Source organism: Sebastes fasciatus, chromosome 1 (genome assembly GCF_043250625.1).
Source record: "Sebastes fasciatus isolate fSebFas1 chromosome 1, fSebFas1.pri, whole genome shotgun sequence".
NCBI classification, from domain to species: Eukaryota; Metazoa; Chordata; class Actinopteri; order Perciformes; family Sebastidae; genus Sebastes; species Sebastes fasciatus.
Window position 1 is genome coordinate 27,845,249 of NC_133795.1, and position 144,179 is coordinate 27,989,427.

Consider the following 144,179-nt stretch of genomic DNA (forward strand, 5'->3'; position numbering starts at 1 on the left):
AGTAATGATTTTGCCGGTAATACTTTTGGACTTCTACTTAATTATAAATTTGGATGCAAGACTTGTCCTAGATTAGAGTTGATATAAATGCCCTCACTATGTCTGCGTGTGTTTTTTTATTCTACCACTGGGAGGTGCCAGATATTTATAATCCCAAACATTGCAGCTTTAGACACTTGTTATTACTTGGTTGTAAGGCTCGGACTAGACCTGACATAAATCAATAATGTCAAGGAGTTGGAGGCACCATGTGGGCATGTTCTTCTCATGTGTATACTGTATGTGACTCCTCCAGATGTGTTTCATCCCACAGGACACACAGTTTAGCTGAGCGGATGCCTGAATGTGGACGATGTGGAGAAAGAAAGCTGCTTGGGGAGTTAAAATGCAGCCTGATGCATTATCAATAGCTGTATTAGAAAAACAAGCTCCAGCATCCCCAGGACCAGAAAAATAAACACACCTGCTATAATGTCAGTATAAAAGGTCAGGAAGTTCAATGAGTCACATTAAGATTTTTAGAGATATATATGTTTTTAGGTATTTTACTTGAGTACTTCCATTTTATGCCACTTTATACTTCTGGTCCATACATTTATTTGACAGCTACAGTGACAAGTTACTTTACTAGTGATGATTTTACACCCAAATTATATAATGAGGTTAAGTTTAAAAGGATCCGTTTATAAAATATGACGCATTGTTGTAGATTTACATACCCAGCAGTATATAAAGCAGTTAATAATGATGATTCCCATCTAGGCTGGTCAAGTTAATGCATCAGTAATAATTATAATCATCCAATAATGTAATAACACTGTGACAGGGGCAGGTGAGTGCTTTTACTTATAAAACTTTTAATACATTTTGGTGATAATTCTTCTGTGTTTTTACTTATAAGTGACATTTTCAATGCAGGACTCTTACTTGTAATGTCGTATTTTTATACCGTAGTATAGTTACTTTTACTTTAGTAACAGATCTTAATACTTTTCACCAACATGTTTTTTTGTAACTACACATTTCCTGTTAAAACAGTTAATTTTTGGGGGAGAAAAACAAGTGACTACCTCCCAAAGCGCCCCGTAGGTTCTAACTGGAAACACACACACACACACACACACACACACACACACACACACACACACACATACCTCTCCCACGTGTGTTTTTGTGCTGATGGATTCAACCAGCAGAAGACCAGTCGACAAGTCATTCAGCAGCACAGATGACTGCTGGCTCCATTGAAACAACATAACTGTGCTGCAATAACTATAATTATTATTAACCTATTATTATTAATGTTTCATTTGCAGTTCAAAATGTTTTTGCTTTTACTGTGAACTTATTTTCTTCATCAGCCTTGTTGAACACACTGTTTTCTGCTAAAGGTTTGGTTAGTTCACATGAGGGATTTCTGTATTTCTTTGTTTCTCTGAGCTCTTTTTACTGGTTTGAAGTGGGCGAGGCTCATTTAGAAAAAGGTGATGTCACCAGCCTGGTCTCCTAAAAATTACGTTCCCATACAAAGAAACTGCATTGTCTATTACATTTCGAGGGAACCTATTTTTCCCGGATTATTTTTGTTTTTGATGTATCACAAAAGTTTAATCAAAGACTGCGTAGGGGGGAGGTTGGGGTGGCTGCAGGATGGGTCATACATGGGACTTTCACCCAGGAGACTGCTGTTTGTGTCCCGTATGAAACCAAGAGTATTGTACTTATTTCAACCGAAACCATGATGTTTTACTAAAACTAACCAAGTAGTTTTGTTGCCTAAACCTAAACGTAATTGAGAAGGCAGTTTCGAAACGGCAAAAGTGCCACGAGCGCTTAAAAAACTGGTTGATATGAAATATATTTTTGGTTCAGAAACGTCGAGATTCAACATATCCATGGTTTGCAGAAACATACAATGTCAACATTTTATTCTGGCTACTGGGTTGGATGTCACATACTTCTTTGCACCCATCAGGAATAAGCAACATTTACTTAGTTTAGGTCTGATGAAGCAGATTAGCTGAACGTTAAACTCTTAAAGTAACAAAATCTGCTTACTAGCACCTCTAAATCTAACAAATAAACATGTTATATGTCATTTGTTTAACCCTTATAAAGACCAAAGTATTAAAAAGACACGTTGTGGTTTCACTGGGTGTTGTGTGTACCCTTGGACAGAGCCAGGCTAGCTGTTCCCCCCTGTTTCCAGTCTTTGTGCTAAGCTAAGCTAATACAGACACGAGAGTGATATGCGTACACTCAGTGGCCACTTTATTAGGTACACCTGTACAATCTGTTTCAATTCAATACAACAATAAAATCTATCTTTACGAAGTCTATAATGTTCATTTTCTGTAGATATTGTCAGAAATATTTATTATGTAAGGGATAATGTACAGTGAGCCGGTCATTATTGTGAAATAAACCCCGACAGGTCTTGCATCGCCCTGAAGGGGTTTATTTCACAACAACAGTCCGCTAGCTTTACATTATCCCTCTTATTACAAGGCTACTTACTTAACAAATCAATAATTTGACGCAAAAATGGTCCACCAGAGTCCGACATCAGAACTGCACCCATAGCAACGGTCTGTTATACATAGCAATGGTCTGCTATTAAGAAATAACAGACCATAGAACGCCGTGATTGACCAATCAGAATCAAGTATTCAGCAAAGTCGTGTAATAAACAATTATATGTTAAGCGTATTTTCCCAAAGTGTTGAACTTTTCCTTTAAAAGTAAATTAATAAATATTAGTAGAGTGTTTATTCTACATTCTCCACACAGGCAGAAATCTTGACCTTCATAAAGAGTTTGTTGATTCTCTAAGCGTCCCTTTCTCTCAGTGCATCTCCAGTTCATCTCTCTGATCCTTCTCGTTCCCCTTCTTCACATCCTTGTACCCACAAACACATGACACTTGTTTTGAGTTCACCTCCACACACATTTCAGGTGAATGTCACTTGGCAGCTCTCCAAAGCAAAGAGTGTGATTGAGAAACCAAAGGTAAACTTCTGCCGGCCTGTGTTATAACACTTGGCAGTGTTTTTGTGTGCTCTATCGGTCCGTCAAAGGCTCTGAGTTCAACACTTGCAATAGTGAATCTGTGTCAGGTGTTGGACAGGCTGAAGAGACAAACATATCAAGGTTTGTTCTGTTAAAAGGCCTCACATGCAAGTCAACAAACAGCATGTGAACACTGTGTGATATAACCCAAAGAGAGGAAAACATACTTCATACAAACATCTTCTGATTATTATTAATAATAAACTATTTATGTGGCATTTTTTAAAGTTTTCTAAATAATTAACAAAAACAAACAGGTTACTCAAAATTCTAAATACCTAATGAAGATGACACCAGAGTGAGAAAAAAAAAATCACAGAACACAGAAGAAACAACGATGCTAGGAGCCATAATGAGCAGCATAAACATGGAAAAATATGTCATAATAAAAATGACAAAAAGATAAGGCTCTGTAAGTGAATGATATAATAATGAAACTTACGTGTCAAATTAAAACAGATTTATTTTGGGATCTTTGGATCTGACAAATGCTGAGCTTTCTTTTAAAATCATTGTCACACAAGTAAAAGACAAAACATAATAAAACAAAGCTCATGTATTCATCTGTGTTATATGAGAAGGATACGTCTTCAACTCAACATCCCAGATAATGAGACATCAATATGATCCTTATAGAGTCGGCTGGTGTGTCAAAAGACTTCGTAGAATGGTCCTAAACTTTGACTCAAAAGTCAGAACAGCAAAAATAGGACTCAGGAGCTTTGAAAAATAAGTTATGACAATACTGAAAATGCTCTCCCTCAGACTCTGTAACAACCAATAGCGGTCCTCCAGAGGCTTTACACCAGGGCTGAATCATTAAACATTTAGAAAGCCTATTCACAGATTTTATCCAACGTTACATGTGCATCATTACATTAAAGCATGGAAAAGGAAAGCTTTTATTATATCTACCCATGATAATTAATATGTTGACAACTAGAGGCAATCTTGCGATGGGATCGCACCAGCCGCAACGTCAAATCGGGTGTAAAGTGGGGGGGGGGGCAATGGCTCCTTCCCCAATTCCAACCCCCCTATTTTCGCCGTCCTTGCTCAGACCACACCCACCTTTGAACTCAGCCTTCATTTTGATCCCAACTACACACCTTTAAAGTTTCGTGACTGCAACTTGCTTGGTTGTGATGCTATCGCAGTGACAAAATCTGTCCACAGACAGAAATATTAACACCTGGCAAAGAACTCAGAACCACATCTGTGGTAGATCGTGCTACTGTAGGCGCCTCCAGGACCACATGATGATACACACACAGACTCACACAAAGTGTAAACAATACCAGCGCCGTCGTGGCTGGTATTAATGCAATTTGAGATATAATTTAACACAAATATTCAAGGAGTTAAAGAGGAATATAGATTCCCTCATAAGGAAACATTTACATTTAGGTAATGCAGACACCTGTTGGTGACTCCTCACTGTCTCCACACTTAATGTATTATAAGTTTATTTAAGCATTTAATGTTTAAATGCCAAGAACACTGTAAGAGCAAATTTACTGTACACAGTAACTTACTATACAGCCTTAAGGTGAATGCTGAACGGAGCCACATTAAAAGCTGGGATGCAAGAGTTGAATATGTTCCTTGAGTATAGTGACAGTGAAGAAATCAACTCTGTTATACTGTGAGATGCATTCAAAGCTTTCCTCATAGGGAAGAACTAAAGAACTAAAACTGCTCTGTTAAAGAAGATGGAAACAGTACATTTACTCAAGTACTGTACTTAAGTACAATTGTCGGTACTTGTACTTTACATCTCAGAAATATAGTACGTTGTACTCGACTACATCTATTGGATAAATTTAGTTACTTGTTACTTTACAGATTCAGATTATTAATACAAAAATATGTTCAACAAATAAAACATGATGTATTATTATAGATTAAGCTACAGCAGGATATAAAGTAATTCAAATGATCCCCAACTTTAAAAGCTGTAGGAATAAAGTGATACTTACATTAATCTATCAATAATTATAATCCAATAATATAATGCACATTATTCTAATATGGGAGATTCTGCACGATGAGTACTTTAACTTTTGGTATATGTATATTTTGATGGCAATACTTTTGTACTTTACTTGTAACAGAGTATTTTCTACACTGTGGTTTGTGCATCTGCAATCATTTAATCAGATGCTTTATTTATTGATGCTTTTAACTACTGAATCACAAACGAGCTTTTCTGTAAAATACACCAAACAACAATTTGATTAAGTAAATCAACAACAAATTAAAGGTACTGTTTGTCTCGTTCATGTCTATGTAGAGCGAGCACAAGCGCGAGCGCGAGCAACAGGACGCTGACTTTCGTTGACTTAACGGCCGCAGGTGTCGCTGTTAACAAGCAATTTCTGATTCTTACATAGAGTCCCTTTAATTAAAGCAAGGACTGGAAAATGGAAATAGAAGCAGAAATCAAATGTTTTCTGTGTCTCAGTGCATGCGTTTGCTTGACAGACATCAATAACGACGGACCTTGCTCAAGTCCATACGCATACATCTAGTCCTTCCGTGATGTTTCGTTTCAAAGATATTGGCTTTGGCCACTGCTGTAACATTCCCCTCTCTGTCTTGGAGATACTTGTTAAGGGTTATGTATTACTGATAAATCTTTGAAATACTCCTGTGAGCCTTTTTAAAGACATTGTAAGTTATCTCCACAAGATGACTTACAAAGATGACGAGAAACACAAAAATGATAACGATAATAATGAGATTTTTTTTATCCTCCTTAGACAACACTGTATAATTACATACACAATGATATATGATAAAAAAGAGGAGAGAGAGGGACGTGACATTAAGCAAAGGACCCTGGCCGGATTTAAACAAGGGACCTTATATGCATCTGAACCACTGGGTCACCAGGATGCCCCGACTATATAATACGTTCTCATCCCAACTCGTCACATACCTCCGCTTTTTCACGCCCCTTGGCGTCACTTTAGTGTTCGGCAACAAAACCACTATAGTTAGGTTTAGGTAAGAACTACATGGTTGGACTTAAAACTACTACGTTTGTACAGTGAAAATGACAAGGAACGTTATGAAGAGGAGACACGAACGAACAGCTGATTTTAACGTGATGCACAGGACATGAACAGCGGTCTCCTGGATGAAAGCCTTGCGTTTATTGGACCCGTCCACCTCCCCTTCCGCCCATCCTGTATGTCTCTTTTCACTCTTTAAACAACGTCACCACACTCTCGGCGTACTTTTTTTGGAGCGTTTAGTGTTGCCGTGGATGGGTTTACATTATAGTTAATGGAATGCCCGGTGTGTTTCATACCGGCGCTAAAGGGTGCTGTGTGCGGCGGTACTGAATGCCGACGGGCGTGACAAAGTCTTGGTATTTAATGCCCTGGGAATGAGAACGGGCTGGAATATAACCATAAATGTGTCCACCTCAAACTAATGTCCCTGCCCTACATACTCATCTCATCATTTCGAAATCGTGTGACAGGATGTCCTCCCAGTATCCTGCCGCGGTCGAAGAGGTACTCAGATCCTTTACTCAAGTAAAAGTATCAATACATCAATCTAAAAATACAAGTCCTGCATTCAAAACCCTACTTAATTCAACGTGCAGTACAAGTATTATAAGCAAAAGCATACTTAAAGTGACTGTTTGTAACTTCTTACACGTATAAATCAATCCGGGTCGCAGTCCCATGCCCCGTGTGGCTACGCTGTTCAGACAAGACTCCAACACAAACTACACGGAAGCACCAAAACCGCAAAGTTATATCTAGTGAAGCCCGTCTTGCAAAACAGTGTTGGCCGCGGTCGGAGGACGCGGGGGAGACCGTAGCTTTGGTTTCCATGGCCGGAGTCTCTGCTGTACTCTGCTCCGCTACCTGCTTGCCTTCACTCACACGCCGCGCTCGTTCTCGCTATTTCGTGGAGAGGCCACAGGTGTCGCTGTTAACAAGCATTTCTGATTCTTACAAACAGTCCCTTTAAAGTGTCAAAAGTATTTTTTTTTCAAGAGAGGGTGCTTGTAGAAGCATAGTGTCATGTTCTGGCTGTGCCAGATTATTATTATTTACTTTTGTGATTTGTGATTTGGTTTATTTGTATATATTTCCGGTGTTTCCTGTTTTATTTTGGTAGTTCACTCCTCCTGTGTCTTGTCTGGGTTTACTTCCCTCCTTTGTTTGTTTTCCCGCCTTTTGTTGATTGTCTGCCCCGCCCTGATTTGTGTCACCTGTGTGTAATCTTGTCTATTACTTAAGCCTGTGTGTTTCCCCTCTGTCCTTGTCGGTTCGTTTGTCTCTCCAGCCCCGTCTACCTTGTCCTCCATGTTTCCTTGTTTCCTCCTGCTCTATCCTGGTGTTCCTCGTGTTTCCCGGGTTTGTGATTTTTTGGTTTTGATCTTCTGTTTGGTTTTTGTTGTTTGTTTCTAATTGTTGTTTGGTCCTTGGTTCCCCTCCCTGCCTTTTGTGTTTTGGATGTGTTCAGCTCGATTAAAGCTCGCTTTATTTTCTAACTACCTGTCCTGCCTGTCACTCTGCGTTTGGGTTCACTCTAAAGACTCATCACACGACAGAACGAACCGACCAGTAAAATGGACCCAGCAGAGCTGCAAATGTTTGTTTTGAAGGTTGGTAATTTTGAAAAGACTGTGGAGAAACTCTTTTCTGCTGGTTCTAAGGCTTGGAGTCCCATCTTAGAACAGCTTGCTGTACAGAGACTATATTTTAAGGAGAAGCCATGGGTGAGCCATTTTGTGCCCCAATTAGACATTGTGACAAAAAGACTAAACCAGTTCATGCTCACCCATCAGGTCTCCCTGCCTACGGGTCACCATTCTCCACTCCAGGCTGTTGGCGTTGGCTTCCTGAGCTTCCGGCCCACGCCCCAGCAGTCAGTTAGCTCTAGGCTAGCGTCAGCCCCGGATCTGTTCTTGGGACCCGACTTGCCCTGGGAGGCCCACTAAGTTTACAGTCTGCTGCTCGCCATGCTTATACACAGGACACTAGCTTGGACCTGCTAGGGGTTGGAGCCCCTAGAAGGAAGCGTGGGTCTCAGAGGCGGCGTTCTCCTAAGTTGCTCAGTGTTCCATCCAAATTCAAGCATACTCCTGTGTCGGCAGTCCGGCCGACCTCTGCTCCAAGTGTCCTGTCGGCGGTCTGGCCGACCTCTGTTCCAAGCGTCCTGTCGGAGGTCCGGTCGACCTCTGCTCCAAGCGTCCTGTCGGAGGTCCGGTCGACCTCTGCTCCAAGCGTCCTGGCGGAGGTCTGGTCGACCTCTGCTCCAAGCGTCCTGTCGGAGGTCCGGTCGACCCCTGCGCCAAGTTTCCTGTCGGAGGTCAGGCCGACCTCTGCTCCAAGCGTCCTGTCGGAGGTCCGGTCGACCCCTGCGCCAAGTTTCCTGTCGGAGGTCAGGCCGACCTCTGCTCCAAGCGTCCTGTCGGAGGTCCGGCAGACCTCTGCTCCAAGCGTCCTGTCGGAGGGCCGGCAGACCTCTGTTCCAAGCGTCCTGTCGGAGGTCCGGCCGACTCCTGTTCCACGTGTCCTGTCGGCGGTCCGGTCGACTTCTGTTCCACGTGTCCTGTCGGCGGTCCGGTCGACTCCTGTTCCAGGTATCCTGTCGGGGGTCCGGCCGACCTCCGCTCCACGTCTCCTGTCGGGGGTCCGGTCGACCTCCACTCCATGTCTTCTGTCGGCTGTCTGGTCGACTCCTGTTCCAAGTATCCTGTCGGTGGTCCGGCCGACTACTGTTCCAAGTGTCCTGTCGGGGGTCCGGCCGACCTCCGCTCCACGTCTCCTGTCGGGGGTCCGGTCGACCTCCGCTCCACGTCTTCTGTCGGCGGTCCGGTCGACTCCTGTTCCAAGTATCCTGTCGGTGGTCCGGCCGACTTCTGTTCCAAGTGTCCTGTCGGTGGTCCGGCCGACTACTGTTCCAAGTCTCCTGTCGGGGGTCCGGCCGACCTCCGTTCCACGTCTCCTGTCGGGGGTCCGGTCGACCTCCGCTCCACGTCTTCTGTCGGCGGTCCGGTCGACTCCTGTTCCTAGTATCCTGTCGGTGGTCCGGCCGACTTCTGTTCCAAGGGTCCTGTCGGTGGTCCGGCCGACTACTGTTCCAAGTGTCCTGTCGGGGGTCCGGCCGACCTCCGCTCCACGTCTCCTGTCGGGGGTCTGGTCGACCTCCGCTCCACGTCTTCTGTCGGCGGTCCGGTCGACTCCTGTTCCAAGTATCCTGTCGGCGGTCCGGCCGACTTCTGTTCCAAGTGTCCTGTCGGGGGTCCGGCCGACTCTCGTTCCAGGTGGGTTGTCGGGGGTCCGGTCGACCTCCGCTCCATGTCGCCTGTCGGTGGTCCGGTCGACTTCTGTTCCAAGGGTCCTGTCGGTGGTCCGGCCGACTACTGTTCCAAGTGTCCTGTCGGGGGTCCGGCCGACCTCCGCTCCACGTCTCCTGTCGGGGGTTCGGTCGACCTCCGCTCCACGTCTTCTGTCGGCGGTCCGGTCGACTCCTGTTCCTAGTATCCTGTCGGTGGTCCGGCCGACTTCTGTTCCAAGTGTCCTGTCGGGGGTCCGGCCGACTCCCGTTCCAGGTGTGTGGTCGGGGGTCCGGTCGACCTCCGCTCCATGTCGCCTGTCGGCGGTCCGGTCGACTCCTGTTCCAAGGGTCCTGTCGGTGGTCCGGCCGACTACCGTTCCACGTCTCCTGTCGGGGGACTGGTCGACCTCCGTTCCACGTCTCCTGTCGGGGGTCTGGTCGACCTGCGTTCCACGTCTCCTGTCGGGGGTCTGGCCGACCTCCGTTTCGGTAGGACCGCAACCGCCACCTCCTGTTTCGCCTGGGTTTCAGCCCAAAAACTGTGTTCCTGTGACTGCTGGGCCACAGTTCCAAGCCCCCGGGTTTCTTGGCTCTGTCTCTGCTCTGCCCCGGGCCGTCCGCCCGAGTTCCCCGGCTCGAACTCTGCCCTGGCCCCGGGCCGCCCGCCCCAGTTCCCAGACTCTGTCCCGGTTCTGTCCCCGGGTCATCCACCGGAGTTTCTAGGCTCTGACTCTGCCCTGCCTCCGGGCCGTCCGCCCGAGTTCCCAGACTCTGTCCTGGTTCTGCCCACGGGCCGTCCGCCCGAGTTCCCAGACTCTGTCCCAGTTCTGCCCCCGGGTCGTCCGCCTGAATTCCCAGACTCTGTCCCGGTTTTGCCTCCGGGCCATCCGCCCGAGTTCCCAGACTCTGTCCCGGTTCTGCCCCCGGGTCATCTGCCGGAGTTTCCCGGCTCTGTCTCTGCTCTGCCCCCGGGCCGTCCGCCCGAGTTCCCAGGCTCTGTCCCGGTTTTGCCCTCGGGCCGTCCGCCTGAGATAATCGGTGCCCAAGTTTCCTGGAGTCCCTCCTCCGGACCCCCCTCCGCCCACCCGGTTCTGTTTGTGGAACGTCTGGGATCCGTCCCTTGAGGGGGGGGGGCTATGTCATGTTCTGGCTGTGCCAGATTATTATTATTTACTTTTGTGATTTGTGATTTGGTTTATTTGTATATATTTCCGGTGTTTCCTGTTTTATTTTGGTAGTTCACTCCTCCTGTGTCTTGTCTGGGTTTACTTCCCTCTGTTTGTTTTCCCGCCTTTTGTTGATTGTCTGCCCCGCCCTGATTTGTGTCACCTGTGTGTTTCCCCTCTGTCCTTGTCGGTTCGTTTGTCTCTCCAGCCCCGTCTACCTTGTCCTCCATGTTTCCTTGTTTCCTCCTGCTCTATCCTGGTGTTCCTCGTGTTTCCCGGGTTTGTGATTTTTTGGTTTTGATCTTCTGTTTGGTTTTTGTTGTTTGTTTCTAATTGTTGTTTGGTCCTTGGTTCCCCTCCCTGCCTTTTGTGTTTTGGATGTGTTCAGCTCGATTAAAGCTCGCTTTATTTTCTAACTACCTGTCCTGCCTGTCACTCTGCGTTTGGGTTCACTCTAAAGACTCATCACACGACACATAGACTGTATATAAAGATGGACGACGTCTCCACTTCCTCCTACTGTACAAAAGTGAAGCCAAATTATCCTGGCTACGGGAGCTGCCATTTGAAATTTTGAATTAATTTGGAGCCACAGTCTGTGCAGTAGTGATCTGGGGGTGGAGCTGTGGTATCAAGATACCGCCCACACACATCACTATATACAGTCTATGTGTGGATGATGCATTATTATTATCATTATATATTAGATTGTTAATCCGATGCATTAGTGTGTAAGTAGTATTTTAAGTTGTATCTGGTTTATATACAATATCGTTACTGTTGGTAGTTTCATCCAGTGTCTCCCAACCTAGGGGTCACAAAGAGTCACAATATAAATGTGAGGGATAGAGAGATGATTCATGGGAGAGGAAAGAAGACAAACTATTGGATAATTTGAAGATATATTCAAACTATTAAATTATAGAAATGAAACCATCTGAGAAGTTTAGAGAGGAAATGTTTCCTTGGTGGAGCCACTAACAACTCCTAGATATCTGAACATGTCTAGACAGTATACTTTTTTGTCAGGGGGTACCACTGGTTTAATATTAAAATGTGTTGGATAAGTTTATCATTTTTGCTTTGTTTGTAAATTCTTAATCTGAAAAGTAACAAACTACTTACCACAGCTGCCAGATACATGTAGTGGACTATAAGTACGAAGTAACATAGAAGGGAGTTTCTCAAGTAAAGTACAAATACCTCAAAATTGTACTTAAGTACAGTACTTGAGTCAATGTACTTGGTTACTTTCCGTTGCTGGTAATCTGTTGATGTTTTTAGAGAATAAGAATAAGGAGAATAAGAGCTCCCCCTTCATTGTCTCATCTTCAAGTAAGCAGCACATTTGCTTCATCATCTGATGTCTGCAGGTTGACAGAAACCAAAAAGAAAATAATCTTAGCTTCCAGCCTCATACAGTTGAAATGAGGAAAACTTGAAATTGAGAGGGTCAAGAATTTAATTCAGCAAAAGGAACCTCGTATGTGTGAATCTCCAAAGTTGATCAATGTTATGCAACAGTTGCATTATCTTACACAACACACACACACGCACATGCACACACACACACACACACACACGCATGTGTCTAACAAATGGAACAGCGGGTTCACAACAAGCTGCTAGTCGCCTGGCAAAAATCCCCCAATTGCACAAAACCAGAGGACAAATGCCCAAGTACACACACACACACAGCTGCCAAAATGTGTAATAGTTATTTGATCAGGTCGTGTTGACAGATTGACCCTTTAATGATAAACAGACGGACATCTCCTCTATGCTCTCCGGGAGGCAGCAGACCGCAGGGCCCTGACTTCCTCTGCAGGCCGTTAATAGAGAACACAGCTCGGGTCAAACAAATAAACATGCTGTTGCCGACGCACTCAAACCTCCCATCCCCAACTTTATCACTTGTACCGTAAATGGACGGCACGAACAAAATGTTTTTCTGACCCCGTAACCCTCTGAGTCAAAGCTTGATAAGGCATTAGTCAATTTAAAAAAGGGCCAGTTCAACAAGTAGTGCTCAGCTTCTGTATGACAGATTTACTGTAAAAAGAAAAAAACATGATTGTAATATTCTGTTAATTTGTATGTAGGTCATAACATATTCAAACTGTATATTGATTGATACAGTGGCTTCAGAAATTATTCACTTTTTGCATAATGTATTGTGTTATTAATTTAATTAAAAATTGATTGCATTTACTTTTTGGGCAATTACATCTGCACACAATAACACCGCTCAACTCATATTGGTTAAAATACTTTAAATCACTTAAAAAAAAATGTTTGTTTTTTTTACTAATTCATAAGAAAATTTGAAAAATTTCATTTTGAGATTTTTTTTTTACAAATTTGCAATTTGTTTTGCAAATTTAACAGAAATATTTATCATATGGCAAAAACATGATCCGTTTTTTTATACATTTGCAAATAATTGTAAAAATGTGTCTTCTCTTTGTCATTGCATTATTATTATTATTATTATTATTATTATTATATTGTTTGTAGAATTAATTGCCAAAAAAATAAATTTAGTCTATTTTAAATTACATTGTTTTACCAATAAAGTGTGCAAAAAAATATGAATTGAAGCCATTGTATATTGACATTGTTAAATAATATCACTCTAATCCCAATTTTCCAGAAAGAGGAAAACAAAGGGAATGACTGACCACAAAAAATATTTAGATTATTGTGAATGTAACAAAACATACATTCATTTATGTAGTTATGCAGTTTATTGTCTTATATGATATTTAACTGTACAATCTCACAAATCTCTTGCAGAAAAAAATAAATAATGAAACTTTTGAGCTTGACAACTTTTGATTTGGGACCTTGGAAACAGCATTTTGACAGAACAATTTCAACTCAAGGTCCACTTACTTGTGTGTATGTAACTTTCTATCGTGTCTTGTGTTTCTTTTATACCTTGTCTCAATGTGTTTATGTTTCATGTAAAGCACTGAATTGCCTTGTTGTTTAAAGGTGCTACACAAGTAAACTTCAGCAGTTGCAGTTTGTTCAGTTGTGGTGGAGCTTAAGATGTTTAAACCTCTTTCTCTGAGCACATTTATATTAACTTTTTCAGCTAACATTGAGAAGGTTTGAACATCTACAGTTTCATGTCAACTGAGTGAACTCAATCTGCTGATGAAGACCATGTGATACAGTCAAAAGACCTTGAGTTGAGGTTGTTTTGTCGATGAAAACTCATCTCTGTAACCTTTTTTATTCCTGAACTCCTGGTTTTCATTTCTTTAATCCCCACGTCTACAAAAAATTTACTTTTAACTCTTTAATACACTTTGTTTCGTTCTGCCAGCTACACAACCGGACACAAATGACAGCAGTGAAATCCCACAGAGGCTTAACTTAATGCTGAACAGAGGCAATTAAAGTTTTACAGTGCTCTCTCTGAGAAAATGACTTCCGCTACGGTGAAATAATATTTATCACCCAATAAACTGTCACTGATGCATTATTAAGAGTAACTACACCTCACAACTTTTACAAGAAACTTTTACCAGCAGCAAAACTGTTCTAAATATTCTCCTGATTATCGAACGCTCCGGCCACAGAGACGTGAAACTCCAGCTTGTTATTCAACTTTTTGTCCACAGTTATAAAACAAAAAGAGCACAACAAGTTTCCAGCGACAGATCAGAGTCCTCTGGCAGGAGACCTTGAGGAGGTGGTTCAGGGAGAAATCGATGCGGTTAGATGAAATACAGTAGCAAAAACAGGGAGAAGGAGGGAGACACAGAGGGGGCAAACACACACACACACACGCACATATGTTGGTGTGATTACGCAGTGAGGGGTTATTGATCAGATGGGCGGTCTCATTAATGTGTAATAACATCTGTGGAGAGGTCAGTCACTCTGTGGCCCCGCTGGCCCCCGACATGGACACAGAGTGAGCCTGCTGCACACACGCAAACAGCTGTACACATGTGGCTTATATTTTCCTTTTAATTTCTTTATTGAGGAATACAGGTTTAACACTGAGATCCCATCACATCACCGTATTCCTCGACATACAGTCCATAGTAGCACCAAGGGAAATAATTCCAATATTTCCCTTCTTTTATGTATTTTTCAATATTCCCCTCAAAGGAAGTGGAACAATGTTAACAGTCTTATCCCCTCAAACAGCACACAAACTCTCCCTGACACTAGAGTAATGATAAAACAAAGCAAAACAGAAACAAAGACAGAACAAAAAGGGGGGAAAGGGGGAATAATTTGAATAGAAAGAAGGACAGTGGGTTTGGTCTGATGGTAAGAAGTTTAGTGAGTTGAAGTAAGTTATATTAGGATTTCTCAGAGCTCATATAGTATCAGATCATTCCAGTTTTAGACAGCAAATAAAGATGTAAAGTCTAAAATATCTAAATGCTTAGAAGTGAACGGGTTCCAGTGTAAGAGGACAGTTTTTAATTTTATTCCTAAATGTTTTGGACATGATCTCAAAATAGTCTTGCCAAAACTTGCAAAACATTGAGCACAAATAAAACAATACATTGCATAAAGAAGCATGTCTACGTAAGGGATAATGTTGGATTATCCTGCTTATTACACGGCTACTTACTTAAGAAATCAATAATTTGACACAAAAATGGTCCGCCAGAGTCCGACATCAGAACTGCGCCCATAGCAACGGTCTGTTATACATGATAACGGTCTGCTATAAAGAAATAAAAGACTGTAGAATGTCCTGATTGACCAATCAGAATCGAGTATTCAACAAAGCCGTGTAATAAATCTGGATACATTTCAGATAGTCGGGCTTTAGAGAAGTGAACTCTAGGACCTTGAACTGTAAGTCGGTAGAAGAAGAGCTTATATGGGTCTTATCCACGGCCCCTTTCGACCCCTTTCCACCACTCATCCATACAGCCGATGCCCAGCTGGTGCTCCCACACAGATCAAACATCAACATTTAACAAAACCAAGTGAAAGAGAGCACCCATTACACCCATTCTAGCATCTTTGTATTTGCATCCCGTCTCCTGCCTCTGTGTCGGCGACAGCCGTGGCCGGAGGCATTATGTTTTCAGGTTGTTCGTTCCATTCTTGTGAACGCGATAGCTCAGAATACATAGAGTCCACTCAAGGATGAACTGATTAGATTTTGGAGGTCAAAGGTCAAGGTCACTGTGATCTCAAGTCTGTCCCATTCTCGTGATATCTCAGAACGCCTGGAGGGAATTTCTTCAAATTTGGCACAAATGTCCAGTTGGACTCAATGATGAACTAATTAGATTTTAGATTAGATTAGATTAGATTTCCTTTATTGTCATTGTACAGATACAACGAAATTGAGTTTGCAACTCCCCATCACATACATGATGCATTAAAAGACAGTCTATAAATATAGGGTACTGCATAAAGACAGCTATGAGGTTAGTGCCCAGTGTCGTATGTGCAAACTGTCATAAAGGGCAGTAAAAGTAAGTAGAGAATCTAAAACAATATAAAAGACAATGATTATAATAAATAATTAAATACATAATAAATAGTATAATCAGTCAGCATGTGCAATATCATAAACAAATGCAGTTCAAAGTGCAATTGCAGTCAAGTTTAAAGTGCATGGTAAAATACAACAAAATAAAGTGCATCTAGTCCATGTAGTTATGGAAGGGGGGGCGGGATGAAGCTGTTCCTCAACCTGGAGGTGCGGGCGGAGAAGGCCCTGTAGCGCCTGCCGGATGGTAGAGGCTCAAACAGATGATGGTGTGGGTGTGTGACGTCCTTGCAGATGTCGACCGCTTTCTTTTGGCAGCGTGAGTTGTAGACGTCCTCTAGGGCTGGGAGCTGTGTCCCGATGATCTTCTGTACTCTGGAGATGACACGCTGGAGTGCTTTCCTGTCGGCTGCTGTGCAGCTGATGTACCACACAGAGATGCAGTTTGTGAGGATGCTGTCCATGGTGCAACGATAGAAAGTCACTAGCAGTTGTTGGGGCAGACCAGCTTTTCTCAGCGTCCTCAAGAAAAACAGCCTTTGTTGTGTTTTCTTAACAAGTGCAGTGGTGTTAATGGACCATGTGAGGTAATCTGAGATGTGAATACCGAGGAACCTGAAGCTCGACACTTTTCCCACTCTGTCTTCGTTGATGTAGATCGGAGCGTACTCGTCAGTTCGGGACCTCCTGAAGTCCACAATTAGCTCTTTTGTCTTTGCACTGTTGAGATGCAGGTTGTTCTCTGAGCACCAACTCACCAGAATAAAATTAAATTAATTATTATTATTATTATTATTATTATTATTATTAATTAATTAAATTAGTAGTATAATACTGCATCATATATAAGCATATCACAACAACATAATTTTATGTAGCAATATATATTTATATTAATCCCTTTAAGAGGCATCCCTTTCCACCCCGTTGGCACAGGCGAGGTCGACCGGTGCATGTTTTTTAGCTCATTCACTCATTTACTTACCACCCCTTTCACCCCTTACACACACACACACACACACACACACACACACACACACACTGGGGTTGTAAGAGTTCAGAGCAGGGTACACAAGGACCCCTCTGAACTCAACAAGTTGGCTCCCTTCCAGCGAATATCTCACCTCAGTTGCACAGCTCATAACAGAGCTGAGTCTCCGTGCCCTCCTTACCTTGTACACACACACGCACCCGTAAAAACTGGTTAATATACTGCCGTGTTTTCAAAACAACTGGGTTAGCCCTGGGCGAGTGTACCGAACGGCATTTAAAAACCCTCTTTTGATCAGGCTGGATGACCTCGGGGCCTCGTTGCTCTACGACGTCAACACACACAGCGTGGGCACGGCCCGCGCCCTGGCACCAAAGCCAAACAGATGTTGTTACAACCAGCGTGAGTGATGAGCTGGTTGAAACCACATCAGACTTTGTAAACACGAATGAAGATGATAAAACAGAGACATGGAAAAAACAAGAGGAGAAAGCCTGGAAATGGTGCATAATCACGCAAAGGGCCCCTTGCACACATATTAGAACATGCGTGTGTGGTTCCTCTACATGTTACGTTTCAAGAATATATAAATAATGACACATATGTAAAAAAAATAATTAAAAAAAGGTCATAGAATAATCATACCAAGCCAACATATTAAAAACAGCAACACATTAAAACTGGCTGATGAAAAATTTAATGATTAACCATTTCAATATAGTTCTTGTAAATTATTTGATGGTCATATTACTGTAACTCAGGTTTTAAGGACACTTTTCTTTTCTTCAGGAAAAAGTCTGACGCTTATTTGTGTTCTTGCTGAGGTTAGATGAGACCAAGAGACCAGCACATAATCCTCCGTAAAAACAACATGGTTTTTTTTGCACTTAAGTTTCTTTAAAGGATTATCAAATGAGATATTAGTGACTATTTGAGGTGCTGGTAAGCAGATTGTGTTACCTCTGGACAGAGCCAGGCTAGCTGTCTCCTCCTGTTTCCAGTCTTTATGCTAAGCTAAGTTAACTGCTGGCTGTAGTTTACTGTATCGATCTTCCCATCTAATTCTTGGCAAGAGAGCAAATAAGCGTATTTTCCAAAACGTCCAACTATTCCTTTGAGATAGTTTCAGGAAAAGCCAAGAATAGTTTAATTTTAAGAGTGTAACTGTCAACACTGCAACAGTGCTTATATGTCTACACCAAAAAGAGCTGATTTAACACTTTTTTAGTTACAGCTACTGCACAAAAATACTCCAGTCCACACTAATCACCTCAAAATAATTGCCAAAGAAGTCATACATAAAACCCTCCAATATTACTGTAACTCATTTCATTGTATTTTACAAGTGAGTAAAACCAAATTTGAGTCAGCGTTGGCCTTAACAAGAGTCTTCAGCCATGCAAGTGGGTGTGTAAAGCCTCGGTTATAGGCTACTTTCCACAAAGACGGTCGCACACACACGAGCTGACAGAATTGTGACGAGGAAACGTTTGGATCTTTTATAGTCCTTGCTGGTTTCTCCTCACGGCAAACCGACATTCTCAAAGCTCCTCAAAGTTCCTCATATTCTCCACCCATCCGCGTCCATGTAGTTTGAAGATTTTGGATGTGCGAAGGGTCATGTCTCATGGTGTCGTGTCACTTTGGCCGAGTGGACATTCACGCCCCCTGCGGCATAAATGAAGCATAAATCACGCTTAAAGGTGCAGTGTGTAGGATTTGGTGAGGTTGCAGACCAACAGAAACTTCTCTCGTGTGCAAAGCGTGTAGAAGAACCATGGTGGCCAACGTGAAAATATGAAAACGCGAATGACCCTCTCTAGAGACAGTGTTTGGATTGTCTGTTCTGGGCTACTGTGGAAACAACGTGAAGAGGTTGATATAAACGGCTCATTATAAAGTAACGAAAACACAACAATTCTAATTTTCAGATGATTATAAACTAAAGAAAACATACTTATTCATATTATATTCCATTTCTGCCAATAGATCCCACGAAATGTTAAGGCTGTTGTAAAAACAGTGCTTTAAGGTAAATGCTCACTTCAGCATGCTAAAAAAGACAATGCTAACATGCTGATTAGCAGGTATGTTTACCATGTTCACAATCTTAGTTTAGTGTGTTTGCATGCCAACATTTGCTAATTAGCACTCAACACAAATTACAGCTGAGGCTGATGGGAATGTCATCAGTTTTGCAGATATTAGGTTTAGTATCTTATTTAGTATTGGTTTATAATTTTGAACTGATGATGGAGCAGGATAAAACGTCAAGGGATGATCAAATTTATTACATTTCAACCTAAGGGGAACTTAAAAGTCTGCACCAAATTCCATGCCAATCCATTCAACAGTTGTCGAGATATTTCATTCAAAACCATAAATGTGAACGCTCTGGTTGGCACTAACGTCAGTAGCATTCTTCCTCTGAACATCAGAAATGTCTGCACCAAATTTCATGGCAATCCATCCAGCAGTTGTAGGTTGTTAGTAGTTGTTGATATTATGATCAACAGACTGGCGTTGCCACCCATAGAGCCACGGCGCTAGCATGACTAAATAAAGTATTACTACCACTGCTGGCTCTCGCCTTGTCGGCGCCCTTAGCAAAATCTGGAAATGCAGATGCAACACACACATTCCTGCGGCTGATGACTTCTGGTATTGAACAGATGAAGAACTTTATATATTCTTACAATCAGTCGTGGCCAACATCGTTGGTAAGAACCAGTCGTAGACCTGTAAACTCAACTGAAAGGATCATTTTTCTCTTGTGATTTCGGAGCAGTCTGAGAGTGTCTCAGCCTCAGCTTTGAAAATTGCGTTCTATGTGGTCTGAGCAGTTGGAAGTAAACATCATCTATTGCCTACGCAATGAGCAAGTATGGATACGTTGTTTTTTTCTTTTCCCTCCCCCAGCATTTGGCCTAATGAGTACAATAAATTTGCATGAAGAGTGAGCAAAACATGACTTGTGCAACTCATTTGCACAATGGAAAAAGTAGTTCCAATAACTTGTTCTGTCTTCAACTTTGCCCACATGTGAACACCTCACACACACGAAAAAACACAAACACACTTTTTCATTAAGAGGCAGGTTATGTTGAGCCACAGCAGTGTCTCAACACGCTTGTTTTGATGGTTTTCATCCCCATTTCCGAGTTCCTCTCCTCGTGCTTACTACGTCATTGAGTAATGTAGTTCTGTTCCCAATGAAACCTGATATTGTTACTGTACTCTCAGGAATGTTTTTCACCTGGTAAGTGGCAGGGTGTGTTCCCCTCTCTTTGCTCGTTCCTGAAAAGCCTCCTTTGAGGCTCCACTGTTTGCTCACGCTCTCTTTATGAATGAGAAGTAACACATGCCACATGTCATGCAAGAATGAACGCATAACATTTCCTGGAAGTGTGTGTATGGGCAACCCAGTGCTCTGGTTACAGTTGTAACAGATGTCCACCATTCTGTAGTAAACACTGTTATCCAACAAGGAGGTGTTATGCTCTTATGCTTGATACTGTTTCAACACTCGCTCTAAATAAACCAACGTGGTAACTCCATCGCTGCCTTTTTTTGTTGAGCAGATGGTGGAGGGGAATCATATCTGAAGTATTCCCGTCAGTTTAGTCATGTGGAACAGACGTCTTTGTATGTACACTATGTACAGAGAAGTTATTTGGCATCTCGGCTCTGACCTTGTCACTTCCCGTACACAAGAAGACATTGGGGAGTGACAATAGTACAGTAAACTCTTCACCCCCAAAACCACATTAGTTGCAGCGCTGGTTGTGTAGGAGTCTGTTTCCCCGAAGTTCAACTAGACCCCCATCAGTCATCTCTGCGTCACCTGACCATTAAACTAAACATAAGACCCACACCAGCATTATGGGAAACACTATTCGATGGGGGAACAGACTTCTGCATAAACTGTTCCAGCCCGTTCTCATTCCCAGGGATGTCAAATACCGTGGCTTTCTCACGCCATCGCCGCTTGATACCGCCGCACACGGCACTCTTTAGCAGCGGAATGAAACACACCGGGCGTTCCATTAACTACAATGTAAACCCAGTAGATGCTCTGAGAAAGTGCGCCGGGAGTGTGGTCACGTAGTTTAAAGAGCGAAAGAGACACTCAGGTCGGGTGGGAGGGGAGGTGGATGGGTCCAACAAACACAAGGCTTTAATCCAGGAGACCGCTGTTCGTGTCCCGTACGTCACGTTACAATCAGCTGTTTGTTCGTGTCACTTCACTTCACAAACAGCAGTTTTAAGCCCAACCATGTAGTTTTTTTCCTCAACCTAACTATAGTGGTTTTGTTGCCTAATCCTAAAGTGACGCCATGGGTAAGAGGTTTTGATGCCAAAAATAAAGTGACGTAGTATCACAAGTATCAAAAAAATGACACTGAATATGATCAAATCAAATGCACAAGGTGTTTTTACTGGACATTTTTCCTTTCCACGGCTTTCAACCCATTTTGACCTAAATCATAACTTCACTTTTTTGCATCGTATTGGCTGTGATATTGAACAATCTCAAAGGATATCCAGCCCTCACACCAGCTATTATGTGGGATGTACAGTAGATTATTGTGTGTGTGGGCCAGATATCAGCCACCATGTGACCATTCCCCACCAAAATACATGTACTATATTTTGAGCAATTGCAGGGATTAATTCATCAAAACCCAGCAAGTTGATATACATTAAGATACATATTTTTGCAGCAAATAATTATTAACTTACTTGACAAGCAGCAGATGACCAGTAGTACATGGACAAGAGCTTAAGGGAAAAAATTGGTGTAGCAGCAACATGAACTGGAGAACAGAAGCTCAGCAGTTTAAATTAATATGTGATAATATAATTAATAATGATGCACAGCGAGCCGGTCATTGTTGTGAAAGAATCCCCGGTAGGTCTGCTATACATGGCAACCGTCTGCTATAAAGAATTTACAGGCTGCAGAACGCCATGATTGACCAATCAGAATCGAGTATTCAAAACCAGCCGTGTAATAATAAATAATAATTTAGATGGGCTGTGTGCCAAACAATACAAACAATACATCCTTAAAGCCAATATACAGTATCTTTGACCAGAGACTGAAGTTTGGTACAATATGGATTCCAAACAATCACCACAAAGAAGGAGGACGTTAGCTCTGATCCAGGACCATGTAATCGTTATACTGCATGGATATCTAGATCCACCCTACACAATTATATAAGATCTGGCATCCACAAATCACTTTGTGGATCTAAACGAGGCTCTAAACTAAGTTTTCAGGGCCCTTTCCCACTTTGCATGTGCATCGAAGTGTTGTTTTTCATTCTTTCCACTCCTTACAGCTTGGTTATATCACATTCAGACTTTGCATCACTGATGATGACAGCTTATATGATACAGAGCATCTACATAGTATAACTTACTTTTTAAATATTTACTTGGAAATGTCAAACTAATGGTGGAATGCGGTTGAATTACTCAAATGTTTCTTTAGGGCTCTGGTTTATTTTCTCAGCTTCCAACCCTGTCTACTAGAAATAATGTTTCTGTTCTGCTAATTTGTAACATCAAATACATTTTGAAAGACAGGATGTGTTTTTTTTCTTCAACATAATGAGGAAACATGGTTAATCAACGTAATTGCCAGCCAAATGTTCTGTTTCATTTGTTTTCCCACAATATTCGCTAGCAGCAACAAAAGCAGGATTAAACTTTTTCATGGTTATGTTTAGAAACCTGGTGAAATCGTGGTCTTTGTCAAATATTGAAAAAGTTAAAAGTGACTTGACATATTAACATATAAATTAAACAATGATCTTCTCCTTTATCAAAGTGCTTGTAGTGCTTCATACACCAGAAACATTTTTGCCATGCCAGGGTGAATAAAAAGGTAAGGGAACCACTGGTCTGTTGAATGAATTTATTGAACATACAGATTAATTTAGACTCTTTTCACAGGTTAATTTACAGTTAAATTCCCTTTCTGTTGCCCTCTGAGGACTCAGCTACAGTACAAATAGTTTGTGGTGCTCCTATAGGTTCATTGTTTTGTCAGTGGCAATAAGGGCCAGCTGAAGGATGGTTTCTTTGGTCATTATACCACCATGAAGCTCAAATGAGGCAATTTGAGGCAAATATTGTTGCAAACCTATCCGTGTTCTGCCTTGCACGGCCTCCTTTGAATGCCCACCAGCAGGCAGGCTGACAGGACATCGGTGCATGATGACATCCACCAAAGAGCTCCTGTTTATAATGATAAGATAACAGAGGCAGGGCGATGAGTTGATGGGGCCATGGGGGTACGCTGTATCTGGGGGTCAACACTTTGACAAATATACCTCTGAGGCTCAGGTCAGTGGAGAGGTCAAAGTGTACCGGAGTGTGCCAACGATGTAGTCAACGAGTTGATTTGGGGCCATGGCAGTGATGGTGACATAACTACTGCAGAGTTATCTATTTTATATTTGAAATCTTTGCTGAATGGGTCATGTTGTTGACAATACAAACAGAAAACATCTTCAGTAATAAACATCACACAAAAGTGCTTCTTAGTAACCATTGACCTCATAAAAAGGTCTCACAAAAATATGTGTGTGGATGCTCCTTTATGTCTGGATCCATTTCATGCTTGTTGGCGTACTTTTTAAATATCAGGGTACAACGGGCCATAGACTTTTTAGTGCAGCTTTAAGTGACAATTGATCAAAAAGCCGTTGTTGCACCGCGCCAGCCATCGGAAATAATGGGTTTCAGTGCGCGGTTGTGCCGTTGCCGCGTTCTGTGTGAAAGCTCTCATAAAGGCCGGGACACACTGGACACGTGAGCAGCGCGTGTGCGTCGCAGAACCTTTTTGCTTTTTATTTCGGAGCCCATGTTATCAGGTTAGAGCAGCCACACAGCCCGCGTGAGCAGTGCAACCACGGATATATTAAGAGAACTGGATACAGCGTTGGCCCCGTTCATTCCTATGAAGGTTGCTCAGTGGCGCATGATGCCAAAGTTGCTCGACGTCTGACTGGAAAAGTACCCGGATTTTCCTGTGATCTTCCGCATCCATTAGGGTCTAAAGAGCAGGTGCAGAAAAAAAAAAAAAAAAAAAACACCTAAAAAAAATATTATCCGCTGAGTTACAGACTTCTTTTTCCCAATGTAAGTCTATGGGGAAAAGTCTTTTTGGGCCCAACGGCATCACGTGACGGACACGGAAGTTGTAGTAGCGCCGTTTGGCCACTACAAAAATTGGGATCAACGACCGGCACACTTCCTGGGGGCTTGAGTGCGACACTTCTTCAACACTTCCTGTTCCTGTTCCTGTTCCTGTTTCCGCCCACGCACGAGCCAATCACCAGCTGAGCACGGCCACAGCTTTTTTAGCATGAGCCACCTAGCTGCTACGTTAGCATCACTGTAGCTAGAAAGATACAACAACTAACCATAATATCTCTAGAACTTAATTTATGATTAAATCGATACATGTTCTATTACACTGACTCGTGACGGCTATGGAAAGTTAGAGTTACATCTTCTCTCTCAAACTTGGACCAAAGCCGTTGCCCTGGCAACAGAATGCCAATGAAAAGGTGCGTCCGAAATTCCATACTAACATGTTGTTTAGCACGCTGAAATGGTATGTGAGATTTTTTAGTATGTCCGAAACCTTAGTATGAAACCAATAGTACACAGCTTTGTAACATCAATAACGCTTCAATTTTAGTGGAGGTATCAGATCTTACTTTGCTCGGCGTAACACATATTTTAAATTAATTCAGACTTCATGATTCTCTCAAATCGTCGTTTTGGGCACATGAGGTTGGCACGGGTTACCATGGTTACATATCTCCAACCGGCAAGGAGGCTCTCAGGAACTCATTACAATTCAGAGCTTCCGAAAAGATACAAACTACTGTTTATTCACACAAAAGTATGTTGAACAATAGTACACATATTGGATATGTAGGGCATAGCATGCAGAAGGAGGTTATATTTAATAGCTATTGACAACATTTATCAAGATATAACACAATATTCATTCTGTTGAGATGATCATAGAGTTAGAGACGCTGTCCTCATTTTCTCTGGAGTGCTACCATGAGTTTTCCAGGACACGCAGTTCACTTAGTTCACATACCTCTGTTAACTGTACTCTACTCTCTCTCTGTAACTCTGCATGCTCACTAAGTTCACCTCGGTCACCCCTGCCTCAACTGACTAATCTTTTCAAAAGGAACGATACAGTGCTAAAATCAACGATGCACAACATTTTGGGGGAGCAACAATACCGGTTGTTGTGAGGAAACATTTTACTGTGACACATTTTTGACCCTACATTTATGACTTTGCTGTTGCCTATTGACATTTCCCCCTTTCCAAGCAACAGGCATGTGGCCTCACTTCTACTCCAACACTTTCCATTCCTTCAGCTCACTGCTGTCAGAGAGGAGGGAGGGAGGCCCTTCTCCATCCAGGGAATCCTGACCCAAATACTGAGGCAACAGCAGCCTCAGTGTGTATAGGAGGAGGTCAGCAAGTTCACGGAAATCTCCTTCCTTACAAGCTCCAGCTCTAACTCTTCCCCATCATCTCTACCAATAGAAACGACCTACTTTCTGGCCAGAGTCAATAATCTGTAAGCTTTTGTGAGACGCATCAAATAAATAAAACCCTTGTTTGTCAGCGTCACAAATCTTTATGTGTCATGATATTAACATTGGCTCGATGTCAAGAATTTTAATGCTCAATCAAGGCCACACAGATTGTGCAACGAATCGGGACGCATTGAAAAACAGTGAGCCTGGAAATCTTTTGCCTGCACTGTCGACACCGTTTAGGAGCGTCTCTGTCAACTCTGTGAGAGCCTCGCTGCTTCGCGGGGCAGTTAGAGTGATGTGGTGCAAAACACGCAGCTACAGGGTGGAGGATGTGGTGGTGGTGGGGTGCTCCTTGCATAACTCCACTCCTGCTCTGTTGTAAATATTTTCATTCTTAGTGTTGGCTTTTGGGAATGGGGCACCTCACATTCTAGGTCAGGCGGGTGACTGTACAAAGCATTTCCATCTCTACTATGGATCCCGACTAATCTCCTCCTCTGTGGCCTCCGCATTATTATTTTTCCAGGAGCATGGTGGTCTTCTCACGTATGAATGTGCATCTTTGTGTGCATGCATGCTTGCGTTTCTCCTTCACATGTGCCTGCACCCTTTGCATTATACGGAGCAGCCTCCACTTCAAACCCAATCACCGAACCCACTGACCTGTCAGTCAATTTGGACAGTTTGAGTCATCAGGTTTGCCTGCACTGTGTGCTGATGACTCTGCTGCTGCCTGAGAAGGTCAGCTGGCCTCCTATCTCAGTTCATCACTTATCTCTCTGCCTGCTGATGTCCCAACTACAAAGCCCTCGCTGATTTGAGTGGAAGGAACAGAGAAAATTGAGTCGCAGCAGCCAATCAAGGTGATATCTGAAAGACCAGATGATGAAAGTGTTCAGTGGGTCAAGAAAGCAGGATTTCTATCTGAGGCTGATTCAGTCGATTCAGAAGGCTTCAGTTACACTTAAAACAAATCATCCAGCCAGCACTAAAGAGATCGGTATATTTAACACTAGAGAATCTGAAAAAACACAAATCTGTCATAAAAAATGTTTGATACGCACAACTTGATAATGCTTTCAATTTATTTATTTTGTTAACTTACTAATGCTTTCTTTTCGGTCGTTAGAGGGCATAAAGGGTTTTTATGTTGTTATTTCATATTCTTTAAAACCCTGAGGCAGAGGTTTTGATACAGCTTGTCTGCGTTTAGGTGAGGCTGTATGCATGTATTTAATTATGGTGTTTATGTTCCCTGACTGAGTACATTTAGTCTCTTTTGTGTGTTACATTCCTGTGTCCTCATCAAACTAGATGGAAAAATCCGTCAAATTAATTGAGTTTACTGTGCAATAATTTTTTTTTTTGTAAAATTACACAACTGCAATTTCTTCCAAAATGAATAATTTTTCATAAATTGCCTTGAAAACCTTATTTGTTCACACACACACACACACACACACTGAAAACAACAGAGCTTGTGCTTGTATTCCAGCTGAAATCTAAAATGAAATTACAAAAAAGTCCTTTTGATGAACAAATAGCACAAACACACATCCTACATTTACACATTTATTACGATAAAAACAAATCATTTTCAGTCACTTATTCTATACAAGGTCAGAGAGGAGGGTATTGCGTAGCACTATTTGCCCACAAGAGAACATCACGAGAAAACATGTTTTCTATGACTTGCACCCTGCGCAGTGCCAGCTGTCAGTGACACTGCCAGTGTTACCTTGTGTTAAAGGCAAGGCCTTGCTCAACAACCTGCTGCTCTCGCTTCGTTTTCTCTCCCCGTTATGCCCAAACATGATCCACTAATGTACTTTTAACATGTTATTATTTTGTAACTGGCTCTAAATAAATGGTTAGCTGTTATTTCTGTAACTAAATAAATGCTATCTTTACTAATATTGAATATTTCCATTGATATTTCAGGTTTTTTTTTAAGTGGTACCATATATCGGTAACACTTCATTTTACAGGTCCACAAATTTCATGGTAATTAGGTGACAATTAGCAAATAACCTATTTGAAATTTCTTCTGAATTACTGCCAAATAACCCAAATATTTATCTCAAAATTGATCGAAAGATTCTTTGTTTGGCTGTCTTGACTTGGGACTTGACTCTGGACTTTTATTATTATTATTTTATATCTATTATGAATATAATTTAATAATTATATTCCGCTATTTCACAATGAGCAGTAATAAATAGCTGATAATTTATTTAATACATTTCCATTTGATGTATTGATATGCTTTATTTTAGACAATAAGTCACACAATGGTGAGATTTGTACCTGATCAGAAGTGTCTTCTATTAGTTTTGGTTTTCCACCTCCGACGAAGAGCAGCGCACAGCCGCTTCTCAAGCCTAAGGGCCCTATTTTAACCATTATATGCTATTTTAGTATATAATTATTAAATAATGTTTATAATAAAGTCATTTTTGATCATTCTTAAGGTAAATATGAGGGTAATTTGGCAATAATTAAAAAAAATATATATATATATGTTACTTGCTAATTATCACCTAATTACCATGACATTTATGGACCTGTAAAATGAAGTGTTACTCATATTTCTTTTTTAAAAGTGGTACCATATTTAGTTTTTCAACTGGACGATTTTGAAATGATACAGCTATTATAACTATTATTTTCTTTATCTGTTGAACATTTTCTTCACAAACTGATAAATATGTTAATCTCTTTTCTATACAATGTCAGAAAATAGTAAAAATGTACCCATTTTCCTTTGACATAGCAGTCCCAAACGCAAACATACTCAATTTACTGCACAGAGAACCTTTTGGTCTTATTGCTTTAAGAAATGACAGAAACAATTAATCCTTCATCAATAAAAGTAACTTTCCGTCAGTTGTCTAATTGTTTCAGCTCTTTGTCGATGCTCTAATAATAATTTACCACTTTAAGGCCATGATCAAAATTGTACAGTACTTGGAAACAGAAGAAATATTATTATACAGAAGAAAAGGAGCACTTCACAGTGTTTTTCTGATGGAGACCAGTTCACTTTACTGGGAAGTGCTGCTCAGCTTCTGAACACAGTTGAATTATTTCTTCCGTGGCTCTCTAGAGGAGCTTTTTAAAGTCTATGAAAATAACCCTTGTGATGTCATCAGGGGTTAGCACAGCTTCGGCTTTTAGACTTTTTAACAGACATCCTGTCACAAGCTGGACAGATAAAGTATGAAAGACATGGACATTTACCAGGCAGGAAAGGTAGAATGCTTTTCAGCTACAGTATGCAACAAGTCCTCCAATGAAACGACAAAATACTTAATTTGTCCGTGCCCTCGAGAACGGCAAATGTTTTCTGATCTGACGACATCATCTGTCTGTTCCCTCCAGTGGGCAACCTCCGGGTCGGAAAAGTGCAGCCAATGCGGAAGTGCCTTAAACTTGCATTATCTCTAATAACCAGCAGGGGGCGACTCCTCTGGTTGCAAAAATAAGTCTGATTGTATAGAAGTCTATGAGAAAATGAGCCTACTTCTCCCTTGATTTATTACCTCAGTAAACATTGTAAACATGAGTTTATGGTCTCAATCACTAGTTTTAATTCTTCTTCAATACAGCATGATGTTCATTTAGTAAATTATGGTCCCATTTAGAGTCAAATAGACCATAAACAGGGTATGCTTTAGGGCGTGGCTACCTTTTGATTGACAGGTCGCTACCACGGCGTTGTCCGGTCTGGGAGTTGTCCTTGTTTTCGTCTTACAACTTTAACCCTTTCACAGTGTGTTTTCAGTTCATGAAAGTTGATTGTTTTGGTCGCCGACAAATGTCTTATTCAGCATTCAGTTGTACGTAGCTCCACCCTCTCGTGTCACTTCTGGTTCCAAAAAACCAAGATGGCTCAAGGCTTCAAAACGGTAGTTAACAAACCAGTGGGTGACGTTACGGTGCCTACGTCCACTTCTTATGCAGTCAATGATTCCCTCCAATACTGATACAAATCACTGTTGAAAAATTAATCAGTTTTATGATGTGACAATGCTGTGGTACGGTTTGGTCAGGTTTAGAGAAAGATTGTGGTTTAGGTTGGAAAGGGGACCTTCATCAGGGGCGGAGAGGGGGCGTGGCTACTGGGGCTCCAGCCCCGAATGATTTTCTCAAAAGCTTTGTTTCCAAAAGACCTTCAACTTTGTGTCATGGACCGGCAAATGAATGGAGCAAAAGTTCTTTTACTGGGGAAATAGATACAATAGTATAACAAAAATAAGTTTCAAGATTAGTGATGCTATTTACACTAAATTCCTACCCTACCTGTTATGCAACTTAAAAAAGAGTGTAAGTGTTATGTAAGTGTAAAGAGTGAACATTTGTCATCTTCAACATGTGTTGTGTTATGTTTTCAGAATGATGAAGACAGTTGGTGAACAATTAGATAGAAAATATGATGTATGCTCTACAGGATGATTTTTTCCTTGGCAACTATTATGTTTTTCCCAAATAATGTAATAATAATGCCCCCAGATCCCCCAGTTTGAGATGAGCCCCGAATATTTATAACGTCTGTCTCCGCTCCTGATCTTCATTATCATAACCATTATCAGGGTAACAATAATAAACACTTGGTTAATGTTTGGGTACATGGTAATGTATCTAAAAAAAACAATACTGACAGTCAGTTGGAAACAGGATACGAACAGCGGTCTCCTGTATTAAAGCCTGAGGTTTTCTCGATCCAACCATTCACCCCAACATGTTCCCTCACTTTACTCCCAACTTGTCAAATACCTGCGCTTGGCATCGTAGACACACAGGGTTGCGTTACTTTTGGACGGACTGGAGACGGTGTGTCAATATACGCTTGTCACATGCATAGTGTCCTTTCAAAAGAAACTTCAGTTTTCAGGAAGTACCTGTAAGGTTTAGGCAACACAACCACTTAGTTAGGGTTAGAAAACGGTCGTGGTTGACGTTAACTCACTGATTAGCGACTCACAGGACTAGCGACTCACAGGACTCACAGGGCTGATGATAACAAGTCAACATTACTTTTAGTTTCACACGGGACACGAACACCGGTCTCCTGGTTGAAAGTCTTGCGTTTGTTTGACACATCCACCAACCCTCCTGCCTTGAGTGGACTCTCACACTATTAATACTGCGTCACTTGCTCCGGCTGTCGAATAACGCCACGGATGGGCTTACATTGGAGTTAGTTGAAAGCCCGGTTCGTCATGTACTGTGGTAAAGGGTGCCTCCGTGCGTCGGTTTTCGATGCTGAGGGGCACTTACCAAACGGTGGTATTTGACGGGTTTACCTGATTTCCTCCTTCACTCCCATCATGATTACTACGACAGTGGCTTGGGCACTGCTGGAAGCGACTGATGCTGTCGTTCTTCTTGAGGATAGTCTCACATTCTGAGAACTGTAGGATCCAGTGTTTTTGAAGTATGACCCGTACTATAGAGTACTAATAGTCAGATCTTTTAGCCTCTGCCTAAAAAACGTTTTTTTGTACCAGGTCGTAAACATGTTTATTTCTGCTGTAAAGTCAGGCATTTTAACATGGGCGGTGTATGGGGAGCCTCAAGTGGCCATTCGATGACGTGCAGCTTTTGGCACTGCCGCACTGGCTTAAATTTTTCAGCACCTTGAAGTTGCCGCTTGGTCTGTACGCCAAATATGAAGCAACCACCAGCAGCCAGCTGGTTTAGCTTAGCATAAAGACTGGAAACAGGTGGAAACAGCTAGCCTGGCTCCGTTCAAAGGGAACAAAATGTGTTGATCAGCAGCTCTAAAGCTCGCTAATCAATACTTTATATCTTGTTTGTTTAATCCTTACAAAACCACAAAAGGAAGTCACAGTACAGATTAAACTAACAAAATGGGGCTGATTGATGTACGTGAGTGTGTGTGTGTGAGTGTGTGTGTGTGCGTGTGTGTATACGCGTGTAACTTGATGTCTCTGTGTGTGTGTTACACCTGGAGTGGCTCTTGTCCAGTCAAGGTTCAAGGTTGTTCTGAGGTCACCTGAGAGTCTGTCAATGAGCACTTTTAAAGGGCAACAACACCGGCCCGGCACATGTTACTTACCGTAAGTCATGCCAGCTCTGAGGGGGCAGTGTGTGTATGTCATGTATGTGTGTGTGTGTGTGTGTGTGTGTGTGTGTGTGTGTGTGTGTGTGTGTGTGTGTGTGTGTGTGTGTGAGTGTGTGTGTGTGTGTGTGTGTGTGTGTGTGTGCATGGGAGTGCACACACACACACACTGCAGGCAAGCCCATCAACTCACAGAGCGGATATCAAACAGCTGATTAATCAAATCAAATGAAGCATTTGTATTTACTTACTTTGCGTTACACGTTACATGCACTTATATTAGAAAGTTGTGCACCCTTTCTCTTTTTTTTTGTTACCTGTGTTTTTTTGTTTTTTTTGTTTGCTTTGTTGTTGTTGTTTTTTAACTCTACTCTTTGTTTTTGTCATTATTATTATTGTTATTTCTTTTCTTGGTTTTGTTTTGGTTTTGAATGTTGAAGTTGTTTTCTCTAGTGTATTTGATGGGTTTGTCTGTAAGCTCATTAAAAGTTAGTTTATAGACTGTTGTAATTACAAACAGTGGATTGCATATATGAAAACCGCCTAAAAAGAGGAAAAAATAAAGTATAAAAAAAAAGGAAGTTGTGCACCCTTAGAACAGTTTGGAAAATCAAAATAAGATTCTAACATTAATTAGAGGCCACATGGAAAGATCTGGAAAACGTATTGAATGACAGTCAATACTGAGGATTACCATGTTTGAGAGGACTATTATGAGGCAGCAACCTGCCAAACTCAAACAAACTTGTACTCTATTTTAGAAGATTCTCAAAAAATATTGATGATAATAATAATAGGCTATTATATGTGCAATTATAATAAATATTCAGAAAGAGAATTGCTCTGAAAATGCCCCATTACACCCCCCTCTTGCCCCCTCCACAAAGAACACACACCAAAACACAAACACACAACCTGCAATCGGTCAAATATTTGCCCACGATGCAGAAGTGTGGCAGTAGTATTTGCTCTGCCAAAGTTTCGCTTCTTCTCATCGCGGACCACTCTGAACCGCGTCACCTCCGATGTGTCCTGTGTGTTTATTTATAAAGCGAGGAGGGGGGGTTGAGGACTTCCTCGGTCTATCTGGGGTCACATACGACCCTCCCAACGTGGAGGATAACTGAATAGTGGGCTCGACGGCCACACCATGCAGGACCAGCCTCTGATTGGCTCAGTGCGCTGGAGGAATAAACACTGTCAGGGTATATATATTGCGGTAAGGTGTGACACTTCTAAGAAAACGAGAAACTTTCAAGAAAAGCTGTTGAACATTAGATTATTTTTTTTTCAATACAATTTTGAGGATGAGGGCTCAGATCCAAAAAGTTCCTCAGATTGTTGAGTTCCTGAAGAAGAAGTCAGTCGGGCTGCAGCACTTCAAGCCCACCTCGTCAGTGTGCGTGCTGGAGGAGAAGGATGCTGTGAGTGTGGAGGCTGCGCGCTGTCCTCACGCTGCCTCCAGAGGAGCGCGCGGCCTGGACGAGATACCCGGACCCACCAACTGGCCGCTCGTGGGCAGTCTGGTTCAACTCCTCCGGAAAGGAGGTCTGACGAGACAACACGAGGCACTGGTACAGTCAAATTAATAACTTTTGTCTATTGTTTCCAAGGAAATACAGACTATTTTTTTTTTTTAATCATTGCCACAACAAAAATGTTTTTGTTTTTTTTAAATGTTGAAAGTATTTCATTTTTAAATTGCATTACTCCGACTGATTAATTATCTCTCTATTTTAGGTTGATTATCTTAAGAAATTAAAAAAAAAAAAAAATACATCTTAAATCATTGCCACAACACAAAATGTTTAAAAAAAAACAATGCCAATTAGATTTTAACATTAATTAGAGGCCACATGGAAAGATCTGGATAACTTATTAAATGACAATCAATACTGAGGATGTTTGAGAGGACTATTATGAGGCAGCAACCTGCCAAACTCAAACAAACTTGTACTCTATTTTAGAAGATTTTCAAAAATATTGATAATAATAAAAAAAAGGCTATATGTGCAATTATAATAAACATTCAAAAAGAGAATATTTCAAATATTTCATTTTAAATTGCACTACTCCGACTGATTAAATGTCTCTCTATTTTTAGGTTGATTATCATAAGAAATTCGGCAAGATTTTCCGGATGAAGCTGGGCTCCTTTGAGTCGGTGCACATTGGCGCACCTTGCCTTCTGGAGGCGCTCTATAGGAAGGAGGGAAACTACCCTCAGAGGCTGGAGATCAAACCCTGGACAGCATACAGAGACATGAGAGACGAGGCGTACGGACTCCTCATTCTGTAAGTACACTTTACACTTCTCCTTTATTCATACTTTGTATATAGAAAGTGTGTGTAATTGGTCAGGATTAGCAGCTTGGATGTTTTAAAGCTTGTTTGTGTGTATGTTGCAGAGAGGGTAAAGACTGGCAGAGAGTGAGGAGCGCCTTTCAGCAGAAACTCATGAAGCCCACAGAGGTGGTGAAGCTTGATCGCAAAATAAATGAGGTAAAGATTTAGATATATCAGTTTGTTTTATAGCCTATGTGTTTATTCGTGACAGATGTTGACAGATGTTGTCTGTAAATGCAGGTGTTGATGGACTTCGTTGGCAGAATTGGACAAATAAACGTCAGTGGAAAGATTGAAGACTTGTACTTCGAACTGAACAAATGGTCGTTTGAGAGTAAGTTCAACTATTTTTTTCCCCTTTAGTTATTCATTTGGGCTGCAAATGAATTTCTTGTCAGAAATACTTGAATGTTATGCATGTTTTTTTGTCATATCGACTGGTGATCATCAGAGTGATTTTGCACAGATTGTAGTTTTCAATGCAGTGCAACACAACTGGTTGTAACACACTTGATGGTATTTTTTTGTAGTGATTGATGTTAAACTTAATGTTGTGGGTTTATGCATGCTGTGTTACAAAACAGTGGCATCCACATTGATGTGTATATTCTCACATTAATGGAGAGATCTAGCTGTTATAATATGTGATAGCTGGCACTCTAGGCTCAATGCTTTTTTGTCAGGTTAATCATCAATTAATCTGTTGATTATATTTTTTTTATGTATTGTTTAGTCCAAAAAATAGTTCAGCTTGCATAAGAGAAGTAAAAGCAGAAAAATCCTCACTTGAGAAGCTGGAACAAGAGAAAGTTTGACTGAAACGATTCATTGATTACCAAAATAGTTGCAATTCTTTGTCGATTGACCAATCAATGAATCAGCTCTATTCTTGTTTGTCCAAATCATTTGGATCTATAATAATTTATACATACGCCATGTTATTTTTGTGACCTCTAACTATATAAAAAACAGATCAGTAGTTGTGATTTACAAGTATGCAGAAAGGAATATCCAGTTATTTTCAAATTAAAAGTCTTTCTTAATATGTATACGTTCAGTTCTGAATCTCATTCTTTGCTGTTCTTTGTCGTGCAGCCATCTGCCTCGTCCTCTACGACAAGAGATTCGGTCTCCTGCAGGAGAAAGTCAACGAGGAAGCCATGAACTTCATCACCGCCGTGAAAACAGTGAGTACGCCTGCTGTTTGCTCGGAGGGGACGCCTGGGATTATCTGTGATACGCTGTGGAAACATCGTGTAGTTCATCAGGTTCACCTCAGCCTGAGGTCAACCTGCAGTGCTGAAGCCGTTCACTCTCACTGTATTTACTGAGATTTTACTGGGATTTACTGGGGCAAACCAATATCATCCACAGTCCAGGAGAAGATAAGACACAGTGACACAGTGACAAAGGTCTCACAGGGCAGAGGGTGCAAGAAACAACAGAGGACCTTGATAAAAGATTGCAACGAAGGTTTTCAGTGTGAGTGGGGCGATGATTAGATTTAACACCTCTTTGTGTTTCTGCGTAGATGATGAGCACGTTTGGCATGATGATGGTCACGCCGGTAGAGCTCCACAAGAGCCTCAACACCAAAACGTGGCAGGACCACACAGCAGCATGGGACCGCATCTTCAGCACAGGTACAAATATACCCACACACATACACTTTAACACAAACAAAGTTGTAGTACAGTTTGTCTTCACCGCTCCGTGATGTACAAACCAGTTTGAGCTCAGAGGTCAGATAGAGAGGAACAGAGGGAGGGCTGGTGGGTTTGAACTGAGTGCCTCAGTGTTTTTTGTGTACTTGGCACTCTGGGTAAACGGCTGCCAGAGTCGTAGTAAACCGCATGACCTAAGAGGGAGAAATCTGCCAAATATTTGTAGTAGCAGGAGGTGGGAGGGACGGCACAGTGGGAGGAAGATGATGGTGATGCTGGTTGGACTGTTAGTCAGACATTAGTTTGTTTTTGTGTCATGTGATTTTGAAATGATGCTCAGCCCTTATAAGCTTACGGCTCACATGAACAGTCAGGGATCAAACAAGTACAGGAACAGAGAGGCATTGCCGGTCATCCATATGACTCAGATCATATGTTATGTAAGGACAAAACATCAGACCTTTTCAAAGTGGACATTTAATTTCACACACCATACATTCTTCGACTTGCCATGCTCCCGTACATAGATCATACATGAGAAAGACAAACCAAAGAAAAAGGACTTTAACGCTGACATAACTTGATCCACATTACAAACACTGCAGCACAGGTGTTACTTTACATGTTCTACTATCACATTAGTCATTCTATAAAATGTCAGAAAATAGTACAAAAATGTCTTGTTTTGTCCGACCCAACAGTCAAAAAGCCAAATATGTTCTTTACAATGATGCAAAAGAGAGAAAAGAAGCAAATCCTCATGTTGGAGAAGCTGGACTCAGCAAATATTTGTCATTTTTCCTTGATAAATGACTTTTTATCAATCCATAGATCATCAAAATTGTTGCAGATTAATCTTCTGTCAATCAGCTAATCAGCTTCTTGCTCCAGCTCTAGTGGTCAGCTATAAAAGTCAAAAGGTCTGAAAATCCGCTCCAAACAAATGATCAGATTTCTCAATGCAGGTGGTATTTAATATAAGAAGCAGAGAAAACTGTCTGTGTTTGGCACATATTAACAAAGAGGAGCACTGGTCACACATCAAAAAGTAGCCCGGGACATGACAGATACACACACTGAATACACCAAATCACTTTGAGGCAAATGTGAAATTTAACCCAGTGGAAATGGGAATGATTACATCTTTACTGCTTTGTGTTTCCTCAGCCAAAGTCTACATAGACAAGAAGCTGAAGAGAAACGCCGAAAGAGCTCCGGACGACCTCATCGGTGACATCTTACATCAAAGCTGTCTCTCTAAGAAGGAGCTGTACGCCGCCATCACAGAGCTGCAGATCGGAGGAGTTGAGACGGTGAGCAACATTTTGTACTACAAAGACATGCATTTAAGTTACAGGAATGGTTCGATATTTTCGGAAATACACTTAATCGCTTTCTTGCTGAGTTGCTTGAAGTTAGATGAGAAGCTCAATGCCAGTCTCATATCAATCATCTCATTTATCTCTCAGCAGGAAAGCAAATAAACGTATAGGCTATTTCCCCAAATGTCAAACTACCGCTTTAAAGATGCAGTGTGTAGGATCTGCTGGTCTCTAGCGGTGAGGTTGCAGATTGCAAACAACTGAAACTTTTCCCATTTGACAAGCGTGTAGGAGAACTACAGTAGCACTACTACTACTACTACTACTACTACTGATTTGGCATCGCGGCTGATGAATGCAAGATGGTTTCTAGTGTTTATTTACAGTTTGTGCTCTTAAAGAAAAATAGATCATCACATAGCTGCGGCACAGCACCATATATTTATGAATGTTAACCTTTTAAACGTTTTACCTTTTGCCTGTTTTCCTTTGAGGAGGGAAAGAAGAAAAAAACTGTTTAGTCTCTAAAACAAACAGTTACAGTGCTTCAAAAGTAGAAAATGAATGTGATGTGGATGTAACTGAGGAGCCTTTGAGGGACCCCAAACATTCCTCTGCTCCCCTCAGGACTCCACTGAGGAATGCACTCACTAAGTGACATCTCCTCTCTCTCCCTCTCTCTCTCTCTCTCTCTCCCTCGCTGTGTTTACTTTCTCAGACTGCCAACAGTATGCTGTGGGCTATTTTCAACCTGTCACGTAACCCCGGAGCTCAGAGGAAGTTGCTGGAGGAGATTAGAGCGGTGGTGGCTCCCGACCAGGACCCGTGTGGAGAGCACATCAAGACCATGCCCTACCTCAAGGCCTGCCTCAAGGAGTCCATGAGGTACAGTACAACAAGAAATAGAAGAGCTACATAACACTGCTGACTGCTACTGTGGCTACATTATGAGAAATAATGAACAGGCAATACACTGCAGAGACTATTTTCCAAGGAAAACACCTTAATTAACATTTCTGTAAATGCGAGCTGGCTAATTTTCAACTGCAGTCCTGTAGCGAGATGTTTTGAAACCGGTGAGGTAAACGTTAAAATTTACAGACAGAAGACAACAAGACAACATAAAGACAGCAACAAAATAAACATTCTCAAGAAATAATGTACAGAAGCCATGCAGAGCATCAGGAAGCAGCAAAACATTAGTACAGTAATACATCAACAATATCACTATTCAGTACATGTAACCATGCAGCACAGCCAAGCAATACTGCTTATAGTCATTTCTTGACACATGCAGAGCAGCAATAAGCAATAGGACATAAATAAAATACAACAATCATGATGGAGATCTTGATAAAAATGTTAAAAGATGCAGTTACAAGTTAATAAAATGGTGATATGACACATTGAACACCATGCAGCACAGGGTTGAAAGACACCTCTGTAGAAGATCATAGCACATTGTTATTAAGTGAATACTCCATACATACCTACGCTATACAGCTCAGGGTCAAGTTAAAAAATGGCTGTAGCTACATGTGACATGACATAACATCCACCGATGAATTCCCAATCAGACACACTGTCTGCATCATGATTTCACCCAGTACCACGGAGATTAAGGGGCAAAACTCACACACATGACTGCCAAAGACATGAGATACGGAGGTATGAGCGGCAACAACCGGTGGTCCCGGCTTAAACCCCATGGTCACGTTCAAATCATTGCCTAACCCCCTTTAGAGCCCACTTTCCCCCCATCGTCTTGTGCAGTCACAAGTTGCCTAACATGTTATTTAAGGCTAATGTCGTAACCGCATCACACTGGGAATGTATATGAGATTATATCTCACCTCAATTTACACTGTGGAAAACATCAGGAATTTGTTTAGCTCCCGTTGAACAGCTTAGATATGTGTGTCATGCCATGCCATAGAGCTTCACGAGGCCGTATTCTCATGCGCTGTTTTTTTTCTTTTTCTAATTCTTACAGGTTATCGCCATCAGTCCCGTTCACCAGCAGGACTCTGGACAAAGACACTGTGTTGGGAGATTATGCCATTCCCAAAGGAGTAAGTGGCTTAGTTCTTGTTTCCATACACCTGACGTGAGCACATTACATTCCTGTATTAATTTACAGTAACCATTAAGGTCTTTATTGGATTCTTTACTCTTGTAATCTACTGTATAATCATGCTTTAATTGTTATTTTTGTTCATTTCCAGACAGTATTAATGATAAACAGCCACGCACTGGGCTCCAACGAGGAGTACTTTGACAACGGGAAGCAGTTCAAACCTGAGCGCTGGCTGCGGGAGAACAACACCATCAACCCCTTCGCCCACGTTCCCTTCGGTATCGGGAAGAGGATGTGCATCGGCAGACGGCTGGCAGAGCTGCAGCTACAGCTGGCCATGTGCTGGGTAAGATTATCAGTCACATTAAAGCAGGTTACAAGTGGGCCACTACAGACTGATTGTTTTGTCACATGACTCTCTCGAAGTTTAATCGACTGATCGAATCCAACTCTCATTGTGTTTCTCACAGTTGGTCAGAGATTATGAGATCGTGGCAACAGATAATGAGCCCCTCGACGTGATCCATTCAGGACTTTTGGTCCCCAACAGAGAACTTCCCGTTGCCTTCATCAAGAGATGAGGTGAGTTAATCTCTCTACTTGGATTTTTGCTTTTTAATTTTTTAGGGGGGAAATACGCTAAGCCTATTTCTTTCTTTCCAAGCGTTAGATGAGAAGATAGATACCACTCTCAGACATGAGCGATACTGTGTCATTCATACTAATTCATTATGTCTTCTTTCCCTCCGCTCTCAGGCTGCATATTCACCTCTTGTGGACGTAGTGACAGAAAGATGATACCTCTGTTGCCTTGGCCCTGATGGTCCAGTGACTCCTTGTATTGCTGCTCTGTAAATAGAAAAAAAAGACACAGAAATTATTATACATGTAATCATGCCATGAATACCTCAGACTTATTTAAAACTATTACTTATGACTGATAATGACTGACCGAAATACCAGTTGTTATGTACAAATTGAATGTTGTACCAAGGCAGCTGTGTATGTAAATGTGTAACTGTTGCTTTTCCTTGTTTAATAACTATCTATATAACTATATATATAAGTCATGCATATGTTTATTTTTCATTGTGTATATAAAGTGCCATTATAATATTGTGATATTGTACATTGTTTTATGTAGAGACATATTTTATTCACTGAAATAAAAACATTCATGAATGTATCAAAGCCACGCCTGTGTTTATTTCTCAAAGTGGTGCATTGTCGAGATTTGGTATTAAAGTCTTTGGGTGATTTGGAGTCTTTACAGCTTGAGTAACAGAGCTAAATAAATGTTTAAAAAGCTTAGTTTTTTTAGAGCTAAGTATGTATGCATGCTTCCCTTTTCATTATTAGACAAGCTGTTTTCTTTAGAGCTTGGTCCAATGCAAGATTAAAATCATTACAGGGTCATTCAAACTAATCTGTACATGTTGTACATGTAAATCCTTTTCAGATGAAGAAAAACATTTGATTAAATACTTTCAGACAAAGTTTATTTGTCACATGTGTTTTTAGCATAATGTATTTTCTGTGTGGATCCCGGACCTTGTTGGCTTGTGACTCCTTAAAAAGAGGAGATGTCTGCTTGTGCACCTCCTCGTCACAAGTTCAGGCCTCAGTGTGGACATGAGTTATGAGAGTGGTTCATTTGAAGGATTTTTAGAGTCCGGAAGAGCTGAAAGTAGCCAAGATTTTACAAGCAAAACAGCAGATTTGTTTTAAAAAGTGAGTTATCCCATTGATCAACATTGTAAAAAAGTTTTTCATATCCAGCCAAAAACTGTCTGGGTTGTCTTATTTCACAGTTTGTGGGTTGGTAGGCGCTCCAGATACCCAAATGTATGAGCACAAGCACTTAAAAAAGTGAGTTTTTCCATATTTCCCCTTGAAAGTATTCAATATTAGCTTCACTTCAGTCAACTATAACATTAAAATAATGCTTACACAATAATGCACCAGTGATAAACAGTTGTTGTTTGGGTAACTACCTAACTGCATATATCATATACTGTAAAATGCTACTTACACATTGATGCATCAATGTTATCAACCGATTCATTCAATATACGATAATATATCAGTCACAGAGGCAATTTTTCTGCAGAACAAGCACTATTACTTTTGATACTTTAAGTAAATTTTGCTGATAATACTTCTGTACTTTTACTTGCAGGACCTTTTCTTGTCATTGTCTAAATTTACATTGTGGTCCTGATACTTTTACTTAAAGTAAAGGATCTGTGTAGCGTACTTCCTCCAGCAACGCTCGGTCTACCTCAGTGTTAAGGACAGCCTGAAGAGATGAGCGACACCACTTATCAGCCTCTCACATTCGTTGTCCTGACATCCCCTCCATGGCAGTTTCACACCACTTCACCCTCGATTCATGTGACTCGCATGACTGCCTGAAGCCTCACATGTGACCTCAGGTGACATCAACACGTGAACCAGCCAGAAGAGGTAAAAAAAACATGGCTTAAAAAAGCTTCACCAGTCAGGAGGAATGTGTGTAATTTAAATGTCTGAAATATCTTTAATTATATAAGAAAACTGTAATGTTACGATGTGTACTGACCCTTCAAGTGTGCAGATGTGAATAATGTGAATAACGTTTCTGTTAATGCCAATTATAAAGGTTACTTATTATATTAAGGATCAGTTCAACTAAATTTACAAAGAACATACTTTCACCTATAACTAGTGGTAGTGGTATAGGCATGTAGATTGTAACATTACATTACAGCAATAGCAAACAGCAAACACTTTTGTCCAAATCACTCACAAAGGAATGTATGGTTTGAGTTTAGTTTATTATTATTATTTTTTTTTTTTATAAAAAACTACTTTCTACCAAAGAAATAACTCAGATTAAAGCTGTTCATAGTGACACTTGTTGATTACAGAGAGCAACACTAGGTCTTGAAATGAAAGTTTTTGTTACAATTCTTCAGTGTTGCATGGTACTTCATTAATTCAAATGAAGTGTGCTGTACTCAGTGGGGAAAACTTAAACGAAAACTAGGCCCTAGTGAGGATCGAACTCACGACCCCTGGTTTACAAGACCAGTGCTCTACCACTGAGCTATAGAGCCACAGATGTTCCACATCTGGTCTGTGTCGAAAACAAAAATGAGACATTCGAGTACAAGAGCTTCATAATCCACACATTTACTACAGACCACGTGAATAAACATTTTACTTAATTAATATTTAATGACTTTACTAATTTATACAATACTTTATATTGTCTTATAGACTGAGGAAAGTACTGAAAGTGACTCTTCAATCACTCACCAGGATTTATAGACAGATATCTCAAAACCACAACGACTACAGGAGAGGAGTGAGAAACATATACATGAAGTATATGTATTTTTAAAACATTTGGATGAACTGACTGGTAAAGTAAGTAGGATGATAATTGTACAATACTGCCACTCAGTGGCCAAAAGCTGCTTTCACCGGCTTTTTATGTTATTTTACTTTTTTACGTTTGTTTTAATTGATCAGTTTATTTATGTATTAACTGTAACTGAAAACAAGTTTCTTGAGTTATATTTTCAAGGAATGTATTCATCTTTAAATAGATTTTGTTGAGACACAAATTAAGCATATATATGATGATTATATTTTATATCCCACCATATCATACTGTACTATATTTTACAATATTATGTTAATGTTATAGTATTTTATTACACTATACATTATATTATATTTCTACCATATATTAATACAGACAAACACTAGCATCATATTAAATATTATTCTGGTGTACACTCTACATAAAGCCTACTTGCAAACTATGCTGCTTCTAATCACACCACTATGTCTCTCTTGCCTTGTTATTTTGACTTTAATTGCTCTTGTATATGTTCTTTTTATTTTATATAGCCTTCTTCTAATTATTTATTTTTTACTTTCTGTTTTTATCTGTAATTATTTCTATCCTTGTGCTGCAACACCTGAATTTTAGGCCTAAATGCCCTTACTTATATGCTTTATTTTATATGTTTTCACTTTATTTAGCAGGTTTACAGACACCCGATTTAATTTCCTCGGTTGGCTGTTGACTAGCTACCGCTGAAGACCAGTCAACACACTTATCACACATCTTTCAGGTGGGTATATGTCATAAGCACCTTTATATTTTATGAAAGAGCTTAAGCTGATAAAAAGACCAGCAGTCCCTTAAGTAGAAGGTTGGCGGGTTGATTCCCGGTTACCACTCCTGACATATTATAAAAAAGTGAGATTTTCATGTTTTTTTATTTTAAAGCAGGCTAAAGTCCTATATAAATACTGTGAAAGTATCGAAACACTCAATCCACAGGGAAATACACACAGCCCGTATTCAGAAACTCTGCATTTGAAACAAGCTGAGACCCTTGACATGATTTTAAACATAAACATTCTCAATGTGTCCCAGTTTATTTCCTGTTGCAGTGTATATGAATGTCATCAGCTGACAGGAAGTACACATGGACCCAAAAATCCGTGAAAATGCGCTAAAACGGAGCGTTTCAGACAGAGGGTAAATTCAGGCATGTTCAGGCTGACAGTATGAGGAAAATAAATAGTTTTTTGAACATTACAGCATGTAAACATGTTCTAGTAGAAACACAAAATACAAGTATGAACCTGAAAATGAGCATGACATGGGACCTTTAAAGTATCTTTGAGCGAAACATTGAGCTACATGTCACTCCCCTTCACAGCAGCTCAATACATCCTCAAAATGTCAAAATTCAGATATGTAAATGAAAATTCTATAAGTAGTCTAAATCACCCGTTTTGTTGTCACCAAAGCTAGCTCCTTTGGGATTGAAACTGTTATTTTTTTAATTTTCACAATTGTGACATAACAATAATAATTGTATAATAATAATATTTTTTTTAATTGTGACAACACTAATGTGCTAATGGTTTAAGGACTATGACGATTGGTAGCTGTTGTTGACTTTGTTTAAATATCCCAGATTGTAATTTAATGGGTGATTGTTGTTACAATAATCAAGCTAAACTAGCTAAAATACTCTATATGCTAAAAGTTGTCACTTGTTGCAATAGCAACAGTTAGGCTAATAGTCACGTAAATAGAGTACAGAATCAAGCAACGTTGTGAATACAGATTAGATACATTTTTATTTTGCACAAAATGCCAAATTTTAGTAGTTAGTAAAAATTTAATTAGTTTAATTGTTGAGTTGTAGATCGAGTTTTAACACTTTTCGATATAGGCTATTAGAATAAATAGTCTCTAATATTTTATTAGGCTAGGTCTATAAGCCTTTTTATGTTTACTGGAACCTGTTAGTTTATTGGAATTAAATGCACTAATCTAGATAGCCTAATGTATCATGATTTTGGGATACTGTGATTTTTTTTAAAAACGTATTCTTTCAGAATAAAATCATAATTTTTCTTAAAATAGCCTATATTCATCCTGTGCATCATAAACAGGAATTCAATTTAATACAACTATATGTATTCCTTCAGCAGCTCACCACTCGTCAACAGATACACACACACAATAGATACAGCAGCAGAAGAGAGAAAAACACTGTTATCACAAAGCTAAAAAACAAACAGTGGAAGGCTATAAGTTTATAAAACTATAATTGGAAATAATAACAATGTGACCTTTTTGACCTTTTTGACTTTTCAATATCAACCTACACCATTACAGACTGCTGTGTTTTTAGCCTCCCCTTATATGTCATACTGTGACTACTTGACTCACACAGGAGGAAATGAGGCTTGTGTTTGGAGGCACATACACACACACGCACGTACACACACACACGCACGCACGCACGCACGCACGCACGCACACACACACACACACACACACACACACACCCACAGAGAGAGAGAGAGAGAGGCAGGTCCTGTCTGCTTGTCATCATCAGCAGTGACAGGAAGCGTCTGTCGCTGCTCGTTTTTTCATGTCGTGGTGTTGAATGTTTTATTTGAGCAGCTGCCAAATGTTTTAATCGTACTTCTTAGAAGAAGAGAAAAACTGTAACGCTGACGGTTTCTTTAATTGTTTATCTCATGCGGACAACTTCTGTTAGTTGGCGAGTTTGAAGAGTTATTACAAAAGATAAACTTGTCAAAAGAAGATTTAATTTTTCAGAGCTGGAAATGACTTCTGGAGGTTTGGGCTTCACAGAGGGCCTAGGTCAAGACATCAGCCAGGAGGAGTTGGACTTCTCCGACCTGTTTCTGTATAATCCACCTGGGGAGGACTTCCCTGTCGGCTGTGATAAAGGTGTGTATGCAGTACTGTTCTGCTTTTACAGAGACTTAACATAATATCTCCTTTCCATTTACATTATGTTCTTTTCTTAGTATGTTTTTTTTATTATTAACGTATAAAAATGGTTTTGTGCAGTTTGTATTTAGCAGTGAAGTAGGCTAAACTGAAGTGGGATTTCCATCAGTGAGTACTCAGCTGTCAAGTACTGATGTTATTCTGTAATCCTCCTCTTTCACTGTTATTAGGAAGAGGGGAAACCAACTACACCCTTCTTTTTGTTTAAAAGTCTATTGAAACACAGAAAGTGTCTTTATCACAGTTTAATGGAGTTACAATTTACACAAAAATGTGTTTTCCTTCTTGTTATTTCACCTGGATGTTTGAGCTTCACTGTGCAGAATGATGTATGAAGGCGTGGATGTCATATAAGAATTTTTAATGAGTTAATTGAATGTTTTGTGCAACAAAAACTTATCTGACACAAATTATTATGACATGAAGGAGCATGTTTACTTAAAACATGGGATCTATACGTTATCTATAGTTATAGTATTGTAGTAGTCTTTGGACGTGTGTGCACAAATTAATCCTTTCTTTGGTTATTGACAGATGACTCAGGTGCTCTCCTCCAGGACGACATCCAGCCTCCTCTGCTGGTGGTCGACCATCACGCTGCGTACATCTCCAGCTCCAACCAGCCAGCCTCCAATCAGGACCCCTCCTCTCACAGCCCCACCACAGAAAACCTGTCAGGGGCTGTGTTCGAGTCCCTGGGGCTGGTGTCGAGACCGGGGACCATCCCTGCTCCTAGCCCCAGGATTGAGATCACTCCGTCGGGGGACTCCCTCAGCTCTCAGACCCTGGAGCCGAGCCCTGGCGCCAAAGCTCTGGGGGGCTACAGGGAGTGTGTGAGCCCTGCCAGCAGCAACTCCTCCACGGGCTGGCCTGTAGATTCATACTCTCCTTTGGCTTCGCCGTGTGTCTCCCCTTCTAATGGAAGCGGCTGTGGCATTGGGTTGTCCAACTTGGACCTCCAGGGCATCCACACGTCTTCTGCCCACTCCTCTCCAGGAGCCTCGCCTCGCAACAGCATCACGGACGAGACCTATCTCCTGCCCCAGCATCAGCACGCCGCCTCACCGCTCCCCCACCAACGCTCCCGCTCTGTCTCGCCGCATGGAAAGCGCTCCTATGACCAGACCCACTCCTGTCAGGGGGGAACTCCTATCAAGCAGCGCTCCCGGAGCCCCAGCCCCATCCCCATCCCCATCCCCATCATCCCCTCACTCCATGAGCAGCAGGGGCCCTACTACCTCCACCAATACCAGGCCCAAGCGGAGTTCCATCCCCAAGCTCAGGCCTCTTCCCCGGGCCTGGAGGAGGTGCTGAACAGTCTCAGCTCCAGTCTGCCCAGAGCGATGCCTTCTGCAGTGGTGCGAGATGCACACGGGCATTCGCAGAGACAGGACTGTGTGTATGGAGAGGGGTATGACTGGGCCTTGGAGCAGGAGAGGATGGGCAGGGCAGGAGCCGAAGTCAAGCCTGAAACCTTCTATATGCTCCCCGTGTGGCCTCATCCAGTCCATCACGGAGCACTCGGGTGTGTTGTTTGTCCCTTGTTAATACTTACAGATACTTTATCTCTTTCTTAATGGAAGCATTATTTGACAATGATGAGATAAAATGTGAACAAGTTTTTGACATTTGGGGATTTTAATGGTTTGTCTTCCGTTACACATTTCACTCTTATTGTCCTTCTCTCTCTCTAGTGGTCTCTCCGTGGCTCCACTCCCGTCTTTAGAGTGGCCGCTGCCCAGTCAGTCCGGTCAGTACGAGCTTCTCATCCAGCAAGAGCCCAGATCTCACCACAGAGCTCACTATGAGACGGAGGGCAGCCGTGGAGCTGTAAAGACACCTAACGGAGGGCATCCGGAAGTTCAGGTACTTTTTTGGGGTGGGGTGTGCAAAGAATGAAAAGCAAGCCAAACAAAAAACGATCACACACTTCCCATCTGTGTCACTGCTGGTTTTGAAAAAGATAAATGAAGTAGGAGGAGAGATTGTAAATACAGGGTGGTATTTCCTGGACGATGTGTTTATGTAAAGCCGACAGCCATGCAAATGAATGAAAGAGCCTCACGTCACGACTCCCACATGGAAAATGATTAGGACACGCTCTGTTTCAAATTGCTAAAAGATACACTAATATCAGGTGCATTGATATATCATGCCACTATTGGTTCATGGTTCTGCTTCATTTACTGCTCTGGTGTGTTAATTAATAAGCCCCTACTGTTGGTTTTCCTGGCAGTGATGCACAAACGGACCATGCAAATCAGTGTTCTTGCTATGCCAGTTAGACAGTGACCTGTGAAATCATCCCCGCAGGGAAAATAGATTTATTGTGTATTGTAAATTTGCAAACCATGGACGTTAATGGTATTATGGTTCATTTAATTCAGTGTGAAGCATGCATTTAATCGCCTTTGTTGCCCTCACTAGCTCCACGGGTACCAAGGCACAGCTCCACTGGGGCTGCAGGTCTTCATAGGAACAGCCGACGAGAGGATCCTGAAACCCCACGCCTTCTACCAGGTGCACCGCATCACCGGGAAGACCGTCACCACACCCAGCATGGAGAGGATGATGAACGGCACCAAAGTGTTGGAGATCCCTTTGGAGCCAAAGAACCACATGAGAGTGGTGTGAGTAGCACAGACACACTGTGGGACACTCTTATTAAGCAATCTGCAGTCACTTCTGTGGTGGTTCTGTGTTTCCTCTCCCAGAGTTACAGATGCAGAGATAGATTAAAATGTGCCATCTGTTGCTTTTGGGTTTTCTATTGATAAAGTTTAGATGTTTTGTGTGCTAATTGCTCTTTTCTTTCTAACCTCACACATGGTGGCTATTGCTGCTCATGCTAGCTGCAAGTTTTTTTTAATTTTTTGCTCCCAACAAGTGGCGGAAACATAAAACGCATCACTTCCTGTGTGCCAGAGAGTTTTTCCAAGAAAGCCTACCACACAGCGTGTTCACAGCAACAACAAAGCTTTGATGAACTTGACGTATGATGAATCACTGAAAAAGGGGGGATTTTTTTTTATCAAAATGACACAGAACTAGGTTATAACTGAATAATTGAAACTAACCATAGTTTGTCTGTGTGAACAGAAACTTTGCACAGTCACAAGCATTTTGGCCCAATTTCAGAACACTTTCTTTTTCATCTCATCTGTCTTTTCTAACATTTCACAGAATTGACTGTGTAGGAATCCTGAAGTTGAGAAATGCCGACATCGAGCTGAGGAACGGCGAGACGGACATTGGACGAAAAAACACACGTGTGCGCTTGGTGTTCCGTGTCCACATTCCTCAACCTGGTGGACAGCTCCTGTCTCTTCAAGCTGCCTCTCATGCTATTGAATGCTGTAAGGAGTGTTTCATTCCTGATTAGCTGAATTTAGCTTCCTATCGCTGGGTCCTGACATCTTGTATTGTAGTACTTGATCTTTATTCATTAAAACAACTGTTTATGTGTAAACATAATGCCTTTTTAAACAACTTCTAGATGTGTATACATCTTCTTACAAATAGAATTCATAAGCAATAAAACAAACATTCGATTAATTCAGTGCGCTATAGCCGTACTTGGTCTGGTATGACCAGTAGCTGATGGGGATTAATGTTAGATAGTTATTGCAGTGTTGCTTTCAGGTTTACTAACTTTATGACTCTTCATTACTTGTGCCACTGTTACAGTATGTTTCATCATCCAGTGTTACCAGCCAACTGTCACTTGTGCAAAGTTACGTAGGCTGGCTTTAATGTGAATGTTCGCTAGTAGTCAATATTGTAATTCTGTATTTTGATTATCAGATATCTTACTAGCCAACTGCCATCTTTCCACCAGATGTTATCTGATCTCTGTCTGGTCTTTCATACAGCTGTGTCTCCCTGTTTCCTCAGCCCAACGCTCAGCTCAGGAGCTCCCTGCAGTCGAGAGACAGGACCTGGACCGATGCTCAGTACTCGGTGGTCAACAAATGGTCCTCACTGGACAGAATTTCACATCCGACTCCAAAGTGATATTCTCAGAGAAGACACAAGGTGAGGAAGACACATTTTTTAATCAGTAATCATGTGATGTTAAGTAGCCTCTAATTCATTTTAAGAGGTAATAAAGATGAGCCACGACATATAGTAATACAGGATTGCACTTAAAAGAATCTGTGAAATGTGCTTATTCACTTTCTTGCTGAGAGTTAGATGAGAAAATTGAGAGTGGTAGCACATATGCAAATAAATTCCCAAATGTTGAACTACTCCTTTAACACATCCTGTTGTGTGTCTAGTCATTATGAACACTCTTGATTTGTGTGTTATGTTGACTTGTGATTGTTTCGTCTGTGGCCGCCTCCCGATATCCTGCTTGGGCGTATCCACCTACTCGTATAGTATTTGTATTTTCGGAGTATTTGCATATCGCCCGGGAAACATCAACTTTCAGTGACGCACATCTTCCTTCAGCCCCCACTTTTAACGCTGACAAAATGAGCCTTTGGTTTTAAACTTTTACTGGAGGTGACAACTTTTATTTATTTCTAAATGGAAATATCTCACCTCGTTACTGCTCCCCCTGCCCACACAACATTTGACATTGGGTTACGTGGTGTGAGAGCGGGATGGGTACAGTTGACTGCATGTAAAGCCTCCCTGTTGCTTGGCGTGGGGTTTTATGTAACAGGATGTGGTTTGACAGACTGATAAAGATTCAGACCCAGAGCAGAGGCTTTGTGTTTTTTTTTTTTTCTTGTTCAATGCGTGGGTAGAAAACAGAAACAGCAGGTAAAACTGAGGTGGGAAAGAACACTAAAGCAGACATTGGCCTACTGCAAGAGAGAAACCTGCTTTCCACTCTCTGTCTATTTTAAATTAAAGAAAGGATCGACATCATCTCATTTCTTCTAAATGTATCTTTTCATATATAGTAGTAATGGTAATAGTTCCACATTGTGGTGAATTTGCTTTCATCTGAGAGTTAGATATGAAAATCAGTACCACTCATATCTGTCAGGCAAATATAAGCCTGCAGCCAGTTAGCTTAGCTTAGCACAAAGACTGGAAACAAGGGGAAACAAATAGCCAAAGGAAACAAAATTGGCCTACCAGCACCTCTAAAGCCCAGAGCCCCCATAAAAAACAAAATTTGTTATTTTTACACATTGTTTTTTTTGTGTGAGCCAGGCTAGCTGTTTTCCCATTTCTAGTTTTTATGCTAAGCTAAATTTGGTTAGCACTGCCGCCTAACAGCAGGAGGGTCGCAGGTTCAGACTTGGCTTGGGGCCCTTCTGATGTCCTCCCGGTGTTAGCGTGGGTTTTCGCCGGGTTCTCCGGCTTCCTCTCATAGTCCAAAGACATGCAGGTTAGGTTAATTGTTGACTCTAAATTGTCCGTAGATGTGAATGTGAGCGTGAATGGTTGTGCGTCTCTTTGTGTCAGCCCTGTGATAGTCTGGCGACCTGTCTAGGGCGCGTTCACCCAATGTCTGCTGGGATCGGCTCCAGACCCCCGCAACCCTGAATAGGATAAGCGGTAACAGATAATGGATGGATAAACTAACTGGCCGCTGTCTGCAGCTACATATTTCCTACACAGACATGAGAGTGGTATCGACCTTCTCATCTAACTCTTGTCAAGAAAGCTCTTAAGGGTATTTCCCAAAAATGTCAAACCACCGCTCCTCTGCTTTAATGCATGTACACTTTACTCCCTCTGCTTTCAGATGGACAGCAAATCTGGGAGGTGGACGCCACTGTGGACAGAGACAAAACACAAGCTGTGAGTTAACTTCTATGTATCTGCATGGACACATGCAATAAGGCTGTAGCATATGCGATGTACTTTTTGTAGATACATTAAAGCAACATTGTCTGTTACAAATTCACATAAACAGAAAGCAAAACACAAAGCCTATGACCACACATGACATGCTGCTACGCATATCATTCAAAGAGTTTTAATTCTGATACTGACTTTGATTTGAAACACACAAGCGAGAGTTTTGGGGCAGCCCACGCGTCTCTGTTTCAACATGACAGTTTATCAGAAGAGTGATCTTTTTTTATGTTATGTTGCAATCCCCTTCTAGAACATGCTTTTTGTCGAGGTCCCTCCGTATCGAAACCGGACCATTTCACACCCGGCCAAAGTCAACTTCTACGTCATCAATGGGAAGAAGAAACGCAGTCAGCCTCAGCACTTCCTCTACACTCCTGTGACAGGTATATACTGTAAATCTGTCAGACATCTCAGCTCTGTCATTACAGGAAGAAGAAGGGTACCTTGAATGTTCAACGTAAGGGGACTGAAAGGTCATCATTGTTGTCGTTCTCACCTCTATCGGACAAACATCACACACACAAACAAACCTCACGCTGAAAGACACACACACTTAACGTGCATTTAGACCTTTGCTTTTACACTGATATCAGTTATAAGTGCACTGTGTAGGATTTGGCGGCATCTAGCGATGAGGTTGCAAATTGCAACCAACTGAAACTTCTCCCGTGTGCCAAGCGTGTAGAAGAACTGTGGTGGCCGACACAAAAATGTGGAAACACGAATGGCTCTCCCTAGCCTCCCTCGCCAGTGTTTGGTTTGTCCGTTCTGGGCTACTGTAGAAACATGGTCATATGTAGATACGAGGGGCTCATTCTAAGCTAACGAAAACACGTTGATTCTTATTTTCAGGTGATTATACACTAAAGAAAACATAGTTATTAATATTATATTCCATTTCTGGCAATAGATCCCCTTAATTCTTGCGCACTGTTCCTTTAATGAAGACAAAAACATAAAGCAAATATTAATCAGGTCAGCCATCCCTTGCTTAAATCAAACTTACAAACAGGAAATAGCAACACTTAAATCAGATTAGATCTAACCACTATGCACTATGCTTCTTTCTATGATCCTCACTTTACACAAATGTGCTTTGTGACCGATATACTGCAGCCAGCCACCAGGGGGCAATCAAGATGTTTTGGCTTCACTTTTGGGGAGCTGTCATGTCATCCATCTTTATATATAGTCTATGTTCTGTACTTGTACTCTTCTCAGTGAGCTAATGAATGACCTACATTGATTCCTCTCACCTTTTATTTTCTTTTTTTATTAGCCATTAAAGCAGAACCACTGGATGACTACCAGTTGAATTCATACATCTACTCAGACAATCAGTCCCTGTCTGGCCTGTCAATGAAGTCACTCTACCATCACCTGGAGCAGGAGGGCAATCTTCAAGCCCTGAATGTTTCTCCATCAATGTACCACCTAACCACTGTAGACCCCAGATCCCATGTGCTAATCCCGGATCCACTGGACGACCAACCAGTTTATTACCAGGCCAGGGCCAGCACTCTGATCAACAACCCCATGCTGTACCATGCTGCAAACCAACGTTACAGTAACTGTGGCACTGCCCTCCTCGGTGGTTCCCCGATGACCTCCCACCCGATCTCCACTCCCAGCCAGTGCGTCAGTGCCAGGACCCCTGTGGGCAAACTGGGCGAAGGTCCTCAGGGTGGTGATTCGTACAAGGCCTGTTTGGTGTCAAGACATCAGGATTTTGTGCAGACAGCACTGCCACTGGGAAAGTCACCACCCTCAAGATACATCCAAGGTGAAGCTCAAGGAAAGGCTGGAAGTCGAGTGGAGCCTCTGACCCAGATCAGCTCTGGTAGAGGAAACCATGAGGAACGAGCTCCAGAGAGGGTCACAGTCAAACAAGAGAACCTCCGTTATGCTTACCTGGAGGATGGTGAGTATTTCTTTTAAATACTGTTTTCTTAAAGGAGTCAATATGCTTCAAATGAAGCGCTGGTCGGGTTGTTGAACAGTTCCTGAATCCTCCCCTATCCTCAGATCTTTGCAGGGTTCAAACTAGGAGTGGGCAGATCGATCCAAAAATGTTGACACTGGCGATACCTACGTGTCGCTTTGAAGATCGATTCTAGCGCCAATAAGATCAATACAGAAAAGGGATCAGTTTCTCTCTTCTACACCCATTTGTATTTCATCAAAGAGTAGACCTGTCTGTGCAAACAGTGTTCAGTTGCACCGTTTGCTTCTCACTGCACGCAGCTTACCGCAGCACGCACCCCGACTAGTCACTCTGAGTCCGACAGACACATGATTGCTGAAGAAAGAGGAGCATGTTTGGAGCTATTTTTCATGTTTGCACATTCAATTTACAATAATAAAAAAACATATTTTTGTACATACAACATTAATGTACATAAGCCGCTTTTAATTATAAAAAGTATTGGTAGTGGTATCAATATCGGCGATTTTGGCCCTGTATTACTTGGTATCGGAAACCAAATTTTATGGTACCGCCCACCCCTAGTTTAAACTTCTCTCTTAAAGGAACAGTGTGTAACATTTTGGGGGATCTTACGTGTGTAATCGCCTAAAACTAACAATCGGTGTGTTTTCGTTAGCTTCGAATGAGCCCTTCGTATCTACATAGAGAGCGGGTTCTCTTCACAGTCAGCCATGTTGTTCCACCATGTTTCTACAGTAGCCCAGAACGGACAAACCAAACACTGGCTGTAGAGAGAGTCTTTTGCGTTTTTACATTACCTGAAGGTCACCATAGTTCTCCGACACGCTTGTGAAACTGCAGTAACATGAGTCACAGAGTGCAAAACCGTGGTACCGCCACTTCCGTTGCTCCTTAAGTAGTGTTATTATCGTAAGGATGGCCTCTGAGTGAGGCGAACGGCGTTACCACGGTTTTGCACTGAGGGGTGAGCGGAGGGGTACTCAGTTGGTTGCAATCTGCAACCACACCAGTAGATGTCACCAAATCCTACAAACTGTACCTTTAAGCACTTGTTTTTCACTCTTTAAATGATTACTTTTGTCATGTTTCGTGTATGCAAATGAGTGCAACACTACGACTGCCTTTGAGGAGCAACTGATCAAAAGTGTATGTTGTTATCCCCATTTGAACAATAATCACATCTTGCGCCTCTCTTTGGCTGTTCTGAACAGCTAAAATTTGGTTGTATTAACTAGTTTGTTTCAAACGTACCCCAGCATTAATCAGTGAGTCTTTATGTTCTGTATTTCAAAGTGGAATATTCTGCGCATATAACTGTGTTGAGGGAACATTGTTGACACATTTACATTATCTCTCAATTAATCAGTAACTCAGGGTCTGAGCCTCGTCTGTTTGGACGCTAACAGATCTGTGTCTATCTCTGCTTCAGCTTTTGGGGTTTCCTTGACGAGCCAAACTATCGCTGACACGTTTAGATGAGTTGTAGATACTGCATTATTGCATTATTTGCTTCAGCCAAACTAATTAGTAAACGGGGAATATAACATGCAAACTGAGGGAGGGGTAATTGTGGTCTGGTCTGCAAATACATACAAGCACATTGCAACGCTTGCAAATCCTGCATTGTGGTTTGTGTCGGGCCTTTCTTTCCACTTTCCTGTCTTCTGTTTCAGTCTCACTCTCACTCACACACAACCGAAAACACACGCTACACTTGTCAAAGCCTCCTGCGCATGCTCAGTTTCATTTTGAATAAATCGAATACAACTTGTTTATGATTCCTGATGTATTAGAGCATGATGAGGGAGAAATAAGCAATTCCATCATGAACTAAAGAGAGAATAAGTCACGTACCCTGACCTTGTTTGCTGTGGGGTAAAGTTTCTGTATACAGAAACAGGAAGTTCACTGTATAGGCAAATACATGCAGACACACCTGTGGTTTGGAAAAAAAACAGCAATGTCCTTTGTTCTGGTCTATACATACAGATGGAAAGTTTAGGTAACTACAACAATCTGTGTTACTGTTTGATCAGCAGCATATTAACCAAAATACACTACTGTGTTTGTGTTATTTATATTTGTTATTGTTTCTGGAGATTATATTTAATATGGATAGTATTCTTATTCTTTCTGTCAAAAGAGTCATGTGCAAGAACCGTGCTTATTTTTTTATCAGGAAAGAGATCATCAATCAGTCCAGAAACCGTTGTAGATAAATCATCACGTCATCACTTCAGAGATTGCAAGTCATCACTGGACTGGATGTATGAAATTAGAATATTTCTGGGGACTCTCTGGGGTCTTAAACCACAAACCACAACGTCCCCGGTTCAAGTCCTGACGGGGGGCCTTTGTTGCTCTCCTCCTTCTTTTCCTGCTCTCTAATAAAAGCATAAAATGCCCCCAAATATCTGACTTTGGCGACACCTGCTGGTAGTATTAAAAACAAAACAGCATAATCCCCGGATCCTCCAGCAAGTTAAACAAGTAACTTGACGATGAATGAGGTGACCCCAGTTATGACAGGATTTGTCTTTTATTTTTTCACAATCATAATTAAAAAGAAATCTACACCAGGGGGCTTAAAATACAAAACAAATTAATATCAGAATCAGAAACGGTTTTATTGCCAAGAAGGTTTGCACATACTGTACAAGGAATTTGTCTTATTGATCTGGTGCATAACAATAAACACAGTGCAAAAGTCAAGAGACAGACCATTAAGTAGAAGAAATTACAATAGAAAATATAAGAAAATATTGGAAATGAGTAAAAATATGTTTTTTAAAGTGAAAGAGCCGTACATTTTTATGCAGGAATCTGCAAAAAATGGACATGGACTTACAAAAGTTCACAGTATTAATATGTAACACTAAGAATACAAGATGAATTCATTTACATAAAATAAGCATCTCGTCTTGGTTTATTGAAGCGTAGTTGTGAATACTAAATTTGCTCACCTTTGTTTGTAATGTTTTTCAGTGAATGACATCATAAGAAGAGACATGACAGGCCACGATGGAGAGTGATCCTGGAGGCCACGTCCATCAGATTGAGCATAATATGTAAAATATAAAATCCTGATTGTCTCGAAGGAAGATTGTACTTACTTACTTTCTTGTACTTGCAATAAAGAAAACTGGATTGGTGGTAGACATTTAAGGCAAATAATAGAAACTGATCCACTTTAGGCTTATATTTTGACTTAAGACTTTTTAGCCTTAGCATGTGTCATACTTATACTGTGTATCTATTGTGTTTTTATTTTAACCTGTTTCACTTCTAATTGTTCATATATTTGTACAATTGCTCTTTGTAGGCATGTATAAAATATTTTATATTAAATAAATTCTGTTTATATGAATCAGTGTGTTTTGCATTAAGAGCAGGAATGGACTGAAGAGTTGAACAAATATTTTCAATTAACACACAAAAACTCCCTTTGTTTTTGAAATTGCATTTCTTGAAATGAAGCAAAATTTCTGCTACCATTATCAAGTTTATTTAATAGATAATTTCTAAGGTGAAAAATATAATCTATTTTCTGAAAAAAATCTCACTTCTGTACAAGCAGTTTGTCTTATGATGACTAACAAACTGAGGCCTAACAAAATAGGGCAAATCAGTAATACAGAAATACTTAGTGTATTACACAAAGCTAAATATTAAAATTGAAACTTACTTAGAAAGTACTGACACTGAAGAATCGAATTGTTGATGCAACACTGTGATAGCATCCTTTTTATGTCTAAATACTTATGATCCTTTAGTAAAAGTAGCAATACCTCACTGAAAATACTCCACTACAAGTAAAAGTCCTGCATTCAAAGCCAAAAATGTACTTAAAGTATGAAAAGTAAAAGAATTCATTATGCAGTAAAATGTTCCCTGTCAGTGTTTTACTATTATATATATGATGTTTTGTGATTAATATTACTGCTGCATTAATGTGTATGATGCATTTTACTGCTGTAGATGTTTAAGGTTGTGCTAATTTTAACTCCTTTATACACTGTTCAGTAGTTTAATCTACAGCAATGCATCATATTCTATAAGAGCATCATATGTTTGTAGCGTCGCTGTTCTCTAAAACGTCAACTTTTCATGAGCTCAGAAAAACAGCCCTGTTTTTAGGTTTTAGGTGACGACGCATTTTCCAGCTGATTGAAGATGATTTTTAAATAGTTTATTTAAGTAGGAGAATGTTATCAATTAAAAGGAACACAAAGTCCTTCAGTTTATAAGAAAAAAATTCAAAATCACCAAATTTGGAGATGCGTTTTTCACTGAACAGGAAGGCTATGAAAGAAAATATAATCTGAAAAGTAACTAAAGCTGTCAGACAAATGTAGTGGTGTAAAAAGTACAATATTTGCCTCTAAGATGTAGTGGAGTAGCATAAAATGGAGATGCTCAAGTAAAGTTCAAGTACTTTAATATTGAAACGGAAGTAGGCCTACAACTTCAGTAAATATAGGCCAACACTGGTAACCAAGCCACTAGCTATAACTGTAAGATTGTAAGAGTATGTGTATTTCCGTCTATGGGGTGGATTTGTGGAATGGGTTAGGTGATGGGTTGAAGCGGAGTAAAAAAATATAAATCACTTTAAAAAGCTATACAAAAAAGATATTTTTGGGAGGTATATGGTTGAGGAAGAGTTGTGATAAGGGTTGCGTTAAGGGTTGGTTTATATCTAATTTTTAACTCCGGATGGATAAGTGGGTTGTAAATAAACTTGAGATGCTGTTCATATATTTAATTTGGGATGTAAATAAATCTGTGAGAGTGTATATATTATATTATATTATCATTCTATGATATATGAGTTATTAGAGGAGAAGTGAGAAAGGGGTAGGGAAATATAAGTTTCACTTCCACCTACTCCTTTTCGGACGCAATTACTCTTGTTTTGTTTGTTATTATTTTTATATCTGTTTTTATTTATTTTTATGTTCGAAATAAAGTCTTTCATTCATTCAAGATAAATAACATAAAAAGTTAAATAAATAAATAAAACCATAAATAAAGTAACCTATTTTTATGTATTGAACACTTGCCTAATGATGTAAAGCTATATATAATAAAACACTAGAGGGCGACAGCTTCATAACAATCACACACCGTGTCGGAAGTGGATCACAGATTAATTTCGTCACTTCCGGTAAACTGATGTTTCTTTTTCCTCCCTTTGTGAGCTCAATATGTGAATGTTATTATCCCCTTAAAGACAAGAGAAGAGTGGAGTATTCCCGGCACTGGTAAGCTTCTTCTTCCACAAACTCAACTCATGCATAGAGTTATCTTAAATCTGTGCTCTGAGTTAATCATGTAGGTTATCTACTCTGCTGTGCTACCTTGTAAACGATCCGTAGCTGCATGTGAATGTGTCCTAGTTGTGTCTATCAATAAACATGTACAGGAAAGTTAAATGTTTAATTTTATCGGCATGACTATATGAGAGCACAATATATCATTTGATTGCATTTCCACGTGTCTTTTGCTATAAGTTAACTAACTGTTTATAGTGTGGGTGAGGGATATATATATATATATACACCACATAGATAGATAGATAGATAGATAGATAGTAACTGTATTGATCCTGAGGGATATTCAAGTTTCCAGCATCACAGTTCCATAGTGCAAAACATGTTAATAAAAAGGCATTAAAAAAGTTAGTAGTGCAAAGTACACAAAAATATACCAGATATAAAAATACAAGGAGATGAAGAAAACTGTTAAAACTGAATATAGTGCATCACTGACATACAGTATATATATATATATTTTTAAATCTTTATAAGTTATACCCGGTTGCAGAATTTCTTAGAACAGTTTCAGATTTGAAGTGGACCGTTGTACCCTTTAGAGCAGGTGTTCCTCATCATGCCCTGTGTCACTTAGATAAAGGTTAAATGTTTATCTCTTAAGGTAAATGACATTCCGACTTTTGACATTTCTCATATTATTTTTTATATGGATAGTTTACAATCATCCATTTCTGACATGATTCATACGATCATTATTATGGGTAAATATTGTTTTAATTGTAGCAAGTGGAGAAAAAGTAAGACCTCCTTTTGTTTGGTTTATAAATTATTTCAATTTTTTTTTTTCTTCACTTTAAAAGATGAAGTCGTGGGGAAATATCTCGTTTCTTAATGTTTTGTTTTATGCCCCTTATTTTTTAAGTTCCTCCTTTTTTTTGTTCTTATCTATGCTTAGTGATTTAGAAATTACTGTTTATTTTTTAATTTCTATATATCATTATACATAAATCCCCCTTATCTTATTTTCATTTATTTTGACACCATTTATTGCATTATATTAAAAAGTATGCATTCTCTGCAATATCTAGTATGTTCTTTAGTGTGTGTTCAATAAAAAAATGATTGTATATTTTGTTTTATATATGTTATCTTCCTGCTAACCGTAGTCCTGGTGTTTGCACAGATAGGTGCACTGAAGAATAACAGACCAAACAGCCAATCAGCAGCAGCATGTCTGTAGATCTGGACCTGTCCCCACCAGAGGTCCCTGAGCCCACCTTCCTAGAAAGCCTACTGCGCTATGGACTGTTTCTGGGTGCCATCTTCCAGCTCATCTGCATCCTGGCTGTCCTCATCCCCACATCTAAGGGATATGAACAGGTGGGTAGACACCAAAGAAAGAGAGGAGCAGGTCTTGTGTTGAAGTCTGTCTCCCTCCCGTTCGAAACAGTGTTTCCCGTGATGTTGTGGCTAGGGTGTAGGTTAGGTTATGGTGTCATAGAGATAAGTGGTCAGGGATTAGGGATGCGTTTCGGGTTCAGGGGAAACACAAGTCAATGTGGAAACAGACACCACACTTACAGTGATAAAAACATCACTTTACACAATACTATTCACCTGATGATTTGAATCATTCACTTTCACATGCATTTTTTCACGAGATTTTCTTTTTTATCAACAAGAAATAATGTTGAGAAATAAGGGATTCATATGTAACATATGTTGAACCCAAAATGTCACATCTGCATTCTGCTGATTTTAATCCACTTTGCTATCAGGTCCCACATGTTCATTTTAACGTGTGGGCGGCAGTAGCTCAGTCCATAGGGACTTGAATTGGGAACCGGAGGGTCGCCGGTTGAAGTCCCTGCATGGACCAAGTACTGAGTATGAAGAGATGGAGAGATGCCAGTCTTCTTCTTCTTCTTCTTCTTCACTGCAAAAGGGGTGCAACACAGTACTCTATGGTGGCTACATCTGAAGTCAAAATAATACAGTCAGAAACATTTGCAGTGTGGAACAGCTGCTGATAGCATGACTAGGAAAATAGTTTAAGTATTTTCTTTATGTTTTTCCATCTTGCTTGACAGATCTACAGGTTCTGCAATAACACCATGTTGTAGAATAAATCTTGCAGAATCTTAGCATTCAGACAATCTTTCTGTAATAAAGAGAAACCAGACATCAGTTAGAAAGAGTAGTGCACACAAATCTTAGTTTTGAATGTCCGTGAAGCCGGAGCCACTGAGAGCTACTCCTACAATCTCCATACTAACTGCTGTCAGGAGAGATTATTTATAGACAAGAGCAATTAAATTCACTCTCTAATTATTCTATTTTCAGACACTGTTATCAGATGCACCGATTACTCTCCACAGTATGTCGCCATTTCATCCTTTACAGCAGCCAGCATTGCCATACAAAAGACAGAAACAGTGCTGACAGAGGGATGGTGTTGAAACACGTCTGAATGTCTTTTGTTTGATGTGTGTGTGTATTTGTGCTCCAAAAAAATCTCAGGTAATTAAATTCAACCGTCCATTTAATTGAGACAAATTTACACAGAGTCTGAGCAATCTGGAGTGATGAAAAATGACTAACCCCCCTATGCACAGAATATTGTATAAAGCACACTGTGTCATTAAAAGATTTACTTGGAGGGCGCCTGGGTTAGCTCAGTTGGTAGAGCGGGCGTCCATATATTAAGGCTTGGTCCTGACCGCGGCGGCCTGGGTTCGAATCCGGCCTGTGGCCCTTTCCGCATCCACTCTCTCTCTCTCTCCCCCCTTTCAAGACTCTATCCACTGTCCTGTCATAAAAAATGGGAAATGCCCCCAAAAAAAAAAAAAAAAAAAAAAAGATTTACTTGGAAAATAATAACATGGCAAATACTGTATGTGTGAGTGTCAGACAGCACAAGCATCATCCAAATACATCTTCACAGTTATATAATCATGCTTAGCAGTCGTGTATTTTCACACCATATTTAAAATGACTCAGAGGATTTCTTTTGAGATTACAGGGTGGTTAACATTTCCTGTGTTTGCTCTACAGGAGGAGACCGAGTCCACCGATGGCAGGGGGACTGAGCAGATGAAGAAACCTAAAGGACTGGCTCCACAGATTCGACAGAAACCAAAGAAAGAGAGCAAAAAGAAGCGATAGACAGTGCTGTGTGTGTGCGTGTGCGTGTTTCCGGTTTGTGTGAATGCGTGTGTGAAGTCATCAGTGAGTCATCATTGGCAGTTACCAATACAATTATCACCACAGGTATATGAAACACTAATGTCGTATTACGACAATACAAAATGATGTGCATTTAATTTGATACACTTGAGAATGACCTTTAACCATGTGTCCTTCACAGTCAACAAACACTATTACTAAGAGCAAATTGGCCTGGCGTTTGCTTTTTATTCATGCAGCTACAAATTTTATTGGACAAATTGTTTTGCATTTATTTTATTTTATGAATATCATTGATTGAATTGTGTTTGGATTTCAACATACGAATAAATTCATGATGTAGTCATTCACCTCAGCTGTTTATATTCATTGCTACATTTCTGTTTGGTTTAAATGAGTCAGAATGAGATCATGTCCTGTCTTTACTTTTTTTGTATGGAAGAATACATCATGACTTCCTTATAAAGCTACAGATTTGCTGCAGGATCTTTGTTTTTTTAAACATGTACATGATATTCAGACACCATTGATGATACCCACAGTGGTTGCAGAATCCAAAATAGAAAAAATATACGTTCTAAGGGAAGATAAGGGAAGGGAAGCCAGATAAGTAGGGCATAGTTTCATTTAATAAACACATTTAAGGAATTTAAAACTCTCACAGCAATATAGGCCTCAAAAAGACTGAACAAAGAAAACACTATATTTGTGCCTAATGGATGTGGAGCACCTGGCCAGTTTTGTTCAATATATTCACACTGAATACAAGATAAGATAAACCTTTATTAATCCCTGGAGGGAAATTTAGGTGTCAAAGCAGCAACATCAGCAAACAGAGTGAAACACAGGAGAGGTAAAGGTATACAGAAATTATAAAAACAATAAATAGAGATATAAAAGATACAGAGTGAATGGGTGAACATAGTGTGTACAGTCCATCAATAAAAAAAAATGTAGTATGTACAATAAATACATGTAATATGTATTAATGTATATCTTAACATTATATTTGAGCAATATCAAATACTCAGTACTACTAATATAGATAGATAGATGGATAGATAGATGGATAGATGGATAGATAGATAGTAACTTTATTGATCCCGAGGGAAAGTTCCCAGCATCACAGTTCCATAGTGCAAAACATGTTAGTAAAAAGACAGTAAAAAAGTTAGTAGTGCAAAGTACAAAGTACAAAACAATATACCAGATATAAAAATACAAGGAGATGAAGAAAACTGTTAAAACTGAATATATATACTGTATATCTTAACATTTTAATTTGAGCAATATCAAGTACTCAGTACTTCCTAATAAGCAATTTCCAAAGTTGTTGCCATCAAGTAGTTCCGGTCCTCTTCCCTAGTAATTACAGAACACCTGTGAGGCCGCATAACCGTTAACCTAAGTTTAATATCAATGCGCCGACCTTAAGGTTACCATAGTAAAGTGTGTGTCGCCTAGCAACCGGTTCTGCTGCTAGCCATAGCAACGAAGCTATAATGTGGTACTAACTGGACGATACGTGAGATGTAAGTATATATGTGTCGTGTTATTGTAACTACTTTCATTTATAAAAAAGCCTCTCAGTCGTGACTCCACTAGTATTTATTAGAGAAGCTAAACGGGGGTGTTTTGTTGTCGTGCCAGCCAAAGCCTCAGTGACTTTTTTATTTTTTTATTTCAAAATGACAGTATCCATAGTAACAGCAGAAAACATCCAAAACATTTACATACAAAAGAAGCATAGCGAAAACATAAACAAAGAACTGCGCCAAACATAAAGGGACAACAGAAATGAAACAAAACAAACATAAAATAATTTAAAAAAAACACAATAAAAATAAATAAATAAGTAGATAATAATAAAAAAGACCTTCGCGAATATTAAAATTAAATTAAAGGTCTCATATTATAAAAAAGTGAGATTTTCATGTTTTTCTATTATAAAGCAGGTTTAAAGGGACTATTTGTAACTTTCAGAAATGCTTCTTAACAGCGACACCTGTGGCCGTGAAATCAATGAAAGTCAGTGTCGAGCTCGCGCTTGCTCGCTCTAAATATACCTGAACAGCACACACGTCAGCTAAAACCACAATATCACTCTATATTTCAGCTGCTTGGCAGTAATGTTAGCTGACCAGACGAAGGTCTCTCCATGAACATGATTTAGATCTGATCTTAGTGTTGGCTTTTCCTCTGCAGCGTGTCTCCCTGCTCTCTCCGCCCGCAGCCGGAGAGAGCAGGGAGACACCGGCACCCGGTCGGTAACGAGACGGTAACGTTACTCGCTGAGGAACTCCGTCACTTCACAAGACACGGGAAACCTCTGTTGGTCTGGAGGAGCTGCAGCAGTTATTTCTGCACAAACGTCCACTGTACATTCACTAGATATTCTCAGAGCTAAACTAACTCTTCTGCAGTGTGGAGTGAGCGCGCGTTCACGTCTAGAGGTGGAGCGAGCTGAGAACGCGTGCTCTGTCTGAGTGAAGGCAGGCAGGCAGAGGAGGAGAGGCAGCGGCCACGCGCGAACGCGCATATGCGAGCGCGCATGTGTGGCGACCCGCTACATTTATACGCTTAAAAAGTTACAAATAGTCCCTTTAAGTCCTAAATAAATACTGTGAAAGTATCGAAACACTCAATCCACAGGGAAATACACACAGCCCGTATTCAGAAACTCTGCATTTGAAACAAGCTGTTAGGATTTCTGCCCATTTGTGATGTCACAAATATACAATATTTAGACCCTTGACACAATTTTAAACGTAACCATTATAAATGTGTCACAGTTTATTCCTGGTTGCAGTGTATGTGAATGTCATCAGCTGACAGGAAGTACACATGGACCCAAGCTGTTGCCTAGCAACGCAGTTCTGTTGCAATTCTGTCAAAATGAGCTAAAACGGAGCGTTTCAGACAGACGGTAAATACAGGCATATTCAGGCTGAAAGTATGAGGAAAATAACGTTTTTTTTTAACATTACAGCATGTAAACATGTTCTAGTAGAAACACAAAATACAAGTATGAACCTGAAAATGAGCATAATATGGGACCTTTAATAAGACAAAATGCATTACTGTCTTTGTCACTGTAACGCCTCAGTGACTTCAACCATCACGGCGGCGTCGAGTTACGCAACGCGACGTGAATCTAGCTGCGTAACAAAAACGTAAAATCCAGGCTCATCATCATATATTTTTGCGCTCTCGTGTTTCGTCAGTGATGCACTATCTGTCCGTGCCTTAACGAGGCATGTCTCCTCCACCACACCGCACCACTCCTCCTCCTCCTGCTGCTGCTTCCTCGCATGACTCCACCGCGCCGCCGCCGACTCTTCCCAGCTGAACTACCACTATATCACCGCGGTGGTGTGTTTATTGTCCGGCCGCACCACCACCACCGGCAGCTGTGCCCTCTGCTCTGCTCCCGAAGGCAGCTAGTCCACCGTCATGACCTCCTCTCTCTGCTACTACTCGGCTGATATTCACTAAATGGGATTCGTGGCTGGTCCCGAGGTTTCCACAGCAACTGCTTCCATTATTATCTCTCTAATGAGGACAGCCATCAGGATCTAACTAACACGGTTCCTCGCTGCTGCTGCTGCTGCTGCGCGTCTCTGGGTTTTGGGCTGAATCTCCAGACGCGTCAAAGGTGAGTTAATTAGAGCGTGTGGCGTTTCAATACGAGATTATTTTCGGATTTACATGCAGGGTTTTTGGGTTTCTTGCTGCTTGTTTTCCTAGTGTTTTACACCCCTCTCTCTGCACACTGATTTGTATATTTCATTGTTGCACACAGGGCCATTCAGTCAGTGCTGCTCGCACATTTTGCTCAGTGCCACTCTCTCAGTCTGTCTGTGCCAGCCAGGGCTCCGTTGTTGTTGACGATTTTACTACACCCCTCCCTCCAGACAAAATGCATGTGCAAAATGTCATATTTCTGACGATTTACTGCGTTTTCTTCAAAGAAAACGCAGTAAATCGACTGCGCACAGAAATTAAAGAGTCAACAAATCCATCGAAATTCAAAATGGAGCTGTACCAGCACCTGTTTTGATTCATCAGGCCGCATATGCGCTGTATGTGAGCCACCACGCAGCCACAGCAGCATTGTCGCCTCTTATATCCCGGTTCCCATTCACAAATCCACTGTTTACGTGTATGATGTGGGATCAGTTTGGCAAACACTGATGTTTTTGGATTTCTTCTTCTTCTTTTATTCCCTCCTCCCAAAGCAAAGACGTTATCATGTTGACAGCTGCTACTCCTGTAGGCATGCTATACTACCCCACCCCTTGTTTCTTTGAAAGCAGCTTTGCTGACAACTGGTGTTTTAATCCCGAGGAAATAGAATTTTAATTATGTGGCTAATCTATTTATTTACAGTCGGTTTTTAGGGGGGTTTTGGAGAAGTTCCAGCTAATTTCCATGAGGCAGTGGATTCAGGTTTGTTAAAAACATGATGAGACACATGAATCATGGGAAAAGCTCCACGTTGGATTTGAACACTGGACAACCTTTAGGAGATGCAATATAATATGCTGATAAACAGGAGGCTAGCAAAGCATGAGAAATAACATCAAAATATCTAATGACTTTCTCTCAAATACTGTTTTACAAGCTGAGAGAGTATACATACACACAATGTTCCCCTTCACAAGGCAGTAGGATTTACTGGGCTGTGATTTAAGATTATTTCCATAATTGATTACTAAGTGTTTTCCAGTTGTTTGATTTATACATATGAGCAGATATTGAAAAAATATTCCCAAAGCACAAGGTTAATCTTCATATGTCTTGTTTTGTCAGGTTATTAGCCTATTTGATTTACTGTCACAAAAGACAAAGACAACTAGAAGATGTTCTCATTTGAGGAACTTAATTCTTTGTTGTTTTTGCCTAAAAAATGACTTGAGCAATTAATCGTTTATCAAAATTGTTGCTTATTATTTGTCTGCCGATCGACTAATTGATTAAAAAATAATAACTAATAATATTAATAATAATGTTAATGAACACATCAAAATAATGTATACATTGTTGGGGGTAGAACAAATACCACCTAGATGGAACATAATATTACTTGGGGGTATGACTAGATATTAATTGAGTTTATTTTAATATCCTGTGAATCACAAAGAGAGGCGACGTTGGTCTTGATTTATTGGGCTGTGATTTAAGATTATTTTCATTTTTGATTAATCTACTAAGTGTTTTATCGATCAATCGTTCTGTTTATAGATATCAGCAGATATTGAAAAATATTCCCTAAGCCCAAGGTTAGTCTTCATATTGTTTTGTCTGGTCAACAATTCAAAACACTAATATAGCCTATTTAATCTTCTGGCACAAAAGACAAAGAAAACTAGAACATTTTCCATTAGAGAAGCTGAATTCTTTGCTATTTTTGCTTAAAAAAATGACTTGAGCAATTAATCGTTTATCAAAATTGGTGCTGATTATTTGTCTGTCGATCGACTAATTGATTAATCGCCTGATTGTTGCAGCTCCAGTTGCCTTTTAATTCTCAAACAGGCTCATTAACACGTGGGGAAAAAATACGCTTTTTGAGGCTAGAACAAATATTACCCTGAGTTTATTTTAATATTTTATGAATCACAAGCGTGGCTGTCAGTTCATTACTTTGAGATTACGGACAGTCATTAATAAATGTCCTACCACCCTTACCACCCTTATATTGTCACGCAGGCTGTAACAGCTATTCCTCATAGCCTGGATCACTTATAGCCAGAGCCTCCAGTTGAAGAAGGACAGAAAACGGAAGTGTGTTTTATCAGCTGAGTGCAACAATCCCTCCTCTTCCTCTTGTTCTCCTTTTCGCCTCTCCTCTTTGCCTTTGTCACAGAGGAAGAGGGGAGATGGGATGGGACAGCTAGACACAGGCTCACACTTTGCAAAGTGAGCGGGGTCAACGAAAGATTTGGGGAAAAGATAACAGAAAATATCTGATCGAGGATTCCGCGGTACAAAAATGGGACAAGACTTAATAGCTATGTGACTGCATTGGCTCTTCTTTAGCTCGCTTTAAAGCAATTGCCTGCTCTCTCTCTCTCTCTCTCTCTCTCTCTCTCTCTCTCTCTCTCTCTCTCTCTCTCTCTCCAACCCACACTATATATAGTTAATCTGTGTATTATGTATGTGGACTGCACTGTTATCATCCAGCATAATAGGAACAGGACAGGACAGTTGCACTAATGTGCACATTTCCGCTTGTTTTGATCTTGAGGAACCATCATTGTCCCTCCCCTCCCTCGCTGGTCCTCCCCAGGGCAAACTGTAATTTTCCCATTCGACTGAAACATTGGCTCGGGCTCCTTCGCTCTCTGCAGCACAGTGGCAACTGTTACCGTCTGTTGTGACTCAGTTAGGTTTGTCATGGCCAAAAGTGCTTATGTGCCTGACCAGAAATGTACAGCTTGTGTGCTCAGCTTCAGATAGAGGATTTACAAATGCTGATTAGGCAGAGGAAACTTGAGAGAGAGAGTTACATTCTTTGCGCAGTTGGAACCTGTGTAAAATCAAATGTAAGTTGTACTGAAACGCAGCACTTTGAAACATTATCTTCTGCAACAAATTGCTGCATAGTATCTTAGCATTGAGGCTAATTGATCATTCAGTTTGTATTATACGATGAAATTATAGATAGAAACCAGCAAGTATTTCCACAAGACTACAATGTGCACATAATTCATCAGATAATTGGAAGGTCTGAAGTAAAGACATTGTGCCCTGGAGGACAAGGATTTAAAAGATAGGTTCATATTTGTTCTTTCTTAATACAACACTCACATGCGTACCCTAACCTTTGGTCAGTCCTGTCCATACTGGCCGTGAAGTGATTCCTTCCTGACACGACTCCAATGTAAGAGACTAAATCCCCAGTCCTCTTTCTTTCTTAAGTTCATCTGAAGCCAGCAGTCTGAGATAGTCTAATCAAGTGGGTATCCTCTACAGTTAGTCATTTTAGTGCCAAATTCCCTCATTGTATCCTCCAACAATGGTTCCTTGTTGAGCTGTGGTGGAGGAAACAGTATGAAAAAGAGGGACTATGAGTCTACAGCTGTGGCACAGGAGGTAGAGCGGTCATCCACTAATCAGAAGGGCGGAGGTTTGATCCCTGGCCCCTGTAATCTACATGCCAAAGTGTTCTTAGGCAAGATGTAAGATGCTGAACCCCAAATTGCTCCAGATGGCTGTGCCATTGGTGTGTGAGTGTGAATGTTTATTGCTCCTGATGAGCAGGTGGCACCTTGTCTGCCACCAGTGTGTGATTGTGTGGGTGAATGCTGGCTTGTGATATGAAGCGCTTTTAAGTGATTGCTAAGACTAAAAATGCACTATAGAGAGGCGAGGTCCCTCCCCTTCCGGTGGACCTCATGAAACCTTATTTTGGAAAAAATGTGTACGTCAACGTTTTTTTTTAAACTGTTTGAATTACACCATGAATCACACTTATGATGATTGTCAATTTAAAAGATTGTTTTTCAAGTCAAGAAAGTCTAAGTTTGATATAGTAGTATTATTTAGTTTTGTTTGAAACCGCTCAGTGAACTACATCTCTCGTCTTGCACAATATACGTCACCAACACTAGCTAGTTAGCTAATTTAGCCATGTTCCACGCACAAAGGAAATTAAACGTTATCTTACCTGATGTGTTTTATCCAGCGACTCCTGGTCTTTTTATCAGCCAGGAAGAGAACGAACAAGCGAGACACGTTGCTCTTTTGAGTACATCCTAGTACGAAACACACAGGCATCGTAGCTTCAGAGAGAGAGACGTCACTTCCGCGACTTCTGGGTGTGTAGTCTTTCTAATTACGTATTTTCAGTCTTATACTACAATAGTTTTAAAACAAACTGTGACTTTCTTGACTTGCAAAATTGTTTTAAACTGACAATCATCATATGTGTGATTCATGGCGCAATTCTAACTGGATCAATAGAGCTCGCCGTCTCCATGGTGGCCCACCGGAAGGGGCGGGACTTCGCCTCTCAATAAATGCAGTCCATTTACCATGTTCACCATCGTAGTTAAGCTTATCAGCCTGCTAATATGTGATAGTTAGCAGTAAAGACAAATGCTGATCTTTAGTTTATGATAGTTATTTGGTCATAAACCAAAGTTTTGGACAAATATAAAATTTGACTTGATAATGGCTCTAGATGAAAAGTCGGGGATCACCAAAGTTCAACTCATACTGATGGGAACATGAATGTCTGTACCAAACTTTATGACAATCGATCCAAAAGTTAATTTTCAGTCAAAACAACAAATATCATGGTAGCCAGTAGGATTCATCATCTGGGAGTCATCAATGTCTGTACAACATTTCATGGCAATCCATCCAATATGTGTGGATTTTGACCTCCATCACTTACATTGGAATTATGTGTGATCTCTTAACAGCCGGTATGGATGCAACCAAAAACTGTTTCGATGTGCATGTAGGCACGTGAGTGTTTTTTTTAAAACAGACTTGAAAAAATGTGAAAACTATCCTTTGATCAAGGAGTCAGATTTGAAATGACCGCGTGGCTTTATGTTATTTTCCAAGGCAGATTGGAGCACATGTACAAATGACACTTAATGAATATACTGACCTTGTCAACCCTGATGTGATTCAGTTTCAGGTGTTTGGACTAGCCTGCTTTATTAACTTATATATATTCCTTGTAGGCACCTGAGCTTTGCTTTCCCTACATTATTCAGTCCATGTACAGAGATGGTTTTATAGATTTTGTGAGACTAGGTCAACATCAAGACTTTGACAGAGAGACACAGCCTAGTGATAAATGTACTGCGGAAATTGAAGTGCTCTTGAACTCAATCATGGTTCTGAGGTAAATATCCCTCAGAGAGCCACCTTTGAACGAAGCCTTTATTTGCAGTGATACATATCTAATCTTTCAAATCTCCTTTCCCACAACACAAGCAGGCACAGCTTTATTCACACAGTCAGCATGTCTGTTTGTTTATTGTCGCTTTTCTGACATTATTAAATCACGTGTTACATAACTTTACAGGGTTCCCACGCAGTATGGAATTTGATTTTATTCATTTACAGGTTACGTATGGAAAAAAGAACAGTATGGAAAAATATTTGTGTTTTGAGACTATTGCCCCTATTCTGTTTTCTAAAATATAAAACTTTGAATTTCTCGTGGCGTTTGAAGCAGGCAGCCAGTGCAGCCAAAGTGTTGTGAGAGAGCGCGGGCTAGAGCAAGCCTGATGACGTTGAAAGCAAGGCGAGAAGTATGGCGTGCGACTGAACGCGAACTCCTACACAGAGCTGCCTCTACGTCTGTACGTCACAGCCTTCTAAACAGCTCTGCCCCAAGTGCAAGATGTTTGACAGTGAAACGTCGTACAACTTTCTGCGTAGGACTGTGGACTGAATGGCCACAATGGGTAAATGCAAGTTTTCTAAGGGCTGGCTTGACAATCCAAAATCTAAAACATTGGTTGGTTTAGGATTCCAAATTGGGAAAAGAAAGCTACATGCAAACTTTGTGTAAAATCGTTTGACATCTCCAACATGGGGGAGGCGGCAATTGTAAACCATGTGCAAGAGCAAAAACAATGTAGTCTTGTCAAAGCATCCTCTCCACCCAGAGTCACAAAGTCAAATATGGTCTGGAAAAGTATGGAATTTTGAAATGGAAAATGTGTAGGAGCCCTGTTTTACAGCACATTCATACCAGATTTGCAGCTCGTACTGCTTTGAATTAAAAGAAAATCAACTTACACTTTTTAACAAACATGCCAAAAGTAAAAAAAAAAAAAAAAAGAAAGAAAAATTGTGTTGAGTTTGATTTTTAAAATTAAAATTAGCCAGCTGCAAGGCAACAAGAGTTTCTTTTGGAATAAGATTTTGATTTGTGTCCTGGGAAAAAGGGAAAATAGAGCTTCTTTGTCACCCCCCCCACACCTCATCTGCGTCCTCGCTTCCTTCCTCCCATCCAGCCCTCCCACTGCTCAGGTGCCTGTTCTTGTTGCAGTCGCTGGCAGTCACAGCAGTGCGGTGCAATCTGGCTCTCCTACATTCCTCTTTGCTCCTGTTGAATGGAAAAGCTCACAAGGGACTGAAATCTCTCCTCATTTCCCATTCCTCATCATTTTTTACCATCTCTTTAGTTCTCCTCGTCTTCTATCTGTGTAAGACTTCACAAAATCTTATTTTCTGCCCGTTTGTGCTTTTGTCCAGTATACGTTTGTCTCCTCCATCTCCCCCTCCTCCATCTTATATCATAATGTTGGAAGCTGTCTCATGTTGTTGGCACTTCTTGATATTAGGGCACTCTGACACCATATTCCGAAAAGGCGTGAGGCTCGGCTTCAGTGCTAGCTCTGTTGTTTACATAGGCAGGCTCAGAGGCTTTCAAGGGTACTCTGGTGTTTTGCAGCATCCTGGAGAGAACCAGGGGAAAGTGACTCTCATACTGTAGGACATGGCTTCTGCCATCACTGCATTGGGATATGTTTGCAGTGCTGGTCGAGGATCATTACCTCCCTTTATCAGTGTATGCTTAATCCTCAGTTTTCCTAATAGAAAGTCAGATCTTACATAATACACAGTGCATACTGCAGTACATTCAACTTTAGTTTTAAAGTTGTATTTAATTATAGTATGTAGCACTCACTGAATACTTTAACTTTGTAGAATTACCATCAATTTAGGTACAGATATTGAATCCCCCATCAGTCACTTTCTAACTCAAAGCATTGTGCTGCTGTGCTGTAGTTCAGGTGCTCAAGCTTTGGACCATTGATGACAGGAGTCGGGACTGAAATCCTCAGTTAGAGCTTGAGAAACCCTTCTGGAAGGCCTCTTGTCTGCGGTCAGTGAGGGACAAGCTGAAGTAACTTGACATTCAGTAAGAAATCTGCTTTTTGTATATTGTACGTGTAGGACTGGAGCATGTGAAGATGTTGTCATTTGATACTTAGACCTAAAATATAGATCACCAACTAGTTTTTAAGTAGCACTGGCTCTTTCAAGGCGATCATCTCAGTTGTTTTTGCATGAATTCAAGCACCTCAAGTAAATGCCTGTTTGCGTCTATTGACTACGTGGACTGCTAAGTATATATCTGTTGCATAAGTGCCTTCATTATTCTTTATAATCTAAGACTGATCAGTCGCGGTCCTGTCTGTCCATTCTGCTTACGTTTTGTCCTTTTTGAAACATCTTCTTGTTTCTGATCCTCAGTGAGCCGGTAGATGTTTGAGGAAGCAGCATCCGGCCACAAAGTCCATTACTGATACCCAGAGCAGTTGGCAAAATCGAGCGGTTTTATTCTTCATACAATTCACACGGTCCTGTCCGCGTCTCCCGCAGGCCCACGGGCCTATCTCTGTGTGACTCAGTGTCGCACCGTGGGATACGTTAACCCCCCAGTGCGCCAGATTACATCCTGGCAGGAGTTGAATCAAAGCTTGCATGACCGTACGTGTGTGTGCTTGAAATCGCTCGCGCTCGTGCACACACTCGGCAGCTTAGGCGCCCACACACAACTCCGCAGTGAGATCCTTCCATATCTTTGAGATTTCCCATACCTGTGTAATTATGTTATGCTCGCACATTACACTTAAAAACACCCACTAAGCCTCAGCTGTCCATGCAGTATACAACAACCGCCTACGCGTTCTTTTTACAGCCACTGCCAGTTCCTTCCTCCTTGTCTGTTAATAACCCTCTCTGTCCTGTCTATCACACTCTCACAACTGTGCTGGAAACACTCACACGGACACACACACACATGTGTTGGAAAAAGGATGTGAGATGCAACCGTGGGTAGGGTGTTAGTGTGCGATAGAGCCCTGTTTCCCAGAGACCAAGGAACAGCTGCTCACGCACATACACACACACACACACACGCACACACACACGGTGCATACACTCTGTCTGGAACTGAGAGTGCCTCCTATTGAAAAAGGAACAAGGCTGTTTCATGTGTGTATGACTGTCTCTGTTTCAGCCGGCCTGAAATAGCCAATCTCGCAGTGAGTCACTCTGAAATGCCTCGAGGGTTGAACTTGGTGTGTGAACACGGCCCTACAACTTTCTGTGGGTGCACTTGATTGTCTGAGCATGTTTGTCTTTGTCGGCACTCATGATGACAGCGCGCTCTTTGTTGCATTTATGAGGCCGTAATATGTATTCTGCATCAGGATAGAAAGGAGAAGTGGTGTTAGATTACCTGTAGGAGGTGAAACTGTTTCTGCCCTTGTCAACTCATGTGTTCGCACTTGGTTTCATTACAGCCCACTGCTCCTTTGTTTGTTTTCTTTGTAGATGCTTATTGATTCAGAACAGATTGAATCAACAGAGAGGGATGACCTTGAATGTATGCGTGTTGGCTGTTTCAAGGTGTCCTGTTCTCAGAGTATTTGCATGCTAAACGGTTTTAACAGCTCCAAGGATACTCTGTGGTGAGCAAAGATGAATGTGATGCGCACAGCACACACTGATGAGAGAATTATTTGTTTGAGAAAGGTTAATGATTAGAAGCTGAATGTTTTGTTTTTTTCGGTGGTTTGACATAATGTTTCCTCATGGAACTGGGTGTGTGTCTCGATTTCAATATTAAAAAGAGTTTAAAAGTAAACTGACATCCACATGACCTCCTTCTGAGCCATGTTACTGCTGCCAGGACCTGAGTTTTATATGATGGCAGAGTTAAGCTGAGTTTTCTGAGAATCTAGAACCACATTTAATTTGAAGAAATTAAAAGTATAAAATGCATCACTCAATAAAATATAATTGAATTGGAAAAGTGATATAAACATTCACATAAAAACCTTGTTTGACATCAGGGCTACAACTAAGAATTATTTTAATTATTGATGAATCTGTTGATTATTTTTGTGATTAATCAAATTGTTTTGTATGTAAAATGCCAGAAAATTGCGAAAAATACAAGAGTCCAGGATGACGTTTTTAGATGGCTTGTTTTGTCTGACCAACAGTCCAAAACCCAAAGATATTTTGTTTACAGTGACATAAAAGAGTGAAAAGCAGCAAATCCTTACATTGGAGGAGTTGAAAACAGAGAATGTTTTTCCTTGACGACTGATTCAATTGTTTAATCAATGAAACGATTGTTTAAGTGATTTTTCTGTCGTTTGACTAATTGATTAATCGTTTCAGTCTTGTTTGGCATATAACAAGAAATAGAGATAACAACCACAAAGAGAGCTTTTTTTTAATCTCTTGGGACGTAAAGTGCTGCATACTTACTCATCATTGGCTCTGTTCCCAGGTCTGCACATGGGGGCGGGCAAGAGCAAGCCCAAGGAGCCGGGCCAGCGCTCCATGAGCCTGGACGGCACCATCGGCACAGGCTCCGACAGCGGGCACTTCCACCACCTGGGGCCTGCCCAGCAGACCCAAACCCCAAACAGGAGCCCCGCCGTCGGGACGGGCAGGCGGGGTCATCAAGGGCAGCACCAGCTCGCCCCGACAAACACGCCAGAGCTGGCTCTCTTTGGAGGGGTGGACCACACGGGCACCATCACCTCGCCTCAGAGGGGACCTCTGTCAGGTAGGGAACACTTGAGAGAGGAGTTAGGAGTGCAAATGTTGCAAATTGTTACTGATTACAGGAGATATTTTAGTTAGTTTCAGGTAGTGACCTAAACTAATTGTCATTTTGTCAAAAGTGTTGTAAAACAGTAAAAAAAAAAAAAGTAGGAAATCTTAGGGAAAAAATTGTTATTCGCTTTCTTGATGAGACTTGGATGAGAAAATCGGTACCACTGTCATGTCTGTACGTTCAATGTGATATGCTACAGCCAGCCGCTGGTTAGCTTAGCTTAGCATAAAGATTGGAAACTGGGGGAAACAGCTTGCCTGACTCTGTCCAAAAGTAACAAAATCCACCTACCAGTACCTCTTGACCTCAATAATCAACAAGTGTAAAAACAACAAGTTGAGGTTTTACGGGGGGGTATATGTACCAGACTATTTCTTGGCCGTGCAGTGACTTCCAGGAGTCTCTGCTGGTTGCCTTGCAACCTCACTGTGACAAGACTCCAGCAAGTCACCGGCCAAGAAATAGTCCTGCACATACCCTCCCGTATAATTTGTGAGTTTTAGAGGTAAGCAGATTTAGTTGTTTCCAGTCTTTGTGCTTTTTCTTGGCTCCAGCTTCATAGTGAACGTACAGTTATGAGAGTGGTATCGATCTTTTCAAACTTGTGGCTAGGGATGAAAAGGAGAGGACATTTTCTCACCGGTTAATAAACTTGTGACAACACTGGTTTTACCGATTACACCGGACATTTTACAAGAAAAGATGACAGTCAATATGTCTTACTTTGCTCTTCAACATCAGATGGTGTGTCTGGCCTCTCTGGTCGAGCTTTCGCTGCGGGGCCGCAAGTTTCCGCCCGGCGTTGCTCCGCAGCACACACCAGCTGTGACCGTTCCATCTTCCTCACGGCGATTACCTCATTAACGTTATGGTTCCCTTATAGCATTGGGTTTAAATCTGATATATTACCAAATAGGCGCTTTTGCTTTTCGCTTTGACACCAAATCCTCTGCCGTCGTCTTGTCTGTCAACTCTCTCTCTCTCTCTCCTGTGTGTGTGAAATATGACACCGCTACTCTGTGCTGAGACTCTGTATGTAGCAGACTTTCACTTTCAGTGTGTAGCGTCTGTTGTCCGGCTATCTATTGATAACACGGCACTGATGCGCAAAAATGAACTAAATGGGATATATTTCTGTAAAAAAAAAAGCTAAACGGCGATGGGGGCGGTGGGTACGTAATGTAATCGGTGTGTGTCAAACCACCGTGTAACATCGGTAACAACGACTACCGCGGCAAGCCTACTCGTGTATTTGTGACACAGTAGAGTCAAAGTAATCCTGCATGCCCATGACCAGGCAATACATAAGAGTCTACAAAAGAGAGATGCTATGTTTTTAGTGTGAATAATTTGTGAAGCTGAGCAGAACTGCAGCATGCAAACAGATTGAATAAGATCTGATGAGAACTTTGACTTATCTATGAGTCAGCCCAGTCAGCCCCGACTTGCTTTCAGTTTGATATCACAAAAGTCCTGAGAAAAATCTCTAAAAACAGATTCACAGTGAGTCATATGTCCACAGAAAAATATTTTCCTTTTCCCACCATCGGCTGTCAAACAGACTTAAAACTTGTCTTTGACTTTGAAGCTCATCGCGCAGCGCTGTCTTGACATTAAGATGTAATGTGTCGAGACCAGCCAGATGGTTAGGTTAATGTTGCTCCATCCAGAGTGTATCTGCTGGCCGCCTCCTCCTGTGCATCTAATGAGCCGATCGATGATTGGCTGGCGAGCTCCCGGGTTTAGATCACTGGTTCATTAAAAGGAAGGCGTAGAAAGCTACAAAGAAAATAGAATGCCATCGGTATGATGGCTTTGTCCTTCACGGACGATCAGCCACAAGCCGTCTGAATGTCGATATTTCTCATTAAGCCTTGGTAAATTGTTTTCTAAAAAAATGGAGCAGAGGTGAAATATATCAGCTTAACAGTGGATGGAGCAAGCCCTGTGTTATTGAAGTTAGATTATAGAAGTGAATGTGAAAAGATCTTAACAGAAAGTACCTTAATTACATTGTTCCCTAAATGTGTGTTTCTTGCAGGAGGTGTCACTACATTTGTGGCGCTGTATGACTATGAGTCACGGACAGCGTCTGATCTGACCTTTAGGAAAGGCGACAGGCTGCAGATTGTCAACAACACGTAAGAATCAAGCCTCTCTATCTCTCTCTCTCTGATGCCACCACTTCACAAAAATCTAAATGAACAGATTTGTAGACGCACACATGATTGCGCACAAATGTGTAAATGAATGAACGCAGTCAGAGCTGGTGACTGTGGAGCGATCCAGACAGCCGAGTCTGATCCTCTCCATCTGTTGACTAAAACGGAGCAGAGCAGCACTTTACTAATGCATCCTGTTCTCTCTTGGGCAACTTGTCATCATCCTCGTCTTTAAGACACTGAGAGAGCCTGTCATAGCAAGGTCGCTACACTCGCATATCTTTCCTCCACACGGATAACACCTAAATAATGTGCTTTCCTGCTGGCACATGTCGAAGTTTGTCTGCCATGTGGTGTGATTTAGATAGAATGTGTATTTCAGTTGCAGGAAGTGAGAAATGATATGTGTATTTAAAATCATCTGGAGCATGATTCCTACGCAGGTAGCTCAAGGTCACCATAGTTCTCCGACACGCTTGTGAAACTGCGTTAACGTGAGCCGCAGAGTGAAAAACCGTGGCACCGCCAGCCGCTGTCTGACTTCCGTTGCTCCTAAAGTAGTGTTATTACGGTAAGGATGACCTCTGAGCGAGGCGAACTGTGTTACCGCGGTTTTGTACTGGGCGGCTCATGTTACCACGGTCTTGGAAAGGGAGGAGTGAGCAGAGGGGTGCTCAGTTGGTTGCAGTCTGCAACCACACCACTAGATGTTGCCAAATTCTACACACTGTACCTTTTAATATCGGAACAATGATTTTTCTTTTCTTTTCTTATGAACTCTTTCCATAACTTCCTGTCATGAGTCTGGTCTGCTTTTCTTTATCTTAAGTCTGGCACTACATAGTAGGGCTGAAAAATAGAATTCCTTCATACTGACCATTAATATTACAGTTCCAATATACCTACTTTACAAACAAGTATTTGGTGCATGAGTGTTTTTATCAACATTTTTAATGCAAATACTGAATAAAAAGTAGTGAGACTATAAAGTGAATCCAGAAATCCCACGGGATATGAGGATCTGATCATTTATGGATAATAAATGATCAGATATTTCTTTATTCTTCTCTTATAGAATTATTAAAAATGTTACAAACTGCAGTGAAATGAAAAGTGGAGCTTAAAACTTTAATACCACTGCAGCTCGTGTAACCCCACTGTGTAGTCCCACAGCATATTCGGCTCCTCTGCTATGTGCCTGTGCTGTGCTGCTTGCCTTGCTGTGTCTCCTCGCTGTGTTTTTGATGTGTCTGCTGTGTCTGTTATCTCTCCCTCTCTCTTTTCTCTCTCATGCTTCATGGTTTCTCCTAGGAAAAAGTACAGCTTCAGGTCAGTAATACTCAATGCAATAAAAAAAAAAAAATCTCACGCAACCTTTTGTTCACTGTCCCTTTGCTGCTGCACGGATTTGTCTGATCAAGCTTGCAGCGGAACTGCAATGAATTAGTAAATATTAGAGATGTAGTGATTTGGTGCTCTAACGTGCTTGGTAGGTAACATATTGTACGCCTCTCTATATAAAGCAACAGTTAAAGGGACTCTATGTAAGAATCAAAAATTGCTTGTTAACAGCGACACCTGTGGCCGTTGAGTCAACGGAGGCAGCGTCCTGTTGCTCGCGCTTGTGCTCGCTCTACATAGTCATGAACGAGCATCGGTCAAAACAGTGAGGCGACACACGTCAGCTAAAACACAATATCACTCTATATTTCACCTGTTTGGTAGTAATGTCAGCTGACCAGACGAAGGTCTCTCCATGAATCGATGCTGATCCTTGTCTTCTGACCACGGTCGGGAGGCTGAAGCAGGAAGAGCCTCAATGATTTATACGTGTAAGAAGTTACAAACAATACCTTTTTTAAATGTTAAAAATGTAAACCAAGGGACTACAAGTGGAACAAAAGGTTGCAGTTGTCAATTTCCTCTCTTAACAATGTGTCTTTCTTCACTCTGTGCACTTCGGTGTGGGATGAGATGTATAATTTGTTAAACCTCAATCTTTAGGTTTTCTCTTGCTTTATAAAAGACATCATGGATCATAAGTCAAACAATGTGGAACTTTCAACTTGAATCAGAAGTTCTTACCTGTGCTGCAGATATTGTAGTATTTAATTGTTTAGTCTGGTATATTTTTCCAATTGGGGAAAATATACCATGAAAAGACCAAAACCAACAATAGATTTATCCAATGAAAAAGTATTTCCTCTGGCGCCAAAGCCTGATTTAGCTTCTATATTATTAAAAACATATAAATAAGCCACTCTGTTGCACTGGTTGATATGTTCCTTCATTATGATGAATGTGGGCACTGTAGTTTATTTTGAGTTAACATACACCTTCCTTGGGCCATAAATACCCTCTAGCGTATAAAATGTATACATCCGCCGCTGAAAATAGTCCTCATTTAGCCTTTTTGAAACATGAAACTACTGTATATATTTGTGTCTCGTTTTTAAAGGTGCTAAATGCGAGATTGGGAGCATTTCTATTGCCTCCACACAGCTCTCAACATCCTGACGGCTGAGCCGGCAGCTTGTAACTAACAATGTTAACATTGAAAACAACAGCAACAATGCTGACAGAGCTAACAGTGTTAACCTCGAGGGGAGCTGGGGGGTGAGTGTTATGCTCACATTCTCATATTAATGCTATGGATATCATATAGAGCACCTTTTAAATATTTACATCTCCAGTGGGAACCAATAAGCGTTGGGTTGCGAGCCACAGACAGGTTGCATTGTTGGTTTTGGTATTTTTTTTCATGGCATTTGTTGACAATAAGAAAAATACAGATTCATATTATTCTATTCATTATTCTTCAAGTGTTCTTCCTCCATCACATATTGTGTCTCTTAATTGGGAATACAGTAAAAGATCATTAAACCAAGAAATGTTATGGTTGCCTTGGTCAGTTTTCTGTTTATTGTTGACTCTCTTGCTCTCTCTGTCTCTCTTTCTCTCTCTCTCTGTCACAGAGAAGGGGACTGGTGGCTCGCTCGCTCCCTGACGACAGGAGAGAGTGGTTATATCCCCAGCAACTATGTGGCTCCGTCCGACTCCATCCAAGCAGAAGAGTAAGTTATCCTCTCCTTGCTTCTTGCAGTTTCTTTCCTACAGAGATTCAAAGCATTTCTTCCTTAGTGCAAAGCCTGAACGCAGCATTACTCTCTGTGCTATATCTTCTTCTACAAGCAAATGCAAAGAGTATAGAGAGAATATTTGCCGATGTACTATCCAGCACAGTTGTCTGTATTTCCAGTCAAAACATATTTCTGCCTGCCTGCTCCAGATGCTCAGTAGTAGCTTCCTTCTGATCTTATTCTCCGTGGCCCACTTTGGCAGGTGGTATTTTGGGAAGATCACTCGGCGTGACTCGGAGAGGCTCCTTCTGAACCTGCAGAACAGACGAGGAACCTTCTTGGTGAGGGAGAGCGAGACGACGAAAGGTGAGAGAGCAGTCACTCCAGAGGCTACAGTCATTATCAAGACGGTCCAATTAGCTCTTCAGCTTTTCTCTGTGTCTGCTTATAATGATGTGTTAAATCTGCCTTTCTACGGCATCTTTGAGATCTTTTAAATATAAGATCAATTTAACTTTACCATGATATTGTTATTTTAATATGCATATTAGACATTTCAGTAGGGGTGGGAATCACCAGAGGCCCCACGATACGATACTTAAGTCACAATACGATCTTATTGCTATTTTAAACATTTTTCGATATGCTGAGTATTGCAATTTATTACCAAATATAATCCAATTAAAAATTATGCAGTTTGTCAACATCTGTTTTATTTAATAAGATACAGTTTTCACTCTGTTCATCTCAGAGTTTTCATTCACATATCTTGAGGTTAGAGGTCAAGGGACCTCTATGATAATGGCCATGCCTCTTTTTCCTCGCCAAAATTTAGCGTAACTTTGGAGCATTAGTTAACGTTCTTCCCGACAAGCCTGTGTGGGATAATGTACAGCGAGCCGGTCATTGTTGTGAAAGAATCCCCGACAGGGCGACCCCGATGCAAAGCGGAGGGGTCTCTCATCACCCTGAAGGGGATTCCTTCACAACAATGAACCGCTATCTGTACATTATCTCGCTTATTACACGGATACTTACTGAAGAAATCAATATTTTGACACAAAAACGATCCACCAGAGTCCGACATCGGAGCTGCGCCCGTAGCAACGGTCTGTTATACATAGCAACGGTCAGTTATAGAGAAATTACAGACCGCAGAACGCCGTGATTGACCAATCAGAATCGAGTATTCATCACAGCCATGTAATAAGACATGGTTGGTACCAATGGATTCCTTAGTTTCATATGATACAAGTGTCTTCAATCTAGCCCACTACAACCTCTCTGAAAGACAGAATAGCGGTCAGATTGTTAGGAGGTTAGTAGTTTATATAATGAAAGATTGATACTTGACGTCTGTGTATTGATACAATATTGCTACGCAAAATATCACGATACTACGCTGTATCCTGTATTACCAGGAATAAGCCTTGAGGCCTCAATGTATAGCTGACATGATCACAGACTCTCAAATGTAAATGTTTTCTGTTTTTTCTTAGTCTTTTATAACAGCAGTAAACAGGCAGTTAGAATGTCAACCTGAGCAGACTTTTTATACACTAAACAATTCATCGTGACAATAGGAAGATGAATTAATAATGAAAATAATTGTTAGTTGCAGCCCTACCTGCACATAAACCTGTTTCTCAAGATAAGTAAGTTGCTTCAAACATGTAAAAACACAGCTATGACATTGTGTATTTGAGATCTATAGTCAGATATGATGAGAAGAAGCTGAGAATTACAGCATTACATCAATAACACAAGTTTTAAAAGGACCAAAGATTGTAACCTAACAACAGACAGGAGAGAGAAAGTCCTGACTATTTAACATGCTTCATGAAACTTCTGTGAAAAAAGGAGGTGATGACACTTTCTCTGTGTCCCTGGAGGTTACTCCACTCAGCAGATGTGATCTCACTTTGAAATAAGTAGAGCTTTAGGGACTCAATTTGAAAGAGACAGAACCTTGCAATTAAGTCACTTTTTTTTCAACTTTCACGCAGGCCTACAGCGCTATATCTTTGTTCTCTGGAGTTTCGCTTCTTTCTCTGAAACTCTGCAGTCAGATCTCGTCCTTGTGACGTCAGTGGGCTCTTTAGGGGGTTGTTACGGAGGAAGGGGAGGGGATTAAGGAAAAGAGCACAGTGGAGTGGTGGAGTGGGCCTTGTGAATGGATTGGGGTGAATCACTCTGCCAGAACTAGGTCAACCTAGGAGGGTGCTGGATTTCCTCCTGGCTATATAAGTCTCTGTTCTCCCAACATACACACACATTGAGAGAGAGAGGCATGGAGAGGGGGGAGAGTTGTAGGAAAGGGGGAGGGTCAGGGAGTGTAGGAGGAGCTCTGGCAGGGGGTGTGTTAGCCTCCGGGTATGTGTATTTTATGTCACGTGTGAGGCACGGATGAGCAGAAGGATGTCGCTCATAATGTATGTTGCATATTGTTTAATCATGTCAGACTGGTCAGGATACATTTGATCATTTGTAAGGCTCAAGCTAGAAGACACTCCAAATCCTTAAACATGGGAAGTGAAAACCATCATCTCAGCTTTTGTCAGCGTTCGTGTTTGTGTCCCTGGAAAAAAACAAAACGCTAACACAGGGAGAATATGCAAACTCCACATAGAAGGGCCCCAAGCTGGATTTGAACCTCTTGTGTGAGGCAACAGTGCTAACCACTATACCACTGTGCAGCCCTCCTTACAGTATATCCTGCACAAATTAAGATGACCACAGGAAAGAGTTTAGTTCAGTATCTTTAGTTGAGCACAGCCGGTGGAGGTGTCTGTTCAGCGTTTTGAAACCCTTCTTAAAATGTGTTTTTACAATTTTGATTCCTGTCACATTTAGTAACGGCTTATTTTTTTAATTTCTATTGTTATGTTTGACCTAATAATCTATTGCTTTAATGGTTTGCAATTTTCTCTTAATATTTCTTGTTAGTTTTCTGATAAGAGGCTGTACAAAACAAGTCAATAATTATCACTGTGTTACTCAGAAAGATGAATCTTTACTTACTAGTGGGCCATGGACAAAAAGGTTTAGTTGAATTTCCAGGACCCTTGAAGGGGCCAGCAGGGACTTGCCCAGCACAGCTGCTAGGAAACTCCACCGAGCAGCTGTCACATAGGCCCACATTACGCCTGCTTTTATTGTTCTAACCTGTCTCTGTCTGTCGTTTCGTCATGTTCACAGGGGCATATTGCCTGTCAGTGCTGGATTACGACAACACCAAAGGCCTGAATGTTAAACATTACAAGATCAGGAAGCTGGATAGCGGAGGTTTCTACATCACCTCCCGCACCCAGTTCACCAGCCTACAGCAGCTAGTCTTCCACTACCGCAGTGAGTCCTCACACACACACACACACATAGCTCTCTGATAATACCTATTGTAATACATCTCACAACACTGTTGCCCCTAACCTGCCCGTCCACTCTCCCTTCTGTTCCTGTGTTCAGAGCACTCTGACGGGCTGTGCCACGCTCTATCAGACGTGTGTCCTGTGGCCAAACCTCAGACCCAGGGACTGGCCAGGGACGCCTGGGAGATCCCCCGAGAGTCCCTCCGCCTCGACCTTAAACTGGGACAGGGCTGCTTTGGAGAGGTCTGGATGGGTAAGAACTACACACCGCTCCGTTTTAGTGGAATTGATTGAATTCGTCTCACACCATGGCAGATAGACAGGTTATACATTGAATATACAAAATATGGGAAAGCAAATATTCACATTTCCCAAAATGTAAAATGATCCCTTTAAGTCTACATCATAGACTGTATATAAAGATGGATGACACTTCTCCACTTCCTCCCACTGTACAGAAGTGATACCACAATATCCTGGATACATGAGCCACCATCTTGAGATTTTTACGTCATTTTGAGCCAGAGTCTGCACAATAGTGATCGGGCGGTGGAGCCGCAGTATCGAGGTCACCCACCCGAACTAATAGCGAGCCAAGCACGGCCGCAGCTTGTCAGCGAGAGAGACTCACAGCTGTCAATCATTACGTCTCACCCCCTTTTTATAGCATCAATTAACTAATTAAAACCAAACTTGTCATAAAAATTACACTTTAATATACATCAGCGTGATAAGAACTACCTACAATGACAGAAACCATCTTTGGGGGAAAAATTATTTGACGTGTACTTTGACTTTTTAGTTTGGCCCATGTCCAATCCACTAACATGGGGGGGCGGGATTTATGACCTATACTGCAGCCAGATCGAGATGTTTTCGCTTCACTTTTGGAGCAGCTGTCATGTCATTCATCTTTATATAAAGTCTATGGTCTACATTCTATCAGGAGGAGATCTAGCACTTTATTAAAGAAGTAATACAGTGATGTTATTTTTCTGTGTTTTCTGACAGGCACATGGAACGGTACAACACGGGTAGCCATTAAGACCCTAAAGCCTGGCACCATGTCTCCAGAGGCCTTTCTTCAGGAAGCACAGGTCATGAAGAAGCTGAGGCATGAGAAGCTGGTCCAGCTCTATGCTGTTGTGTCTGAGGAGCCGATCTACATTGTGACAGAATATATGAGCCAAGGTAATACAGGACACAGATCGTAACAAGTGATGGGTATCAAAACGTTATTTTGGTACTGATATCAAAATGCTTCTGACGAAGGCTGATTTATATTTCTCAAAATTAGATATGAAAAAATCAAAAGAGGATTGTTTTGGTCCTGAAATCCGGGTATTGTATTTGCACTGGTATCACACTATTTTTAACAATATATATATATATATCAGGGCTGTCAATCGATTAAAATATTTAATCGCAATTAATCACATGATTGTCCATAGTTAATCTTGATTAATTACAAATTAATCACACATTCAAAATGTACCTTAAAGGGAGATTTGTTAAGTATTTAATACTGTTATGAGAGTGGACAAAAGTGCTTGCTTTATGCAAATTTATGTATATATTTATTATTGGAAATCAATCTAATCAGCAACACAAAACAATGACAGATATTGTCCAGAAACCCTCACAGGTACTGCATTTAGTATAAAAATCTGCTCAAATCATAACATGGCAAACTGCAGCCCAACAGGCAACAACAGCTGTCAGTGTGTCAGTGTGCTGACTTGACTATGACTTGCCCCAAACTGCATGTGATTATCATAAAGTGGGCATGTCTGTAAAGGGGAGACTCGTGGGTACCCATAGAACCCATTTACATTCACATATCTTGAGGTCAGAGGTCAAAGGCCATTGGTACCAATGGATTCTTTAGGTTTTTCTAGTTTCATATGATGCCAGTATCTTCACTCTAGCTTTAAAACTGAGTCTGCTACAATCTCTGAAACACTGATTCCGTTAATGCACAAAAGAAATTAGTCACATTGAAACAAATTTGCGTTTAACACGATATCGCGTCAACTTTGACAGCCCTAATATATATTACTGCTTATAACACTGGTTTGCTCACAAACACACCTATAATGGACAACCAGTTGTTTATTTGGTGGTTATCTGTCATTATCTACAACTGTCCATTTTTTCTCTTGCACTCACAGGCAGCTTACTGGACTTCCTTAAAGGCGACGCAGGAAAGATGCTTCGTCTGCCTCAGCTAGTAGACATGTCTGCTCAGGTAATGTTACTTTCGGTTCAGCTACACTAAAAACAACACAATATTTCTATTTCTACTAACATTCCTGTCCCTTCCTCCAGATTGCAGCAGGCATGGCCTATGTGGAGAGGATGAACTACGTCCACAGAGACCTGCGCGCTGCCAACATCCTGGTGGGAGAAAGCCTGGTGTGCAAAGTAGCTGACTTCGGCCTGGCAAGACTCATCGAAGACAATGAGTACACTGCGAGGCAGGGTGAGTCCACACTTCCTCTTTCCACAACAGATTATTCTTTCATTTCCATTGATGTGAAACTGGATAGACATGATGTTGGAACTACAAAATTGTACTCACGCATAACTGTTTTTTTTTTAATAACCCATGGTTCCTCAGGAGCCAAGTTCCCAATCAAATGGACGGCACCGGAGGCAGCTCTGTACGGTCGCTTCACCATCAAGTCAGATGTCTGGTCCTTCGGTGTGCTGCTCACAGAGCTGGCTACTAAAGGCAGAGTCCCCTATCCAGGTAGAGACTCACATCATGTATCAGCACCTGAACAATTCCCCTTTCAAACAAGCAACGTTCTTAAACAATTATCATGCTGGATGACAAGAGCTGAAACAATTAGTTGCTGATTCATTTTCAGTCGATGGTCTAATCATTTTATCGACTATTTCGATAATCGCATACCTTTTCTTTCTTTTTTTCAAGCAAAAATGCCAAAAATTCTCGATCCAGCTTCTCAATGTGAGGCTTTTGTGCTGTTACTTGTCTTATGTGACAGTAAATTGAATATCTTTGGGTTTTCAACTGTTGACCAGACAAAACTAGCTATTTGAGGACGTCCTCTGGTTCTCTGGGATATTATGATGGACATTTTTCACAATTCTTTGACATTCTACAGAGAGATGTTTTTTTCTTACTTTATTGTAGGTCATTGGTGCTTTTTATATATATTTATATATCATTTATTAGGGCTGTCAATAGTTTACAATATTTAATCACGATTAATCGCAAATTAATCACACATTTTTTTATCTGTTCAAAATGTACCTTAAAGGGAGATTTGTTAAGTATGCAAATGCATGTATATACATTATTTGTTATTGGAAATCAATTAACAACACAAAACAATGACAAATATTGTCCAGAAACCCTCACAGGTACTGCATTTAGCATAAAAAAATATGCTCAAATCATAACATGTTAAACTGAAGCCCAACAGGCAACAACAGCTGTCAGTGTGTCAGTGTGCTGACTTGACTATGACTTGCCCCAAACTGCATGTGATTATCATATAGTGGGCATGTCTGTAAAGGGGAGACTCGTGGGTACCCATAGAACACATTTTCATCGACATATCTTGAGGTCAGAGGTCAAGGGACCCCTTTGAAAATGGTCATGCCAGTTTTTCCCCACCAAAATTTAGCGTTAGTTTGGAGCATTATTAAACCTCCTTCACTGTAAACTAGTATGACATGATTGGTCCTTAGGTTTTCTAGTTTCATATGATACCAGTATCTTCACTCTAGCTTTAAAACTGAGCCCGCTACAAAATCGCAATTTGCGTTAATGCACTAAAGAAATTAGTGGCATTGGAACAATTTTTTTTGCATTAACTTTGACAGCCCTAATATTTATGGAAACACCTATTTGTTCCACTACTTGTGTACATAATAGTCCTGCCTATTCTTTACCATTATTTGTCCAGCTTTGTTGTCCTTGTCCCTAGCTTTTATTTCTATTTATGTGCAAGTACATCAAGAGAGATGTAAATATCAGAGTCAAAATCTAGCTCTAAAAACGCTAAAACTATAGACTGGATTGTTTCATATTTTAGGAATTTAAATGAAACATTTGCTCTTAAAATATCACAAAAATATTTTTAATGTTTTGCAAATTAAATAATTTCATTCGTCAGATTTGCTTTATTAATGTTGCTGATTTTTTTGGGATTTTTTTTTTAGGAAGAATGTCTTTGTCTTCCCTAAATCTAACTTCCTGTTTCACTCGGCAGGTATGGTTAACCGCGAGGTGCTGGACCAGGTGGAGCGCGGCTACAGGATGCCCTGTCCGGCAGAGTGCCCCAGCTCTTTGCACGAGCTCATGCTCTCCTGCTGGAGGAAGGACCCAGAGGAGAGGCCTACGTTTGAGTACCTGCAGGGCTTCCTAGAGGACTACTTCACCTCCACAGAACCCCAGTATCAGCCGGGGGAGAACCTATAGAACCACACACTGAACCGAACCCGGGGGGAAAACACCTCAACACAGAACGATCTGCACTAACCGACCTCAGAGGAGCACCTGTGGGAGGATCTGAGCCTGTGAAACTCATCTGGGAGGAACTTGAGATTCTTCTGTGGAAGCAAAACCGAGATAGAAATTCCCCATCATGTGCCATAAAGAAACCGCTACAGAAGAACCTGAAGAACCTCCTCTCTGCAAGCACTCACTGTTTTACTGAAGGTTTTCCTGCTGAAGTGAGGCTCAAGGCTGTAAAGGACAACTCCTGGTGGACAGACTCCGGTTCTGATCTGATGTTTTGTGAGAGGTGCGACTGATGTGGGAGGAACCGAATCAGGAGCGAGGGGGGAAAAGAACAAACCTCCTGTCGAAGAGAGAAGGTCAAGGGAGGATATTTCGGGCATGAGCTGTTTAGCAAAACCTCCCTCTTTCCCTCTTCTTGTCGTGTCTCTTTACCCTCGCTTGGCACCTTTTCCGCCCACAGAAGAGCACTGCCACTGTGGCTCAGGTGCCAAAGGAAAGTCTGTCTCTCTTAACGTTCTTTTATCTCCCTTCTGCCTCTCTCCTCTCTTTCTCTATTTCAGTATCTCCCTCCAGTTTTTCTCAAGTGCTGCTTCTTCAAAGTGTCTCCAAATAACTCAGCTCTGGAACGCTACTTTGCATCTTTATTTATGTTTACTCGGACAATATGCGTCCTGTGGTTTAAGGTTTTGTTCAGTGGCAGACAAAAAAAAGTTCCTGATTTCTCTGATTTTTTTCTGGTAGTGAAAACATTTCATGGTAGTGCCAGGGTCAATGTACTCAACAGGCAGGTTCTGTAACACTGGAAATTATGTCAATTCAAATTTGAGGCCTTTCTCTCTCATGTAACCCTCTGTCTCTTTTCTAGCGGTACTTCTTGACATACGCTGAACGGCCATAGCGGTCAGCTGGATCCAACCTCGACAATTAAAAAATGATTATGATGCAGGTAGTGTTTAAATGCTTGTTGTTTTGATTGACCTTGATTTAACTGGAAAGTTGCATTGGAAATAAACAGCACTGTTATGGTGGCACTAAAGAACAGTTTTAATAGTAGTCAGCTCATTTCCTCTGAGGCATAAATTGGATAACTGTCATCAAACATTTATGTGACCTACTAAGAGGCTGATATGGCTACCAGACCAATCATATTACTGTTTAATACTCAACACAGCTCATGTTGTGTAACAAACAAATCACGTTTCTTTACTGCTGTCCATGTATATAATGTTTTATTATCAAGGGGCTTACTTGGGGGGGGTGTTTAGTTCTCAAACAGGCAACTGTTTACGTAAATTTGACAATAAAACGTTGCATCATTTCCCCCAGTGAACATCATGTTAGTGAGTAAACTGGACAGATAAACCTGTGAAGATTCAAAAGGTTTTCATCCACTTCACAGCTGTTGTCCATAAAAATATGCAACCAGGCGGCCCTAATGAAACTGTAAAACTTTGATCAGGTAACTCTAATAAAACTGTGTTTATGACTTACTATAAGAGTTGATTTTGAAACCAGTTAGCATGCTTTTGTGCCGTTCTTCTCTTGACCATTGGCTGGGTTTGTATTTATGCTGTACTGTACATCAACATGTGTATGTTTACTCAAAGTTTGACGAGGGGATCATAAACTTCTGAACATTTGTGCCATCAACCTATAATTATTTTTTAATATATATATATCTCTTACCCACTGCTGCCAGTTCTCACTATCATACTGTACATACTGTAGCTCTTTAGGGTTGGTTTTGTATCATGTAAGCCACTTTGAAATGGCAGGTATTTATGTTGGGTGTCACGCATTTCACAGTGGTTTAGTTTTAGTCGATGCAGCAACAGTAGATATAAAGTTATAGATTGTTGCCAACAAATACTATGAAACCAATTAGCAAAATAAGAGCCATGCAGCAATAAGAGATGGTCCATGCCCTCTAAAACCATGAAATTATCATTCGATGATTATGACGGCTAAATTAATCAATGTGGACGATTCTGAAACCAATGAAAAAAGGAGTTTGGGTTGTGAAATGAAAAAATGAGGTCAAAGATGTAAATAGTATCTTAAACAAATGACTGTGACTATCATGTAATTTGTTTTTGTATAGTTTTTCTTTTAATTGCACCTCCATTTTTGAGGTTTTTACAGTGACGCACGCCTGCTCCCAAAATGTTTTAATATTAAGACGCTACTGTAATTGGGGCTTAAGGAATGTTTTCTCTTTTAATATTTGACATATTTCTGCAAACGACAATTTAAAATTGGGCTTGACATATATACATATATATATTTATTTATATATATATATATATATATATTTATATATATTTCCGAGGAACATCTTCTCAGTGCTTTCCTCTTTAAGAATTGGAAATCCCCCGTTTGCTCTGACGCACTGAACCGCCTGTAAGTCACTGGGACAATGTGGAAGTTGATGGGCTCATGACTAATATGAGTAACGCCAAGGTCTGATTGGATTTTCTGTGCCATATTAAAGAAGTGTCTTGTCTTTTTTTAATATTTAATTTTTTTTATGAATCTATGCAGTTTGGGTCTGGCATTCCTGCAACTTCATGGCCATTTTGTTCTAAAGTCAAAATCAATGATCATAAACCGAAGGTGTGAGCATTTTGTAAGGACTTCTCTTTTTGTTTTTGTTTCTGATGTAACAGGATTGAAATGGGTATCGTGCCACTTTATGTTGATCTTTAAATGTGCAATAAATTATATTTCAAATGTGTTTTGATAAGAGTGTGTGCTGGTGTGCGTGCTGTCCTTTGACCTACATGTTTATATAAATATCACACTGTTTGGGCGTGACTCAGCGACTTCTTACTAAAGTGATGTGTGTCAAATGTTTAGAAAAGTGAGCATGTGATGGGAGGGTCACCAGGTCAGTGTTGACAGAATTTCTGGGTCAGGAAGAGGAAGAGTAAAGAGAATTTCCTGAATGAAATGAAGTGTAACGAAAAGGCAAACATTTTCTGTAAAAAATGTGCTCGCTGCTGAAAATGTGCATTTGAGAAATTGTTTCAGTTGAAGTGGCAGTAAAACAAAACAAAAAAATGAAAGAAGCTAAAGTAGCAGTTAAAACGCAAGTGCAGAAAGAAGTTAAGTCTAAGTGTAAGCACTGAATGAAGTGGAGGTGTCAAAATAAGTGTAAATGCCGAGTGAACTTCTGAGAGGAAATTAAATGTCAGTCGAAACGCAGGTGATAATTGACCTGGAAGTGGAAGTTGGTGCCAGTTCAAGAGCATAAACTTAACGATATCAGTTGAAGTGGAAGCACTGAAAGCAGTTGGAGCTAATTATTTTCGAGCAGTGGAAATTGTGGGACTTAGAAGAGCTGAGGAAGTTTTTTGTTCTATGATGAAGATCTGAGACCTGAAAGGGTTTGAACTGTCAGTCGAAGTGCATTGAAAGGAGTTGAAGTGTTAGGTGTCAGTGAATATATGAAATGAGGATCATTAGTTCAAATTACCAGGACATTTAAGTTAAGAGTTGATTTTGTGAATGAAATGAAATAAAGGTAATACATATTTTACATTAGTTTATTTATTGACTTGTGGTGGTGTCATGTTGTGAGCATTATAAAGACCTAATTTAAAGATCTAAATCAAACTTACAATGAGATGAGAAGTTATTGTAACTTATGTAATGTGTAACAGTAGATATTTAACTTCTGTTTGCCCTCACATAACCCTTTTATTCACAGCAACGGTGAATAAAAGATACTGATTTATTTGATACATTTAGTTACTTTAAAGATTCAGATTATTAATACAAAATATCAACAAATAAAATGTGATATATTATTATAGAGTAAGCTACACAGCAGTATTAAAAGTAAGCAGCCTTCACCAAGTGATCAAGTGATATGTACATTAATCTATCAAAGACTGTAATCCAATAATATACTGTATTTTATTCTGCATAATGAGTATTTTTGGAACTTTAATTATATTTTCATGTTAATACTTTTGTATTTTTATGTGAGTAAAAATTTTTGAATGTAGAATAATTTCTTCACTGCGGAGGTTCAGGTTACTTCTGGGTGTGACAGTCGACCCCGGCTTCTCTCAGAGCGTCTGAAGTGTTTTTGTCCACACAGGGGCAGTATTTGTCAGGAGTATCAAGGACACTCAGTGGACGAGGAGCAGCAGGACACACTGAGCTGCAAACCAGCAGCAGATTGTAAACCCACCTGCTGTGGTGGCTCCGCTAAACAACATTAACCTTTGGTAGTCATTATAGGCGGCGTGATGGATGACGGCCAGAGACACATTTTTCTCAAAGATCTCTCTTACGGCACCATAATGTAGTTTATGCAGAGACCTCATTGGCACACACTTCACCTCGTTTGCTTTTTGTCAAAATCCTCTGAAAGTATCCGCAGCTGTTAATTGACTACAGATGAGCTCTCCATTATATTGGCTTGAATTAGCGGCCACATTGAGCCAATCGGCAGCTGACGTTTCCCCACTAATGAGCAGCTACTCTTTCCTACGCTGCTGTGATTAGGAGCAAAAATATATCAGTTGATAAAGTGCTTCATTTCTAACATACAGTATATCTGTGTGTGTGTGTGTGTGTGTAACTGGCTGTTGTTTTTCCCATCTGCTGAGCCGTAGTGCGAGTCATTTATCTCAGTTATCCAGACAGTGTCAGAGCTCCATCTGTGAAAACAGTAAACACACTGACTCACACTCTCTAAGTGACTGCCATTGATACCAGACAAGAGAGCACTGCGGATACACACAAGGATATAGTATGTCTGCACACACACACACACACACACACACACACACACACACATTGGGCTACAGTTACTGTTTGTTTTCATCTCATTACAGTGACAGGAGCATGGCAACCCCAGAGAGAAGCTGGATAATAGTGGTGTTTTGTTTTTCTCCACTAATGGTCGGGGTTGCCTCCTCCTCTCTTTAAATGATCCCTGGTTTGTCTGTATACAGTTAGTGTGCGTGAAGATATCAGAGCCCTTTGTTGCAACATGATCCATTACAGTGATAACACGTCAATCATCTGACACTCTTGTTACATTTACGTATTTTTTGCCTTTTGTTGGAGGAGAATCTCGGTGTGTGTTTGGGGTCTGCCACGCCCCTCTCTCAGTGCCTCATCACCCACACCTGAATATAATCCGACAATCAGTGGAGCTGTATATCTTATCCCAGAACTTAACCTTCGCCTCTTGAGCTGTTCTGCTGTTTAACTGATAACACTGTGTAAGGGTTCTCTGCTATTTATTTGGCTTCTTCTTTTCTCCTGTTTTGTGGCTAGTTCGGGAGATTAGTTTTGTCTTTTTGTTTGATTCAGTAGAATAATGGAGTTTTTGTTTTGTAGTTGGTGTCGATTCTTTTGTTTGTTATTTTGGGGATGGACGCCCTGACACCTTATTTGCTTCTGTTTCTGTGTTAATCATCTTCATATAAATAAATGTCACTCGTTACACGTAAAATGCTTTTTAGTTCCATTTTCTTTGCAAAGGTTCGACAATTTTTTTATGTAACTCCTTGTGTTCCCACAGACATTAAGTTAAGGTCACAACACACATGAACAAATGAAGTTGTACCACTCTGCAAACTCTGTGTTGCCTTACAGACTGATCTTCATTTAGTGAATATTGATAGAACGGTAGTTTATGACTCCGACATTTTATGTGAAAATGCAATAGAACATAAAATTAGAAAAGATAATTAAATGCAAAATGATTGGCAGAAAAATAAAATGAGGCACCGATGGCACGGTTGTGGAAGTGTAGTACTCACCCTACGTCACCACACTCCCGGCGCACTTTCTCAGAGCGTTGACTGTTGCCGCGGATGGGTTTGTATTGTAGGTAATGGAAAGCCCGGTGTGTTTCAAACCAGCGCTAAAGGGTGCCGAACGCCGACGGCCATGACAAAGCCTCTGTATTTGATGACCTAAGAATGAGAACGGGCTGGCATTTAGCACCTTTTATTCATTTTGAATGCAAGACTATTTCTATAACGTGGCTTTTCTACTTTTACTTAGCTTAAGCAAATTATCTGAATTCTTCTTTGACCCCTGAATGTAAAGAAGACCTGTCTTTATAGGTCAACCACTGATGCTGGTAAAAGATGCCACACAGCCTGGGCTGGGCAAATGAACATGAACAAGAATAACTACCATTACCGTCTATTTTTCATGAATTTTTAACTGTAATGTCATAGTTTTTTTTTTCTTTTCACTTCTTCACTCAAACTTCTGATCTCTACCTCCTAATCGTCCTTCCTCTTCCTCTCCTCTGTGTCTCTTTGCACACTTATCCATTCTGTTTGAAGGTAAGTCTTACTCCAGGAGCTGGAAACTGACCCACATGTTCTCCATCATCAACTGACTTCAAACACCGGGAAGATCACTCGGCGACGTGTACGAACAATCCCTTCGGTTTCCTCTGTGCTCGACTGCTCCCAATGACTATCACAGACTCTGACGGATACAGTGTTCAGCCTGTGGATAAAAACAGGAGATTCTTTTTGATATGAGAGGATGAGCAGGTGTGCAGACGCCCCCCAAACTTTAATCAGTCTTCCTTTGTCGTCGTGCTGTGTTGACAGAGCTGTTTGGAGCCCGACCTGCATGACTGCTTTACAAGCTACCTGCCAAGTTGCCGCGGGGGCTCTTTGTGGCATGAAGTTGCACCCTGTAGCTATTACTGATATCAGTCGCCTTGGCGGGAGAAATTACGCCTGCGGCTCAGTTATGACTTGCCAGCGAGAACTGCGTTGGGACAGTTTTGATATGCATGAAAACCTGTGCACACGCTTCAAGAGACCTGAAAAAATGCCCCGTAATGGAGAATAATCCACTGTTTTGATGTCGGAAGGAGCAGAAGATTTAATCTTTCTTCAGTGTGAGATTCATTGTGGAGTTATCTCACACCTTTTCATTATGTTTCATTGGTTTGTTTTTAGTGGTTTGGGGTCCTGGATGAACACAAAATTGTTTGTGATAATCTGTTTGCAGGGTTGCCAGGCAAATGTGCCTGCTTTTATTTCATGCTATTCTTTGCAGCATGTTTTGTGGTATCATAGCATACAAAAGATGGATTTATATACATGCACACACTTGAATACAATAAATAACACAAGTAATGTGATCATCCCATCTCCACTCCCTCTATTCTGCATTCTTTGTTCCTTTTTTTTAGCCATGCTATAGGCACATCTATTGATGGCAACGTTGGTCAGTTGGTCCCATGGAGGTATAAAGAGAACTGGATACAGTGTTGGAGGCGGGCCCCGTTCAATCCTATGAAAGTTGCGCAGTAGCGCATGAAGCAAAAAGCTTGAATGCCAAGTGATAAAGTACCTGGATCTTCCGGTGATCTCCCGCATCCATTGGGCCCATAGAGCAGGAGCAGTAAGGTTTTCTTTAACCATAACAGAGGAAGGGAAATAACTCTGGATTCAGCTATTAGTGCACTTTACAACTTTTAGGACCTAATGATTTAAATAAGGGCTATTCAAATGTTTGTACTGGGAAGAAAAAAAAAATGACCCGCTGATTTATGGACCTTTCTTTCCCAATGTAAGTCTATAGGAAAAAGTCATTTTGGGCCCAATGGCATCACGTGACAGACACAGAAGTTCTCATTCCACCGTTTGGCCACTATGTCAAATTTTCTTTAAAGCCCGACACTCTTCCGGGGATTTGGTCGGTCCACCACTTGAAATATCTCAACACCTATTGGATGGATGGTCGTAGCAGCCAGAGGAGGAATCCTAAAGATTTTTCTGATCCCCTGACTTTTCATCTTGCACCACCATGAGGTTGAAATTTGTGGTTTTCAATGAAATGTCTCAACAACTATTGGATGGATTGCAGTAAAATGTAGGACACACATCCATGTACCCCTCAGGAGGAATTTTACAAACTCTGGTGAACCCGTAACTCTTCATCGATCACCAACATTAAGTCACAATTTCACTTTTTTAAATACTTTGCTTTATGACTCACAAGACTAATGACTTTCCCATCAGTCTCAGCTACACTTTGTGTTTATTACAAATTAGCAAATGTAAGCATGCTCACAAACTAAAATAACGTGAACATGGTAAACTTTATACCTGCTAAACACAGTGGGCAACTCCAGGTGTGAAGCCAACATGGAAGTGCCTTAAACTTGCATTCTCTCTAATAGCCAGCAGGGGGCGACTCCTCCGGTTGCTAAAATAAGTCTGATAATATAGCAATCTATGAGAAAATGAGCCTACTTCTCACTTGATTTATTACCTCAGTAAACATTGTAAACATGAGTTTATGGTCTCAATCGCTAGTTTCAAGTCTTCTTCAATACAGCATGATGTTCATTTAGTAAATTATGGTCCCATTTAGAGTCAAATAGACCATAGAGCAGGGGATGCTTTAGGACAGGGGTCTCAAACTCGCGGCCCGCGGGCCAATTGCGGCCCGCAAGACGATATTTTGTGGCCCCCACCTTGATATGAAAGTTTAATGTTAGTGCGGCCCGCAAATTTTTTTTTTTTTTATAAAGTTTTTTATAAAGTTTTTTTTGGGGGCATTTTTTCATTTTTATTGACAGGACAGTGGATAGAGTCTTGGAAAGGGGGGAGAGAGAGAGTGGATGCGGAAAGGGCCACAGGCCGGATTCGAACCCGGGCCGCCGCGGTCAGGACCAAGTCTTGTTACATGGGCGCCCGCTCTACCAACTGAGCTAACCAGGCGCCCTCGGCCCGCGAGTTTTATGTGAATGGCAGTTTGCCGTTGAAGGTCCCTTTGTTGCGCGAGCCCGAGCTGAACGAACCTACCAATCACAGCGGGGTATATGGCTCCCGGGGACGGGCAATCGGCCGGGCTTGATGCAAGCAGAGAAACATTTCACAACAACTGTGGCGGCGCCCGTGTAACATCGCATAAGCTTGATTAAAGCTTGATTTATACTTCTGCGTTGAATCGACGCCGTAGCCTGACGTGCACCTCTCCAGAAATGTAACTACACGTCGCGGCGACGCAGACCGCAACAGCTGTGATTGGTCCAGTCTCTCAGCGATGCTGAGCGGCCAGGACCAAGTTCTACTTCTCTCTGCCTCCATCTTTTCAATGTTTGTTCACACAAATCCACTCAGATATATTTTCTCTTTTCGGCGTTGCAGTAATGTCAGTAAAAGTTCTGTGGTTCAACAGTTATTAGCTCCAACTCCGCTCAGTTTCTGTTTGTAGTACAAGAAGAAGAAGGAAACTCATAGAGACGCCGCCGCCAACTAGCGGTTTGGTGGTGTAATTGCAGAGCAACACAAACACAGCAGGCACAACTTTATTGCGGAGTGACACCAAGTGGAATGAATATATATCTTGTCACACAGCCCCAATCATGTCTTTTTCAAAGCCTGCAGTGAAGAGAAAGGTTGGTGACGAGCACAGACAATTTCAGGAAAAGTGGGAGACGCAATAGAGGCCATGTTCAGAAGAACCGTTCATGTTCTTCAATGTTCCATTAATGTTCAGGACAGTTCATGTTCAGAAGAACCCATTCAAGTTAAAGAACTGTTAATAATGACGTTTGAGAAGATTGTTTTTTTTTTTAACAAAGCTTTTTTTGTGGAATACCTGATGCGGCCCAGCCTCACCCAGACTCTGCCTCCAGCGGCCCCCAGGTAAATTGAGTTTGAGACCACTGCTTTAGGACGTGGCCACCTTGTGATCGACAGGTCGCTACCACGGTGTTGTCCGGTCTGGGAGATGTGGCGTTTTCGTCTTACAACTTTTACCCTTTCAGAGTGTGTTATCAGTTCATGAATCAACTATAACCTTTTGGTTGCCTAAAAATGTCTTGATCAGAGTTCGGTTGTACTTAGCTCCACCCTCTCGTGTCACTTCTGGTTGCAATAAAACGAGATGGCGACGGCCAAAAACCAACATGGCAAACGTCAAAATGCCAAACTTGAAGCTACAAAACGACAGTTTATAAACCAATGGGTTACATTTTAATATACAGTCTATGGCTAAACATCAGCATGTTAGTGTCATTGTGAGCATGATGGCATGCTGACGTTAGTATTTAGCTGTAAGCAGCAATATGCCTATGTAAAGCCTCACAGAGCTGCCAGCATGGTTGCAGACTAGTCTCGTTTCTTTATTTCTTGTTTCTTTCCACTTTCTCTGTCCACTCTTCTCCCTGCTCATAAATCCTCCCTCCCTCTGTTAGCTCTCCTCCCCTTGCTAACACTTTGTCTCATTGCTCATCCCCTCTCTCACTCCCTTTCCCCCTCACTTATCACTCTCCCTCTACCTGTCTCTTCTATCTGTCTTTATCTCTTTCTCCCTCTCTTTACCTTCATTTTAACATCTTGCTGCTACATTCATGTTTCGAGCCTCAACCGCCTCTCGCCGGCTCCCTCCACTGTTATCCATCATCCTCTATTGGTCCATTCATCACGTAGTCGGGACGCTATTGGTTCATTCATCAACCAGCCAGCAGCCCCGCAGCTGCAGACAGCAACCGGCTCACAGGCCCAGGAATGCATAGGCTCAGAGTTTGGTCCCTAATGTTGCACGGCACTTGAAACTGTGCAGTAAGCATCCTGGGAAATTTTCCCAGAGGCTCCTCTTCTCTCCTTTGATGGAGTCTATTATAAAGTACTCAATATTTTTGAAATAGTAGTCTGATAAAGAAAACAAGCGTGAAACCCTAGTAGTCGTGACACTGCCGAACGTGTTTCCGTGCTTTCACGTGTGTTACGTGGCTGATGAGTTTGTCAGATAGAAAGAACCTTCCGTGAATTTCCCTGAAGCCAACATGGATGTGAGTGTAACACTGGGTGGTGTGAATGTATCTGTATTTATACCATGGCTGCCAAAAAATACTTGTGATTTGTTGCCAGGCATCTGTTAAATTCATATCACAGAACACCTCAAACATATGCTGAATTCAAATCCGACTAGTGAGGTCGAATTTTTGACATGCAGAGTCAAATACACAGTAAGCCCAGCGTTCAAGTGGTTTAAGACACTGGTGCGAGGTATTCCTGTACGACGAAAACAATTTTGACTTAACTGTTACACTACAGTAATGCAGGAGAGACATTAACTGGGGTAGACTGTCTTCAAGTGGATGTAGTCACAGTGCCGTCATTGTTTTGTGGACTGCCGTCTTGAAGCCTAGAATTTGGCATTTTGGCCGTTGCCAACTTGTTTTTTTTGCAACCAGAAGTGACACAAGAGGGTGGAGCTAAGAACAACCGAACTCTGATTAAGACATTTTTAGGCAACCAAAATGTTACATTTAACTTTTATGAACTGAAAACACACTGTTTAATAGTTAAAGCTGTAAGACGAAAATGCGTACATCACCCAGACAACGGCGTGGTAGCGACCTGTCAATCACAAGGTAGCCACGCCCTAAAGCATACCCTGCTTTATGGTCTATTTGACTCTAAATGGTATCATCATTTACTAAATGAACATCATGCTGTATTGAAGAAGATTTGAAACTAGCGATTGAGAGCTGGTGTTTTGGTGAGTGACCGTGTTAACTGGTGACTCTCAGCCGAATGCGTGGTTGCTCGTAGTGACGGCAGCTGTTGAAAACGCGAACAAAACAGGTAGGTGTCCTCGTAAAAGCCTTCAATCAATTTGAAACACATCAGTGTTTATCATCTTACGTAAGTTACTACGAGCAACCACAGACGCTGAAAGTCACCAGTTAACACGGTCACTCGTTAAACCAAAACTCCCGTTGCTCTGAAACTGTCGTGATCCTGTCGGAACTCTATAGAAGCTGAGTCCGCTGTAAATTCAACATGCAACAACCAGACGTTTTGATGCTGGTAACCGTTGTCAACATGCACATGCAGATTTTTGATGATGTCGGCTGTAAAAGGGTCTACTATAGTCTGCAGAGAAGTTTTATGGAAGCTACTGGATCAGTTGAGACCCATCCTGACTGAAAACCATCAAATCACTAATACACACATACACATACACACACACACACACACACACTATTCTGACATGGACAGAAAGGCAGACCTCTGAATGAGGCACAGCTGCATTCCTCTGGTTACACATAAATGTTTGCACATGCTGAGCCCAAACACAAAAACACACACATACTGGCACAGATACAGAGGTTCAGGGTCTTTTTGAGGGTACACACACACCTCTTCAAGCACACATGCACACACACCACCGTGTGCTTCTATTTTTGTGAGGACATTCATTGACAAATTGGTCCTCACAAAGATTGCTGTACAAGTGTACACACACACACACACACGCACAAACACACACGCACACACACACACACACACACACACACACACAACAACTGAAACTATTAGAGGAGGTGGACCCGGCTCCCAGTTTCACATGCTACACACACATGGACAGAATGTAAACGAGCCTAATATCTCCAGGTGATATTAATTAAAGTGTGAACATTTTTATGCATCTATTAACACCGCCGCTCTCAGAGGACGCAGCTGTCTTTAGTCTCTGACAAACGGGCTCATTTGCCAGTCGCTGTCCTCTCCTTGTTCTCGCCAGCTAAACCTTCTGCCCCCCAGAGAGCACAGACGAAGGACGGACAGAGAAATGTGCACACATACGTCATTCTGGAAATTGGGATTCACATCATCACCACCAGCTTAAACGTTTCTTACCTCCTCACGAACTCATTTTGAATATTTTTACTATTTACCTTCAGTTAAAGCTGGTCGTCCCTGAAGGTCGCCAAAATTCTTTAACTCCCGGGTTTATTAAACCTTTTCATAACCAATTTGATTTTTTTTAAAGTGTGGATGTGAAGCTAAAAATGCTGTCATTTTTCTCTACACACACATTTAGGAGGCGCACAACGTTTTTTTCTCCAACGACAAGTGATATGTTTCTGTGATTACCAAATGAGGCCACAGCTGTCAACTCCATATTAATATTTACAAAGTTTCAACTCTTGGTTCAAACCAAGAGGGTTGGTTCACCCAAATTACAAGAAAGCATATTCTCACTTATGTCTAGTGGTATGTTAGGATGTAGAACCACAAATTCTGGAGCTTTTGTTGTATCACAAGTTCTTCCTCAGCCAACCCGCTCTCACTAGAAGGAGTATAAATCACAAGACATTACAAGGACATTTCGCATGTCATGAGGACGCATTTTAAGCTTTTTGAGTGTCATTTGTACGATGCTTTTCCCGTGTCATTTGTACGGCAACACAACTACGGTAACGTCCGCAGTTAAGTTGAGGCGACAAAACCGCTTGAGGTACGTAAGGAACACGTAACAAATGTCACTAACATAACTTGCAAAACAAAACACCGGTCTTCTGGTCACCTGCCTGCCATAAGCAGTCTTTCTCACTTTTTATTCTACGTCTAAGTGGAGCATATTTACGTGGATGCATTCATTCAGTACAGACAACAGCGTGAAAATGACATGCCAAAAGCAAGAAAGGCGTCCTTATTACACACTAAATGCTTTGCGCATTATCGTGTCATTCATAAGTCTTTTTTCTTGCGAACGGGCTGCCTCAGCAGATGGAGTCATTTGAATTACAGATGTCCAGATTTCTGTTTTTTTCACAGCACTTAAGGACTTTTTGTCCAAGTTGGCTTCAGCCTGTTGGCTCGTTCTCCAGAGGAAGATTGTGTGATATGATTGTCAACCGCTGTTTCCAAGGTCAAGAATGAACTTTCCCCTTTGGGGGATTTTTGTCGTCGCTCTGTTCGGTAAAATAGTAAATGGATGATTCATTCAATTAATAATAACATTTAAAAATTCAACACCTCTTTCTAGAAACACTGACCCCATTATTTTTGGAGAATCCCCAGACCTCGCTGTGAACAGTTTTTGTACTGAAGAAACAGTCCCTGTGAAAATTGTCGATTGCGTGTTTTGTGGCGTTCACAGCAATAAAAACTTTAATGAGCAGCAACATCTCTTTCCAGAAACAGTGTCCCTTGTTACTTGTGGGAGGAGGCAGAAAGCTCAAATACATCTTAATCCTGGACAAGTGAAACTAAAACTATGCATACAACAGAGGTGTCAAACGCACTTTCTTCGGATAATCATTAGATTAAATATTCTGAATATGGTGACATATCGGGGTCAGTGCTTTCTTTTGACACTCGGACGGAGTACAGAGTTTGCCTGTGCTCGCTACTGCGCTATTACTCTGCAATGACTGAATGTGATGGCATGTCTGTTCCCATACAGCAGCCCATATATCAGCCTGTGACCACACAGCCTCCAGTGGTGCGACAGGGCACAGCTGAGAGTCCGGTGCCAACGATAACAAGGGCCTCCTTCAGTGCCACGCACTCTCCTGCAGCGCCGCACCTGTCGCCATGCGTGTGCATGTGTGTGAAGCATGTAACTGAAAAGACATGTGGTGCTCATACACATTCCTTCCGCCCCGCTCATGAATCACTCTGCCCCCACCTCTGCAGCCAGCCACCGGCTCCGGGTCCTTAGAGAGAGATGAGGAGGGATGGGAGGGCGAATGAGGAGAAGTGTAGGAGGCTGAAGTATGTCGAGTGTAAATGCTTTATGTATGTACAGTATCTGTGCTATCTCTGCTTATCTGGGTGTAGGTTCACTGCTTTGATACATGTCATTATACAGATTTAATTAGGGGAAAGGTTTATCTGTGAAGGATGAAGAAAGAACAATCTGATTAGGGAGATTTACTGTATAAAAACATGCATACCTACAGTGTGTTTGAGGCTCTATTAAAACGACTATTTGTAACTTTCAGAAATGCTTGTTAACAGCGACACCTGTGGCCGTTAAGTCAACGAAAGTCAGCGTCGGGCTCGCGCTTGTGCTCGCTCTACATAGACATGAACGAGCATCGCTCAAAACAGTGAGGCGACAGACGTCAGCTAAAACCACAATATCACTCTATATTTCAGCTGCTTGGCAGTAATGTTAGCTGACCAGACGAAGGTCTCTCCATGAATCACTGCTGATCCTAGTGTTGGCTTTTCCTGCTTCAGCCTCCGGGTCGGTGTCGGGGCTGAAGCAGGAAGAGAAACGTTATCTTCTCCCGACTGCGCCCGCAGCGAGACACCGGCACCCGGTCGGAGACAATAACGTAACTCGTTGCGGAGCCCCGTCACTTCACAAGACACGGGAAACCTCTGTTGGTCTGGAGGAGCTGCAGCAGTTATTTATGCACAAACGTCCACTGAACATTCACTAGATATTCTCAGAGCTAAACTAACTCTTCTGCAGTGTGTAGTGAGCGCGCATGCACGTCTAGAGGTGGAGCGAAACAGCGAGAACGCGAGCGGTGTGTGAGTGAAGGCAGGCAGGCAGGCAGAGGAGCAGAGTACAGCCACACGCAAGCACGCATATGAGAGTGCGCATGGGATCCCGACCCAGTAGATTTATACGTGTAAAAAGTTACAAACAGTCCCTTTAAGATCCTTTACTTAAGTAAAATTACTAGTACCACACTGTAAAAAGTCCTGCAAATGTTACTCAAATAGAATTATGTAAGTATAATCAGGTAAATGTAGCTACTTAAAGTATTAAAAGTAAAAGCTCTCAATGCAGAAAATGGCCCGACTGTTATACTATTCTTATATCATTAGAGTTATTAATAATGTATTAATGTAAAAGCAGGATTTAAAAAAAATTCTATAGGTAATGAAGTAAAAAGTACAATATTTGTCTCTGAAATGTAGTGGTGTAGAAGTACAAAGTGGCATGAAAAGAAAAGACTCAAGTACAAGTACCTGATATTTGTAGTCAGGCACACTACTTGAGTAAATGTATTTAGTTACATTCCACCACCGCTGTGGACAACAGATAAACTCCAACTGGCTGTGACGCTGCCTGAGCGGGTAATGAGAGCAGATAACATGTTATGATGTGCATAATTTTATATTTCTTAAACCCTTAACATCAAGTTTCCCTTAATTTCTCTTTAAAGTAGCTTCAAGGTTGCTAAAATCATCTTATTCCATTCTGTCAGACAGTACAGTTGTGTATCAGATTTACTTCTTCATGACAGCGTAGTTTAGGACAATCTCAGAACCCATCATCTATTGGTGTGACGACAGATAAGTCTCTGGGTCCAAGGGTCTATATTTCTGGGGTTCCATTGTAGCCAGCAGATATCCAGGCCAAGACTTCCTCTTCTGTGCACTCCTAATTGTTTACAGTCCGATTAGCAACTTGAGATGGTGAGACTGGAGTTGAGAGACAACGTGTACCGGATTGTTAGTGAAGTAGCCAGTTTACAAGCTAATTTTAAACCAATAAAAAGCTAAATCCTCATCAGACGATACCCGATGCGTTCCCAGATTGCATTTCGTCCAATGCGTTCCACCTCTTTTGCACGCCACATGCACTGTTTACCTGCATTCAACCAGAGCCTGCTGAAACGGGATTGGTCGATAGCCTACTACTCGGACAACAAATGGAAACCTGAACGCTGCCGATGCAGAACCTGTTTATAGAGTTGAGATAACTCCACTGATGTTTTGGTCTGTTCATGAGATTTGTTGATAATGATTAACATATGCCAGCCTTGTCCTTTAAACTATCTGCAGATACTCTTAATTAAACTCATTCAAGACTGTTCAACTGACTCTGGAAAACCCTGACACTGGCTGTCTCCCGTCCACTCACACTCTCCCGCCAGGGGCCCGTAATGTCAAATTCCACATGGCTGAGCTACCTGGCCGGGCTATTATTGGACCACATGCCTGACAGGAGACGAGAGACAAACAGCAACTGTGAAGCTGATATGCAAGATGCTTGAGACAGACAGCAGGACGGCGAGCTCCTTTACAGCGACAAGACAAGCCAATATCACACAGAACGAAAGAGACGGAAAGAGAAAACACAGGGAAAGTATTTTCATTAAAGCCTCATTTAAATGCCTTTTCAAAAATGTAATCTTTAAATTGTTTTCACTGGACACACAGTTAATTCTTTCTGTGCTTTCACGTGTCCAGAAAAACAAGAATCTGAGATGCTGTTTAGGACGACTGGAAGATAATCTGCTGCCAGAGGAGCATGAGATCACCACTGAATCAGCAAAGCTCTGATCCATAATAACCACATATTACCGCCAGACGCTGTTGTGTTTGGAGGAACATGTGACGAGCCAATGCTCTCGTTTCCGCAGGGCAGCCTCTTCTCACAGAGAAGCTCATATATTCGTAACCTCCTCTTCGCATTCAGGCCCCCCCAGGCCTCCAATTCCTCCTCTTCGTCCTCCTCCCAGGTCAAGGATATGCAAGAGATGGATAAAAATGTGTTCGTGGGAGGGAGAGTCAAAATGGTTTGTCAGAGAGGTCGGATGAAGAGGAGAACAGAGGAGAGGAGGGACGGCTGCCGCGGCCAAACACAACAGATGTTCGGCTATGGACGTTTGGTTTCAGCTGCAGAGGGGTGTGAAACAGAAAGATCTCAATGTGATTTACAGCATGCACTCCTCTCCTCCTCCTCTTCCTCTCCTTTCATTTCTTTCCTCTTCGTCCTCCTCTCTTCTTCGTCCTATTCTCCTCTTCACTACTTCTCTCTTCTTTCCTTTCCTTTCTTCCTCCTCCTCTCCTCTCGTCTCCTCCCCTTTTCTCTCCTCTCCTTTTCTTTTCTTTCTCTTCTTCCTCCTCTCCGCTTCTCTTCCGCTCCTCTTCCTCCCCCTCTCCTCTCATTTCCTTTCTTCCTCTTCCTCCTCCTCTCCACTTCCTGTTTTCTCCTCCCTTCCCTTTTCTTTCCTCCTCCCCTCTCCTCTCCTCTTCTCTCCCGTTTTCTCCTTTTATTTTCTTTCTTTCTTCTCCTCTTCCTCCTCATCTCCTCCCCTTATCTTCCACTTCTCATCTCCTCTTCCTCCTCCTCTCCTCTCCTCTCTTTATCCTTTTCTTCTCCTCTCCCTCCTCCTCCTCCTCCTCCTTATCTTCCTCTCCTCTCTGATCCTCCATTAGTGGCTGCAGAAATTACAAGTCTCTCATGTTTTTCCTATAATCTTTTTTGCGGTGCAGAATCTTCTCTCGTTGCTAAAACAACTGCATATTATTACATATCTGGGTTGTAAATCTGCTACATGTTTGTTTATTGATTAGAGCAACAACAAAATATAAAGTTTGAGACCGGTTATCATTGAATTGAGGGCTTAAGTTATTTCGGGTCAAGTCTGTGGAAATGATTTATGTTGAGATAGACAGGAATCCTCCCTCCGCCTGCAGCTAGCAAATGGAAATCGTTATGTGTGATTGGAGGGTTTGGCTGCTGGAGAAAAGGCCCGACTGTCTCTGTGACTGACACGCTGGACTCTACCACCGGCTCTCAGATGGAATCTGTGATAAAGCAACCGGCCCCTGAGGATTAAAAAGATCTCATCAACCTGGATCGCTGTTAAGTTTCAGTATTGTGTTTGGCAGAGATGTATCTGTATTTATCCCAAAATGCAGCGATGCCTTGTGTTCACGCCGAAGATGATTCCCATCGTGCAGACAGTAACGTCTACATGCCAGAGTGTGATAAGGTCTGAAAGCAAGATAATTAGCTCAAACCTGTTGTTTTCTTGTCATGCAGTCCTGCTCCTGACCTATACTTTCTCTCATTCTCCTCCATCAGCCTAATCTCTGTTTCCCCTTGCTCTTCATCTCCTCCTCATCTCCTCCCCCCCTCTCTGCTTTGATGTTCCATGTCAGCATCACTCCTCCCTGTCCAACCCCCCAACACCAGACACCCTGGTTAGCCCAGATTACAGGGCGGTGGAGGGAAGCAGCCACACAAAACAATCATTTTTCCGTTGTTGTCAATACATGAAAATACTGACTCGTGTGTCTTCATGTGTTTAAAGGGCTGGTTCACCCAAATTACAATAAAATAGCCTTGCAGATAATTCTGGTTTTGAGATATCCATCTCGGAGATGTCTGCCGCCACTCCAACACATTAACATTATACATTACTCTGGATAACCCGCCAAACACCTTGAGAACGCTCTTCACATTCTGCCAAAGAAATAGTTCCCTTCAAACAGGGTGATAAATAACGTGGATGATTGGAGCTGGTGGTGTACACAGCTGTGAACAGAGAGTCACCAGTTGAGGGTGAAAAGGTCACACAGGGTGAGATTCGGTAGCAAGTGGGGACAGGAAATGAAGCGGTGGAAAGTTGACTCACTGGAGTGTGTCTCTGTTTTTCATTTTGTCATTCGGTTATACTGATCGTTTAAATGTCGGCCTTCTTCAAAAAGGTATTGTAAAAATGTGTAAGTCTGTTTATATTTATGTCGGTTGCCTAATTTAGTTGTGAAGCACTCTGTTATGTTCTGCTCCTGAAAGGTGCTAAATAATGAAAGTTACTTACCACTTACTTACTTTTGTCATTTAAGAAAATTAGATGTTTCTCATAGTGGCAGGGCCGGCTAGCCCGTTTGGTGCCCAAGACGAAATTCAGTTTTGGAGCCCCCTAGAACATTAACCATTGCCCCATAAACCGCAACACACATCGGACATCACAATGGTTTTAAGACAAAAATTAAAAATGTTATTTTCATGAATAACTGTATTTATTATAATGTAAATAAACAATCAGCTCCTGATATTGATGACTTAAAAGTGTTTAATCAGTTCCACTATAATGAGAGGTACAGGAGTATGTAAGGGTAGCTACTGTAAGTGTATTTCTTTCTTTCTTTTTGTATTTATTTGTTAATTTGTTACCTAAATACAGAAAATGAGGAAGGACACCCACCGGCATTTAATAAAAAAATTATGTTATTTATTATTATTATATATTTTTTTTAGAGGGTGACCAGCGCCCCCAGAAGGTGGCGCCCTAGGCGACCGCCTATATTGCCGATGCCGGCCCTGCATAGTCGATTCAAGGTGTACACAAAATGGTGTACAGGAAAGGCACTTTCAAGGATAAGTCCTTTTTCGATTGAAAAGATTATTACATTATTGATTTTGGTCTTTGGGGAATCGTCGACAATAAGAAAAAAGCTATTTTCAGCAATTCAGATATTTTCAGCCTTATCCCTTTACCTACGAAGAAACCTTACACTGCTGCAAATTATAGGTTATACAAGTTTAGTAGTATCACCAGCTATAAAAGAGGTTTTCTGAGAAACATCAGACAACAGAGCTGCAAAAGGGCTGAATCACCCAACATGCAGGTGCATCAGTCAAAACGTGTTTTTTTAACAGATATCAAACAGCAACCTACCAAACATTTTCCAAACACAGACAACTTCACTGGAAAAGACAAAGAGAAACAGTGAAGTTTAAACTAACCAAAAGGGATACACGGAGCAATATTTGCAGCGATGGTCTTAAAGTCCTGAAGTGTTTTCCTCATTTAGCCTCCCCCCTGTAAGTCGTTTTGTTAATGAAATTCCACAGAAACCCTTGTTCCCCAAATCCCCTTGTAATAATGCAAAGACCTGTAAAAGAACAAGTGAGATTTCTTGGGCGGCTAGACTGCTACCATGGAGCCTTATCCCCCTAAAACCCCTCAAAAATCTCCTTATCTTGAAGCAGCCCCCGCCCCACCACGTCTTCATTGTCCACTCTATACCCCAACACCCTAATCTTGACCCCAGCCCTGCTCAGCACCCCCCCTCCCTCTGGCTGTGTCAGTATAATGAATGCACCCCCATCCTGAAACCCAGCATGCCGCCGGGCCATGATGGATGTGCACATCACAGCCGCAGTTTACAAAGCCTCCGTGAATACAGTGCAGCCACCCCAGATCCTGTCAGCTGAGTCCCGGCGCTGCAGCTCTTAACGCAGCACGCAGAGGGGCTCCATGCAACAACTCTTAAAACCTGATAGTAGAGATGGTGGAAAGCCTCATCCATAAATGTCAAGCCTTCTCTCTCTCTCTCTAGCCCCCACCGCTAAGACCAACAGCCACCATGGAGAGTTTTAGTCCACTCAAGCACTTTATGGGGGTCTTACACGGCAAAAACTCTGGTGTGAAAGATGAATTGTCGTCACTTAAGAATGTAGCAGCAGAGAGGTGCAGAGAGTGATCGCTTATTTTGTTTGTGCAATAAAATTCTTTTTTTTTTCCTCCACTTTTTCTCCCGTAATGGCGTTGTTCATTCCTCCAGCAACAGGCCGTTAAACTGTAAATCAAACAGGGATCCTGAGGCAGTCAGACGTATCCCTCAAACAACAAAGCCTCCATCAATAACCCCTCACCTCTGCACGAACTGGCACAATATTACATTGACTATCTATTTCATCCCATTCCTAACTCTCCACAACCCAGAGCGGTGCACACGGACAGTAACCTGAGCTCTGCCACGATATTGAAACTCCCCGGACAGGAGTTGTGTTTATAGCTGTGTGTGTGTGTGTGTGTGTGTACAGAGTAGGAAGTGGTGGCTTGAGGAACAGCGTCAGACCCTAAGCTCCAAGATCAGCCACCTGTGTGTTATCAAGGGCAGCCTGATAATCCTCGCTGCCCTGTAACTGCCCTCTTTGCCTCCACACACATACACACACACACACACACACACACACACTAAAAACACACAGACGTACATGCTGTTTGATCTCGCATCACTGGTTTACTCCTCAACACACTCCTGCCCAAAGTAGCACTATAACTCAGCTCTGGAAAACACACTGCAGATGATAAAACGTGATTATCTTTGCAGTTGGTCTGCGTTTGTGATCCATTTCTATTGCAGGGTGTTATTATCAAACCCAATCAAAACATTTCCCATGTGTGAATCTGAGGTTCAGAAACCTCCACCTCCTCGAGGCAGCAGAGAAAATAAACCCCACTTCACTTCTGATGAGGGGGAATTTCTTCCACCGCATAATTCAAACTTACAGAAAAGCATGGGAGCAGGTGGAGACCTCAAGATGCAAATCAAGAGAATGTGAGCCGCGGCTGTAGACTATAATTTCCTCATCAAGAAGAAAGACATACTGTCACAAGAGCTGCTTCAATCCAAACCACATCTCAACAGGTAATTAGACATCAGCCGTTGCCTCTCTAACCGAACGTACAGCGGGGTCTTTTTGGAGACCGAAACGCAGGAGCCAACATGTCAACCGCACACTGCTCCCACAAACCACCTCGACACTTAATTTGGAATTCTTCACTTGCTCCCTCCGACCTGTTTTTGCCATTTACTCCTGCAGACATTTCCAAAGGGGGAACTCCATTGGCGAAACATAGGTAAACCTATCCAACAAGGGAGCCCATTCTATTGAAGGATCACTAAATTTCTGGTGTAATTTAATTCCTGCATGCCTCCTGTCCCGTATCGCGGCTGCGTGTCTCCGAGGTACTGTACAACACCACAGTAAATAATGGCCGGGGGCTCCACCTCTACTTGCCAGGCTGTTATTCCTTTACAGTAGAGAAATCATAAAGGGACTGCAGTCATAAATATACATCGTCCAACAGCTCTATAAAGACTCCACAGATGGGAATCATGGACGTGCAGAGGCGTCTGCATAAATTGAATACCATAAAGCCTTGAAATAGGATGCCTATTGTTAGAGTGAGGTATACCATTGCACAGTTGGATGGCTGCAACGATCGAGTATGGACTAGAAAGAGCTGTGTTGGAGACAAGAGCAGTGGGCAAAGCAGAAGACACACTTGCTTATGAACTTGCAGGCAATCCTAAAAACTTATGACAAATGCTAATCAATAAGTTACATAGGATGAATGTTAAATGAACATAAAGTCTAATCAGTTTTCTTTTACAGCCCTTACTCACAAATTAGTGTTATAAGGCTTTACAATCCGAACACTATCTGACACCCTCAAAGCTAAAACTCTTGATTCAGATAAGAGCAACAAAAACCTTTAACAGGGAAAAACACAGAGAGGAAGATCAACTGAAGATCTTGAAAGTTAAGATCCAGACAGCCTTTAAAGACTCAACTTTAAAGTAAATTAGACAGTGAGTGGACACAAATAAGAGTCTGCAGCCATGCTAGTGACTGTGAGGCTGTACTTAGGCACTAATACCCCTTTTCCACCAAAGCAGTTCAAGGGCCGGTTCGGAGCCGGTGCCTAATCTCCAACCACTTCTTCACGTTTCGACAGCCAAAGAAAAGGCTCTCGGCCAGGAAACTCGGCGGCACCAACACTTTGCTGGTCTTCCATCAGGGGCTGGGGGTGGGGTTATCATGATCATCACCAACAAGACCAACTAAAACATTGTGACCACCATTTAAAAAAACAAATCAGAGATTCAGGATGAACTTGAAATCGAAGCAGCAGTGGTGCCTGGAGCAGACACACTGTCTACTTGCATTGTGGTCCTCGACAGAAGTTCAGGGTAAACTCGAGGGAGCTTCAAGAACGAAACCGGTGTTCGAAAAAAATACAGCGCAAGATGGCAACATCGAGGGTACGACAGAACCGTCAAATAAATAAACAACGAACTGAAGCGGCAATGGTCGGCCACGGACAAATCCCCATTTCGATGTACTCGACTCAGTTCTCGGTGACGGACCAGCGTGCCAACTTACCGGGGCCTTGAACAGCAATGGTTGAGGTGATGGTGGCGGTGCTTTGAGCTAAAATGCTAACATCAGTCTGCTAATATGCTCACAATGACAATGCTATCATGCTGACGTTTAGGAGGTATGTTTTCCATGTGCTCAGAGTACAGGCTGATGACAATGTCATTAGGTTTACAGGAATTTGGTCATAAACCAAATTATTGGACAAATTAAAATTTTGACCTGTTGAGGGTGCTAGTTGAAAAGTCAAGAGATCATTAAATTCAATTCAATTCAATATATTTTCATATAGCGTCAAATCATAACAGAAGTTATCTTGACACCCTTTATTAAAGATATATATATATTATTATTATATATACATAAAGTTATTATGACTTAACCTGAGGGGAATATGGGCTTCTGTACCAAATTTCATGGCGATCCGTCCAATAGCTGTTGAGACATTTCACTAAAACTCAAGAACGTCAACCTCATGGTGGCGCTGGAGTGAAAGTCCAAGGACTACCAGGATTCATCCTCTGGGAACCATGAATGTCTGCACAAAATGTCATGGCAATCCATTCAATAGTTGTTAGATATTTCAATTTTGACCAAAGTGGACTGACTGACATTGCTTTCCATGGAGCAATGCTGTTCCTTTCATATATTCTTTTAATAAATGGACACAATCATTGATAATAAACATATGTACCTGGTTTCCTTCTTGAATTTTATGTAAAGAGGATAAACTGACAATAACCTAATATTTTCAGGTGGAATTTCATTCATTCATTCATTCATTCTCACTGTGCAATATCATTTTCCACTTCTGCAATTTTGTTAATAGTCTGTTTATTGTCAATACTGCATATACTGCTCCTATTTTTATACTTCCTTCTATTTAAATTGTGCATATTCTGTTACACTTTGTTTAGCTGTTTTTTACTGTGTTAGCTGATGCATCTTGTTTTTTGCACTATCCCCTTTGCTGCTGTACACTGAAAATGTTCCCACTGCGGGACTAATAAAGGAATATCTTATCTTATCTTATCTTAAACATCTTTGAGTTTAATCTTTTTGAGAGACTGTGGCGTTCGTTGAATCCAGGTCTGCAGACGTGATACTGGTCACATCTGATTTTGATCGTCGTGACGATCCAAACAAGTCCTGCATTTTGGTCTTAGTTCCACATCACATCCTCAGGCCCCACCCTGGTAACCCGACACCACTTCTTCCCTTCAGGAGCGAAAGCAGGAATGAAATCTATCGTTTCCAGATCAGTGGAGGAGGGAGAGCGAGAGAGGGAGGGGGTGGTTAGTGGGAGGAATAGCGTGACCTTCTTTGATCCCCCTCTGAAGGTCTTCCTCATTCCCACCCTCCCTCTGTCCGCCTCCTCCACCTCTTACGTGCATGTTCTGCCCTGCCAAGCACCTGTCTGCAGGTATGAAATTAGAGAGAAAGACATTCAGGGCATTTGCCTGCACACAATGTCTCCTCTGGTCTCACCTGCCTGTCCTCATCCTTGCCTCCCCCTTATCTCTCCATCCTTATCAGCTCTCACCACATCTGTCAGCATCCATATCTCAAACTAAATTACAGACTTGGAGTGGCGCAAAATGGAGGCAATGATGATTACAATCAGACAAGAGGATCTACAATTCAGAGGTGCTTAAAACCAAACGCACACTCCCCTCTTTTCTAAAAATGAAAAGAAATAATGACCTTCTCTTCTGAAAACCAGGCAGTTGTTCATGCTCAACAACACTTTTTCTTCAGCTCCTTATCACCTGCTGAGTATGAGGAAACTCCAGAGGATGGCGAGGCTTTGTTTTGACAGTCAACTGAGGAGTTACTGCTGGTTGTAGCTGAAAGAAGAAAGCTGTTGACAAAATTCAACAAGAAGTGGGATGAGTCCGTGGGCGCTTTAAAAGAAAAATTGTCAGTGTTAATATCAAGATAAAGCCCTGCCAGTGTTTAGACAAATCTAAACAGATCAAGGTTTATTTATCACGTTTGACAGTGCTGATGTTTAGGCTAATTAAAGCCATATTTTCACTCCACATGCTGATTTTCAAGATCAGGGAAAATCCATGCTACACTGGAAATTTAGTTTGATAGATTGTTCAGTGAAGTTTTGTTGGAATTGATGTGGACTGAAGATTATGCTTGTCCACTCCTAGAATAATTTAACTCTGATGGTTGGACTCTACTACCCTGCAATCATAGAGAAAACAGAGCATTCATAGGATCTCTCTTGCATAAATGCACTCTGTGCTTATGTAATACCATGAACAGAGTCACAAAATGCTCCACACGAGCCAACATGGTCAGATTTATACTGGAAAATAATTTTTAAAAAAATCTCCTTTAAATGCTTGTACATTAATTCATAATGGTCTTTAACAAGGAGCGACAGGCCTATATTTCTCATTAAGTGGTGAGCCTTTTATTTTCTTTGTAATATTTAATATAGCCGGTAGATTAATAAAGTCTCTCTGTCTTTCTCCCCCCTCGAAGCTGTCCACAGTTCAGACCATGGATGGACGACACGTCTCCGCTTCCTCCAGCTGTACAGAAGTGAAGCCAAAATATCCCGGATATGGGAGCACCATCTTCAGATTTTGACATCATTTGGAGCCAGAGTCTGTGCAGTGGTGATTGGGGGACTGGAGCCGCAGTATCAAGGGCCCGCCCACACACCCGCCCGAGCCAATCACAAGCTGAGCACGGCCGCAGCTTGCTAGTGTGAGCCACCTATCTGCAACGTTAGCAGCACGGTAACCTTTTGGCCATAACATAATATCTCTATAACGATAATATCTCTATAACTACATTTATGTTCAAATTGACATGTTCTATTACACAGACTCGTGACAGTTATGGAAAGTTAAAGTCACATCTCCTCTATTAACTGCTTCACTCAGAGCATCTGTCAATCGCAGCTGTCAATCATGACGTCCACCCCCTTTTTATAGCATCAAATAACTAATTAAACCAAACTTATCATAAAAATGAACTCTTGAACATACATCAGCGTGATAAGAACTACCTAAAATGACAGAAACCATCTTTCGGAAAAAATTTAATTGACGTGTACTTTGACTTTTTAATTTGGCCCATGTCTCATCTGAAGGGGCGGGATTAATGACCTATACTGCAGCCAGCCACCAGGGGGCGATCGAGACATTTTGGCTTCACTTTTGGGGTACTGTCATGTCGTCTAATTTTATATACAGTTTATGGTTCTGACAGATGATTTATGTATTTCCTTAAAAACTGGAGCTCTGATCTGAACGTGGAATAAGCTTATCTCTGATTTCTAATAAAATGCAATATTTGAGCTATATTGGCCTAACGGTATGTTGCTGTTTTTATTTGTGTGTTGGTTTAAAGACCCGAAACGAACCATGCAGCCGAAAGCCACAGTGTAATTCAAATGCTGGGTGAGGGTGAAACAAACCAGTAACGCCGTATAAAAACACGACAATCTGTGATAATTCTCTGTGGGTTCTTCTTTACGAGAGACCACTTTCATATACACACCATCGTCGATATAAAAATGTTCATTAGCGCAGATTTAATGAAACACTCACATGGCTGCTTTATTTCTTCAATTCCCACTTTTTTAATAAAGATTAGCTCAATGATTCAGGGGCAGAAAACGGTGCCTGAAGCTTCCCAACAGTAGACCACCATCGTAGGTAGTGAAACTGCCCCCGGAGGTGCTATCTGTGGTCGGGATCAGCTCTCACCTCAGCCGGCCTCCTCATGTCTCTCTCTAATCTCCCATATACTGGGACCAGCAGCTCCCTGCAGAGACCTCCACTGGAATGTGACAAGTCATGAGACCGCCACCGCTGCATCCCCTCCCTCCTGCTCTGTTTCGCTCCCTCCTTCATGCACAGACGGTGCAGAGCAGAGTTATAAACCGGAGGATATGAGACACAATAGTAGCTGACCTGGGTCACTTGAAATACCCGAGGTGTGTTTGATTTACCACACAAGGTACAATGGCATTGCAGTGCAACTGGAAAGTCTGCATGCCAGGCAGAATAAATCAAGAGAACCTCACATGCTATAAATCGAAACACATGTTCAATACAGGAATGGGACTATTTTTTAATATTCAAAAATGTGCTGCACACATTACATAATGATCTGCTATTTCATGGGAGGTGATGATTACGTGTAACATCGCTCATAAATCATCAGCGGCAGTGGGGGGGTGGTGTCAACATCTCAAGTTAGGCTGTAAAAAGGGTCTCGCTCGGCCTGTGGATTTAATCCAACATGACTTTTGCATGTCAGGATCCCATTTACAGCCCCGGGACCAAACCTCTTCTGCCGGCTGAGGTCGAGTAAAATAATATGTGGGCAGATTTGGGAAGGGAACTGATACGGATCCAAATGGCAGATGACAGCGGCAACAGAGCTGAGCGCTAATGTGTGTGTTTGTGCATGTGTCCAAAGAGAGAGAGAGAGATGTGTGTTTGTTCAAGTGCTTCCTCTATACGTGTCTGTGTGCCCACACACTCCCTGTAGCAGGAGATCCATCATCTGGGTCATATTACAAAGCAGTGGGGATCCTCGGTCAATTCCGGCTAAGACCTGAGATGGCAGCTATGTCAATAACAGGCGCGGCCTCCGCTGACATCTGCCAGCCTCAAACCCTCACCCTCTCACCCCATTAGCTCCATTTTATACGCTACACCAACCAGATGTGACTCCTGCCCACATCTGTCACAGCCTTGACCCCTCACCCTCACCCGGGTTTGGGTCTGATTTTAATTCACCTATTTAGTTTTAAAATAAGATATTATTAGCCATTTAGCTGTTAATAGACGGGAATGTTTAGCTACTCATCGCTTACACACACATTTTTTCACCTTCACAGTCGCCCGCCACACAAGACCCCTAAAATAGCAGCAGTGAATCGTACAGTATTTTCCCATAATTCAATTACTTTTGCTGAAAGGCCCTCTCTAAATTACAGCTTGGACGCGCTTCGTGAAAACTTGACTTGATTTTCCATTTTTGGGGGGACGATGACATTGCGAAGTGTGCGCGCAAAGCAGCATAAATCAAGAAAACCTCACATAGCATAAATTGAAACACATGTTCGTTGCAGGCACGGGCTCATTTAAACATTAAACTAACAAGAAACACTTGTATTCAGTTACAGAGCGCCGCACACATGATAATGTATCTCAGCTATTTCACAGGGGCTTAATGCAACTTGAGATATGATGATTATATGTGGAAGAACATCAATCTGGGAGGCTCTGCGGAGACAATTTAGAAGAGGGGGTGGTCACATTTTGTTTTAGGTAGCACATTCTTGAACAAGAGGAGGACTTTGCTATCTATAATCTCTCTTCCAACTGAGAAGATACGACAAGTAAAAGCCGAGATACGTCACATGCCGTGATGTGATCCAACTCTTAAGAAGTAAAGATAGCAATAGAGCAAGTGAAGTGTAAAGTTTCCACCTCCTCATCCTCTCTATACTGTCATTACATGCCGTTATAGATTTACTGCTATATACAGTAGACTGAGAAGAAGGAACTTATAACAGTAACACAAGCCAAAGGTTTTTGGTTTTGGAAGACTTTTGATTTCCACTGGGGCCACCCGTACAGAACATACAGTATATGCACCCATACTGTACAGGGCTTAAGTGTTACTTAAATAATGTTTCAGTAAATAAGCAATAATACCCAACAAGGTTTCCTAATAGAACTGGACTGAGGCGCACCAGCGGTTCATAAATCCATCACAAAGTCCTTCTAAGTCCTTTGCACCATTTTAACTTCAGAAATAAGAAGTCTGGCTGAGCTCAATGCACTGCAACTTAGGAAAACACATGGAAATAGTTATAAGGTATTAGCAAATTGTGAGTCATGTTTGGCCTGCAAGTTCAATATTCACTCTCTTTTCACTTCTGTTTTATTGTTATTTGGGTAATTAGCTGCTATTTGGCTTCTAGAAGCTCCGCTATGTTGCAGCTACTGTAGTTGCTAACTTTGTCTACTGTTATATCTTTTTTGCTGGAAATGGCTGCTTAGAGGGGTTGAAGAGTGCAGCTCCAGTAAATTTGTGTCCCATAAAACCAAAACAAAGACTTAAAAGAGGCTAAAAAGCCATGTGGGTCAGCAAGGTCAGATGATTATTCTCTGAATGTTTGTCACCACAAGTAACCCATTTTACATTCCACGCTAAGGTAGGCAATTTATTTTAAAGGCATGTTTGTAATATTAGTTTAAAATTCTCGTTACATCACAACAGCAATCAGTCAATCAAATGCTCTGACAAAATAAAAAAAAATTACGATATCGGTGGCTGTCGCAGGACTGTAATAAGCCCGTCCAATCATTTCATTTTGACCGAATGAAATGAAGGTCCTCCAGCAGTATAAGGCAGAGCGCGTTCATGTGTTTTGGGGGACTGGCTGAGACCTGAAGGGCGGGGCTGGGATTTATTTTCGATTGGATACTTTCAAAATCTATCTTATTCTTGCTGGTTTCTCCAAAGTTGCCTACCCCAGCTTTAATATAAGAAAACATTAGATAATCATTCTTATTAGAGCCCCTTACACACCATTTTAGCATGCGGACAGATCTGTTTGGGGGAGAGGTTTTGGTCCCACGGTGGTTCAACCGTTCAAGTGTTAAAAGCAAGATTTAGTCAACATGTGAACAGTGCAAAACCATCTTGATACGTTTCATTTCACTAATGGAGATGGAAACTTTGCAGTATTGGAGTGACAGTGAAGCAGTTGTGGCAACCTGCAGCCTGGGAATAAATAAGCCTGTGGCTGATTATCATCTGTTAGCGATCAGTGCTTCTGAATATTTGCTCAACTTTTCCCCGAGTGTACATATCTGCCAGAGACGCTCCATCTGGCTCACACTGTCAGTGTCATGGGACACTTTGCTTCAACATGCAGACACTTAACCACCCTATCTGTGTCTCAGCTGCCAGTGTTCCTCTTTGAATCAGTGTTCGTGGTATGTGTGTGTGTGTGTGTGTTGGTGTCGGTGTCGGTGTGTGAACTGTCCTTTATTTAAGGACAAGTCGGAATGCATCCATGCATGTATGTTTCTTGGCCTTTCGTATACGTCAACAACCGGGAATATTGTGGATAAACCTCTGAGGAATCCAGTTAGCTGGTCATTAAGGTTGACTGTGACCTCCAAATCCATGTGATGACAGATCAGTGTGTAAAAGCAACACATTGCTCTCACAGCTGCTCCACATGCCAACCTCTGGAGCCCCAGTGGTGGATATTTGTGTGGGCGATTGTTTGGCAAAGCAGCACAACAGCACAAAGAACAACTCTGCCACAAACAAGCTTTTTATCAGCAGCTGCATGACTGACATCTTTATTATCCTCTCATTGTCCTTCAGTACTGTCACACAGCCATTCAGTGGCGGATCATTTGTGGCAAAACACTTGACATTCAGGCCGATTTGGGCTGATCCTAATTTTTGTGTTATTTTTGTTTTAAAGGTTATTCTTTAACTAAGTTCTTAAACCACTCTGAGCCAATACGACCATCAAAATTAAAGCAGGAGTTATGTAAAATGACGTGAAAACTCTGTGAAGGTTTTTTCTTTTTATTATCTACTGCAATTTGTTACTAGTTCACACTGTTGATGTATTGCAGAAAGACTAACAGCCAAAGAAAAAGCTTTATAAAGCTTGGCAATAATGTCAAGAGAGGCTGATGTAACTTCATACATGCAGCTGAGAAAATATAGAACTCTTCATCAAATCAAACCAGTCAGCAACATGATATCACTTACAGTACATAAGGGGAAATTCAGGTTTCGTACAACTGGGGTCTTTTTTATCATAGTTTTGGCCATCGTTAACTGCTCATATCTGAGAAGACAGCAACTTTGCAAGAAACACAAGCTGACAATCAGACTACACTTGCCACTCAGCAGGCTGGTTGGGTTCATTATCTGTGAGGAGAGGCAGCTGTGGATCCTAATTGTTCCTGATGAGCATCAGGTGTGTGAAGCCATATATCTACCGCTGGTTTCCAGAGCTCAGATGCTGACTCATGTCTCTTTGTGAGAGACAGAGAGAGCTTCACTCTGTTGCTTGTTCTAGCTGTGTAGAGATGTGTGTATCGGCAGAAGTTACCACGTGAACCTATCTGCATGATTTGCTCACCATTTTCTGTTTGCTCTTCAAGCTTAGTCTGTTAGGGTGGTGTCGGTCTGTGTGGCTTCAGTTTTGACCTGGCATTGCTGCCAGTGTCGACTTCACTCTGTTTTCCAGAGAGTTTATCCTCTAGTCAGCTGCTCGGCAGTGGGGTTATAGTTTACTGTCCACTAATCTAAATATCTTAGTGAGGGTCGGGAGCCTTTCTTCTTTAGACTCATTTTTTATTTGGTGTTTTCCCCTCTCCGTGAACGCAACAGAGAGAGAAACCCTGTTTAGCCCCGCCCCATGTTTGGGGTGGAGTTTAGCGTCTCTCAGGAAACGCCCAAACCGTTCCGCTTGCCTCCAAACAGTGATGATCCCATTCAGATAGGGCACATGTAGCTCTCTCTGGTAGACAGGGTGAAGCGTATGAGCAGTGGGTCCTGTCTGTACCTTGGAAAGGCAGGACACTTCATTGGTACATGCCCAGTAATGCAGAAAAGAGAAGTCCGGAGTAACAAGTAGACTCTTCAGAACATGGGGAGGTTCCACGAGTCTAAATAATCCCCTCCCAGCAGTCAATAACACACCTCTCTGTCAGTGGGGTTTAACAAATACAACCTCCCCACGTTTATGGATCCAGTTTCCAGTTTTTGTGTCTCTTTAATATTAATAACAATCGAAGTACTTCTTTAACTAAGGTCTTAGGCCACACTACCATCAGAATTAAAGCAGGAGTTATCTAAAATGTCATGAAAACTCAACTATAAAACTTCACACTTGCCACTCAACAGGCTGGTTGGGTTAATTATCTGTGAGGATTGGCAGCTGTGTAGCCTAATTGTCCCTAATGAGCATCAGGTGTGTGAAGCCTATATCTACCCCTGGTTTCCAGTGCTCAGATGCTGACTCATTGTCTCATTGTGAGAGACGTGCCCAGTAACGCAGAAAAGAAAAGTGCAGAGAACCAAGTAGACTCGTCTGAACATGGGGAGGTTCCGCCGAGTCTAAATAATCCTGGCAGTCAATAATCACACCTTTCTGTCAGTTGAGTTGTCATGGGGTAATCACAAATACAACCTCCCCACGTTTGTGGATTCAGGTGTGGCTAGTAGTTGTATTGACTCGACTCTGGTCCACTTGCCATCACGGCAGTGGATGGGCAACCTTTGGGTATAGTGTGGTACTCGCAACTCGCATTGACAGACACATAAAAAATAGGCAGTTTTCCTTTTTGCTGCACCTAATGTACCACTCATTTTGGGACACCTTTTTGTGGTTGGGGTCCTGAGTTTGCATCTCACTGTGTCATGTCTGACTCAGTTCAACTCTTCTGGTACTACCTCTAGGGGTATGGTTACTCCCACTAGAGTCCCCATAGAGTACGCTGAACTTAGTATTCAAGTATTCAGTAAACAGAAGGCATCTGTCCTACCTCCCTCTAGGTCTTATGATTGTGCCATCGATCTCCTGAACCTCCATCTCGGCCTTGACTAAAGGTGCCTCCTCACAGTTCAGTTGGCTGAGCTGCCGGCTGAGTGGGCTTTCACTGAGCTGAAGAAGAGGTTTACCACCACGCCTGTCCTCATTCACCTGGACCCCTCTCTACCCTTTGTTGTTGACGGTGATGCCTCTGATGTGGGAGTCTGGGCAGTTCTGTCCCAACGTTTTCTTCAGGACCAGAAGCTTCACCCATACGCCGCCTTCTCTCTGCGTTTTCTGCCCGCCAAGAGGAATTTTGACGTTGAGAACAAAGAGCTTCTGGTGGTGAAATTGGCCTTGGGAGAGCGGCGCCACTGGCTTGAGAGTTTAGAGCATCTGTTTGTTGTCTGGAATGAATACAAAAACCTGGCTTATATCCAGCAGGCCATACGCCTGAACTCTCGCCCTGACAAAAAGACATCAATTATAAACATCCTTTAGAGTTTACCAAGACAAAATTAGTCTTCATCATGTCAAAATGAGAGCCATTAGGTAAAATCTGTATTAAAGAGTCGTATCAGTAAACTATTTGTATGCAATTCATGTGAGTGGAGAACCAACAAAAGTCGACCAGCTCATCCAGAGAAAAGGCCGAAGGTTTTAAAAATGAATTGGTGTGTACAATGGGTTGCTCCACTACAACTGAAGGCAAAAGTGGTGGGGAAAAAAGGCGGGAAAAGCCTGCCGTCATTGAGAGGGGCAAGATGTAACTCTAGAGGCTACAGAAACAAGACCAAAGTTGTAATAAAACAAAATCATCCTTAAAGAACAGATATGTCACGAATGTAAATAGATGTTTATACCCAGCAATGACTGCTTGAAAAACCTACAGTACTATGACAGTATATTAAATGATGAATGGTCTGCATTTATATAGCGCCTTTTTAGCTTACCGGACACAGCGCTTTACAATTTGCCTCTCATTCACCCATTCACACAAACGTTCATACACCGATGGTGGCGGACACTTCAAGCCGCACTTGGACATACGGACAGGAGGAGCTGGAGATCACACTGCCAACCTTATGATTAGAAAACAACCCGCTCTACCTCCAGAGCCACAGCTGCTCTGTAAAGTAAAAGGTAGTAAAAGATGACAGCGCTCACCTTTGTGTTTTTGTGTGTGAAACAGCTTCATCAGAGTATTTGAGTGCTCCCAGGTCACAGTAACGATGGCAGACATTATGGCATTCCTCCTCTCGCCTGCACTGTAACGTGTTTAGACATCTGCAGCAGCAGGGTGGGATTACAACTCGGTGCCTATCTTTTCATCAGCACACTGAGGAAACATCAAAACATCACAGTATCTCAGACCTCACCTGGTTACACCACCCAGCACTGTCAACAAAGTCCCTGAATGTGATTTAGCTATGGATAGCAGCTGGAGCAAACCAGGACACCAGTGAAACTTTGATCAGCAGAGTGAAATCTTATGGACAAACGGTGAAGAATAATGTGCAGATTGATGTGGGTGTCTTTCTTTCTCTGGCTGTGTGTTTGGAGTTATGCATCTTGCAGATAAGAGGCAGGGATGTGAATGTGTGATGATTAAAGAGCAGGGTCCTATCTGCAGCAGGCTTAGGGTGTGTGGGGCTGTTTGTTAACCACACACACACACACACACACACACACACACACACAGAACTACCCGTCCAACAGTAGAAGAAGTAAAAGGCAAGTTGTTCTGTGGGATTTGATTTTTTTTTTTTTAGGCCAGAAGAAGAGAGCAGATCGAGAGAACAGAACTGAACAGAACAGGGGCCAGATTCACAAAGATATTTAAGACTGGTCTGAAGTGCCTGTCTTAATATTGGTCTTAAATTAGTCTAATGCTAGGTAGACAGTTTGACAAAATTAAAGACTTTTAAGCCTAAAAACCCCAAGCTAACCCAGAACTTAGACCAAGTCCCCAGGAATGGCGCTGGGCTGTGAAGAGTCATGTCTAGAACGTTACCCGTAAATTGCGAAAATGATCTGAGATCTGCAAAAACTTGTAAAAACTCTTGCGAGACTCGCTGCACAACAACCTATCCTGACCTTAACTATTCAAGATTAATGCCTAATCTTAACCATCTTGCGAGAGTTTCCCCAACTTGCGGGTTCCCTTCTAGGCACTACTGCTGTGAAGTGATTTTGGTGTAGTGGCCACACTGGATATTGCAACTTTCAGGATCATCATATGACACACACTGACCCATAACGCATTTTCTCCATACACAATCATTAAAGCAGAAGTAGGCAATATTGGAGCAAATATGATTAAAACTCAATTTTTATAAAACGGCCGCTATATCGTGACAGTAGTACAGGTAGCCTGAAAAAAATCATATGCTTCTGCGTCCTCCGGTATCCTCCGGTGCTCCTAACGCCATCTGCAAGATTTCCCAAATCGGAGGAAAACAACCAATCAGAGCCGAGCTGTAGCCTGCCATCTCTGAGCAGCTGTCAATCACTCACGAACTCCAATCAAACGGTCAAACTAGCCCGCGCTGATCAAATATGAATCAACATTATGTTACGTTAATGCCTATTTCTCGCCTCAAATGTTTTCAGAATCGTCTTGTAGTGCACGGTTTAGCTGTAAAATGAGAAGGTTTGTGATGCCGCCACCATTGTGAAATCTGGTGAAGGAACGCCAAGTTCTGGTCACATGACCGGAGCACAGCCAATAGGAACGCTCTCTCAATGAAATGACCTGTGATTGGCCAAAGTCTCCCATCACGGGCTAGATTTTTTAAAATCCTGAAAACAGAGCAATGAGGAGGTGCAGAAGTCTAGTTATCTCTCAGAACACTTGAATTACAATATGATTAAAGGTTATTCTGGAGATTTTGTCCAATGATGCCAAAAATACGCTGCCTGCTGCCACTTTAAGAAAGAAGCGGTGGTAAAATGGTGAATCATTTTCCCTTAATGTCACAAACGCCCCGAAATGAATCTTTTACAAGCAGAATTTGATCCAATAACATTTGGAAAGTCTAGAAGAGTTGTATGATTCAATTATTTCATCCCATTCATGTGTGCAGGGAGCTAACAGGAAGTCTCTGATGTGCATGCTCTCAGCTGGTTCCGCTGGGCAGTGCTTTTCAACCTTTTTCAAGTGTCAAGGACCCCTAAATTCATACGCATTAGTTTCTGCTTCAGGGACCCGGTACTCCATCTGAAAAGATTTTGGTTGTTAGATATGATTAAGACCAGAATTCTATAGTTGTCAACTGAGGAGATAACCATAGAGGAAGTGAAACCTATGATCAGAATAGTCACTCTTATGACTCTTACTCACATTGGACTCACTTCTATAGTGTATTAAACCACTGCTCTAGGGGCCCAAAATTGTGGATTCATTGAAGAAGCCTGCGGAGGCCTTTTTTTTTTTTTTTACGTACATGTGCTCAGTGAGCAACTTTCATAAGAATGAATGAAATGCAGTATCCAGTTTTCCTTAATACATCCATGACTGAGAGCCATGTCATAATTTCTTGATTTGCTAAAAATGTTGTTGAACGAGAAATGAAAGAAGGTTAAACAGTTTTTAGAGACCGCAGTTACCTGTTGGAAATATACAGCAGTGACATCGTCAGTATTTATGTCCAAATAAACTATCCTGAGCCTGACTGACGAGTTATCAGATGAACTGAACCTGCCACATTAAGAGGAAGCCACAACAGCTTAGCATTTTTTATTGAAGTTTACCCATAAATGTTTGTGTAACTGTTGAATTGTAGGGACTGAAGGGAGTGGACATGGTTGCTCAGTTAGTTTAAAAAAGCCTTCATTTAATCAGAATTCATTGCAAATTAGCATTACTTGTGATAGTCAAGAACTAGACAGCTTTGAGCAGCAGGTCTATCTGAAGTCTGACTATTAGTTTGATGTAAGCCACAGTAAAAGCATATCTTTGTGAAACTTTCTTCTCTTCTTCATTCAGTTCTCCTCTTTTCTCTGTTCCTACCTGTTCTCTCCTGTTCAGAACAAAGCAGAGAACAGAAGAAAAGAGACTTATTTGTTTGATGCACATGGACTTTCAGTCCTACTGGGGGCGCTATCAGCTCGTAGATTGACCGAGATCCGCCTCGATCCAACCAAGCCGACCACAAAATGACCAGCATGAATAAACCCAGTCTAAAGTTCTGTGTGAATATGCAGTCCATGTGTATGTATATGTGATTATTCAAGTGTGCATATGTGTGTGTTGACGTGTAGGATATGTGCCCAAGCAAACACACACCACACACATAGCCCACCGTGGTTGATAGCTCGTGCTCGGTAGAGGAGTATTAGTTACAGGATTGAGAAATTATTTGATTATAAAATAGCGTCGACTGTGTGTTCTTAGGCAACTCATGCCAGCTCCTCAATGTGTGTGCCAGCAGGCCGAGCCCAGTGTGGGAGTGTGTGGATGTATGAGTCTGTGTGGACAGGAAAGGAAAAAAGGTTAGTAAGGGTGAGATTAAAAAATTGTGTAGGCCTATGCATGGATTTACATATATCTCAGTTCATTCAGTGATGTGTGTGAGGGTGTGTGTGCGCATTCCTGTGAGGACCCTGAGTGGATCAAAGCCGTTGACACCCCAGGCAGTGTCCTCCTGAGGGAGCCAGCTGTCAGATCTGGGATCAGAGATCAGCGGCGTCTGTCCTCCCTCCTCTTCGCTCTCTGTGGGGTCTGTCACAGCAAGTTAGCACTTGGCCAGAGGCACCGATCAACAATCAGATTAGGCTCTCCCGAAATAATAGCTGTGACGACTGGCGGCGAGGATCGGACCGGCCAGAGAAATAGATGCTGAAGAGGGAGTGCTGTTGTTTCTTAGTTTCAGCTTTAAAGGATAATTCTGGTTCATTGCAACTTTTGTAGCCTGACGGAGCAAAACAACAACAATCAGACTGTAAACAAGCTGACATTTTAACCAGATTATCTCAAGAAGTGGTTTAGATAATCTGCTTTCATAATTTTACCTGTCAGATGTTTCCAGCACTTAAGGTCTTTATACACCAAGCCCGAAATTGTCGCACATTTAAAATAAATACGACTTTGCGTAGGCTACACACCGACTCCAAAACATTTGGCCGTTATTAGTTTTTGGAACAGGTTCTAATTTCTGCTTTTTTTCTCATCCATCAAAGCTGTTTAAATTCAAACATCATCATCCAAAATGGCTGATAAACTGGATTCACATCATACATTCGTCTCCCAGCACAAAGCAGAATTAAAAAATAGTGGGCCTGCAGAATCGTGGATGGTCGCAAAACACGGACGTAACGTTACCAAAGATTAGACAGTAGTGATTGTGCTCTAGACAGTTAAACAATAGCTTCTTGCCAATGTTCTTCACTTGAGATTAATTCAGTTTTGAATAATAAAACGCATTGGGACTCGAGCTGTGTGCAAGCTTGTGTGTAATGATTTTTATCGGATAAAGGATTAAAAAACGCATATGAAAAATACGGACTTGGTGTGCAAAGGCCTTTACTCTGACAGTTGCTATTTCTTGGAGAACTGTCATGTCCCCACTGTTGGATACAGCATTACTGCAGATTTAACAGGATTTTTAAAATAATGATTTCAATGTTTGTTGCTTATTTCTTTTTAAAAACACAAAGAAATGTAGCTAACGCATGTAAATATTGTTTTTTTGCAACCCTGTCTCTAAGAATTACATTTCTATATTGCTAATTCGCAACAGCAAATAAGTTTTAAAGGAAACCTAATGCCACCAGGGTTGTACCAACATAATGAGGAAATGTTTATTAATGTATCTGGCAAGTTGTAAATGTCATACCGAACGTGTCAGTAAAATGTTCACTGACAACATGTTCTTGTTTTCCTACATATCTATTTTATGTTTATGGTTAGGCACTCAAGGCATTTGGTTAAGGTTGGGTAAAGATTGTCTTCAATACAGAAAAGGTCCAAAGTGACATAAAGCATAAGACACAACATGTTAACTGTCGACATTTAACCAAAACCATCATCTTTCCCTATACGTAATCAAAGTACATTTATTGCCTCAAATCAAACCACACGTAGGACTCAGGATGAGACTTTGAGACTTGTCAAAGTCTGCCGCTTTGTACACCAAACATCTACCTCAACCTTTTAATTCCTGTGAGGTACAAAAGAGTAGCGCTTCTTTCACTCAAAAAAAGGTGTCCATGAACGTTATATAGGAAGCACATACTTACCACAAAGTAACTGGGAAATCAAATGAGTATGTATAAACATAGTTTGTAGGAGACGTAGTGAAACATTATTAAAAAGGTACAATAAAAAAATGGAAAAGAACAAATCTTGCAGCACCCTTGGTCCGTCCTTAAGGCACCCATTTTGGTAAAACTGAAGGTGAGCGCACCCGAAGTGTCCATAAGAATTTCCCATTGCAGAGGAAAACTGTATGTGTTCCCAACTAAGCAAGTTTAAGACGGAGGTGGGTCTGTACACTGTTTTGGTAATAATTATCATTTGCCGTCATTTTCTCTTCCAAGGTTTGACTTACATGGCTGTTAGTTTTAAAAACTCTCACATTGTCTGACCGCTCATGTTTCTTGACTTCTTTTTAGAGATGTTGCAATGTTCCCGGATCTCAGCAATGAACGTGGGGAATGCAATGTTAGTGTTACAGATATGAGTGTAAAATAAAAAAGAAGAGAATCGCCATCACTTAGGTAATACCCATCCATGTGGTGTTTCATGACCTTGAGAACGTGGCATAAAGACTGTGAGAAACTTTATACGACTCAGGAAGAACAGATTCAGGCGAACTGACAATTGGCAAAGAAATGTTAATATAAGCAAGATGATGCATTAAAAATCTGCCATATAAAACACAGCGCTGGTGGTACAATTACTCAGCCCAATTGCATTGGCCATTGGCTGTGTGTGTGTATGTGTGTGTGTAATCATGTCGGGAGTGCACGCACCCCTGACTGCGTGCCAGGGCTCTGGTCAGCCCACCCGTCGTAGATGTGCTGCCAACTCTCCCTTGGCAGGCTCTTTGAAATCCTTTTTTACCTCTGCAGCGGTCAACAGTGTCAACAGCTCCATCAGACCACATGTGTACGCAGAACATATGAATCAGTGTGACTGGGGCGTTTGTTTGTGCTTGAGCCTTTCTAATAGGATGTGATATGAGTTTGTGCAAACTGTGTGAGTGCAGCTGCTGCAGGTTTCAGTTTAGACATTTCTTGCTGTTGAATTAAAGGTTCGGTTCACCCATTTCCCCGCTCACCTACACTGATATCTAGCCATGCAGATAGTTTTACTTTTATTCACAAAAGTTTTGAGATATCCGTCTATGAGATTTTTGCGAATGGAATTTTAATTGTGGTTTTCAGACCGTTAAAAAAAAGTTTTAAAACATCAACAGGAGCATCTTTTTTTCCAGAAACAGTGTTCCATTACTCTCATTAAACCACAGACCTCACTGTCAACAGTTTTTATTGGGACTGTTTCTTCGGTAGAACCAAGTTCCAATGAAAACTTTTATCCAGAGTAACTGGGACATTTAGACACGTCGCTGTTGACTCACGCTGTGCAACCAAATATTGTTCAAACCAACAAAACTCTATTTTAAATTCTAGAGGAGAAAGGGTCCAAAGAGCAAATAATGTCTTACAGTAGTAGGCTGAATTTCTGAGAAATGTGTATAAAGTGATGAACAAGACATATAAAATATTTCCATGCAATTGAATGTCTTGAATATTGAATAATTGGTCGGAGTTCGCGTGCAATTGAGTCGTGGCTCTCATAGACGGAAGCTGGACGGCAGACTCCAGATCAGCTCTGACTGCTTGTTTTCCTCCGGCCTGTGAAATCTTGCAGATGCCATTAGGAGCACCAGAAGACACAGAGGCACGTTATTTTTCTCATCTGTCAGGATATAGTGACCGTTTTATACAAATAACTTTTTTTAATCATATTTGCTCCATTTCTACCCACTGCAGCTTTGATGCTGTAATCATAACAGACAAAGTTCCGTTCACCTCCGTTTTATTAGGGTGGAGGCAGAAATCTCTGAATATCTTCAAGCCAACACAAAAATATCTGCATGCTAGATACCCATAGAGTGAGAAAACATGTTGTTGTATTTTGGGTGTAGCATCAGATGTGGTGTAGCATTGTGGCTGCAGCATTAACTCCTACTCACCGCTGCCCTTTTGCACCTTGCTCTAAAAGCTCCCCGGAGCCTTCGCTTTAGGAAGTCTGAAGCTCGAACCCCCTCCTCCACACACACACACACACACACACACACACACACACACACACACACACACACACACACACACATACACACACACACACATACACACACACACACACACACACACACACACACACACACACACACACACACACACTGAAACTTTCTCTCCCTCCATCTCTCTCTCTCCTACTCCCTCCTCTCGGCTCAAAACTACAAGAGCCAGACAGGAGTGCACACACACAAAATACTCCTGCTCACATGCACGCACACACTCGCTGCACATGCATGGAGTGGAACAGATCCACAGAGCTGCACAGTAGTGAGGCAATGGTGTGTGATTGAGAGAGAGGGGGGTGGAGAGAGAGAGAGAGACAGAGAGAGAGACAGAGAGAGAGAGAGAGAGAGCATTTACTCTCCACCACTTAAGGAAAGCAGCAGTGTGGAGAAGTTGCATGAAGCGTGTGGTTCCAACTGAGGACTTTCTTATCAGACCATGGAAGCCAAGAAGTGGAGGTAGAAGAAGAAGAAGAAGAACAGGAGACCAGAGTTTCATCTGAGGGATTACTGGACTCTTGGTATATATGTGCTCGTGTCATGGTGATATCCTACATGATCGTCTCTTGTTGACAGGAGCCCCTCTGTCTTGGATTTCCCAAGGATCAACGTTTGTTTTCTGAGCTGAGGAGTGTGTGAATGAAGTGTGCGGAAGCAGGAAACATGTCAAACGGACGTTTCAGTCACCTGTTGAGGGCAGTCTGGCTGTTGTGGCTGTGGCAAGGTGAGTTCAGGCACTGTCTGCAGGATGATAGTGTCTTTCTTTAAGTCCTTCCAGCTGTTTAAACAGCTTTAAAGTTTGTCTTAATTTACTAACTTATTTTTGACAAGTGGATTTGTTCAGATTTCACCTGATTAAATTCATACAAAGCCTAATTGTTTTGCCAGATTTTGATGAAAAATAACTTGTTTTAAAAGATTAGTTTAAGCTTGGTATGGGAATAAGTTGTAAGTCTCGCATTTAGAATCAGATCTTAAAAGATTGCAGCAGATTTCCGCCTGTAATCCAAAGCTTCTGCAGTATGAAAGAAAAAAAATCCCGAGATAAACGCTCTCTCATGTGAGAAATAAGCTGAACACTTGCGGATTTAGCTTCAAGAACACATGGCAGGACACAGAGACAAAAAAGGAAGAGATTATAACAGACAAACTCATAATTACAAGGAAGCTATTATGTAATTTGTCACAATTCAAATGATTTGCAGGGTTCAACATGTGGATCAGCACTTTGAAAAGTAAAAACATGACCTATGCTTATGAATAGCCGGTCTGTGTTCCCCCTCTCCTCCTCTGTGTGTCTTCAAAGCGTCGGTCGGATCTGTGGCCAGTGGAGGAGTCTTTAAAAGAGAGCTTTGGCGGGTGCCTTTAAACAATGGCTCCCTCGGAGCGGGGAAGCGTGGCCCTGGAACTAATGTTGCCATTATGTTAATGGTTAGAATAACAGGAGACAGCCATTACTGACCTCAGGCTGCTGTGCAGAGCTGATTGTCCAGCCGCCGCAACCTCGATCGCAGCATTTTGGCCATCAGGGTTGGTTAGGGTGATGGGACAGACAGGAGGAGGCATCTGCCCAGTTATAATCATCACCCTGAAAAACCTCTCCACCCCTCTCTCCACTCTCTCCATCCACCCCTCGCTGCTTCACTGGTAGACTGGTACCTGTGGATTGTTTTCTTTTCACCGCTTAAGCCCAGAGCAGACAGGCGAGGTTGAGTCGCTGGCCCTGACCAGATGTCAGGAGGAGCTGAGCAGCTCTTAACCCAAAACAGAGCAGAGAATTAATTTAAGGAGCCAACACTGATATCAAAGCGGACATTTGGACAATATAATTTAAATTCAGATGCATTTTGACAGGTGTAATGTCATTTCTGTGAGTGGGGGAAAGCTTCCCGAGCCAGTGATCTTCATACTGACTGTTTGCTTGTTTTTTTACTGAGCACCAACTTTTAACTTTAAAGCTACAAATGCTTAGCTCTCTGCCTTGATGAAGTGAGAAAGATGAAAGTGGCCACATGGAAGAGACCACAGTGAATATTTGGATGAGGTCTGGTGGATTCCTGGACAAAAGAATTTCTTGTTGTGAAGATCTGAACTGAACTAGACTGGATAGGAAACCCCAGAAACCCTTGATCATATTCATATAAATTAAACCTTGGATGCAGTGTTCATGTTTTGGCCTGTAACAGTCCCATCCCAGCTTGAAACTCTCCAAGTATGTGAAACATCCAGCGGCCAGATCTCCCAAAAACATCTCCAAACCGAGCTTTTGGATTAAGGTGAAACCGATGTAATCTCAGCTCGAAAACATCAATGGACCATCAACTTCTCTTGTTTTGCTATCTACATATCGACCGCCTCGGCTGTCCACCAAAAAGATACACCACAATGTCAGGAATCTTCTGTCTAATAGCACAAAACCCAGTGGTACAGCACAAAGCTGAGAAAATGGTGGAGTAGGTGGATGTGTTGGCTCGACGCGGCAGCTGTTTTACTCATGATGAAGGTGTGAGATGCAGCAGGACGATGTGTGAGTTGTTGTGAACAGGAGCCAGAGTTCGCTAACCGCAGTGGAACTGGCAGCGGCGTCCACTGGGCAAACCTCTGTAGATCCCTTCTCTAAATAAACGAGGCTGACGGATTAACCGGCTTACACTGTGATGAAAAGACAACAGCGGTCGTCCGTGCGCTGCCCCGGGGACAGAGGGAGACTCCTGGTCCGGGAGACCGCTTTCAGATGCTGGGGTTAAAGCCCATAAAACAGAGAGGGTGAGACTCAGGGTTAGAATAACACAACAGACCTCATGTTCTTTGAAAGACCTCTAAATCAACCTGAACTTGGCCTAACTTTGGCGACAAGGAAGGAGGGAAGGGAGAGAGACAGAAGTAGGGTACAGCAGCAAATGATTTCACAGTGTTGGGCAGTAACTCATTAAACGTGCTACAGTAGTGTGATTACTTTTGTTTAGCAACAAGTAGTGTAAGGGATAACAATGTTAACTTCAATACATTACAGTTATGTATCCTAGTAACACTCTATTTTGACAATTTGTGCTTCGACATGTTTGCTGTCTTTAGGCAATGATTGTGTAAGTTTATTGCATGTCACACAGCAGAGACATGTCATCAAATGAAGCAATGCAGCTTTTCTTCTTTACCAAAGTCCCAAAAACTTCTTTGTCATTTTGCGTCCATTGTTTTGGTTTGGGCGTGTGCATGTGTGTTTTATTTCCCCTTAATTCAATTCAAAAATGGCACCAACTAAATATTGCACCGGCCAGTGTATTCTGCGTCACTTCATGTCATATTCGGATCGGTTGGTTTGTAGACGTGGGTCATTGCAGCAGTCACATTGACAAAATTTGGTGCCAAATTTCTGGTCTATGGTCACCAAAGTAGTCGGTAGATGCGTCTCACATCATGATCTATAGGGGACCACCGTTTTGGATTGAAAGCGTGCACGTTTCTCTCACAATTGTCAACTTTCATCTCAGACAGCCCAAAATCACACAGTGTAATGGAGCCTCTACAAAACATTTGCCGGAGCGTTGATATCAATTTCCACATGCTGTGAGACATGTTAGCCCTGCGCAGAGGCTGGAGGAGTGTGAAGGCAGTGATCCTCAAAGTTGTCTCATTTACATGTTGTATATTCTTAGCTGCAAGGTATAGCCATCGGCAGCTTTGCCTACATTCGGTTAAGGAGAGGACTTGGGGGTTAGTCACCTGGGCTAGGCTAATAGTAGCTGTTGATGGACAGTAAAACAGGAAGCTGGCAGCTTGTCAATTCACAACGTGTTGTTTTCTACTTCTATACATGTTAAGTATAGAATATGTGACACGTGGAGGCTTTGGAGCTGTTCAAAGGCAAATAGATGGAGCTGGTTTAGTAAAAGTAAAAAGTAATGTTACATAATTACTTTTGCTGCTGAGTAATTCAGTAATAATATATGAATTGATTACATTTTTCAAGTAACTTGCCCAACATTGGTACCTGATAGGTGCTTTTTGCTATATAGAACAATACAGCTGCTCCTGAGCTGGTCCACCATCACAAGAGAGAGAAATAATCTGAATAGTCCTTATGTACCAAACTTTGTCCAGCGGTTAAAACAAATGCAACAACATGTGCAACTTGTGACGAATGGCTGCAGACAGCCCTTCGTTGTAACTTGTGACGAATGAAGACAGTGATTCCCAACTCACAGGACAGATAAAGTTGGGAATCACCATCACATAACACCTATCTACCTAGATCTGGAGGACAGCTCAGTGACTGAAAAAGCAGCTGTGATCTGTGAATAATGTGCAGCAGTCACCTAAATATGTGGAATGAGCAGGATCTCTCAGCTACTGTAGCGTCACAGACAGGAAAACACACACATGCACCTCACTAATCTTGTCATCCTGGCTCATGAAGAAGCCTCCTTCAACCCCCCTTCATCCTCCTGACCAACTTCATTCACCTCATCAACCACTGACAGACACACGGAGGGGGGAAAAAAATTAAACAAAGACGAGAGAAAAAAAGGAGGGAGGAATCTGAAATCCATCCAGGAGAAATGAGCCGTAAACATCATGGGCTTTTTTCATCAGGGGAGCTGGGCGGTAATCAGTGGAGGGGGAGGTGGGCCAGGAGGGCAGCGGGCACTTCAGGGACAGTTTGGAGGGTTTTGTCCTGCAGCACTGAGGCAAAGAGACATGAGAAAGTGGCTTTACAGTACCACACTGAAAGAAATGGGGTGAGGATGTAGTAAAAAAAAAAAGTAGGAAACACATAAAACACTGGAACATGGAGGGATTGGTCCTACTGTGCCATCATTTTACTGCACCACCAACATTTTTTTCTTGACTGCCTCCACTTTGGATTCTCCATTAAAAGCCTCAATAGAAGCAGCTATGAAGCAGACAAAGGTGTCTCTCTCTCTCTCTAATGAACGAGACACAACGTTGACTTAAACGTCAAGCACTTAATTTCCCGCTACAAGCCCTGAATGAAAAGTACCAGGATCTGGTTCTTGTTTTTCCAGGATAGCTCCAAAATAAAGAAGTACATAAAACTGTATTTTGACTTTGGCGCTGCGGATGAGACATGAGAGAGGAAGAGCGAAGGCTGCCAAACCGTAATCACAAGTGCAAACAAACAAACAGAGTGCAGCCTGGAGGTCTTTTATAAATGGTAACCCTTCTGCAGTGTGCTGTAAATCAATGTGTGCAGTGTGCTTTTGTGAAAATGCATGCATGCGTGTGTGTGTGTGTGGAAACAGGATGAATATGGGAGCTCAAAGACAGGTAGATTACTTTGGCCGCTCATCAGTCGGCTGAAGCGAGGGCCGGTGGCGGCGGCAGTGTTGGTGGTGATGACAGACTGACCGTCCAGACCACACGCAGGTCACAGGCTGCTGCGCTGACCCCTTGTGGGGGAGTCATGATACTGCGTGATGACACATGGGGGACGAGCGTTGTCTCTGGCTGCCAGTAACTCAACATCTGAAGTGTGTTGTCCAGCTGCTGTCAATGACATCAGGTTTACTGCAGCATTGCAGAAAGGCAGGAACACAGAGAGAGAGAGAAGTGGCTTTAACCCTATCAGCCACAGCAGAATGCCGGTTTCTCACACACTGTTTAAATGAGGCTTGCACACAGACAGATCAGCCTATCTCGCTGTCGGTCAACATATAAACAGCCCTGACCCGTATGAACAAAATGAGCTATCACAATTGGTTGTAACCTCTCTTTGTGTGATGTTATGGCAATCCAAATGTTGTGTCTCATTCTCCTTAAAGGATAGGTTCACATTTAAAACAGTCAGGTGCCTATATGAGCACTGAAACAGGCTTTTCCTCGTCTTAATACTGACCATTAAGAGACCCCTTCTTAATAAGCTCCCAATGTGAGTGATGGTGAACCACAGTCCTCGTTCTGTGCAAAAATGTTTGTTTGAATATGAGGCAAATCAAGAGAGTATCTTCCAAAGTAATTTTAGTACAAAGTTCCCCTTTGAGTTTCCCAAACAGTGTTTCTCTTCAAAATTACCATTTGATTTGATTAACTCAGACGTCTGAAGCCTCATATTAGCTTCACAATTTTGCACATCAGAAAAACTGTGGATTCTATCCGCCATCTCTTAAGACCTTTACACACCGGGGCGTGACAAATAGACAACACTAAAATGCGAAATACTCGCCTGTGAATGTTATGTGTCCAGGGCTTTTATTGTGAAAGGTAAAAACGGAAGGAGTGGATCTGGTCTGCGCTACATTTGTCAAGGTGAAAGGAGTAATAAAGTTTGCCATCTTGGACCACGGAGCCTCTGTGCTGTTGTTTAATAAATATAACTCAACCCGTTTTGCACAACGTGATTGGTTGATGCCTTTATTTGCGGTGTGAAAGCTCAGAAAATCAACCTTGTTCTGAGAAAAAGTATGACGCTTTTTTGCTGTGTAATATTCGGGGTTTTGTGTGAAAATATTAATGACAAAAATAACAGTTTTTAAAAAATATATTAATGTGCAAATTAATGGCATGAAAAAAATTCGGCCTTCACACTGGATGCACATTAGAAAGAGATGTTGTAATTGCCAGTACCAACAGGAGGAACGTTTACAGCGAGCACAACCTGTTTCAATGTTCACATGAGCACTTGACTGTTGTTTTAAGACAGACTTGAAAAAAATATGAACATATCCTTTAATGTGGGAAGAGCCTGTTATTTATTGGCTGTAGTGCTTTAGTGAACTAACCACATGTGTTGACCTTTGACCCCTATGAAGTCATGTTAGGGACATAGTTTGACTTTCAGTAAAATCAGAGTCAACGTTAATTTTAATAAATGTTTTGCGTTGCAATTAATCAATTTGACCTGTGTTATCTTTTAGTTATGAGGCAGTAGGAAGCCCATAGTTGCTCACTGATTAGTTGGATTATTGTTGTGTAATGAGCTTCCATATTTGACACCAACATAATTACAATAAACAACATTTTGTTTAATTTTTTTTCTAGGCAAACCTAAATCCCACATATGTACACTCAGTTGCCAGTTTATTTATTACAGTACTGTTGTATTAAACTGCATCAGAAAAACTGGCAGCTGAGCATATAATCCAACATAAATCATAAATGTAACTGTTCACATCAGTTACGTCAGTTTTACAGTGAGTTTTATTGGTAAAAATACATTAAATCTGTCTCTGAAAGATGCACCGAGCATTATACCATGACAGAGAGGTGCAGACTACATCAGGGGGGAGGTTTTAGGAGCCATAGTGGAACAATAAATCAGAGGGAACCATTGCAGGGTAAAACTAATGACATCTGACTGCCTGTGTAGGAAGTGAATCAACTAAAATAGTCCCCCATCTCCTCCAAATTGAGATGGGGGTTGGATATTATCATATGTATTACAACATCGCCTCACTTGTGGTTGGAATAGGCTCTTTTGTAGAGGAATACTTAAAAACCCACGATGAGCAATTTTGTTTTACTAAGCTCTGCTTTTATGAGTACTCTTTTAGTAAATGCAACCATATGCCCAACTGGAAAGAGATCCAAGAGAGGGAGAGGGGCTGAATGACAAGTGACCTCAAGAAACACTATATAGAAATGTTTTGGCAAAAAAACTGAATCTCAAATATAGCAACCCAAAATCACTCCACATCACATCCTGCGACTCTTGCCTCTCTGTCCATTCATTGCACTGTGTGAGTAACCGCTGAGGCAACATGTTGCATGCAGCTACAAAGGGTGGATAACACAAAACAGACCGATTGGACGACTTGCAAGGAGCAGTGGAAATTAATTAATCCTGATTAGTATTTCTGCTCCGAGCTGTCCCGTGGGAGCGCAGCTGGGTCCGACTGACCGGGTTCCCTCGCCAGCTGCAGTGACATGGAGCATAAACAAACACATCAGCACATGAGGAAAATTGTTTCAATGCATATGACGGGAAAGAAGAAGTATTAATCAAATCAACAAATTGACAGGCAGCTTGAAGGAGTAGAAATGGGCCTTGAGCTTAAATCTGGTTTTGTGGTCTGTGACTTTATAGTTCAAACTAGGCAAACTCTACATATGGGTGTGTGTGTGTGTCTGTCCTTGTGTGTGTGTCAGGTGGAAGGATGCTAGGAAATGACTGCGCTGCACACATGTCTGTGGTTGTGGTCAGCATATGGGAAGCATTCCAAGAGTGAAGGGAACAAAAAATATCCTCCGTCTGACACTAACAAGGCTAATAAACGCCGATCAAGCAGCCGCCATCTTGGAGCCCTTTTAAAGAAAAAAAAAAAGAAATTCAACGTCACACACTTTCCATTCAAAGTCCCCATTTTCCTTCAGCTCAGTCAGAAGAGAACAAGCTGATCTGTGGCTCAACAACTAACTCCCAGCTCAACTGGAGGCTCGACAGGTGATGTTCACCCCCAAGTCAAATGAGAGAAAAAGGGGAGAGAGATTTCACCCATAAAGCTGTTGACCGCAGATGACCCTCAGGAAAGTTGAGAAAGTGAGAGTAAGAATGTGAGAGCTGTGAGGATAAAGGGGAGCAACAGGGAATAAGAGAAAAGGGAAAAGGGAAACAGAGGAGAAATCAAGCTGGATACTCTGACTTAAAGCAAAAGTTCAGAAATACTCTCATGGCAGAGAGTTAGACGAGAAGATTGATACCACTCTCATGTGTGACTGTTAAATATAAGGCTGCAGCCAGCAGCTCGTTAGCGTAGCTTAGCATAAAGACTGGAAATAGGGGGAGACGGAAGGTAACAAATCTAGCAGCACCTCTAAAGCTCACTATTTAACATGCTATATTTAATTTGTTTAATCGGTACAAAAACTGGCGTGTAAAAACAACAATTCACCATTAAAGGAACAGTGTGTAACATTTCAGGGGATCTCTTAACAGAAATGGAATATAATATTAATAACTATGTTTTCATTAGTGTATAATCACCTGAAACTAAGAATCGTTGTGTTTTCGTTAGCTTAAAATGAGCCCTTCATATCTACATAGGGAGCATGTCCTCTTCACAGAGTCCGCCTTGTTGCTCTGCCATATATCTATAGTAGCCCAGAACAGAAACAAATCAAACACTGGCTCTAGAGAGAGCCTTTCGCGTTTTTACATTACATGAAGGCCACTGTAGTTCTCCGACACATTTTGCGAAACTGGGGTAACGTGAGCCGCGGAGTGCAAAACCGCTGTCTGACTACTCTTGCTCCTAAAGTAGTGTTATTATGGTAAGGATGGCCTCTGAGCAAGGCGAATGGTGTTAACACAGTTTTACACTCTGCAGCGGAGCGGAGGGGTACTCAGTTGGTTGCAATCTGCAACCAAACCACTAGATGCCAACAAAATCCTGCACACTGTACCTTTAAGAATAAAAGTGATTGGACGAGTGTGAGAGGAAAAACATGTCAAACAGTCTGAGAGAAAACAGGAGATGGAGGCGTCTGTGAGAACTCATCCCCCTTCACTTTTTGACATTTCTTTTGGGAGGATGAAACTGAAGCCATCATTTTCACAACACATTGCACGGACAAAGCCCAGTGGGTTTCCTCACGTTGCAGCCATGAGGGTGCAATCAGAAAATCCTCTCTGTCTCAACTGAAACCAGATCGGAGCGCTCGGCCTTGCCATGTCGACACACATCTCTGTTCAACAACAACAGCAGAAAGTGCAGTTATGATGACCAGCGACAGGCAGACAGAATGCAGATGTGCACGTGTCAGATCAATAAATGTTATGGTGTGAATAATGCTTTCATTTGGATTAACTGAACTGTCAGTGTTTGGGAAAAGTCAAGCCACAACATTCATCATTGTAAGTGTTTCTTGAATGTGTTTGGCTCGGCCGGCCTGCTGCTGTCAGAGACCCACTGTTTGGTTTATCTCATACAAAGAGCATGCACTCGTGCTCACACACACCTCCTGCCTCCGAGCAAACCCCCAAAACAAGGCCTGTGTGTTGCAGCTGCAGGCTGATTGGAGTGACAAGCCAAAACTGTCTGCACCGTGGCCAACGTCCTGATTCACAGCTATGTATGGCTTCTATAGCACCCACTCACCACTCATTACACGGAAAATGTACCAAAATTACAGCCCTCAAACAGCTTGCAGTCAACCAGAAGTGTGTTTAGATGTAACAGGGAGAAGATGTGAATACTCCCTCATGGCTATTATCTGTTCCCTTCATTTTCAAATGGAGGAGGACGTTAATCATCTGGTGGTGTTCATTTCCTACATCCACCCAAACTCAGCCTTGAAATCTAAACGAAGCGTAATGGAGCCTCAGTGTTTATCTGATATGATAATATTTACACACTGTTTTCTGACTTTCCCTTCCTCTGTAGCCGTGTTTGTGGCTGGGACCGGGAGTAAACTATGGGAGGTGCCCACAGCCTCCTTCACTTCCTCCTCCAACCTCAGTGAGAGCCTGCAGTGGGAGCAAGACTGTCAGTACCGCCACCTACAGGACCGAGTGAGAATCACAGCAGACATCCCCCCAAGACTGGACGGCACATGGGTGTCAACAAGGTGAATTGTAGCGATGACATGCCAAAGCAAGAGTTACAGAGATTTTAGAGAATATAATATGTCAAGGAAGCTTAATAAGACACTTCATCTTGTTGTTTTCTTTGATTTATCATCTTTTCAAATTGTTTTATCCCTTGTAGATTAATGATATCTGTATTAAAAGACAGTCATCGTAGCAGATATCACCAGATTTGCAGACTTGAGATGTGGCCTTCAGTCAGACTTGAAGCACAGAAATGTGGACTTGAGACTTGACTTGGTATTCAAGAACCTTTTGGTAAAATCCTGAAAGCAGAATTAAAAAAAAAATACATACACCTTGAATATTTAAAGCAGCTATAATCTATATTTTTCTATCAACAATGGATCACATGACTACCTTTGTGGGAAAGGAGTCGCTCTTAGTGACAAACCCACAGAGACTCACTCTCTCTGAAGCTGAGCTATGAGTTTTTCACCTCATTGTTTTTGGTTTTTCGGGGCCCACAACTTTTTTGATTCCCTCACTGCTTTTATCAGTGATTGTTTCCAGCAGCAGCAGGAAGCTGTTTTCAGCTCTAAAAACCCGCTGTGCATGACCTGCAAAGCATCAAACGACAGACAGACACAGTTAGAGACTAAATGAAATGAAATATAAGCAGCTTTTTGCTTATGATGACTTGTAACTTGAGACTTGACTGAGCTGTGGCCCATGATGTGGCAGAAAACTAACCTCTGCTCACTTTTGTCTGAAATCTATTCATGACACAACTTCATCTTTTTCATTTTGACCGTTTCATTCCTCCGTGTTCAGGTGTGAGGTTCGTCCCGGTCCAGAGTTCCTTACCCGCTCCTACACCTTCCACTCCAGCCGTCACTTCCAGGCCCTGCAGCACTACTACACCGACAGCGGCTGCGAGAACCCGGCCTACTCCCTGATGATCAGGGGGAAGCTCCGTCTGCGCCAGGCCTCCTGGATCACCCGCGGGGGCACCGAAGCTGAACACCACCTCAGCAAGGTGGGCATCGTGGTCCACAGCGTGGCAGCCAAGCAGAGGCTGGCCTCCAGGCTGCCTCCGACCTGCGTGGGTCTGAGCCTGGGTCGAGTGGTGCCGGGGAAGCCGTATGAGCTGTACAACACCCGGGCAGGGAGGGGGTGTCTGGCAGCACTGGGCTTCTCCATGATGGAGATGGGACTGATACGGGTGGAGACGCAGCACCACAGCCATGGAGGGAAGGTCCAGGAGCTGCTCTTAGGGGAAATTCACACTGACTGGACACAAAGGACTCAGTACAGACCTACAGGGTACCAACAGCCTCTGCAGAATGCCATGGTGAGACATCACTGCGTTTTTATTTACCAGAGAGAGATGAACAGAGAAGGAGTGTGGAAGATTAATTATAGAGGTAGAGGTACAAACATCTTGTACTGTTAGCAGCTCAACAGTAAAGCAGTTTCAGCGCCTTTCCCAAGAGAGCACTTCATCTGTCTCTAAGGTCAAGAACGAATCTTCAGACACAACTTCAAATATTGTTTTGGAGAGTTTGAATAATATTCAGTCTTCCTCCCAATAAGCAACTATTTTGATAATTGATAAGTTATTGCTGTTCCAGCACCTCAAATATGAAGATTTGCTGCATTTTCTGTCTTTGTGAATGAAACTAGGTCTGCAACTAATGATTCATTTCCTTATCAATTAATGTAGCGATTATTTTCAATCAGTTCAATTTTTAGTTTATTAAATGTAAAAAAAAGTGACAAATGCCCATCACAATTTCTCAGAGCCCAAGGTGACATTTTGTTTAGTTTACTAACTTACAAATTTCCAGTTTACTGAATCATAATGACAAATAAAAGCAACAAATCATCATATCTGAAAAACTGAAACCATCAAATGTTTGTAATTTTTGCTAAAAAAACAAAACAAACATAAATAGTTAAACTATTACTATACACTTTCTGTTGGTTGACTAATTGTTTCAAATTAAATAAAACATAATTTGGGGTTGTGGACTATTTCCTGAACAAAATAAGCCGTTTGAGGCCATTCTCTAGTCCTTGACATTTAAATTTAACACAATTTTCTCACATTTTATAAGTGACTGGTAATTGATTAAGCAAGTAATAAAAAAAAAACAATCGACAACTTAAAGGAAAATTAAATATTCATTAATTTCAGCCCTAAATCACATTGTGCCACCTCTCCTTTAATCTTTGCAGCATCACATCCACCCCTGCCCTGTGTGCGCCCTGGTGTACCGCTCTTCAGAGCAGCGCCCCCCGGTGTTGCCCCGCAGCCCTGCAGCTCCTCTGTCTCTGGCCGGCCGCTGGGTCACCCAGCGCTGCGAAACCCGTCCCAACGTCCTCTTCCTCACCCGAGACTTCACCTTCGATCCTGACCAGCACGCGTGGGAAGGCGTCTACCGACACTACTCGGACCCTGCGTGCTCTCAGCCCACTTTCACCCTGAGAGCCTCGGGCCACTATGCTCAGGGAAACCCCTCCGCCAAGGTCTCAGGAGCCACCGAGTTCGTCTTCAAGGTCATCCAGGTGAGAGTCACAGCCGTGGAGGAGACCACAGCGAAGTTGCTGAATGGGTCGAGGCCTGGAAAGTGTGGTCAGGCCGGAGGCTGGGAGGTCGGGATGGAGCAGGACTTGACCCCCACAGATGGGTGCACCCTGCTGGGAATCAAGTTGCCACATAAGGAGTATGAGCTCTTCAAGACTGAGCTGGATCACAGGAAACACCCGCTGCTGTTCATCGGAGAGAGGCCGGCTGACGGGTCCAGTCCAGACCGACTGCAGAGGAGGCCCACCTCCTTTCAGGCTCCCATGGTGCTTTGCAGTGGGGGGGACACACAGCCTTCACGTCGCTATGGCTCAGGTTTTAACAGCAAGCAAGTCCAGTTAGCAGCCAGCGGGACAGCGAGACTGGCACAGCTGGTGTTACTGGTGCTGGGATCTGTGCTGTGCAGCTGGTTCTGTGTTTATTAGAGACATTGTTCACGAATCAAGCCTGTTACACAGCTGAAGTCATTGATGGACATTGTTTTCTGGCAGCTTTCTTTCACTCTTCCTCCATATGATGATGACCAACATGTGCGATGGTCAAGAAAATCACGAGACACTCAGGAGAGCTGAATAATGTTTGATATCTGGCTTTCAGATGCTGCCTGTAGGTTCACTTTAATGACTCTTAACTTCAGCTGCATTTCTACCTATCTGTATATAAACCACCAATATATACAAATGCCATCATTTCAGTATGTAAAAATATATATTCTTTTATACTGTCCTTCCTTTTGTGTAATGATCACATGTTCTCACTTCACAGATCATTTCTGGGTAAATGCAGTTTTCTTCACACTATTATTACAAAGCAAGATCAAAGAAATGTGGATTGCTTATTTCCACACCAAACTGAAAGCCATGGACTTTCCACAACTTCAAACAAGAGCTCATTTTCATCCAAGATGCAGTATAACTAATGCACTTTGTACAGAACATTGTTTTCTCAACATGCTGGAGAGAAAAGAAGCTGGAAAGTGGAAAATGTGTAATCTATAATTGCCATCCTCATTGGTCTAATGCCACTGTGGTGTGAAATGTTGCTTTATCTCTATCCTCTGTCAAAGCTTGTGTATTAGTCTGCTTTTCTATCAGCAGTCGATCTAAACAAATCAAATGAATATTTATTTTAACCATTTATACTGTACTTTTTGATAAGAGAAAGATTTTGGTCTAATATTTTAGTTAGTTTTGCCATTTAAGAAGTGATTATTTTCTATGTGTATTAAAAATGGCTTTTCATAACGTCTTGTGTTCAATTAGTCTTTAAAACAAGAGTCTACAGCAGGCGGCAACCTCCGCGTCTGAAAAGTGAAGCCAACATGGAAGTGCCTTAAACTGGCATTATTTCTAACAGCCA

General features: G+C 41.7%; 5 protein-coding genes, 1 long non-coding RNA gene and 1 other non-coding gene across 10 annotated transcripts; 5 read left to right on the forward strand and 2 right to left on the reverse strand.

The window, feature by feature from the left end:
• Positions 1–7,108: 7,108 nt before the first annotated feature.
• On the reverse strand, positions 7,109–10,712 carry LOC141777487 (uncharacterized). Its single transcript, XR_012595906.1, has 2 exons — positions 10,648–10,712; positions 7,109–7,332 (listed from the first exon to the last, which is right to left on the reverse strand). It is a non-coding gene; the product is annotated as an uncharacterized LOC141777487 (long non-coding RNA).
• A 22,127-nt stretch (positions 10,713–32,839) lies between these two features.
• Positions 32,840–40,296, forward strand: cyp24a1 (cytochrome P450, family 24, subfamily A, polypeptide 1). Its single transcript, XM_074641238.1, has 12 exons — positions 32,840–33,270; positions 33,801–33,991; positions 34,105–34,198; positions 34,283–34,376; positions 35,138–35,229; positions 35,574–35,685; positions 36,874–37,019; positions 37,747–37,913; positions 39,022–39,100; positions 39,254–39,451; positions 39,576–39,687; positions 39,862–40,296. The coding sequence occupies exons 1-11, from the start codon at positions 33,004–33,006 to the stop codon at positions 39,684–39,686; spliced, it is 1,551 nt and encodes a 516-aa protein (XP_074497339.1). The 5' UTR covers positions 32,840–33,003; the 3' UTR covers position 39,687; positions 39,862–40,296.
• A 1,835-nt stretch (positions 40,297–42,131) lies between these two features.
• Positions 42,132–42,203, reverse strand: trnat-ugu (transfer RNA threonine (anticodon UGU)). Its single transcript has one exon. It is a non-coding gene; the product is annotated as a tRNA-Thr (tRNA).
• A 2,838-nt stretch (positions 42,204–45,041) lies between these two features.
• nfatc2b (nuclear factor of activated T cells 2b) lies at positions 45,042–56,589 on the forward strand. Its single transcript, XM_074641252.1, has 10 exons — positions 45,042–45,385; positions 45,983–46,973; positions 47,143–47,314; positions 47,876–48,078; positions 48,632–48,804; positions 49,343–49,483; positions 51,159–51,214; positions 51,525–51,657; positions 52,554–53,195; positions 56,208–56,589. Exons 1-10 carry the CDS (start codon positions 45,259–45,261, stop codon positions 56,252–56,254), a joined length of 2,685 nt encoding a protein of 894 aa, XP_074497353.1. The 5' UTR covers positions 45,042–45,258; the 3' UTR covers positions 56,255–56,589.
• A 1,761-nt stretch (positions 56,590–58,350) lies between these two features.
• Positions 58,351–62,034, forward strand: manbal (mannosidase beta like). The gene is made up of 3 exons (XM_074641263.1): positions 58,351–58,486; positions 59,682–59,878; positions 61,553–62,034. The coding sequence occupies exons 2-3, from the start codon at positions 59,729–59,731 to the stop codon at positions 61,661–61,663; spliced, it is 261 nt and encodes an 86-aa protein (XP_074497364.1). The 5' UTR covers positions 58,351–58,486; positions 59,682–59,728; the 3' UTR covers positions 61,664–62,034.
• Positions 62,035–64,825: 2,791 nt separating this feature from the next.
• Positions 64,826–91,150, forward strand: LOC141771230 (proto-oncogene tyrosine-protein kinase Src-like). 2 transcript variants are annotated; one of them, XM_074641278.1, is made up of 13 exons: positions 64,826–65,339; positions 74,973–75,254; positions 77,347–77,446; positions 78,779–78,796; positions 80,443–80,541; positions 80,810–80,913; positions 83,746–83,895; positions 84,013–84,168; positions 84,927–85,106; positions 86,087–86,163; positions 86,244–86,397; positions 86,536–86,667; positions 88,160–91,150. In XM_074641278.1, the coding sequence occupies exons 2-13, from the start codon at positions 74,981–74,983 to the stop codon at positions 88,366–88,368; spliced, it is 1,653 nt and encodes a 550-aa protein (XP_074497379.1). In that variant the 5' UTR covers positions 64,826–65,339; positions 74,973–74,980; the 3' UTR covers positions 88,369–91,150. The 2 variants fall into 2 exon arrangements, with proteins under 2 accessions (XP_074497379.1, XP_074497385.1); XM_074641284.1 differs by lacking the exon at positions 78,779–78,796.
• A 38,776-nt stretch (positions 91,151–129,926) lies between these two features.
• On the forward strand, positions 129,927–144,064 carry apcdd1l (adenomatosis polyposis coli down-regulated 1-like). Of its 3 annotated transcripts, XR_012594702.1 has the most exons (5): positions 138,128–139,776; positions 140,088–140,271; positions 141,065–141,584; positions 142,472–143,426; positions 143,586–144,064. XR_012594702.1 is itself a non-coding variant. In XM_074641308.1 (4 exons), exons 1-4 carry the CDS (start codon positions 130,387–130,389, stop codon positions 143,243–143,245), a joined length of 1,563 nt encoding a protein of 520 aa, XP_074497409.1. In that variant the 5' UTR covers positions 129,927–130,386; the 3' UTR covers positions 143,246–144,064. The 3 variants fall into 3 exon arrangements, 2 of the variants coding, with proteins under 2 accessions (XP_074497409.1, XP_074497397.1); XM_074641308.1 differs by lacking the exon at positions 138,128–139,776 and adding an exon at positions 129,927–130,471 and having other exon boundaries at positions 142,472–144,064; XM_074641296.1 differs by having other exon boundaries at positions 142,472–144,064.
• The last annotated feature ends 115 nt before the right edge of the window (positions 144,065–144,179 follow it).

Bases quoted from the DNA above. Each gene is read 5' to 3' on its own strand.
- cyp24a1 (XM_074641238.1), top strand. From the start codon at position 33,004: ATGAGGGCTCAGATCCAAAAAGTTCCTCAGATTGTTGAGTTCCTGAAG. The intron at 37,020-37,746 runs GTGAGCAACATT...TTACTTTCTCAG, and splicing joins AGATCGGAGGAGTTGAGACG to ACTGCCAACAGTATGCTGTG. The intron at 39,101-39,253 runs GTAAGTGGCTTA...GTTCATTTCCAG, and splicing joins ATTATGCCATTCCCAAAGGA to ACAGTATTAATGATAAACAG.
- nfatc2b (XM_074641252.1), top strand. From the start codon at position 45,259: ATGACTTCTGGAGGTTTGGGCTTCACAGAGGGCCTAGGTCAAGACATC. The intron at 49,484-51,158 runs GTGAGGAAGACA...CTCTGCTTTCAG, and splicing joins ATTCTCAGAGAAGACACAAG to ATGGACAGCAAATCTGGGAG. The intron at 53,196-56,207 runs GTGAGTATTTCT...AATGTTTTTCAG, and splicing joins TTATGCTTACCTGGAGGATG to TGAATGACATCATAAGAAGA.
- manbal (XM_074641263.1), top strand. From the start codon at position 59,729: ATGTCTGTAGATCTGGACCTGTCCCCACCAGAGGTCCCTGAGCCCACC. The intron at 59,879-61,552 runs GTGGGTAGACAC...TTTGCTCTACAG, and splicing joins CATCTAAGGGATATGAACAG to GAGGAGACCGAGTCCACCGA.
- LOC141771230 (XM_074641278.1), top strand. From the start codon at position 74,981: ATGGGGGCGGGCAAGAGCAAGCCCAAGGAGCCGGGCCAGCGCTCCATG. The intron at 80,542-80,809 runs GTAAGTTATCCT...CCACTTTGGCAG, and splicing joins GACTCCATCCAAGCAGAAGA to GTGGTATTTTGGGAAGATCA. The intron at 80,914-83,745 runs GTGAGAGAGCAG...TCATGTTCACAG, and splicing joins GGAGAGCGAGACGACGAAAG to GGGCATATTGCCTGTCAGTG.
- apcdd1l (XM_074641296.1), top strand. From the start codon at position 139,641: ATGCACTCGTGCTCACACACACCTCCTGCCTCCGAGCAAACCCCCAAA. The intron at 139,777-140,087 runs GTATGGCTTCTA...CTTCCTCTGTAG, and splicing joins ACGTCCTGATTCACAGCTAT to CCGTGTTTGTGGCTGGGACC. The intron at 141,585-142,471 runs GTGAGACATCAC...TAATCTTTGCAG, and splicing joins AGCCTCTGCAGAATGCCATG to CATCACATCCACCCCTGCCC.